The sequence below is a fragment of the Lytechinus pictus genome, chromosome 13, assembly GCF_037042905.1.
Source record: "Lytechinus pictus isolate F3 Inbred chromosome 13, Lp3.0, whole genome shotgun sequence".
Classification (NCBI taxonomy): Eukaryota; Metazoa; Echinodermata; class Echinoidea; order Temnopleuroida; family Toxopneustidae; genus Lytechinus; species Lytechinus pictus.
This window is the reverse complement of record NC_087257.1, coordinates 4454999-4599177: the sequence shown is the minus strand read 5'-3', so window position 1 is coordinate 4599177 and position 144179 is coordinate 4454999. Positions and strand designations below refer to the sequence as shown.

Sequence of the window (144179 nt, the reverse complement as noted above, 5' to 3'; positions counted from 1 at the left end):
TCTCTCTAATTTCAGCGGGACTTGGTGGTCTTTTCTTAGTCCTGCTGTAAGCAAAGATAAAATATTTTATTTAAAAAATAATTTAATTGATTATCTGTATCTTCCATATATTAGAATGCTGAACACTCATGTGTATATCCACCCAGCTGGCATTTTCTTATTTGATACATATTAAATAGTTCAAATATCGACAATGCAAACACTCTCGACTAAACGCACAGATGAGTTATGGTATTACTTTATATAGTAGAAATACATCTTAGTACTAAAAAAAAAAATCAATCAAATAAACATCGTTCACATCTGATCCCGAGCTTTATTGACGTGAAATGACTGTTGTGCGAATGTGTTAACCATTAATACAGTTTCTAAAAAAAGAAAAAGAAAGAAAGAAGAAAACAGAAGTTCTTATAAAAAAAACCACACGATCTAATGTAACAAACACGCGAATGTATACCAGAGGCCCAAATTGAGAATGTTTTCAAGTTCTAACATTCGATATATTTTCACCTTTTAAATGGAATTTTTTTTTTTTGTTTATTTCCATTCCAACATTTACAATTTCTTTCGTACATTTTGATATAGGGCCTACAAATTAAATCAGGAAAACACAATAGCAAATTTCTATGTACAAAATTAGCATATATACAGGGGGCCGTTTCATAAAGCTGTTCGTAAGTTATGAGCGACTTTAAGAACGACTGGTGATCCTTTCTTGTGGTAAATGATATTGGCCGTTAAGGACGTTCCACAGTCAAAATGAAATCCATGTCATTTTCACAAAATTTTGCCGAGAATTACTTTGGTATCTATGCATTATGAAAATGCAAAAATTGTATAGGTTCATGTGCTTATTTTTTTTCTACGGGTCTTCAAAGTCGCCGTATTTGAATGATATGAAATGTTGCGCAATCATGAGAATTATGCCTCTCGTAGACCTCACGAATTCACCAAATGAGTTTAAATCATCTTTACTCAGTGGATACCGCATCAAACTTCATCAAATTTTCAAGATATATAACAAAGTGTATACCAAAGTAAGAGAAAGTCTTTTAATTGGTAAAACTATATCTATTTGGAGTCAGAAGCGCCCTCATTTGGCAAGAATGGTGCAAATAAACTCGGAAAAAACAAATCTTCAAAGACGTGAATCTACTAAAAAAAAAAAAAAAGTATTTTGTAAGCTGCACTTATTTCAAAATCCATGTCATTTTTATCAAATTCGGCTAAATTGTAGAGGAATGCATATGAAAGGTGTAGGGAAGTTAAAAATATGGGGTCCATGTTTTACAGCTCGTTTTTTAACTATGAGTGTCCAAAGTGATGCGAGTTGGCATGAAAATCGCCGAAAATGCACCCCAATCATTCAAAATCCATGTAATTTTCATCATACTCTCCAGACTTGTAGGAGAATATATTCTGAAGGCATTAAAATGCTAAAAATATGGGGTCCATGTGCTCGTTTTTAAAACGATCAGTGTCCAAAGTGTTGCAAGTTGGCTTGAAAATATTGAAATCCACCTAAAGTGCGCCGAAAATAAGTGTGATACCGTCTAAAATGCAAATGGTAGCATATTTCGCTCCCAAACATTCAAAATCCATGTCATTTTCATCATACTCTCCATATTTGTAGAAGAATATATTCTGATGACGTTAAGATATTTAAACTATGGGGTCCATGTGCTTGTTTTCAAATTATCAGTGTCCAAAATATTGCGAATTGGCTTGAAATGAAAACAAGCAAAAGTCTGTCATGTCTGTTGTACCGTCCAAATAGCGAATGGCTCCGTAGTCTTAATCACAAACATTGAAAATCCATGTCATTTTCATCACACTTTGCACATAGATACTTTAGCACCTGAATATTCCAAATATGCAACAATTAACATGGGTCCATGTGCTTGATTTTTTGCTATAGAGCTTCAAATTTAACCCCAAATGTTTTTAAGAATTGCGCATCCAAAAGAATTTGGCAATTTTAGACCTCACGAGATCACAACAATGAGTATAGAGTTCTATTACTTAGTCAAAATCCATGAAAATTTCATCAAATTTTGCAATATAATTGATAATCGTATCCGTAAGATGGAGACTAGTAATCTATTTACATTGCTGTCAATTGTTTGCTAATTGAAGTCTAATAACACTCGCAGTTCTTAGAAATTGCGGGAAAGATACTCAACGTCAAAAAATGTCGAATTTCAAGAACAAACTTGAGAAGTAAAAGAAATGCTGCACTTAATTCAAAACCCATGTCATTTTCACCAAACTTTGCAAAGTTGTAGAGGAAGGTTTACCTAAGAGGTGCAAACATTAAAAAATATGGGTTCATGTGCTTGTTTTAAAACTATCAGCACTCTTATTAGAACAAATTTGATTCTTAAAACACCCCCAAACGAGCCAAAAGCATTGTATCTATGTGAAGAAAAATTCCGAACCACTTTTCCATTTATTCAAACTCGGGGTCATATTCACCATACTTTGCAGCACTACAGAGAAACTATTTTGAAATTGTAGAGGAATGAAAAAAAAATTGTCCATGGAATGATTCCGGTTTATTAGCTTCATAAATCGGATCTGCAGTAAAGAGAAGATAAGAAGAAAAATCAGCTCATACCTACAGCTGATTAATCACCTGTTCATCCATTGTGACGTCAGCGCGCGGAGTGTAAAATATGCGCAGATCATTATGCGCACAAACATAACGTCCTTAAATGTTCATTGGCGATTATTCAGAGCGTAAGAATGGTTCACTAGTAGTTCTTAAAGTCGCTCTTAACTTACGAACAGCTTTATGAAACACCCACCTGGATCAGATACTGATGAATGGGGCCTGAGTTCAGACCTGGCACCGGGCCATTTTTTAGCCCTAATTTGCACCAGGCACGTACCGTTCCTTTTTCGTACAGAGTAAAGGAGAAAATGAAATAAAAGGAACGGAAAGGGTGAAATATGAAATTACTTTCTGAGTATTATCTGAAAAATTCGTGACATAAGTTTTGCCAAACAAATTTCAAAATCGTTTTGGAAATTTTGCCCCATACGTAATGCTCTTACAAGGTTCATGCTGTTGTCAACTCAAACACAATATATAGGCATAAGTAAACCATCAACGCTTAACATGTGCATTAATAATCACATCAGAAATGATCTTCACTATGTGAAATTGGCAACTTGCAATTTCTTATTCAAACTGATGGAATTACCCCATAACCATTTAAAACACATGAAAAAAAGTATGAATTAAAATCGTAATCATAATTAATCATAAAAGAAAATAAATATGTTTTTTTTTCTCAAATAAATTTACTCTAAAATTTCCTATCCTATACAGAGATGGTTTGGAGGTGCAGATCTTGAGGGCATCATGCCCCCCCTTCCTGACTCCCTGACTTGACTTTACATGTTAATATTTGAAGTATAACATATGTAACAAAACCATCATTGTTTTTTAATCATTTTAAAAAAAAGTTTTGAAATTGATATTCAAACCATGTAGTTCTTAATTGAAGATTAAATAGTTAACGTAGAAATTTTTTTTTATGTTTCTCCTCTTCTGCTATTTTTGCAGATGCTGTAAGTTGAAATGGAAGGTGTGCTGAAAGTAAATTGCGATCCCACTTGAACTGCCTTACCTGCTTGCACCCAGTCGTCTAGATGTCCACACGCTCAATTGATTCTATCATGTCTATTGGAAAGTAGGACCTCTGGGTTTCGTAACTCCTTTCATAGCGCTATTGGAACCTGCTCCCTACCAGTCTAACATCGAACAGATTGGAAGAATAAAGGCCAAGGGGAAGTGCCTTTTATACTCCTACTTGCCCCATAGCAGTCCGTGGTTTAGTGCAATCTAGACTGACTATTGCAGTGCTATTCGTGCTTGAATTAGTCAGGGCGATCTGGAGCGACTACAGAGAGTACAGAATGCTGCATCTATTGTGCCATTTGTCTAATACGCCAACTTCGCTGGCTGCAAGTCAAGGAAAACCGGCAGGAAGTTGGTTGGATGTTCGATATTCGATATTCAAACTGTGAAGTTGGTTTGATATTCAGGTTCGATATTCAAACGCGTGTGAAGTTGGACCAATATTCGATATTCGATATTAACAAATTAGGGGTCTTGAAAGCTAACTAGGGTTTTAAACAGGTGCAGCACGTCTCGGGCAACCATAACAACACTGGCCTGCCCTAGTAAGAGGACATTCAGGGGACAAACGTCAGTGAATAAAAGGGCAGAAAATTGTTAATTTTTTTATTTTTCTTTTCGAGGGGCCCCCATATCCCGACGGCCTACCCAGGGCAACCATGTATCCTATCTTGTAGAAATCGACTCGGGCAACAAGTTAAGCACTAGCTTGACCCGGCGCATGCACATTTAGGGGCCTCGAATTAACAAAATTAAAGGGATAAAGGGCTATTTAGAAGATTTTTTCAATTTAAAAAAAGTATTTTTTTCAAGGGGCCCCCAGGGATATCCCGACGGCCTAGCCAGGGTAACCACGTATCCTAACCTGTAGAACTCGACTCGGGCAAGCAGATAAACACTAGCTTAATCCAGCGCATGCACATTTAGGGGGCTCAAATTAACAAAATTAAAGGGAATAAAGGGCTATTTATCGCATTTAAAAAAATTAAAATAAAGTATTTTTTTCAAGGGCCCCCCAGGGATATCCCGACGGCCTAGCCAGGGTAACCACGTATCCTAACCTGTAGAACTCGACTCGGGCAAGCAGATAGACACTAACTTGACCCGGCGCATGCACATTTAGGGGGCTCAAATTAACAAAATTAAAGGGAATAAAGGGCTATTTATCGCATTTTTTAAAATTAAAATAAAGTATTTTTTTCAAGGGGCCCCCAGGGATATCCCGACGGCCTAGCCAGGGTATCCACGTATCCTAACCTGTAGAACTCGACTCGGGCAAGCAGATAAACACTAGCTTGACCCGGCGCATGCACATTTAGGGGGCTCAAATTAACAAAATTAAAGGGAATAAAGGGCTATTTATCGCATTTTTTAAAATTAAAATAAAGTATTTTTTTCAAGGGGCCACCAGGGATATCCCGACGGCCTAGCCAGGGTAACCACGTATCCTTACCTGTAGAACTCGACGCGGGCAAGCAGATAAACACTAGCTTGACCCGGCGCATGCACATTTAGGGGGCTCAAATTAACAAAATTAAAGGGAATAAAGGGCTATTTATCGCATTTTTTAAAATTAAAATAAAGTATTTTTTTCAAGGGGCCCCCAGGGATATCCCGACGGCCTAGCCAGGGTATCCACGTATCCTAACCTGTAGAACTCGACTCGGGCAAGCAGAAAAACACTAGCTTCACCCGGCGCATGCACATTTAGGGGGCGCAAATTAACAAAATTAAAGGGAATAAAGGGCTATTTATCGCATTTTTTAAATTAAAATAAAGTATTTTTTCAAGGGGCCCCCAGGGATATCCCGACGGCCTAGCCAGGGTAACCACGTATCCTAACCTGTAGAACTCGACTCGGACAAGCAGAAAAACACTAGCTTGACCCGGCGCATGCACATTTAGGGGGCTCAAATTAACAAAATTAAAGGGAATAAATGGCTATTTATCGCATTTTTTAAAATTAAAATAAAGTATTTTTTTCAAGGGGCCCCCAGGGATATCCCGACGGCCTAGCCAGGGTATCCACGTATCCTAACCTGTAGAACTCGACTCGGGCAAGCAGATAAACACTAGCTTGACCCGGCGCATGCACATTTAGGGGGCTCAAATTAACAAAATTAAAGGGAATAAAGGGCTATTTATCGCATTTTTAAAAATTAAAATAAAGTATTTTTTTCAAGGGGCCCCCAGGGATATCCCGACGGCCTAGCCAGGGTATCCACGTATCCTAACCTGTCGAACTTGACTCGGGCAAGCAGATAAACACTAGCTTAATCCGGCGCATGCACATTTAGGGGGCTCAAATTAACAAAATTAAAGGGAATAAAGGGCTATTTATCGCATTTTTTAAAATTAAAATAAGGTATTTTTTTTCAAGGGGCCCCCAGGGATATCCCGACGGCCTAGCCAGGGTATCCACGTATCCTAACCTGTAGAACTCGACTCGGGCAAGCAGATAAACACTAACTTGACCCGGCGCATGCACATTTAGGGGGCTCAAATTAACAAAATTAAAGGGAATAAAGGGCTATTTATCGCATTTTTAAAAATTAAAATAAAGTATTTTTTTCAAGGGGCCCCCAGGGATATCCCGACGGCCTAGCCAGGGTAACCACGTATCCTAACCTGTAGAACTCGACTCGGGCAAGCAGATAAACACTAGCTTGACCCGGCGCATGCACATTTAGGGGGCGCAAATTAACAAAATTAAAGGGAATAAAGGGCTATTTATCGCATTTTTAAAAATTAAAATAAAGTATTTTTTCAAGGGGCCCCCAGGGATATCCCGACGGCCTAGCCAGGGTAACCACGTATCCTAACCTGTAGAACTCGACTCGGACAAGCAGAAAAACACTAGCTTGACCCGGCGCATGCACATTTAGGGGGCGCAAATTAACAAAATTAAAGGGAATAAATGGCTATTTATCGAATTTTTTAAAATTAAAATAAAGTATTTTTTTCAAGGGGCCCCCAGGGATATCCCGACGGCCTAGCCAGGGTATCCACGTATCCTAACCTGTAGAACTCGACTCGGGCAAGCAGATAAACACTAGCTTGACCCGGCGCATGCACATTTAAGGGGCGCAAATTAACAAAATTAAAGGGAATAAAGGGCTATTTATCGCATTTTTAAAAATTAAAATAAAGTATTTTTTTCAAGGGGCCCCCAGGGATATCCCGACGGCCTAGCCAGGGTATCCACGTATCCTAACCTGTAGAATTCGACTCGGACAAGCAGAAAAACACTAGCTTGACCCGGCGCATGCACATTTAGGGGGCGCAAATTAACAAAATTAAAGGGAATAAAGGGCTATTTATCGCATTTTTTAAAATTAAAATAAAGTATTTTTTTCAAGGGGCCCCCAGGGATATCCCGACGGCCTAGCCAGGGTAACCACGTATCCTAACCTGTAGAACTTGACTCGGGCAAGCAGATAAACACTAACTTGACCCGGCGCATGCACATTTAGTGGGCTAAAATTAACAAAATTAAAGGGAATAAAGGGCTATTTATCGCATTTTTAAAAATTAAAATAAAGTATTTTTTTTCAAGGGGCCCCCAGGGATATCCCGACGGCCTAGCCAGGGTATCCACGTATCCTAACCTGTAGAACTTGACTCGGGCAAGCAGATAAACACTAGCTTGACCCGGCGCATGCACATTTAGGGGGCTCAAAATAACAAAATTAAAGGGAATAAAGGGCTATTTATCGCATTTTTTAAATTAAAATAAAGTATTTTTTTCAAGGGGCCCCCAGGGATATCCCGACGGCCTAGCCAGGGTAACCACGTATCCTAACCTGTAGAACTCGACTCGGGCAAGCAGATAAACACTAGCTTGACCCGGCGCATGCACATTTAGGGGGCTCAAATTAACAAAATTAAAGTGAATAAAGGGCTATTTATCGCATTTTTAAAAATTAAAATAAAGTATTTTTTTCAAGGGGCCCCCAGGGATATCCCGACGGCCTAGCCAGGGTAACCACGTATCCTAACCTGTAGAACTCGACTCGGGCAAGCAGAAAAACACTAGCTTGACCCGGCGCATGCACATTTAGGGGGCGCAAATTAACAAAATTAAAGGGAATAAAGGGCTATTTATCGCATTTTTAAAAATTAAAATAAAGTATTTTTTTCAAGGGCCCCCCAGGGATATCCCGACGGCCTAGCCAGGGTAACCACGTATCCTTACCTGTAGAATTTTACTCGGGCAAGCAGATAAACACTAGCTTGACCCGGCGCATGCACATTTAGGGGGCTCAAATTAACAAAATTAAAGGGAATAAAGGGCTATTTATCGCATTTTTTAAAATTAAAATAAAGTATTTTTTCAAGGGGCCCCCAGGGATATCCCGACGGCCTAGCCAGGGTATCCACGTATCCTAACCTGTAGAACTCGACTCGGGCAAGCAGAAAAACACTAGCTTGACCCGGCGCATGCACATTTAGGGGGCGCAAATTAACAAAATTAAAGGGAATAAAGGGCTATTTATCGCATTTTTTAAAATTAAAATAAAGTATTTTTTCAAGGGGCCCCCAGGGATATCCCGACGGCCTAGCCAGGGTAACCACGTATCCTAACCTGTAGAACTCGACTCGGACAAGCAGATAAACACTAGCTTGACCCGGCGCATGCACATTTAGGGGGCGCAAATTATCAAAATTAAAGGGAATAAAGGGCTATTTATCGCATTTTTAAAAATTAAAATAAAGTATTTTTTTCAAGGGCCCCCCAGGGATATCCCGACGGCCTAGCCAGGGTAACCACGTATCCTTACCTGTAGAATTTTACTCGGGCAAGCAGATAAACACTAGCTTGACCCGGCGCATGCACATTTAGGGGGCTCAAATTAACAAAATTAAAGGGAATAAAGGGCTATTTATCGCATTTTTTAAAATTAAAATAAAGTATTTTTTCAAGGGGCCCCCAGGGATATCCCGACGGCCTAGCCAGGGTATCCACGTATCCTAACCTGTAGAACTCGACTCGGGCAAGCAGAAAAACACTAGCTTGACCCGGCGCATGCACATTTAGGGGGCGCAAATTAACAAAATTAAAGGGAATAAAGGGCTATTTATCGCATTTTTTAAAATTAAAATAAAGTATTTTTTCAAGGGGCCCCCAGGGATATCCCGACGGCCTAGCCAGGGTAACCACGTATCCTAACCTGTAGAACTCGACTCGGACAAGCAGATAAACACTAGCTTGACCCGGCGCATGCACATTTAGGGGGCGCAAATTATCAAAATTAAAGGGAATAAATGGCTATTTATCGAATTTTTTAAAATTAAAATAAAGTATTTTTTTCAAGGGGCCCCCAGGGATATCCCGACGGCCTAGCCAGGGTATCCACGTATCCTAACCTGTAGAACTCGACTCGGGCAAGCAGAAAAACACTAGCTTGACCCGGCGCATCCACATTTAGGGGGCTCAAATTAACAAAATTAAAGGGAATAAAGGGCTATTTATCGCATTTTTTAAAATTAAAATAAAGTATTTTTTTCAAGGGGCCCCCAGGGATATCCCGACGGCCTAGCCAGGGTAACCACGTATCCTAACCTGTAGAATTCGACTCGGACAAGCAGAAAAACACTAGCTTGACCCGGCGCATGCACATTTAGGGGGCGCAAATTAACAAAATTAAAGGGAATAAAGGGCTATTTATCGCATTTTTAAAAATTAAAATAAAGTATTTTTTTCAAGGGGCCCCCAGGGATATCCCGACGGCCTAGCCAGGGTAACCACGTATCCTAACCTGTAGAACTCGACTCGGACAAGCAGAAAAACACTAGCTTGACCCGGCGCATGCACATTTAGGGGGCGCAAATTAACAAAATTAAAGGGAATAAAGGGCTATTTATCGCATTTAAAAAAATTAAAATAAAGTATTTTTTCAAGGGCCCCCCAGGGATATCCCGACGGCCTAGCCAGGGTAACCACGTATCCTTACCTGTAGAACTCGACTCGGGCAAGCAGATAAACACTAGCTTGACCCGGCGCATGCACATTTAGGGGGCGCAAATTAACAAAAATTAAAGGGAATAAAGGGCTATTTATCACATTTTTTAAAATTAAAATAAAGTATTTTTTTCAAGGGGCCCCCAGGGATATCCCGACGGCCTAGCCAGGGTAACCACGTATCCTAACCTGTAGAACTTGACTCGGGCAAGCAGATTAACACTAACTTGACCCGGCGCATGCACATTTAGTGGGCTCAAATTAACAAAATTAAAGGGAATAAAGGGCTATTTATCGCATTTTAAAAAATTAAAATAAAGTATTTTTTTTCAAGGGGCCCCCAGGGATATCCCGACGGCCTAGCCAGGGTATCCACGTATCCTAACCTGTAGAACTCGACTCGGGCAAGCAGAAAAACACTAGCTTGACCCGGCGCATGCACATTTAGGGGGCGCAAATTAACAAAATTAAAGGGAATAAAGGGCTATTTATCGCATTTTTTAAAATTAAAATAAAGTATTTTTTCAAGGGGCCCCCAGGGATATCCCGACGGCCTAGCCAGGGTAACCACGTATCCTAACCTGTAGAACTCGACTCGGACAAGCAGATAAACACTAGCTTGACCCGGCGCATGCACATTTAGGGGGCGCAAATTATCAAAATTAAAGGGAATAAATGGCTATTTATCGAATTTTTTAAAATTAAAATAAAGTATTTTTTTCAAGGGGCCCCCAGGGATATCCCGACGGCCTAGCCAGGGTATCCACGTATCCTAACCTGTAGAACTCGACTCGGGCAAGCAGAAAAACACTAGCTTGACCCGGCGCATCCACATTTAGGGGGCTCAAATTAACAAAATTAAAGGGAATAAAGGGCTATTTATCGCATTTTTTAAAATTAAAATAAAGTATTTTTTTCAAGGGGCCCCCAGAGATATCCCGACGGCCTAGCCAGGGTAACCACGTATCCTAACCTGTAGAATTCGACTCGGACAAGCAGAAAAACACTAGCTTGACCCGGCGCATGCACATTTAGGGGGCGCAAATTAAAAAAAATTAAAGGGAATAAAGGGCTATTTATCGCATTTTTAAAAATTAAAATAAAGTATTTTTTTCAAGGGGCCCCCAGGGATATCCCGACGGCCTAGCCAGGGTAACCACGTATCCTAACCTGTAGAACTCGACTCGGGCAAGCAGATAAACACTAGCTTGACCCGGCGCATGCACATTTAGGGGGCGCAAATTAACAAAAATTAAAGGGAATAAAGGGCTATTTATCACATTTTTTTAAATTAAAATAAAGTATTTTTTTCAAGGGGCCCCCAGGGATATCCCGACGGCCTAGCCAGGGTAACCACGTATCCTAACCTGTAGAGCTTGACTCGGGCAAGCAGATTAACACTAACTTGACCCGGCGCATGCACATTTAGTGGGCTCAAATTAACAAAATTAAAGGGAATAAAGGGCTATTTATCGCATTTTTAAAAATTAAAATAAAGTATTTTTTTCAAGGGGCCCCCAGGGATATCCCGACGGCCTAGCCAGGGTATCCACGTATCCTAACCTGTAGAACTTGACTCGGGCAAGCAGATAAACACTAACTTGACCCGGCGCATGCACATTTAGGGGGCTCAAATTAACAAAATTAAAGGGAATAAAGGGCTATTTATCGCATTTTTTAAATTAAAATAAAGTATTTTTTCAAGGGGCCCCCAGGGATATCCCGACGGCCTAGCCAGGGTAACCACGTATCCTAACCTGTAGAACTCGACTCGGGCAAGCAGAAAAACACTACCTTGACCCGGCGCATGCACATTTAGGGGGCGCAAATTAACAAAATTAAAGGGAATAAAGGGCTATTTATCGCATTTTTTTAAATTAAAATAAAGTATTTTTTCAAGGGGCCCCCAGGGATATCCCGACGGCCTAGCCAGGGTAACCACGTATCCTAACCTGTAGAACTCGACTCGGACAAGCAGAAAAACACTAGCTTGACCCGGCGCATGCACATTTAGGGGGCGCAAATTAACAAAATTAAAGGGAATAAAGGGCTATTTATCGCATTTTTTTAAATTAAAATAAAGTATTTTTTCAAGGGGCCCCCAGGGATATCCCGACGGCCTAGCCAGGGTAACCACGTATCCTAACCTGTAGAATTTTACTCGGGCAAGCAGATAAACACTAGCTTGACCCGGCGCATGCACATTTAGGGGGCTCAAATTAACAAAATTAAAGGGAATAAAGGGCTATTTATCGCATTTTTAAAAATTAAAATAAAGTATTTTTTTTCAAAGGGGCCCCCAGGGATATCCCGACGGCCTAGCCAGGGTATCCACGTATCCTAACCTGTACAATTCGACTCGGGCAAGCAGATAAACACTAACTTGACCCGGTGCATGCACATTTAGGGGGCTCAAATAAACAAAATTAAAGGGAATAAAGGGCTAGTTAATGCATTTTTTTAATTAAAATAAAGTATTTTTTTTCAAGGGCCCCCCAGGGATATCCCGACGGCCTAGCCAGGGTAACCACGTATCCTTACCTGTACAATTCGACTCGGGCAAGCAGATAAACACTAGCTTGACCCGGCGCATGCACATTTAGGGGGCGCAAATTAACAAAATTAAAGGGAATAAAGGGCTATTTATCACATTTTTTTAAATTAAAATAAAGTATTTTTTTCAAGGGGCCCCCAGGGATATCCCGACGGCCTAGCCAGGGTAACCACGTATCCTTACCTGTAGAACTTTACTCGGGCAAGCAGATAAACACTAACTTGACCCGGCGCATGCACATTTAGGGGGCTCAAATTAACAAAATTAAAGGGAATAAAGGGCTATTTATCGCATTTTTAAAAATTAAAATAAAGTATTTTTTTTCAAGGGCCCCCCAGGGATATCCCGACGGCCTAGCCAGGGTAACCACGTATCCTAACCTGTAGAATTTTACTCGGGCAAGCAGATAAACACTAGCTTGACCCGGCGCATGCACATTTAGGGGGCTCAAATTAACAAAATTAAAGGGAATAAAGGGCTATTTATCGCATTTTTAAAAATTAAAATAAAGTATTTTTTCAAGGGGCCCCCAGGGATATCCCGACGGCCTAGCCAGGGTATCCACGTATCCTAACCTGTAGAACTCGACTCGGGCAAGCAGAAAAACACTAGCTTGACCCGGCGCATGCACATTTAGGGGGCGCAAATTAACAAAATTAAAGGGAATAAAGGGCTATTTATCGCATTTTTTAAAATTAAAATAAAGTATTTTTTCAAGGGGCCCCCAGGGATATCCCGACGGCCTAGCCAGGGTAACCACGTATCCTAACCTGTAGAACTCGACTCGGACAAGCAGATAAACACTAGCTTGACCCGGCGCATGCACATTTAGGGGGCGCAAATTATCAAAATTAAAGGGAATAAATGGCTATTTATCGAATTTTTTATAATTAAAATAAAGTATTTTTTTCAAGGGGCCCCCAGGGATATCCCGACGGCCTAGCCAGGGTATCCACGTATCCTAACCTGTAGAACTCGACTCGGGCAAGCAGAAAAACACTAGCTTGACCCGGCGCATCCACATTTAGGGGGCTCAAATTAACAAAATTAAAGGGAATAAAGGGCTATTTATCGCATTTTTTAAAATTAAAATAAAGTATTTTTTTCAAGGGGCCCCCAGGGATATCCCGACGGCCTAGCCAGGGTAACCACGTATCCTAACCTGTAGAATTCGACTCGGACAAGCAGAAAAACACTAGCTTGACCCGGCGCATGCACATTTAGGGGGCGCAAATTAACAAAATTAAAGGGAATAAAGGGCTATTTATCGCATTTTTAAAAATTAAAATAAAGTATTTTTTTCAAGGGGCCCCCAGGGATATCCCGACGGCCTAGCCAGGGTAACCACGAATCCTAACCTGTAGAACTCGACTCGGGCAAGCAGATAAACACTAGCTTGACCCGGCGCATGCACATTTAGGGGGCTCAAATTAACAAAATTAAAGGGAATAAAGGGCTATTTATCGCATTTAAAAAAATTAAAAAAAAGTATTTTTTCAAGGGCCCCCAAGGGATATCCCGACGGCCTAGCCAGGGTAACCACGTATCCTTACCTGTAGAACTCGACTCGGGCAAGCAGATAAACACTAGCTTGACCCGGCGCATGCACATTTAGGGGGCGCAAATTAACAAAAATTAAAGGGAATAAAGGGCTATTTATCACATTTTTTTTAATTAAAATAAAGTATTTTTTTCAAGGGGCCCCCAGGGATATCCCGACGGCCTAGCCAGGGTAACCACGTATCCTAACCTGTAGAACTTGACTCGGGCAAGCAGATTAACACTAACTTGACCCGGCGCATGCACATTTAGTGGGCTCAAATTAACAAAATTAAAGGGAATAAAGGGCTATTTATCGCATTTTTAAAAATTAAAATAAAGTATTTTTTTTCAAGGGGCCCCCAGGGATATCCCGACGGCCTAGCCAGGGTATCCACGTATCCTAACCTGTAGAACTTGACTCGGGCAAGCAGATAAACACTAATTTGACCCGGCGCATGCACATTTAGGGGGCGCAAATTAACAAAATTAAAGGGAATAAAGGGCTATTTATCGCATTTTTTTAATTAAAATAAAGTATTTTTTCAAGGGGCCCCCAGGGATATCCCGACGGCCTAGCCAGGGTAACCACGTATCCTAACCTGTAGAACTCGACTCGGACAAGCAGAAAAACACTAGCTTGACCCGGCGCATGCACATTTAGGGGGCGCAAATTAACAAAATTAAAGGGAATAAAGGGCTATTTATCGCATTTTTTTAAATTAAAATAAAGTATTTTTTCAAGAGGCCCCCAGGGATATCCCGACGGCCTAGCCAGGGTAACCACGTATCCTAACCTGTAGAATTTTACTCGGGCAAGCAGATAAACACTAGCTTGACCCGGCGCATGCACATTTAGGGGGCTCAAATTAACAAAATTAAAGGGAATAAAGGGCTATTTATCGCATTTTTAAAAATTAAAATAAAGTATTTTTTTTCAAAGGGGCCCCCAGGGATATCCCGACGACCTAGCCAGGGCATCCACGTATCCTAACCTGTACAATTCGACTCGGGCAAGCAGATAAACACTAACTTGACCCGGCGCATGCACATTTAGGGGGCTCAAATAAACAAAATTAAAGGGAATAAAGGGCTAGTTATCGCATTTTTTAAATTAAAATAAAGTATTTTTTTCAAGGGCCCACCAGGGATATCCCGACGGCCTAGCCAGGGTAACCACGTATCCTTACCTGTAGAACTCGACTCGGGCAAGCAGATAAACACTAGCTTGACCCGGCGCATGCACATTTAGGGGGCGCAAATTAACAAAATTAAAGGGAATAAAGGGCTATTTATCACATTTTTTTAAATTAAAATAAAGTATTTTTTTCAAGGGGCCCCCAGGGATATCCCGACGGCCTAGCCAGGGTAACCACGTATCCTTACCTGTAGAACTTTACTCGGGCAAGCAGATAAACACTAACTTGACCCGGCGCATGCACATTTAGGGGGCTCAAATTAACAAAATTAAAGGGAATAAAGGGCTATTTATCGCATTTTTAAAAATTAAAATAAAGTATTTTTTTCAAAGGGGCCCCCAGGGATATCCCGACGGCCTAGCCAGGGTATCCACGTATCCTAACCTGTACAATTCGACTCGGGCAAGCAGATAAACACTAACTTGACCCGGCGCATGCACATTTAGGGGGCTCAAATAAACAAAATTAAAGGGAATAAAGGGCTAGTTAATGCATTTTTTTTAATTAAAATAAAGTATTTTTTTTCAAGGGCCCCCCAGGGATATCCCGACGGCCTAGCCAGGGTAACCACGTATCCTTACCTGTAGAACTCGACTCGGGCAAGCAGATAAACACTAGCTTGACCCGGCGCATGCACATTTAGGGGGCGCAAATTAACAAAATTAAAGGGAATAAAGGGCTATTTATCACATTTTTTTAAATTAAAATAAAGTATTTTTTTCAAGGGGCCCCCAGGGATATCCCGACGGCCTAGCCAGGGTAACCACGTATCCTTACCTGTAGAACTCGACTCGGACAAGCAGAAAAACACTAACTTGACCCGGCGCATGCACATTTAAGGGGCGCAAATTAACAAAATTAAAGGGAATAAAGGGCTATTTATCGCATTTTTTTAAATTAAAATAAAGTATTTTTTCAAGAGGCCCCCAGGGATATCCCGACGGCCTAGCCAGGGTAACCACGTATCCTAACCTGTAGAATTTTACTCGGGCAAGCAGATAAACACTAGCTTGACCCGGCGCATGCACATTTAGGGGGCTCAAATTAACAAAATTAAAGGGAATAAAGGGCTATTTATCGCATTTTTAAAAATTAAAATAAAGTATTTTTTTTCAAAGGGGCCCCCAGGGATATCCCGACGACCTAGCCAGGGCATCCACGTATCCTAACCTGTACAATTCGACTCGGGCAAGCAGATAAACACTAACTTGACCCGGCGCATGCACATTTAGGGGGCTCAAATAAACAAAATTAAAGGGAATAAAGGGCTAGTTATCGCATTTTTTAAATTAAAATAAAGTATTTTTTTCAAGGGCCCACCAGGGATATCCCGACGGCCTAGCCAGGGTAACCACGTATCCTTACCTGTAGAACTCGACTCGGGCAAGCAGATAAACACTAGCTTGACCCGGCGCATGCACATTTAGGGGGCGCAAATTAACAAAATTAAAGGGAATAAAGGGCTATTTATCACATTTTTTTAAATTAAAATAAAGTATTTTTTTCAAGGGGCCCCCAGGGATATCCCGACGGCCTAGCCAGGGTAACCACGTATCCTTACCTGTAGAACTTTACTCGGGCAAGCAGATAAACACTAACTTGACCCGGCGCATGCACATTTAGGGGGCTCAAATTAACAAAATTAAAGCGAATAAAGGGCTATTTATCGCATTTTTAAAAATTAAAATAAAGTATTTTTTTCAAAGGGGCCCCCAGGGATATCCCGACGGCCTAGCCAGGGTATCCACGTATCCTAACCTGTACAATTCGACTCGGGCAAGCAGATAAACACTAACTTGACCCGGCGCATGCACATTTAGGGGGCTCAAATAAACAAAATTAAAGGGAATAAAGGGCTAGTTAATGCATTTTTTTTAATTAAAATAAAGTATTTTTTTTCAAGGGCCCCCCAGGGATATCCCGACGGCCTAGCCAGGGTAACCACGTATCCTTACCTGTAGAACTCGACTCGGGCAAGCAGATAAACACTAGCTTGACCCGGCGCATGCACATTTAGGGGGCGCAAATTAACAAAATTAAAGGGAATAAAGGGCTATTTATCACATTTTTTTAAATTAAAATAAAGTATTTTTTTCAAGGGGCCCCCAGGGATATCCCGACGGCCTAGCCAGGGTAACCACGTATCCTTACCTGTAGAACTCGACTCGGACAAGCAGAAAAACACTAACTTGACCCGGCGCATGCACATTTAAGGGGCGCAAATTAACAAAATTAAAGGGAATAAAGGGCTATTTATCGCATTTTTAAAAATTAAAATAAAGTATTTTTTTCAAGGGGCCCCCAGGGATATCCCGACGGCCTAGCCAGAGTAACCACGTATCCTAACCTGTAGAACTCGACTCGGGCAAGCAGATAAACACTAGCTTAATCCGGCGCATGCACATTTAGGGGGCTCAAATTAACAAAATTAAAGGGAATAAAGGGCTATTTATCGCATTTTTTAAAATTAAAATAAAGTATTTTTTTCAAGGGCCCCCCAGGGATATCCCGACGGCCTAGCCAGGGTAACCACGTATCCTAACCTGTAGAACTTTACTCGGGCAAGCAGATTAACACTAGCTTGACCCGGCGCATGCACATTTAGGGGGGCGCAAATTAACAAAATTAAAGGGAATAAAGGGCTATTTATCGCATTTTTAAAAATTAAAATAAAGTATTTTTTTTCAAGGGGCCCCCAGGGATATCCCGACGGCCTAGCCAGGGTATCCACATATCCTAACCTGTAGAACTCGACTCGGGCAAGCAGATAAACACTAACTTGACCCGGCGCATGCACATTTAGGGGGCGCAAAATAACAAAAATTAAAGGGAATAAAGGGCTATTTATCACATTTTTTTAAATTAAAATAAAGTATTTTTTTCAAGGGGCCCCCAGGGATATCCCGACGGCCTAGCCAGGGTATCCACGTATCCTAACCTGTAGAACTCGACTCGGGCAAGCAGATAAACACTAGCTTGACCCGGCGCATGCACATTTAGGGGGCTCAAATTAACAAATTTAAAGGGAATAAAGGGCTATTTATCGCATTTTTTAAAATTAAAATAAAGTATTTTTTTCAAGGGGCCCCCAGGGATATCCCGACGGCCTAGCCAGGGTAACCACGTATCCTAACCTGTAGAACTCGACTCGGGCAAGCAGATAAACACTAGCTTGACCCGGCGCATGCACATTTAGGGGGCTCAAATTAACAAAATTAAAGGGAATAAAGGGCTATTTATCGCATTTTTTTAAATTAAATAAAGTATTTTTTCAAGGGGCCCCCAGGGATATCCCAACGGCCTAGCCAGGGTAACCACGTATCCTTACCTGTAGAACTCGACTCGGGCAAGCAGATAAACACTAGCTTGACCCGGCGCATGCACATTTAGGGGGCGCAAATTAACAAAATTAAAGGGAATAAAGGGCTATTTATCGCATTTTTTAAAATTAAAATAAAGTATTTTTTTCAAGGGGCCCCCAGGGATATCCCGACGGCCTAGCCAGGGTAACCACGTATCCTTACCTGTAGAACTCGACTCGGGCAAGCAGAAAAACACTAGCTTGACCCGGTGCATGCACATTTAGGGGGCCCAAATTAACAAAATTAAAGGGAATAAAGGGCTATTTATCGCATTTTTTTAAATTAAAATAAAGTATTTTTTTCAAGGGGCCCCCAGGGATATCCCGACGGCCTAGCCAGGGTAACCACGTATCCTAACCTGTAGAACTCGACTCGGACAAGCAGAAAAACACTAACTTGACCCGGCGCATGCACATTTAGGGGGCGCAAATTAACAAAATTAAAGGGAATAAAGGGCTATTTATCGCATTTTTTAAAATTAAATAAAGTATTTTTTCAAGGGGCCCCCAGGGATATCCCGACGGCCTAGCCAGGGTATCCACGTATCCTAACCTGTAGAACTCGACTCGGACAAGCAGAAAAACACTAACTTGACCCGGCGCATGCACATTTAAGGGGCTCAAATTAACAAAATTAAAGGGAATAAAGGGCTATTTATCGCATTTTTAAAAATTAAAATAAAGTATTTTTTTCAAGGGGCCCCCAGGGATATCCCGACGGCCTAGCCAGGGTAACCACGTATCCTTACCTGTAGAACTCGACTCGGGCAAGCAGAAAAACACTAGCTTAATCCGGCGCATGCACATTTAGGGGGCTCAAATTAACAAAATTAAAGGGAATAAAGGGCTATTTATCGCATTTTTTAAGATTAAAATAAAGTATTTTTTCAAGGGCCCCCCAGGGATATCCCGACGGCCTAGCCAGGGTAACCACGTATCCTAACCTGTAGAACTTTACTCGGGCAAGCAGATTAACACTAGCTTGACCCGGCGCATGCACATTTAGGGGGGCGCAAATTAACAAAATTAAAGGGAATAAAGGGCTATTTATCGCATTTTTAAAAATTAAAATAAAGTATTTTTTTTCAAGGGGCCCCCAGGGATATCCCGACGGCCTAGCCAGGGTATCCACGTATTCTAACCTGTAGAACTCGACTCGGGCAAGCAGATAAACACTAACTTGACCCGGCGCATGCACATTTAGGGGGCGCAAATCGGGCAAGCAGATAAACACTAGTTTGACCCGGTGCATGCACATTTAGGGGGCTCAAATTAACAAAATTAAAGGGAATAAAGGGCTATTTATCGCATTTTTTAAAATTAAAATAAAGTATTTTTTCAAGGGCCCCCCAGGGATATCCCGACGGCCTAGCCAGGGTAACCACGTATCCTAACCTGTAGAACTTTACTCGGGCAAGCAGATTAACACTAGCTTGACCCGGCGCATGCACATTTAGGGGGCGCAAATTAACAAAATTAAAGGGAATAAAGGGCTATTTATCGCATTTTTAAAAATTAAAATAAAGTATTTTTTTTCAAGGGGCCCCCAGGGATATCCCGACGGCCTAGCCAGGGTATCCACGTATCCTAACCTGTAGAACTCGACTCGGGCAAGCAGATAAACACTAGCTTGACCCGGCGCATGCACATTTAGGGGGCTCAAATTAACAAAATTAAAGGGAATAAAGGGCTATTTATCGCATTTTTTAAAATTAAAATAAAGTATTTTTTCAAGGGCCCCCCAGGGATATCCCGACGGCCTAGCCAGGGTAACCACGTATCCTAACCTGTAGAACTTTACTCGGGCAAGCAGATTAACACTAGCTTGACCCGGCGCATGCACATTTAGGGGGCGCAAATTAACAAAATTAAAGGGAATAAAGGGCTATTTATCGCATTTTAAAAAATTAAAATAAAGTATTTTTTTTCAAGGGGCCCCCTGGGATATCCCGACGGCCTAGCCAGGGTATCCACGTATCCTAACCTGTAGAACTCGACTCGGGCAAGCAGATAAACACTAGCTTGACCCGGTGCATGCACATTTAGGGGGCTCAAATTAACAAAATTAAAGGGAATAAAGGGCTATTTATCGCATTTTTTAAAATTAAATAAAGTATTTTTTCAAGGGGCCCCCAGGGATATCCCGACGGCCTAGCCAGGGTAACCACGTATCCTTACCTGTAGAACTCGACTCGGGCAAGCAGATAAACACTAGCTTGACCCGGCGCATGCACATTTAGGGGGCTGAAATTAATAAAATTAAAGGGAATAAAGGGCTATTTATCGCATTTTTTAAAATTAAAATAAAGTATTTTTTTCAAGGGGCCCCCAGGGATATCCCGACGGCCTAGCCAGGGTAACAACGTATCCTAACCTGCGCATGCACATTTAGGGGGCAACTCGTTAAAGCATCTCATGAGCAGATCTTATTCATCTATTATACTCAGTCCTTATTCCTCCGCCAATAAATAGTTCCGGAAGCTTAGTGACACCTGTATTTTTCTTTCATTTGCACAAAATGTGTTCAGTGGTTGCCCATTCTTTGTTTATATAAGCAGTCTAATCATTATACATACTCGTTTTTGTAATCAACTTACCAAAAAAAAATGAGAATGGGTTGGGTCGAATGAATATCTTTAGCTTTCTGTTGTAGATCGTCATCTCTTGGAGAAAAGATGGGGGCGTATATCGATAGAAAACGTATTGTCAAAATATAAAATATGAGTATAAAGCTCCTATGATCTTCAAATGATTCTCATGAGACATTTTATTTTGCATGTGTAGCCTTCAATTTATTTAATTAGCAAGGAGTTATACCCCTCCAATGAATTTTAATGAACTAAAATGTCTCTTTTAGACGATATCGCGTGACTAATTTCAAATCTATTGATTGATTGATCGACTAAATTTCCAAAGCGACTATCACATAATTAGAATTAAATTTCAAAATCATTTTAAAAGGCCAAAATTTTCCGGCTTGCTTCGCTCGTTGGCTACTTTTTCAAAATTAATTATTCCACATTTGCTTTGGTGTGCTGCCTCAACATATTTCGTTTATTATCCGCAACTGCGTTGAACTTAATATAATATGTGGTGTATGTACCCGCGATTTGATAAAAAATGGCCATCTGCAATGTTTAAAAATATCACGAGGTTCCGGGGGCTCCGCCACAGACCAGTGCATGGCGCCACCGAATGGGGAGGCCCCATTGAGTCACCCCCCCCCGAAATTTGAAGAAAAAAAATGTATATAATTCTCCAAAAATGTTTTTTGTTCTTTAAATTTTAAAAATTTTCTCATCCATTCACCGTCACAGCATTTAGCTCCCAACAATTTTGGACACTAATATAAATCTTTCAGGCCATTATATAAAATTCAGAATGTAGCTCGCGCTACGCGCCCGCAGTTATTAATGATTATCTGTTCACATGGGGCTTAAAAATCCAATATTATTAGAGTTTTCATTATTCAGCGAGATACATTATCCTCCGTATTCATAATTTTCATAAATGATATATTTTCAGCGAATTAGATAGCCATTCAGTTCATAATTACAAAAAAAAGCTTAGAACGGCCAGGTATCATCCCGGATATCAAAAATATTTCGGCTCGCGCTTCGCGCTCGCACTATTTATTTGGTGAGATATCATCTTCATAACCCAATTAATGGAAACAGCTGATCCTTAACAGGTCCCTTTTTCATTCAGTAGGAACTGCATATGAAATACAATTAGCTCGCAACTCTCGCTCGATTTTTAAAAAAATGTGTGTCATCCCCCAAAGCCCCAAAATGTTTGTTTGCCTCCTCCTAGGTTAAAAACCCTGGTGCCGTCATTGCCCCGGACCCGAACCGCAAAGCACTGCCCCCCCCAAAAAAAAAAGGTTTACAACCGAGAACAAAAAGGATAAAAGGAAAGAAAAAAAAGGAAGATGAAAGATATCATTGATGTCATTTTCTGCATACCATGTCAAAATCAATCTAAAAATTAAAGGTGATTTTTTTCTTAACGCTCGCTTCGCTCGCTCGAGACTTATTAATAAGCAAATATTTGCTGCGTGCGCCATGGTGTGCCCCCTCTTTTTTGTTTTAATCTCGTATTGAGCTTCGCCCTAATGTTCGGGGCATAATCATAAAATATCCTGGTCATACAATAATATGACCCCTCCATTCTCTTTCATTCCCTTTCCCCCTCCTTTTCTTTCCTATCTCTCCCTTTCGCTTCTCTCTCTTTTATTTTTGTCTTCTCTCTTTCCTTGTTGTTTTTTTACTCTACCCATTGGCGGCAACCCAAACAGATGGGGGGAAAGTCAGGACCGTGAAATAGCACGTATTCCTTGTTAATCACCCCCCCCCCCTAAATGTGCATGCGCCGGGTCAAGCTATAGTGCATCTGGTTGCCCGAGTCCAGTTCTACAAGTAAGTATACGTGGTTACCCTGGCTAAGCCGTCGGGATATCCCTGGGGGCCCCTTGAACAAATACTTTATTTTAATTTTAAAAAATGCGATAAATAGCCCTTTATTCCCTTTAATTTTGTTAATTTGAGCCCCCTAAATGTGCATGCACCGGGTCAAGCTAGTGTTTATCTGCTTGCCCGAGTCGAGTTCTACAGGTTAGGATACGTGGTTACCCTGGCTAGGCCGTCGGGATATCCATGGGGGCCCCTTGAAAAATACTTTATTTCAATTTTTAAAAATGCGATAAATAGCCCTTTATTCCCTTTGATTTTGTTAATTTGAGCCCCCTAAATGTGCATGCACCGGGTCAAGCTAGTGTTAAATTTGCTTGCCCGCGTCGAGTTCTACAGGTTAGGATACGTGGTTACCCTGGCTAGGCCGTCGGGATATCCCTGGGGGCCCCTTGAAAAAAAATACTTTATTTTAATTTTTAAAAATGCGATAAATAGCCCTTTATTCCCTTTAATTTTGTTAATTTGAGCCCCCTAAATGTGCATGCGCCGGGTCAAGTTAGTGTTTATCTGCTTGCCCGAGTCGAGTTCTACAGGTTAGGATACGTGGTTACCCTGGCTAGGCCGTCGGGATATCCCTGGGGGCCCCTTGAAAAAAATACTTTATTTTAATTTTTAAAAATGCGATAAATAGCCCTTTATTCCCTTTAATTTTGTTAATTTGAGCCCCCTAAATGTGCATGCGCCGGGTCAAACTAGTGTTTATCTGCTTGCCCGAGTCGAGTTCTACAGGTTAGGATACGTGGTTACCCTGGCTAGGCCGTCGGGATATCCCTGGGGGCCCCTTGAAAAAAATACTTTATTTTAATTTTAAAAAATGCGATAAATAGCCCTTTATTCCCTTTAATTTTGTTAATTTTAGCCCCCGAAATGTGCATGCGCCGGGTCAAGGTAGTGTTTATCTGCTTGCCCGAGTCGAGTTCTACAGGTTAGGATACGTGGTTACCCTGGCTAGGCCGTCGGGATATCCCTGGGGGCCCCTTGAAAAAAATACTTTATTTTAATTTTAAAAAATGCGATAAATAGCCCTTCATTCCCTTTAATTTTGTTAATTTGAGCCCCCTAAATGTGCATGCGCCGGGTCAAACTAGTGTTTATCTGCTTGCCCGAGTCGAGTTCTACAGGTTAGGATACGTGGTTACCCTGGCTAGGCCGTCGGGATATCCCTGGGGGCCCCTTGAAAAAAATACTTTATTTTAATTTTAAAAAATGCGATAAATAGCCCTTTATTCCCTTTAATTTTGTTAATTTGAGCCCCCTAAATGTGCATGCGCCGGGTCAAACTAGTGTTTATCTGCTTGCCCGAGTCGCGTTCTACAGGTTAGGATACGTGGTTACCCTGGCTAGGCCGTCGGGATATCCCTGGGGGCCCCTTGAAAAAAATACTTTATTTTAATTTAAAAAAATGCGATAAATAGCCCTTTATTCCCTTTAATTTTGTTAATTTGAGCCCCCTAAATGTGCATGCGCCGGGTCAAACTAGTGTTTATCTGCTTGCCCGAGTCGAGTTCTACAGGTTAGGATACGTGGTTACCCTGGCTTGGCCGTCGGGATATCCCTGGGGGCCCCTTGAAAAAAATACTTTATTTTAATTTTAAAAAATGCGATAAATAGCCCTTTATTCCCTTTAATTTTGTTAATTTGAGCCCCCTAAATGTGCATGCGCCGGGTCAAGCTAGTGTTTATCTGCTTGCCCGAGTCGCGTTCTACAGGTTAGGATACGTGGTTACCCTGGCTAGGCCGTCGGGATATCCCTGGGGGCCCCTTGAAAAAAATACTTTATTTTAATTTAAAAAAATGCGATAAATAGCCCTTTATTCCCTTTAATTTTGTTAATTTGAGCCCCCTAAATGTGCATGCGCCGGGTCAAACTAGTGTTTATCTGCTTGCCCGAGTCGAGTTCTACAGGTTAGGATACGTGGTTACCCTGGCTTGGCCGTCGGGATATCCCTGGGGGCCCCTTGAAAAAAATACTTTATTTTAATTTTAAAAAATGCGATAAATAGCCCTTTATTCCCTTTAATTTTGTTAATTTGAGCGCCCTAAATGTGCATGCGCCGGGTCAAGCTAGTGTTTATCTGCTTGCCCGAGTCGAGTTCTACAGGTTAGGATACGTGGTTACCCTGGCTAGGCCGTCGGGATATCCCTGGGGGCCCCTTGAAAAAAATACTTTATTTTAATTTTAAAAAATGCGATAAATAGCCCTTTATTCCCTTTAATTTTGTTAATTTGAACCCCCTAAATGTGCATGCGCCGGGTCAAACTAGTGTTTATCTGCTTGCCCGAGTCGAGTTCTACAGGTTAGGATACGTGGTTACCCTGGCTAGGCCGTCGGGATATCCCTGGGGGCCCCTTGAAAAAAATACTTTATTTTAATTTTAAAAAATGCGATAAATAGCCCTTTATTCCCTTTAATTTTGTTAATTTGAGCCCCCTAAATGGGCATGCACCGGGTCAAGCTAGTGTTTATCTGCTTGCCCGAGTCGAGTTCTACAGGTTAGGATACGTGGTTACCCTGGCTAGGCCGTTGGAATATCCCTGGGGGCCCCTTGAAAAAAATACTTTATTTTAATTTTTAAAAATGCGATAAATAGCCCTTTATTCCCTTTAATTTTGTTAATTTGAGCCCCCTAAATGTGCATGCGCCGGGTCAAGCTAGTGTTTATCTGCTTGCCCGCGTCAAGTTCTACAGGTTAGGATACGTGGTTACCCTGGCTTGGCCGTCGGGATATCCCTGGGGGCCCCTTGAAAAAAATACTTTATTTTAATTTTTAAAAATGCGATAAATAGCCCTTTATTCCCTTTAATTTTGTTAATTTGAGCCCCCTAAATGTGCATGCGCCGGGTCAAACTAGTGTTTATCTGCTTGCCCGCGTCAAGTTCTACAGGTTAGGATACGTGGTTACCCTGGCTAGGCCGTCGGGATATCCCTGGGGGCCCCTTGAAAAAAATACTTTATTTTAATTTTAAAAAATGCGATAAATAGCCCTTTATTCCCTTTAATTTTGTTAATTTGAGCCCCCTAAATGTGCATGCGCCGGGTCAAACTAGTGTTTATCTGCTTGCCCGAGTCGAGTTCTACAGGTTAGGATACGTGGTTACCCTGGCTAGGCCGTCGGGATATCCCTGGGAGCCCCTTGAAATAAATACTTTATTTTAATTTTAAAAAATGCGATAAATAGCCCTTTATTCCCTTTAATTTTGTTAATTTGAGCCCCCTAAATGTGCATGCGCCGGGTCAAGCTAGTGTTTATCTGCTTGCCCGAGTCGAGTTCTACAGGTTAGGATACGTGGTTACCCTGGCTAGGCCATCGGGATATCCCTGGGGGCCCCTTGAAAAAAATACTTTATTTTAATTTTAAAAAATGCGATAAATAGCCCTTTATTCCCTTTAATTGTGTTAATTTGAGCGCCCTAAATGTGCATGCGCTGGGTCAAGCTAGTGTTTATCTGCTTGCCCGAGTCGAGTTCTACAGGTTAGGATACGTGGTTACCCTGGCTAGGCCGTCGGGATATCCCTGGGGGCCCCTTGAAAAAAATACTTTATTTTAATTTTAAAAAATGCGATAAATAGCCCTTTATTCCCTTTAATTTTGTTAATTTGAGCCCCCTAAATGTGCATGCGCCGGGTCAAACTAGTGTTTATCTGCTTGCCCGAGTCGAGTTCTACAGGTTAGGATACGTGGTTACCCTGGCTAGGCCATTAGAATATCCCTGGGGGCCCCTTGAAAAAAATACTTTATTTTAATTTTAAGAAATGCGATAAATAGCCCTTTATTCCCTTTAATTTTGTTAATTTGAGCCCCCTAAATGTGCATGCGCCGGGTCAAACTAGTGTTTATCTGCTTGCCCGAGTCGAGTTCTACAGGTTAGGATACGTGGTTACCCTGGCTAGGCCGTCGGGATATCCCTGGGGGCCCCTTGAAAAAAATACTTTATTTTAATTTTAAAAAATGCGATAAATAGCCCTTTATTCCCTTTAATTTTGTTAATTTGAGCGCCCTAAATGTGCATGCGCCGGGTCAAACTAGTGTTTATCTGCTTGCCCGAGTCGAGTTCTACAGGTTAGGATACGTGGTTACCCTGGCTAGGCCATTAGAATATCCCTGGGGGCCCCTTGAAAAAAATACTTTATTTTAATTTTAAGAAATGCGATAAATAGCCCTTTATTCCCTTTAATTTTGTTAATTTGAGTCCCCTAAATGTGCATGCGCCGGGTCAAACTAGTGTTTATCTGCTTGCCCGAGTCGAGTTCTACTTTATTTTAATTTAAAAAAATGCGATAAATAGCCCTTTATTCCCTTTAATTTTGTTAATTTGAGCGCCCTAAATGTGCATGCGCCGGGTCAAGCTAGTGTTTATCTGCTTGCCCGAGTCGAGTTCTACAGGTTAGGATACGTGGTTACCCTGGCTAGGCCGTCGGGATATCCCTGGGGGCCCCTTGAAAAAAATACTTTATTTTAATTTTAAAAAATGCTATAACTAGCCCTTTATTCCCTTTAATTTTGTTAATTTGAGTCCCCTAAATGTGCATGCGCCGGGTCAAACTAGTGTTTATCTGCTTGCCCGAGTCGAGTTCTACAGGTTAGGATACGTGGTTACCCTGGCTAGGCCGTCGGGATATCCCTGGGGGCCCCTTGAAAAAAATACTTTATTTTAATTTTAAAAAATGCGATAAATAGCCCTTTATTCCCTTTAATTTTGTTAATTTGAGCCCCCTAAAAGTGCATGCGCCGGGTCAAACTAGTGTTTATCTGCTTGCCCGAGTCGAGTTCTACAGGTTAGGATACGTGGTTACCCTGGTTAGGCCGTTGGGATATCCCTGGGGGCCCCTTGAAAAAATACTTTATTTTAATTTTAAAAAATGCGATAAATAGCCCTTTATTCCCTTTAATTTTGTTAATTTGAGCCCCCTAAATGTGCATGTGCCGGGTCAAGCTAGTGTTTATCTGCTTGCCCGAGTCGAGTTCTACAGGTTAGGATACGTGGTTACCCTGGCTTGGCCGTCGGGATATCCCTGGGGGCCCCTTGAAAAAAATACTTTATTTTAATTCAAAAAAATGCGATAAATAGCCCTTTATTCCCTTTAATTTTGTTAATTTGAGCGCCCTAAATGTGCATGCGCCGGGTCAAACTAGTGTTTATCTGCTTGCCCGAGTCGAGTTCTACAGGTTAGGATACGTGGTTACCCTGGCTAGGCCGTCGGGATATCCCTGGGGGCCCCTTGAAAAAAATACTTTGTTTTAATTTTAAAAAATGCGATAAATAGCCCTTTATTCCCTTTAATTTTGTTAATTTGAGCCCCCTAAATGTGCATGCGCCGGGTCAAACTAGTGTTTATCTGCTTGCCCGAGTCGAGTTCTACAGGTTAGGATACGTGGTTACCCTGGCTAGGCCATTAGAATATCCCTGGGGGCCCCTTGAAAAAAATACTTTATTTTAATTTTAAGAAATGCGATAAATAGCCCTTTATTCCCTTTAATTTTGTTAATTTGAGCCCCCTAAATGTGCATGCGCCGGGTCAAACTAGTGTTTATCTGCTTGCCCGAGTCGAGTTCTACAGGTTAGGATACGTGGTTACCCTGGCTAGGCCGTCGGGATATCCCTGGGGGCCCCTTGAAAAAAATACTTTATTTTAATTTAAAAAAATGCGATAAATAGCCCTTTATTCCCTTTAATTTTGTTAATTTGAGCCCCCTAAATGGGCATGCGCCGGGTCAAGCTAGTGTTTTCTGCTTGCCCGAGTCGAGTTCTACAGGTTAGGATACGTGGTTACCCTGGCTAGGCCGTTGGAATATCCCTGGGGGCCCCTTGAAAAAATACTTTATTTTAATTTTAAAAAATGCGATAAATAGCCCTTTATTCCCTTTAATTTTGTTAATTTGAGCCCCCTAAATGTGCATGCGCCGGGTCAAGCTAGTGTTTATCTGCTTGCCCGCGTCAAGTTCTACAGGTTAGGATACGTGGTTACCCTGGCTTGGCCGTCGGGATATCCCTGGGGGCCCCTTGAAAAAAATACTTTATTTTAATTTTAAAAAATGCGATAAATAGCCCTTTATTCCCTTTAATTTTGTTAATTTGAGCCCCCTAAATGTGCATGCGCCGGGTCAAACTAGTGTTTATCTGCTTGCCCGAGTCGAGTTCTACAGGTTAGGATACGTGGTTACCCTGGCTAGGCCGTCGGGATATCCCTGGGAGCCCCTTGAAATAAATACTTTATTTTAATTTTAAAAAATGCGATAAATAGCCCTTTATTCCCTTTAATTTTGTTAATTTGAGCCCCCTAAATGTGCATGCGCCGGGTCAAGCTAGTGTTTATCTGCTTGCCCGAGTCGAGTTCTACAGGTTAGGATACGTGGTTACCCTGGCTAGGCCGTTGGAATATCCCTGGGGGCCCCTTGAAAAAAATACTTTATTTTAATTTTAAAAAATGCGATAAATAGCCCTTTATTCCCTTTAATTTTGTTAATTTGAGCGCCCTAAATGTGCATGCGCCGGGTCAAGCTAGTGTTTATCTGCTTGCCCGAGTCGAGTTCTACAGGTTAGGATACGTGGTTACCCTGGCTAGGCCGTCGGGATATCCCTGGGGGCCCCTTGAAAAAAAAAATTTATTTTAATTTTAAAAAATGCTATAACTAGCCCTTTATTCCCTTTAATTTTGTTAATTTGAGCCCCCTAAATGTGCATGCGCCGGGTCAAACTAGTGTTTATCTGCTTGCCCGAGTCGAGTTCTACAGGTTAGGATACGTGGTTACCCTGGCTAGGCCGTCGGGATATCCCTGGGGGCCCCTTGAAAAAAATACTTTATTTTAATTTTAAAAAATGCGATAAATAGCCCTTTATTCCCTTTAATTTTGTTAATTTGAGCCCCCTAAAAGTGCATGCACCGGGTCAAACTAGTGTTTATCTGCTTGCCCGAGTCGAGTTCTACAGGTTAGGATACGTGGTTACCCTGGCTAGGCCGTTGGGATATCCCTGGGGGCCCCTTGAAAAAAATACTTTATTTTAATTTTAAAAAATGCGATAAATAGCCCTTTATTCCCTTTAATTTTGTTAATTTGAGCCCCCTAAATGGGCATGCACCGGGTCAAGCTAGTGTTTATCTGCTTGCCCGAGTCGAGTTCTACAGGTTAGGATACGTGGTTACCCTGGCTAGGCCGTTGGGATATCCCTGGGGGCCCCTTGAAAAAAATACTTTATTTTAATTTTTAAAAATGCGATAAATAGCCCTTTATTCCCTTTAATTTTGTTAATTTGAGCCCCCTAAATGTGCATGCGCCGGGTCAAGCTAGTGTTTATCTGCTTGCCCGCGTCAAGTTCTACAGGTTAGGATACGTGGTTACCCTGGCTTGGCCGTCGGGATATCCCTGGGGGCCCCTTGAAAAAAATACTTTATTTTAATTTTAAAAAATGCGATAAATAGCCCTTTATTCCCTTTAATTTTGTTAATTTGAGCCCCCTAAATGTGCATGCGCCGGGTCAAACTAGTGTTTATCTGCTTGCCCGAGTCGAGTTCTACAGGTTAGGATACGTGGTTACCCTGGCTAGGCCGTCGGGATATCCCTGGGAGCCCCTTGAAATAAATACTTTATTTTAATTTTAAAAAATGCGATAAATAGCCCTTTATTCCCTTTAATTTTGTTAATTTGAGCCCCCTAAATGTGCATGCGCCGGGTCAAGCTAGTGTTTATCTGCTTGCCCGAGTCGAATTCTACAGGTTAGGATACGTGGTTACCCTGGCTAGGCCATCGGGATATCCCTGGGGGCCCCTTGAAAAAAATACTTTATTTTAATTTTAAAAAATGCGATAAATAGCCCTTTATTCCCTTTAATTTTGTTAATTTGAGCGCCCTAAATGTGCATGCGCCGGGTCAAGCTAGTGTTTATCTGCTTGCCCGAGTCGAGTTCTACAGGTTAGGATACGTGGTTACCCTGGCTAGGCCGTCGGGATATCCTTGGGGGCCCCTTGAAAAAAATACTTTATTTTAATTTTAAAAAATGCTATAACTAGCCCTTTATTCCCTTTAATTTTGTTAATTTGAGCCCCCTAAATGTGCATGTGCCGGGTCAAGCTAGTGATTATCTGCTTGCCCGAGTCGAGTTCTACAGGTTAGGATACGTGGTTACCCTGGCTTGGCCGTCGGGATATCCCTGGGGGCCCCTTGAAAAAAATACTTTATTTTAATTCAAAAAAATGCGATAAATAGCCCTTTATTCCCTTTAATTTTGTTAATTTGAGCCCCCTAAATGTGCATGCGCCGGGTCAAACTAGTGTTTATCTGCTTGCCCGAGTCGAGTTCTACAGGTTAGGATACGTGGTTACCCTGGCTAGGCCGTCGGGATATCCCTGGGGGCCCCTTGAAAAAAATACTTTATTTTAATTTTAAAAAATGCGATAAATAGCCCTTTATTCCCTTTAATTTTGTTAATTTGAGCCCCCTAAAAGTGCATGCGCCGGGTCAAACTAGTGTTTATCTGCTTGCCCGAGTCGAGTTCTACAGGTTAGGATACGTGGTTACCCTGGCTAGGCCATTAGAATATCCCTGGGGGCCCCTTGAAAAAAATACTTTATTTTAATTTTAAAAAATGCGATAAATAGCCCTTTATTCCCTTTAATTTTGTTAATTTGAGCCCCCTAAATGTGCATGCGCCGGGTCAAACTAGTGTTTATCTGCTTGCCCGCGTCGAGTTCTACAGGTTAGGATACGTGGTTACCCTGGCTTGGCCGTCGGGATATTCCTGGGGGCCCCTTGAAAAAATACTTTATTTTAATTTAAAAAAATGCGATAAATAGCCCTTCATTCCCTTTAATTTTGTTAATTTGAGCCCCCTAAATGTGCATGCGCCGGGTCAAGCTAGTGTTTATCTGCTTGCCCGAGTCGAGTTCTACAGGTTATGATACGTGGTTACCCTGGATAGGCCGTCGGGATATCCCTGGGGGCCCCTTGAAAAAAATACTTTATTTTAATTTTTAAAAATGCGAAAAATAGCCCTTTATTCCCTTTAATTTTGTTAATTTGAGCCCCCTAAATGTGCATGCGCCGGGTCAAGCTAGTGTTTATCTGCTTGCCCGAGTCAAGTTCTACAGGTTAGGATACGTGGTTACCCTGGCTAGGCCGTCGGGATATCCCTGGGGACCCCTTGAAAAAATACTTTATTTTAATTTAAAAAAATGCGATAAATAGCCCTTCATTCCCTTTAATTTTGTTAATTTGAGCCCCCTAAATGTGCATGCGCCGGGTCAAGCTAGTGTTTATCTGCTTGCCCGAGTCGAGTTCTACAGGTTAGGATACGTGGTTACCCTGGCTTGGCCGTCGGGATATCCCTGGGGGCCCCTTGAAAAAAATACTTTATTTTAATTTTAAAAAATGCGATAAATAGCCCTTTATTCCCTTTAATTTTGTTAATTTGAGCCCCCTAAATGTGCATGCGCCGGGTCAAACTAGTGTTTATCTGCTTGCCCGAGTCGAGTTCTACAGGTTAGGATACGTGGTTACCCTGGCTAGGCCGTCGGGATATCCCTGGGGGCCCCTTGAAAAAAATACTTTATTTTAATTTTAAAAAATTCGATAAATAGCCCTTTATTCCCTTTAATTTTGTTAATTTGAGCCCCCTAAATGGGCATGCGCCGGGTCAAACTAGTGTTTATCTGCTTGCCCGAGTCGAGTTCTACAGGTTAGGATACGCTGTTACCCTGGCTAGGCCGTTGGAATATCCCTGGGGGCCCCTTGAAAAAAATACTTTATTTTAATTTTAAAAAATGCGATAAATAGCCCTTTATTCCCTTTAATTTTGTTAATTTGAGCCCCCTAAATGTGCATGCGCCGGGTCAAGCTAGTGTTTATCTGCTTGCCCAGGTCAAGTTCTACAGGTTAGGATACGTGGTTACCCTGGCTTGGCCGTCGGGATATCCCTGGGGGCCCCTTGAAAAAAATACTTTATTTTAATTTTTAAAAATGCGATAAATAGCCCTTTATTCCCTTTAATTTTGTTAATTTGAGCCCCCTAAATGTGCATGCGCCGGGTCAAACTAGTGTTTATCTGCTTGCCCGAGTCGAGTTCTACAGGTTAGGATACGTGGTTACCCTGGCTAGGCCGTCGGGATATCCCTGGGGGCCCCTTGAAAAAAATACTTTATTTTAATTTTTAAAAATGCGATAAATAGCCCTTTATTCCCTTTAATTTTGTTAATTTGAGCCCCCTAAATGTGCATGCGCCGGGTCAAGCTAGTGTTTATCTGCTTGCCCGAGTCGAGTTCTACAGGTTAGGATACGTGGTTACCCTGGCTAGGCCGTTGGAATATCCCTGGGGGCCCCTTGAAAAAAATACTTTATTTTAATTTTAAAAAATGCGATAAATAGCCCTTTATTCCCTTTAATTTTGTTAATTTGAGCCCCCTAAATGTGCATGCGCCGGGTCAAGCTAGTGTTTATCTGCTTGCCCGAGTCGAGTTCTACAGGTTAGGATACGTGGTTACCCTGGCTAGGCCATCGGGATATCCCTGGGGGCCCCTTGAAAAAAATACTTTATTTTAATTTTAAAAAATGCGATAAATAGCCCTTTATTCCCTTTAATTTTGTTAATTTGAGCGCCCTAAATGTGCATGCGCCGGATCAAGCTAGTGTTTATCTGCTTGCCCGAGTCGAGTTCTACAGGTTAGGATACGTGGTTACCCTGGCTAGGCCGTCGGGATATCCCTGGGGGCCCCTTGAAAAAAATACTTTATTTTAATTTTAAAAAATGCGATAAATAGCCCTTTATTCCCTTTAATTTTGTTAATTTGAGCCCCCTAAATGTACATGCGCCGGGTCAAGCTAGTGTTTATCTGCTTGCCCGAGTCGAGTTCTACAGGTTAGGATACGTGGTTACCCTGGCTAGGCCGTCGGGATATCCCTGGGGGCCCCTTGAAAAAAATACTTTATTTTAATTTTAAAAAATGCGATAAATAGCCCTTTATTCCCTTTAATTTTGTTAATTTGAGCCCCCTAAATGTGCATGCGCCGGATCAAGCTAGTGTTTATCTGCTTGCCCGCGTCGAGTTCTACAGGTTAGGATACGTGGTTACCCTGGATAGGCCGTCGGGATATATTTCTGGGGGCCCCTTGAAAAAAATACTTTATTTTAATTTTTAAAAATGCGATAAATAGCCCTTTATTCCCTTTAATTTTGTTAATTTGAGCCCCCTAAATGTACATGCGCCGGGTCAAGCTAGTGTTTATCTGCTTGCCCGAGTCGAGTTCTACAGGTTAGGATACGTGGTTACCCTGGCTAGGCCGTCGGGATATCCCTGGGGGCCCCCTAAATGTACATGCGCCGGGTCAAGCTAGTGTTTATCTGCTTGCCCGAGTCGAGTTCTACAGGTTAGGATACGTGGTTACCCTGGCTAGGCCGTCGGGATATCCCTGGGGGCCCCTTGAAAAAATACTTTATTTTAATTTAAAAAAATGCGATAAATAGCCCTTTATTCCCTTTAATTTTGTTAATTTGAGCCCCCTAAATGTGCATGCACCGGGTCAAACTAGTGTTTATCTGCTTCCCCGAGTCGAGTTCTACAGGTTAGGATACGTGGTTACCCTGGCTAGGCCGTCGGGATATCCCTGGGGGCCCCTTGAAAAAAATATTTTATTTTAATTTTAAAAAATGCGATAAATAGCCCTTTATTCCCTTTAATTTTGTTAATTTGAGCCCCCTAAATGTGCATGCGCCGGGTCAAACTAGTGTTTATCTGCTTGCCCGAGTCGAGTTCTACAGGTTAGGATACGTGGTTACCCTGGCTAGGCCATTGGAATATCCCTGGGGGCCCCTTGAAAAAAATACTTTATTTTAATTTTAAAAAATGCGATAAATAGCCCTTTATTCCCTTTAATTTTGTTAATTTGAGCCCCCTAAATGTGCATGCGCCGGGTCAAGCTAGTGTTTATCTGCTTGCCCGCGTCGAGTTCTACAGGTTAGGATACGTGGTTACCCTGGCTTGGCCGTCGGAATATCCCTGGGGGCCCCTTAAAAAAATACTTTATTTTAATTTTTTAAAATGCGATAAATAGCCCTTTATTCCCTTTAATTTGGTTAATTTGAGCCCCCTAAATGTGCATGCGCCGGGTGAAGCTAGTGTTTATCTGCTTGCCCGCGTCGAGTTCTAAAGGTTAGGATACGTGGTTACCCTGGATAGGCCGTCGTGATATCCCTGGGGGCCCCTTGAAAAAAATACTTTATTTTAATTTTTAAAAATGCGATAAATAGCCCTTTATTCCCTTTAATTTTGTTAATTTGAGCGCCCTAAATGTGCATGCGCCGGGTCAAGCTAGTGTTTATCTGCTTGCCCGAGTCGAGTTCTACAGGTTAGGATACGTGGTTACCCTGGCTAGGCCGTCGGGATATCCCTGGGGGCCCCTTGAAAAAAATACTTTATTTTAATTTTTTAAAATGCGATAAATAGCCCTTTATTCCCTTTAATTTGGTTAATTTGAGCCCCCTAAATGTGCATGCGCCGGGTCAAGCTAGTGTTTATCTGCTTGCCCGAGTCGAGTTCTACAGGTTAGGATACGTGGTTACCCTGGCTAGGCCGTCGGGATATCCATGGGGGCCCCTTGAAAAAAATACTTTATTTTAATTTTAAAAAATGCGATAAATAGCCCTTTATTCCCTTTAATTTTGTTAATTTGAGCCCCCTAAATGTGCATGCGCCGGATCAAGCTCGTGTTTATCTGCTTGCCCGCGTCGAGTTGTACAGGTTAGGATACGTGGTTACCCTGGATAGGCCGTCGGGATATATTTCTGGGGGCCCCTTGAAAAAAATACTTTATTTTAATTTTTAAAAATGCGATAAATAGCCCTTTATTCCCTTTAATTTTGTTAATTTGAGCGCCCTAAATGTGCATGCGCCGGGTCAAGCTAGTGTTTATCTGCTTGCCCGAGTCGAGTTCTACAGGTTAGGATACGTGGTTACCCTGGCTAGGCCGTCGGGATATCCCTGGGGGCCCCTTGAAAAAAATACTTTATTTTAATTTTAAAAAATGCGATAAATAGCCCTTTATTCCCTTTAATTTTTGTTAATTTGAGCCCCCTAAATGTGCATGCGCCGGGTCAAGCTAGTGTTTATCTGCTTGCCCGAGTCAAGTTCTACAGGTTAGGATACGTGGTTACCCTGGCTTGGCCGTCGGGATATCCCTGGGGGCCCCTTGAAAAAAATACTTTATTTTAATTTTTAAAAATGCGATAAATAGCCCTTTATTCCTTTTAATTTTGTTAATTTGAGCGCCCTAAATGTGCATGCGCCGGGTCAAGCTAGTGTTTATCTGCTTGCCCGAGTAGAGTTCTACAGGTTAGGATACGTGGTTACCCTGGCTAGGCCGTCGGGATATCCCTCGGGGCCCCTTGAAAAAAATACTTTATTTTAATTTTTAAAAATGCGATAAATAGCCCTTTATTCCCTTTAATTTTGTTAATTTGAGCGCCCTAAATGTGCATGCGCCGGGTCAAGCTAGTGTTTATCTGCTTGCCCGAGTCGAGTTCTACAGGTTAGGATACGTGGTTACCCTGGCTAGGCCGTCGGGATATCCCTGGGGGCCCCTTGAAAAAAATACTTTATTTTAATTTTTTAAAATGCGATAAATAGCCCTTTATTCCCTTTAATTTGGTTAATTTGAGCCCCCTAAATGTGCATGCGCCGGGTCAAGCTAGTGTTTATCTGCTTGCCCGAGTCGAGTTCTACAGGTTAGGATACGTGGTTACCCTGGCTAGGCCGTCGGGATATCCATGGGGGCCCCTTGAAAAAAATACTTTATTTTAATTTTAAAAAATGCGATAAATAGCCCTTTATTCCCTTTAATTTTGTTAATTTGAGCCCCCTAAATGTGCATGCGCCGGGTCAAGCTAGTGTTTATCTGCTTGCCCGCGTCGAGTTCTACAGGTTAGGATACGTGGTTACCCTGGATAGGCCGTCGGGATATATTTCTGGGGGCCCCTTGAAAAAAATACTTTATTTTAATTTTTAAAAATGCGATAAATAGCCCTTTATTCCCTTTAATTTTGTTAATTTGAGCGCCCTAAATGTGCATGCGCCGGGTCAAGCTAGTGTTTATCTGCTTGCCCGAGTCGAGTTCTACAGGTTAGGATACGTGGTTACCCTGGCTAGGCCGTCGGGATATCCCTGGGGGCCCCTTGAAAAAAATACTTTATTTTAATTTTAAAAAATGCGATAAATAGCCCTTTATTCCCTTTAATTTTTGTTAATTTGAGCCCCCTAAATGTGCATGCGCCGGGTCAAGCTAGTGTTTATCTGCTTGCCCGAGTCAAGTTCTACAGGTTAGGATACGTGGTTACCCTGGCTTGGCCGTCGGGATATCCCTGGGGGCCCCTTGAAAAAAATACTTTATTTTAATTTTTAAAAATGCGATAAATAGCCCTTTATTCCTTTTAATTTTGTTAATTTGAGCGCCCTAAATGTGCATGCGCCGGGTCAAGCTAGTGTTTATCTGCTTGCCCGAGTAGAGTTCTACAGGTTAGGATACGTGGTTACCCTGGCTAGGCCGTCGGGATATCCCTCGGGGCCCCTTGAAAAAAATACTTTATTTTAATTTTAAAAAATGCGATAAATAGCCCTTTATTCCCTTTAATTTTGTTAATTTGAGCGCCCTAAATGTGCATGCGCCGGGTCAAGCTAGTGTTTATCTGCTTGCCCGAGTCGAGTTCTACAGGTTAGGATACGTGGTTACCCTGGATAGGCCGTCGGGATATCCCTGGGGGCCCCTTGAAAAAAAATACTTTATTTTAATTTTAAAAAATGCGATAAATAGCCCTTTATTCCCTTTAATTTTGTTAATTTGAGCGCCCTAAATGTGCATGCGCCGGGTCAAGCTAGTGTTTATCTGCTTGCCCGCGTCGAGTTCTACAGGTTAGGATACGTGGTTACCCTGGATAGGCCGTCGGGATATCCCTGGGGGCCCCTTAAAAAAATACTTTATTTTAATTTTTAAAAATGCGATAAATAGCCCTTTATTCCCTTTAATTTTGTTAATTTGAGCCCCCTAAATGTGCATGCGCCGGGTCAAGCTAGTGTTTATCTGCTTGCCCGCGTCGAGTTCTACAGGTTAGGATACGTGGTTACCCTGGATAGGCCGTCGGGATATCCCTGGGGGCCCCTTTAAAAAATACTTTATTTTAATTTTTAAAAATGCGATAAATAGCCCTTTATTCCCTTTAATTTTGTTAATTTGAGCCCCCTAAATGTGCATGCGCCGGGTCAAGCTAGTGTTTATCTGCTTGCCCGAGTCGAGTTCTACAGGTTAGGATACGTGGTTACCCTGGCTAGGCCGTCGGGATATCCCTGGGGGCCCCTTAAAAAAATACTTTATTTTAATTTTAAAAAATGCGATAAATAGCCCTTTATTCCCTTTATTTTTGTTAATTTGAGCCCCCTAAATGTGCATGCGCCGGGTCAAGCTAGTGTTTATCTGCTTGCCCGAGTCGAGTTCTACAGGTTAGGATACGTGGTTACCCTGGCTAGGCCGTCGGGATATCCCTGGGGGCCCCTTGAAAAAAATACTTTATTTTAATTTTTAAAAATGCGATAATTAGCCCTTTATTCCTTTTAATTTTGTTAATTTGAGCCCCCTAAATGTGCATGCGCCGGGTCAAGCTAGTGTTTATCTGCTTGCCCGAGTCGAGTTCTACAGGTTAGGATACGTGGTTACCCTGGCTAGGCCGTCGGGATATCCCTGGGGGCCCCTTGAAAAAAATACTTTATTTTAATTTAAAAAAATGCGATAAATAGCCCTTTATTCCCTTTAATTTTTGTTAATTTGAGCCCCCTAAATGTGCATGCGCCGGATCAAGCTAGTGTTTATCTGCTTGCCCGAGTCGAGTTCTACAGGTTAGGATACGTGGTTACCCTGGCTAGGCCGTCGGGATATCCCTGGGGGCCCCTTGAAAAAAATACTTTATTTTAATTTTAAAAAATGCGATAAATAGCCCTTTATTCCCTTTAATTTTGTTAATTTGAGCCCCCTAAATGTGCATGCGCCGGGTCAAGCTAGTGTTTATCTGCTTGCCCGAGTCGAGTTATACAGGTTAGGATACGTGGTTACCCTGGCTAGGCCGTCGGGATATCCCTGGGGGCCCCTTGAAAAAAATACTTTATTTTAATTTTAAAAAATGCGATAAATAGCCCTTTATTCCCTTTAATTTTGTTAATTTGAGCCCCCTAAATGTGCATGCGCCGGGTCAAGCTAGTGTTTATCTGCTTGCCCGAGTCGAGTTATACAGGTTAGGATACGTGGTTACCCTGGCTAGGCCGTCGGGATATCCCTGGGGGCCCCTTGAAAAAAATACTTTATTTTAATTTTAAAAAATGCGATAATTAGCCCTTTATTCCTTTTAATTTTGTTAATTTGAGCCCCCTAAATGTGCATGCGCCGGGTCAAGCTAGTGTTTATCTGCTTGCCCGAGTCGAGTTCTACAGGTTAGGATACGTGGTTACCCTGGCTAGGCCGTCGGGATATCCCTGGGGGCCCCTTGAAAAAAATACTTTATTTTAATTTTAAAAAATGCGATAAATAGCCCTTTATTCCCTTTAATTTTTGTTAATTTGAGCCCCCTAAATGTGCATGCGCCGGGTCAAGCTAGTGTTTATCTGCTTGCCCGAGTCGAGTTCTACAGGTTAGGATACGTGGTTACCCTGGCTAGGCCGTCGGGATATCCCTGGGGGCCCCTTGAAAAAAATACTTTATTTTAATTTTAAAAAATGCGATAAATAGCCCTTTATTCCCTTTAATTTTTGTTAATTTGAGCCCCCTAAATGTGCATGCGCCGGGTCAAGCTAGTGTTTATCTGCTTGCCCGAGTCAAGTTCTACAGGTTAGGATACGTGGTTACCCTGGCTTGGCCGTCGGGATATCCCTGGGGGCCCCTTGAAAAAAATACTTTATTTTAATTTTTAAAAATGCGATAAATAGCCCTTTATTCCTTTTAATTTTGTTAATTTGAGCGCCCTAAATGTGCATGCGCCGGGTCAAGCTAGTGTTTATCTGCTTGCCCGAGTAGAGTTCTACAGGTTAGGATACGTGGTTACCCTGGCTAGGCCGTCGGGATATCCCTCGGGGCCCCTTGAAAAAAATACTTTATTTTAATTTTTAAAAATGCGATAAATAGCCCTTTATTCCCTTTAATTTTGTTAATTTGAGCGCCCTAAATGTGCATGCGCCGGGTCAAGCTAGTGTTTATCTGCTTGCCCGAGTCGAGTTCTACAGGTTAGGATACGTGGTTACCCTAGATAGGCCGTCGGGATATCCCTGGGGGCCCCTTGAAAAAAAATACTTTATTTTAATTTTAAAAAATGCGATAAATAGCCCTTTATTCCCTTTAATTTTGTTAATTTGAGCGCCCTAAATGTGCATGCGCCGGGTCAAGCTAGTGTTTATCTGCTTGCCCGCGTCGAGTTCTACAGGTTAGGATACGTGGTTACCCTGGATAGGCCGTCGGGATATCCCTGGGGGCCCCTTAAAAAAATACTTTATTTTAATTTTTAAAAATGCGATAAATAGCCCTTTATTCCCTTTAATTTTGTTAATTTGAGCGCCCTAAATGTGCATGCGCCGGGTCAAGCTAGTGTTTATCTGCTTGCCCGCGTCGAGTTCTACAGGTTAGGATACGTGGTTACCCTGGATAGGCCGTCGGGATATCCCTGGGGGCCCCTTTAAAAAATACTTTATTTTAATTTTTAAAAATGCGATAAATAGCCCTTTATTCCCTTTAATTTTGTTAATTTGAGCCCCCTAAATGTGCATGCGCCGGGTCAAGCTAGTGTTTATCTGCTTGCCCGAGTCGAGTTCTACAGGTTAGGATACGTGGTTACCCTGGCTAGGCCGTCGGGATATCCCTGGGGGCCCCTTAAAAAAATACTTTATTTTAATTTTAAAAAATGCGATAAATAGCCCTTTATTCCCTTTATTTTTGTTAATTTGAGCCCCCTAAATGTGCATGCGCCGGGTCAAGCTAGTGTTTATCTGCTTGCCCGAGTCGAGTTCTACAGGTTAGGATACGTGGTTACCCTGGCTAGGCCGTCGGGATATCCCTGGGGGCCCCTTGAAAAAAATACTTTATTTTAATTTTTAAAAATGCGATAATTAGCCCTTTATTCCTTTTAATTTTGTTAATTTGAGCCCCCTAAATGTGCATGCGCCGGGTCAAGCTAGTGTTTATCTGCTTGCCCGAGTCGAGTTCTACAGGTTAGGATACGTGGTTACCCTGGCTAGGCCGTCGGGATATCCCTGGGGGCCCCTTGAAAAAAATACTTTATTTTAATTTAAAAAAATGCGATAAATAGCCCTTTATTCCCTTTAATTTTTGTTAATTTGAGCCCCCTAAATGTGCATGCGCCGGGTCAAGCTAGTGTTTATCTGCTTGCCCGAGTCGAGTTCTACAGGTTAGGATACGTGGTTACCCTGGCTAGGCCGTCGGGATATCCCTGGGGGCCCCTTGAAAAAAATACTTTATTTTAATTTTAAAAAATGCGATAAATAGCCCTTTATTCCCTTTAATTTTGTTAATTTGAGCCCCCTAAATGTGCATGCGCCGGGTCAAGCTAGTGTTTATCTGCTTGCCCGAGTCGAGTTATACAGGTTAGGATACGTGGTTACCCTGGCTAGGCCGTCGGGATATCCCTGGGGGCCCCTTGAAAAAAATACTTTATTTTAATTTTAAAAAATGCGATAAATAGCCCTTTATTCCCTTTAATTTTGTTAATTTGAGCCCCCTAAATGTGCATGCGCCGGGTCAAGCTAGTGTTTATCTGCTTGCCCGAGTCGAGTTCTACAGGTTAGGATACGTGGTTACCCTGGCTAGGCCGTCGGGATATCCCTGGGGGCCCCTTGAAAAAAATACTTTATTTTAATTTTAAAAAATGCGATAATTAGCCCTTTATTCCTTTTAATTTTGTTAATTTGAGCCCCCTAAATGTGCATGCGCCGGGTCAAGCTAGTGTTTATCTGCTTGCCCGAGTCGAGTTCTACAGGTTAGGATACGTGGTTACCCTGGCTAGGCCGTCGGGATATCCCTGGGGGCCCCTTGAAAAAAATACTTTATTTTAATTTTAAAAAATGCGATAAATAGCCCTTTATTCCCTTTAATTTTTGTTAATTTGAGCCCCCTAAATGTGCATGCGCCGGGTTAAGTTAGTGTTTATCTGCTTGCCCGAGTCGAGTTCTACAGGTTAGGATACGTGGTTACCCTGGCTAGGCCGTCGGGATATCCCTGGGGGCCCCTTGAAAAAAATACTTTATTTTAATTTTAAAAAATGCGATAATTAGCCCTTTATTCCTTTAATATTTGTTAATTTGAGCCCCCTAAATGTGCATGCGCCGGGTCAAGCTAGTGTTTATCTGCTTGCCCGAGTCGAGTTCTACAGGTTAGGATACGTGGTTACCCTGGCTAGGCCGTCGGGATATCCCTGGGGGCCCCTTGAAAAAATACTTTATTTTAATTTTAAAAAATGCGATAATTAGCCCTTTATTCCTTTTAATTTTGTTAATTTGAGCCCCCTAAATGTGCATGCGCCGGGTCAAGGTAGTGTTTATCTGCTTGCCCGAGTCGAGTTCTACAGGTTAGGATACGTGGTTACCCTGGATAGGCCGTCGGGATATCCCTGGGGGCCCCTTTAAAAATACTTTATTTTAATTTTTTAAAATGCGATAAATAGCCCTTTATTCCCTTTAATTTTGTTAATTTGAGCGCCCTAAATGTGCATGCGCCGGGTCAAGCTAGTGTTTATCTGCTTGCCCGAGTCGAGTTCTACAGGTTAGGATACGTGGTTACCCTGGCTAGGCCGTCGGGATATCCCTGGGGGCCCCTTGAAAAAAATACTTTATTTTAATTTTAAAAAATGCGATAAATAGCCCTTTATTCCCTTTAATTTTTGTTAATTTGAGCCCCCTAAATGTGCATGCGCCGGGTCAAGCTAGTGTTTATCTGCTTGCCCGAGTCGAGTTCTACAGGTTAGGATACGTGGTTACCCTGGCTTGGCCGTCGGGATATACCTGGGGGCCCCTTGAAAAAAATACTTTATTTTAATTTTTAAAAATGCGATAAATAGCCCTTTATTCCTTTTAATTTTGTTAATTTGAGCGCCCTAAATGTGCATGCGCCGGGTCAAGCTAGTGTTTATCTGCTTGCCCGAGTCGAGTTCTACAGGTTAGGATACGTGGTTACCCTGGCTAGGCCGTCGGGATATCCCTCGGGGCCCCTTGAAAAAAATACTTTATTTTAATTTTTAAAAATGCGATAAATAGCCCTTAATTCCCTTTAATTTTGTTAATTTGAGCGCCCTAAATGTGCATGCGCCGGGTCAAGCTAGTGTTTATCTGCTTGCCCGAGTCGAGTTCTACAGGTTAGGATACGTGGTTACCCTGGATAGGCCGTCGGGATATCCCTGGGGGCCCCTTGAAAAAAAATACTTTATTTTAATTTTAAAAAATGCGATAAATAGCCCTTTATTCCCTTTAATTTTGTTAATTTGAGCGCCCTAAATGTGCATGCGCCGGGTCAAGCTAGTGTTTATCTGCTTGCCCGCGTCGAGTTCTACAGGTTAGGATACGTGGTTACCCTGGATAGGCCGTCGGGATATCCCTGGGGGCCCCTTAAAAAAATACTTTATTTTAATTTTTAAAAATGCGATAAATAGCCCTTTATTCCCTTTAATTTTGTTAATTTGAGCGCCCTAAATGTGCATGCGCCGGGTCAAGCTAGTGTTTATCTGCTTGCCCGCGTCGAGTTCTACAGGTTAGGATACGTGGTTACCCTGGATAGGCCGTCGGGATATCCCTGGGGGCCCTTTAAAAAAATACTTTATTTTAATTTTTAAAAATGCGATAAATAGCCCTTTATTCCCTTTAATTTTGTTAATTTGAGCCCCCTAAATGTGCATGCGCCGGGTCAAGCTAGTGTTTATCTGCTTGCCCGAGTCGAGTTCTACAGGTTAGGATACGTGGTTACCCTGGCTAGGCCGTCGGGATATCCCTGGGGGCCCCTTAAAAAAATACTTTATTTTAATTTTTAAAAATGCGATAAATAGCCCTTTATTCCCTTTATTTTTGTTAATTTGAGCCCCCTAAATGTGCATGCGCCGGGTCAAGCTAGTGTTTATCTGCTTGCCCGAGTCGAGTTCTACAGGTTAGGATACGTGGTTACCCTGGCTAGGCCGTCGGGATATCCCTGGGGGCCCCTTGAAAAAAATACTTTATTTTAATTTTTTAAAATGCGATAATTAGCCCTTTATTCCTTTTAATTTTGTTAATTTGAGCCCCCTAAATGTGCATGCGCCGGGTCAAGCTAGTGTTTATCTGCTTGCCCGAGTCGAGTTCTACAGGTTAGGATACGTGGTTACCCTGGCTAGGCCGTCGGGATATCCCTGGGGGCCCCTTGAAAACAATACTTTATTTTAATTTAAAAAAATGCGATAAATAGCCCTTTATTCCCTTTAATTTTTGTTAATTTGAGCCCCCTAAATGTGCATGCGCCGGGTCAAGCTAGTGTTTATCTGCTTGCCCGCGTCGAGTTCTACAGGTTAGGATACGTGGTTACCCTGGATAGGCCGTCGGGATATCCCTGGGGGCCCCTTAAAAAAATACTTTATTTTAATTTTTAAAAATGCGATAAATAGCCCTTTATTCCCTTTAATTTTGTTAATTTGAGCGCCCTAAATGTGCATGCGCCGGGTCAAGCTAGTGTTTATCTGCTTGCCCGCGTCGAGTTCTACAGGTTAGGATACGTGGTTACCCTGGATAGGCCGTCGGGATATCCCTGGGGGCCCTTAAAAAAAATACTTTATTTTAATTTTTAAAAATGCGATAAATAGCCCTTTATTCCCTTTAATTTTGTTAATTTGAGCCCCCTAAATGTGCATGCGCCGGGTCAAGCTAGTGTTTATCTGCTTGCCCGAGTCGAGTTCTACAGGTTAGGATACGTGGTTACCCTGGCTAGGCCGTCGGGATATCCCTGGGGGCCCCTTAAAAAAATACTTTATTTTAATTTTTAAAAATGCGATAAATAGCCCTTTATTCCCTTTATTTTTGTTAATTTGAGCCCCCTAAATGTGCATGCGCCGGGTCAAGCTAGTGTTTATCTGCTTGCCCGAGTCGAGTTCTACAGGTTAGGATACGTGGTTACCCTGGCTAGGCCGTCGGGATATCCCTGGGGGCCCCTTGAAAAAAATACTTTATTTTAATTTTTTAAAATGCGATAATTAGCCCTTTATTCCTTTTAATTTTGTTAATTTGAGCCCCCTAAATGTGCATGCGCCGGGTCAAGCTAGTGTTTATCTGCTTGCCCGAGTCGAGTTCTACAGGTTAGGATACGTGGTTACCCTGGCTAGGCCGTCGGGATATCCCTGGGGGCCCCTTGAAAACAATACTTTATTTTAATTTAAAAAAATGCGATAAATAGCCCTTTATTCCCTTTAATTTTTGTTAATTTGAGCCCCCTAAATGTGCATGCGCCGGGTCAAGCTAGTGTTTATCTGCTTGCCCGAGTCGAGTTCTACAGGTTAGGATACGTGGTTACCCTGGCTAGGCCGTCGGGATATCCCTGGGGGCCCCTTGAAAAAAATACTTTATTTTAATTTTAAAAAATGCGATAAATAGCCCTTTATTCCCTTTAATTTTTGTTATTTTGAGCCCCCTAAATGTGCATGCGCCGGGTCAAGCTAGTGTTTATCTGCTTGCCCGAGTCGAGTTCTACAGGTTAGGATACGTGGTTACCCTGGCTTGGCCGTCGGGATATCCCTGGGGGCCCCTTGAAAAAAATACTTTATTTTAATTTTTAAAAATGCGATAAATAGCCCTTTATTCCTTTTAATTTTGTTAATTTGAGCGCCCTAAATGTGCATGCGCCGGGTCAAGCTAGTGTTTATCTGCTTGCCCGAGTCGAGTTCTACAGGTTAGGATACGTGGTTACCATGGCTAGGCCGTCGGGATATCCCTGGGGGCCCCTTGAAAAAAATACTTTATTTTAATTTTTAAAAATGCGATAATTAGCCCTTTATTCCTTTTAATTTTGTTAATTTGAGCCCCCTAAATGTGCATGCGCCGGGTCAAGCTAGTGTTTATCTGCTTGCCCGAGTCGAGTTCTACAGGTTAGGATACGTGGTTACCCTGGATAGGCCGTCGGGATATCCCTGGGGGCCCCTTAAAAAAATACTTTATTTTAATTTTAAAAAATGCGATAAATAGCCCTTTATTCCCTTTAATTTTGTTAATTTGAGCGCCCTAAATGTGCATGCGCCGGGTCAAGCTAGTGTTTATCTGCTTGCCCGAGTCGAGTTCTACAGGTTAGGATACGTGGTTACCCTGGCTAGGCCGTCGGGATATCCCTGGGGGCCCCTTGAAAAAAATACTTTATTTTAATTTAAAAAAATGCGATAAATAGCCCTTTATTCCCTTTAATTTTGTTAATTTGAGCCCCCTAAATGTGCATGCGCTGGGTCAAGCTAGTGTTTATCTGCTTGCCCGAGTCGAGTTCTACAGGTTAGGATACGTGGTTACCCTGGCTAGGCCGTCGGGATATCCCTGGGGGCCCCTTGAAAAAAATACTTTATTTTAATTTAAAAAAATGCGATAAATAGCCCTTTATTCCCTTTAATTTTGTTAATTTGAGCCCCCTAAATGTGCATGCGCCGGGTCAAGCTAGTGTTTATCTGCTTGCCCGCGTCGAGTTCTACAGGTTAGGATACGTGGTTACCCTGGATAGGCCGTCGGGATATCCCTGGGGGCCCCTTTAAAAAATACTTTATTTTAATTTTTAAAAATGCGATAAATAGCCCTTTATTCCCTTTAATTTTGTTAATTTGAGCCCCCTAAATGTGCATGCGCCGGGTCAAGCTAGTGTTTATCTGCTTGCCCGAGTCGAGTTCTACAGGTTAGGATACGTGGTTACCCTGGCTAGGCCGTCGGGATATCCCTGGGGGCCCCTTAAAAAAATACTTTATTTTAATTTTAAAAAATGCGATAAATAGCCCTTTATTCCCTTTATTTTTGTTAATTTGAGCCCCCTAAATGTGCATGCGCCGGGTCAAGCTAGTGTTTATCTGCTTGCCCGAGTCGAGTTCTACAGGTTAGGATACGTGGTTACCCTGGCTAGGCCGTCGGGATATCCCTGGGGGCCCCTTGAAAAAAATACTTTATTTTAATTTTTAAAAATGCGATAATTAGCCCTTTATTCCTTTTAATTTTGTTAATTTGAGCCCCCTAAATGTGCATGCGCCGGGTCAAGCTAGTGTTTATCTGCTTGCCCGAGTCGAGTTCTACAGGTTAGGATACGTGGTTACCCTGGCTAGGCCGTCGGGATATCCCTGGGGGCCCCTTGAAAAAAATACTTTATTTTAATTTAAAAAAATGCGATAAATAGCCCTTTATTCCCTTTAATTTTTGTTAATTTGAGCCCCCTAAATGTGCATGCGCCGGATCAAGCTAGTGTTTATCTGCTTGCCCGAGTCGAGTTCTACAGGTTAGGATACGTGGTTACCCTGGCTAGGCCGTCGGGATATCCCTGGGGGCCCCTTGAAAAAAATACTTTATTTTAATTTTAAAAAATGCGATAAATAGCCCTTTATTCCCTTTAATTTTGTTAATTTGAGCCCCCTAAATGTGCATGCGCCGGGTCAAGCTAGTGTTTATCTGCTTGCCCGAGTCGAGTTATACAGGTTAGGATACGTGGTTACCCTGGCTAGGCCGTCGGGATATCCCTGGGGGCCCCTTGAAAAAAATACTTTATTTTAATTTTAAAAAATGCGATAAATAGCCCTTTATTCCCTTTAATTTTGTTAATTTGAGCCCCCTAAATGTGCATGCGCCGGGTCAAGCTAGTGTTTATCTGCTTGCCCGAGTCGAGTTATACAGGTTAGGATACGTGGTTACCCTGGCTAGGCCGTCGGGATATCCCTGGGGGCCCCATGAAAAAAATACTTTATTTTAATTTTAAAAAATGCGATAATTAGCCCTTTATTCCTTTTAATTTTGTTAATTTGAGCCCCCTAAATGTGCATGCGCCGGGTCAAGCTAGTGTTTATCTGCTTGCCCGAGTCGAGTTCTACAGGTTAGGATACGTGGTTACCCTGGCTAGGCCGTCGGGATATCCCTGGGGGCCCCTTGAAAAAAATACTTTATTTTAATTTTAAAAAATGCGATAAATAGCCCTTTATTCCCTTTAATTTTTGTTAATTTGAGCCCCCTAAATGTGCATGCGCCGGGTTAAGTTAGTGTTTATCTGCTTGCCCGAGTCGAGTTCTACAGGTTAGGATACGTGGTTACCCTGGCTAGGCCGTCGGGATATCCCTGGGGGCCCCTTGAAAAAAATACTTTATTTTAATTTTAAAAAATGCGATAATTAGCCCTTTATTCCTTTAATATTTGTTAATTTGAGCCCCTTAAATGTGCATGCGCCGGGTCAAGCTAGTGTTTATCTGCTTGCCCGAGTCGAGTTCTACAGGTTAGGATACGTGGTTACCCTGGCTAGGCCGTCGGGATATCCCTGGGGGCCCCTTGAAAAAATACTTTATTTTAATTTTAAAAAATGCGATAATTAGCCCTTTATTCCTTTTAATTTTGTTAATTTGAGCCCCCTAAATGTGCATGCGCCGGGTCAAGGTAGTGTTTATCTGCTTGCCCGAGTCGAGTTCTACAGGTTAGGATACGTGGTTACCCTGGATAGGCCGTCGGGATATCCCTGGGGGCCCCTTTAAAAATACTTTATTTTAATTTTTTAAAATGCGATAAATAGCCCTTTATTCTCTTTAATTTTGTTAATTTGAGCGCCCTAAATGTGCATGCGCCGGGTCAAGCTAGTGTTTATCTGCTTGCCCGAGTCGAGTTCTACAGGTTAGGATACGTGGTTACCCTGGCTAGGCCGTCGGGATATCCCTGGGGGCCCCTTGAAAAAAATACTTTATTTTAATTTTAAAAAATGCGATAAATAGCCCTTTATTCCCTTTAATTTTTGTTAATTTGAGCCCCCTAAATGTGCATGCGCCGGGTCAAGCTAGTGTTTATCTGCTTGCCCGAGTCGAGTTCTACAGGTTAGGATACGTGGTTACCCTGGCTTGGCCGTCGGGATATCCCTGGGGGCCCCTTGAAAAAAATACTTTATTTTAATTTTTAAAAATGCGATAAATAGCCCTTTATTCCTTTTAATTTTGTTAATTTGAGCGCCCTAAATGTGCATGCGCCGGGTCAAGCTAGTGTTTATCTGCTTGCCCGAGTCGAGTTCTACAGGTTAGGATACGTGGTTACCCTGGCTAGGCCGTCGGGATATCCCTCGGGGCCCCTTGAAAAAAATACTTTATTTTAATTTTTAAAAATGCGATAAATAGCCCTTAATTCCCTTTAATTTTGTTAATTTGAGCGCCCTAAATGTGCATGCGCCGGGTCAAGCTAGTGTTTATCTGCTTGCCCGAGTCGAGTTCTACAGGTTAGGATACGTGGTTACCCTGGATAGGCCGTCGGGATATCCCTGGGGGCCCCTTGAAAAAAAATACTTTATTTTAATTTTAAAAAATGCGATAAATAGCCCTTTATTCCCTTTAATTTTGTTAATTTGAGCGCCCTAAATGTGCATGCGCCGGGTCAAGCTAGTGTTTATCTGCTTGCCCGCGTCGAGTTCTACAGGTTAGGATACGTGGTTACCCTGGATAGGCCGTCGGGATATCCCTGGGGGCCCCTTAAAAAAATACTTTATTTTAATTTTTAAAAATGCGATAAATAGCCCTTTATTCCCTTTAATTTTGTTAATTTGAGCGCCCTAAATGTGCATGCGCCGGGTCAAGCTAGTGTTTATCTGCTTGCCCGCGTCGAGTTCTACAGGTTAGGATACGTGGTTACCCTGGATAGGCCGCCGGGATATCCCTGGGGGCCCCTTAAAAAAATACTTTATTTTAATTTTTAAAAATGCGATAAATAGCCCTTTATTCCCTTTAATTTTGTTAATTTGAGCCCCCTAAATGTGCATGCGCCGGGTCAAGCTAGTGTTTATCTGCTTGCCCGAGTCGAGTTCTACAGGTTAGGATACGTGGTTACCCTGGCTAGGCCGTCGGGATATCCCTGGGGGCCCCTTAAAAAAATACTTTATTTTAATTTTAAAAAATGCGATAAATAGCCCTTTATTCCCTTTATTTTTGTTAATTTGAGCCCCCTAAATGTGCATGCGCCGGGTCAAGCTAGTGTTTATCTGCTTGCCCGAGTCGAGTTCTACAGGTTAGGATACGTGGTTACCCTGGCTAGGCCGTCGGGATATCCCTGGGGGCCCCTTGAAAAAAATACTTTATTTTAATTTTTTTAAATGCGATAATTAGCCCTTTATTCCTTTTAATTTTGTTAATTTGAGCCCCCTAAATGTGCATGCGCCGGGTCAAGCTAGTGTTTATCTGCTTGCCCGAGTCGAGTTCTACAGGTTAGGATACGTGGTTACCCTGGCTAGGCCGTCGGGATATCCCTGGGGGCCCCTTGAAAACAATACTTTATTTTAATTTAAAAAAATGCGATAAATAGCCCTTTATTCCCTTTAATTTTTGTTAATTTGAGCCCCCTAAATGTGCATGCGCCGGGTCAAGCTAGTGTTTATCTGCTTGCCCGAGTCGAGTTCTACAGGTTAGGATACGTGGTTACCCTGGCTAGGCCGTCGGGATATCCCTGGGGGCCCCTTGAAAAAAATACTTTATTTTAATTTTAAAAAATGCGATAAATAGCCCTTTATTCCCTTTAATTTTTGTTATTTTGAGCGCCCTAAATGTGCATGCGCCGGGTCAAGCTAGTGTTTATCTGCTTGCCCGAGTCGAGTTCTACAGGTTAGGATACGTGGTTACCCTGGCTTGGCCGTCGGGATATCCCTGGGGGCCCCTTGAAAAAAATACTTTATTTTAATTTTTAAAAATGCGATAAATAGCCCTTTATTCCTTTTAATTTTGTTAATTTGAGCGCCCTAAATGTGCATGCGCCGGGTCAAGCTAGTGTTTATCTGCTTGCCCGAGTCGAGTTCTACAGGTTAGGATACGTGGTTACCCTGGCTAGGCCGTCGGGATATCCCTGGGGGCCCCTTAAAAAAATACTTTATTTTAATTTTCAAAAATGCGATAAATAGCCCTTTATTCCCTTTAATTTTGTTAATTTGAGCCCCCTAAATGTGCATGCGCCGGGTCAAGCTAGTGTTTATCTGCTTGCCCGAGTCGAGTTCTACAGGTTAGGATACGTGGTTACCCTGGCTAGGCCGTCGGGATATCCCTGGGGGCCCCTTAAAAAATACTTTATTTTAATTTTTAAAAATGCGATAAATAGCCCTTTATTCCCTTTATTTTTGTTAATTTGAGCCCCCTAAATGTGCATGCGCCGGGTCAAGCTAGTGTTTATCTGCTTGCCCGAGTCGAGTTATACAGGTTAGGATACGTGGTTACCCTGGCTAGGCCGTCGGGATATCCCTGGGGGCCCCTTGAAAAAAATACTTTATTTTAATTTTTAAAAATGCGATAATTAGCCCTTTATTCCTTTTAATTTTGTTAATTTGAGCCCCCTAAATGTGCATGCGCCGGGTCAAGCTAGTGTTTATCTGCTTGCCCGAGTCGAGTTCTACAGGTTAGGATACGTGGTTACCCTGGCTAGGCCGTCGGGATATCCCTGGGGGCCCCTTGAAAACAATACTTTATTTTAATTTAAAAAAATGCGATAAATAGCCCTTTATTCCCTTTAATTTTTGTTAATTTGAGCGCCCTAAATGTGCATGCGCCGGGTCAAGCTAGTGTTTATCTGCTTGCCCGAGTCGAGTTCTACAGGTTAGGATACGTGGTTACCCTGGCTAGGCCGTCGGGATATCCCTGGGGGCCCCTTGAAAAAAATACTTTATTTTAATTTTTAAAAATGCGATAAATAGCCCTTTATTCCCTTTAATTTTGTTAATTTGAGCCCCCTAAATGTGCATGCGCCGGGTCAAGCTAGTGTTTATCTGCTTGCCCGAGTCGAGTTATACAGGTTAGGATACGTGGTTACCCTGGATAGGCCGTCGGGATATCCCTGGGGGCCCCTTGAAAAAAATACTTTATTTTAATTTAAAAAAATGCGATAAATAGCCCTTTATTCCCTTTAATTTTGTTAATTTGAGCCCCCTAAATGTGCATGCGCCGGGTCAAGCTAGTGTTTATCTGCTTGCCCGAGTCGAGTTATACAGGTTAGGATACGTGGTTACCCTGGCTAGGCCGTCGGGATATCCCTGGGGGCCCCTTGAAAAAAATACTTTATTTTAATTTTTAAAAATGCGATAATTAGCCCTTTATTCCTTTTAATTTTGTTAATTTGAGCCCCCTAAATGTGCATGCGCCGGGTCAAGCTAGTGTTTATCTGCTTGCCCGAGTCGAGTTCTACAGGTTAGGATACGTGGTTACCCTGGCTAGGCCGTCGGGATATCCCTGGGGGCCCCTTGAAAAAAATACTTTATTTTAATTTAAAAAAATGCGATAAATAGCCCTTTATTCCCTTTAATTTTTGTTAATTTGAGCCCCCTAAATGTGCATGCGTCGGGTCAAGCTAGTGTTTATCTGCTTGCCCGAGTCGAGTTCTACAGGTTAGGATACGTGGTTACCCTGGCTAGGCCGTCGGGATATCCCTGGGGGCCCCTTGAAAAAAATACTTTATTTTAATTCTAAAAAATGCGATAATTAGCCCTTTATTCCTTTAATATTTGTTAATTTGAGCCCCCTAAATGTGCATGCGCCGGGTCAAGCTAGTGTTTATCTGCTTGCCCGAGTCGAGTTCTACAGGTTAGGATACGTGGTTACCATGGCTAGGCCGTCGGGATATCCCTGGGGGCCCCTTGAAAAAAATACTTTATTTTAATTTTAAAAAATGCGATAATTAGCCCTTTATTCCTTTTAATTTTGTTAATTTGAGCCCCCTAAATGTGCATGCGCCGGGTCAAGCTAGTGTTTATCTGCTTGCCCGAGTCGAGTTCTACAGGTTAGGATACGTGGTTACCCTGGATAGGCCGTCGGGATATCCCTGGGGGCCCCTTAAAAAAATACTTTATTTTAATTTTAAAAAATGCGATAAATAGCCCTTTATTCCCTTTAATTTTGTTAATTTGAGCGCCCTAAATGTGCATGCGCCGGGTCAAGCTAGTGTTTATCTGCTTGCCCGAGTCGAGTTCTACAGGTTAGGATACGTGGTTACCCTGGCTAGGCCGTCGGGATATCCCTGGGGGCCCCTTGAAAAAAATACTTTATTTTAATTTAAAAAAATGCGATAAATAGCCCTTTATTCCCTTTAATTTTGTTAATTTGAGCCCCCTAAATGTGCATGCGCTGGGTCAAGCTAGTGTTTATCTGCTTGCCCGAGTCGAGTTCTACAGGTTAGGATACGTGGTTACCCTGGCTAGGCCGTCGGGATATCCCTGGGGGCCCCTTGAAAAAAATACTTTATTTTAATTTTTAAAAATGCGATAAATAGCCCTTTATTCCCTTTAATTTTGTTAATTTGAGCCCCCTAAATGTGCATGCGCCGGGTCAAGCTAGTGTTTATCTGCTTGCCCGCGTCGAGTTCTACAGGTTAGGATACGTGGTTACCCTGGCTAGGCCGTCGGGATATCCTTGGGGGCCCCTTGAAAAAAATACTTTATTTTAATTTTAAAAAATGCGATAAATAGCCCTTTATTCCCTTAAATTTTGTTAATTTGAGCGCCCTAAATGTGCATGCGCCGGGTCAAGCTAGTGTTTATCTGCTTGCCCGAGTCGAGTTCTACAGGTTAGGATACGTGGTTACCCTGGCTAGGCCGTCGGGATATCCCTGGGGGCCCCTTGAAAAAAATACTTTTTTTTAATTGAAAAAATGTTCTAAATAGCCCTTTATCCCTTTAATTTTGTTAATTCGAGGCCCCTAAATGTGCATGCGCCGGGTCAAGCTAGTGCTTAACTTGTTGCCCGAGTCGATTTCTACAAGATAGGATACATGGTTGCCCTGGGTAGGCCGTCGGGATGTGGGGGCCCCTCGAAAAGAAAAATAAAAAAATTAACAATTTTCTGCCCTTTTATTCACTGACGTTTGTCCCCTGAATGTCCTCTTATTAGGGCAGGCCAGTGTTGTTATGGTTGCCCGAGACGTGCTGCACCTGTTTAAAACCCTAGTTAGCTTTCAAGACCCCTAATTTGTTAATATCGAATATCGAATATTGGTCCAACTTCACACGCGTTTGAATATCGAACCTGAATATCGAACCAACTTCACAGTCTGAATATCGAATATCGAATATCCAACCAACTTCATGCCGGTTCAAGGAAAGGATATACACGAACATCAGCGTCCTTCTACTGACTTTCAAAGTAGTCAATGACAGAGCTCCAGAGTACATTGAAAGGAATGCCTTGTGCGTAATTTTCATTCTAGGCGCACTTGCCTTTTTATGTCTGTGATCATTACTTTACCACGCACCTACAGATAAGCTACTGGTGATGCGGCTTTCTCCGCTACTGCTCCAAGGCCATGGAATTATCACCCTCCTCTCCTCAAATCGTCAACAACCTTGGATCAATTCAAATATAATTTGAAGACCTACATGTACCATTCGTGATCATCTTTGCTCTGGACTTTGAACAATACTGTCACTGCCTGGTAATTTGTAAATATTTTTTCATCTTCTGTGCTGACTAGGATGGAGTCGCTTTTAGTCTCTCAATAAAAGGCATTGTGTAAATGCGACAGGCATTGAGGTTAAGCATAGGGGTAAACATGGATCTGGCCTTTGATTATGTACTCTTTATAACAAAACTGAAAAAATCATCAAAATAGGACAAGGGATAATAAAGTAATGAATGACATTCTTAGCTCTGCATTATTTTGGTGAAAGAGCTCTAAGCATGTCTTTATGAATATGCGAGTAGCAAGCTGATGATGTCATACACGTTTCACCAACTTATTATTTTGTAATTTATGTTATGAAATTGTGTATTTGATTTTGTTCACCAAGAATGAAACAAATCGGATTGTTAATTGTATTGATGCGACGTACCTCTACGTTAAACCAAGGCTATCAAGCTAATTGGTCTAACGTAAAGTTCAGAATTGACCAGTTCTAAGTTCACCATTAGTCGGCCGCAGGCATTAGACAGGTTCAGATTTGAGATAAAGTTAAGGCTATAGCCATAGCCTAGCTTAACGTTTTGTCTTGTCATTAATGGCATTAATGGTTTTAAAGAATTGGATCTAGATAAGGACTAGGCTAGGCCTACAGGGTACCGGCAATTTTAGGGTGCTGATGCATTCATGGCATGCAACGCGAACGACCACGCGCATGCGTAGTATTTTGACAAAATCATGAATATTCATATTGATGTCCACAACTGCGGTGGGGAAAATAATTTCTCCACCGGCTGGCAAGTCTAGTGACGCAACGGCGCGACGCAGACGTTTTTGCAGGGTGACCACTGCCGCTGAGCGCAGCGCAATTAACACAGGTAAAATGCAATGCTAGCTGAATCACAAACTCTCAAATAAATGTCAATGTGAAATAGCGTCTTGCTTGTTTACAATGAATCTGTATGCTGAAAATAAAATTAATAATGCCAATCATTCGATCATCGAATGATTCGGGCTGCTTGATTCCTTTGATTTTAGTTCACCAGGGTTAGTTCTCAACCTTCACAAGCGGTAAGTGGAATTATTACTGTTAAAAGATCTACCGTATCTCACTGCAATAGTCCCGACCTTTCGCTGGAGAACGCGAACGCTTATTTACGACGTTAGTTGATTTTGGAAGAGACTTTCGGGCCCGTCGTCATGGTCGTAAAACTCTGTCCTGCAATGCAAATTGTGTGACATGAGATCTTTTTTTTTCGTTTCGCATCTGCAACGGAAACATTCAACATGCGTTTCGTGAGAAAATTCTGGTTGCTACTATGGTAACAGCGATATATCCGATCTAGGACGACTTTCCAAAGACACATTTGGTTCCTCCCAGAGCTTGAGAGGCCGCCCGGGGGGCCCACTTCCATTGAAGAGTGGATACCAGGCGCGACCACGCGTAAAAAGGGAAAGAGTGGGCAAGTACGTTACGTATAGGCCTATGTAACGTTACAAGGGTGTCATAAAACGATGTTTGAAATACTGAAAAGGAGGATATGTTTTCAATACTTGTAGGGTTTCACAAGCTAAATACTTGTTAAGAGATGCATTTTCCGGCATTTTCATAATCTGGAAAAGCCTTGCTTCCCTTGTTTCTGGTGCTTTTCGAAACCGCATGGTCGTGCCTGGTATCCACTCATCAATGGAAGTGGTCCCCCGGGAATTCGAATCTAATCCCCATTTCTGAGAAAAGTAAAACAAAATGCCCATTACATTGGGTGATTTCAAGTACGGTGTTTGGTGTTGGTGTTGGTGTTGAGAGCGTGAATTTGTCCCTGAACCGAGCTCCAACACCGAGCTGGGTTCAGAGGAACGATACCGATCACGTTATCGATAGCTCAACACCACCGTCAACACCAAACTACGTCACTACTCGTTCGCGGTAAACTTCGACGGTAAAACGAAATCCACAAACAAATTGATCAAATAAGTCCGTTTTTTTAAATTTTTTAAAAAGTATGAATATAAGAAATTTCAAGAAAAAAAATGTTTCCTATACACAATACGTGTGCAATGTTACTCGTTCAAATCTCGTAAAAAAAAAAAAAACTGTTAAAAAAACTGTTAAAGTATACACCCGAAGAGTCAAAAGTATTTTATAATGACTTTATGTGGTCATCATTGTAAAGGGGAAGTATTACTAATCAGATATATAACTTCACTTTTCAAAAGAGTGATCAGAGTTTGCAGAAATCAGCTCTCAAAAATGATTTATTTTCATGCCATATTTCTGCCTTCCATTGGAGACGATCTTTCCAATCAGCGTTTTTTGCTCTTAGAATTGTTTATTCCTATTAAGATTGGTCTTGTTATATAGATTCAAGTTTGAATTTACTGAACAGTGAAAAAAGTGCACATTTAACGTATTTTGGTAACCGATATTTAGCTTAGAATTTTTTTTTTTCAAGAAATATACTATGTGAATAAACAAAGCATATTTTCACGTAGAAATCACACTTGCGTCACATTAATATTATAATCAATATAAAGCATAGACATTCTTCTTTATTACTGAACAAAAATTATGAAATTTCATTAAGTAGCAAAGTCAGGAACCACCAAAAAACACGGCAATATCCATCGCGAAATGACTGAAATTGCAGTTGAATTGCCGAAGCATTATTAGGCAACAGCGGCGAGCGGACTTTATTTCATATATCTTAAAAATGCCTTTCCGATAGGGTAATGATCTGTGGCCAAATGCGTTGGCCATTGTTTTGTCATGTGCGAGGACCCTGGTTTAAAACTCGGATTTTTTTTCTGGGTATTTTTTTTTATTCCTTCCCCGTCCCTACCCATCTTTTTTTCTCTTTTTATTTTCTTGTGAAATTCTATTCAGACATGTATTTATCAAATCTTGCTTCTTAATTGCTGCTTTTGATTTTCAAGTTCTTGATTAGATTATTTCTACTCTTATTTGGGATGGGAGGGGTAGAGTTAAAAGTCAAGTCCACATCAACTAAAAATTATTTGAATAGAGTAATTTCCCTTGTTGTTTTTACTCAAAACAGTCATATACACAAAACAATGATATGCAAATTAGAGTTGTCACTCACATCACATTCGTTTCTATTTTTTGTGGCATTTTGTTTTTTATTCTTTGCAGATTTGACGATAGGAAACTCTTCATCTGATCACAATAGGTTACATTTACGGAACTGTTAAAATAGTAATTATATAAATTTGAATCAAAGTTTTTATGAAAATTCCTGCAATATCTTGTTATTTTTTTTAAAATTCAATGAATTTTTGATTGCGTGGACTTCTCCTTTACTCTTAATGTAGGGAATGCATAGCAAAATTTATCCAGAAACAAAATTGTCTTAGAATATGCAAATCAGTAATTGGACACATGTTCACTTTTCTTTCATCCAGGCCACTTCCTCACATCCACCAGGCTTTCAGTCTTATAACAAAAATGATGAACCATCACACAACAGCACACAACATTCACAGTGCTTCACAATAAATATTTCACTTCTGTTCATACATGCAATAAATATTGTGGAAAACAAATAAAAGGCGTACCCATATTCAAATACCGTTTAAAAGGACAAATATATTATACCTTTCGAGAAAAATCAGCACGTTAAATGTCTGATAACAAAACATAATTATTGGGCACTGCAAGAAACTTATGTTCAATTGCAAATCAAGCGTGAGTCTTAAATTCAAATTCAAGCGTAATAAGGTCGAGTTGCGATCGCAATTTAACTACATGTTTGTGTTTAATCAAAGGACTTACCCTTGATTTGGGACGTGTGATTGAGTATAAAATTTCTCGCAAAATGCCCTAGTAACATTAAAATTGTTCTTTCGTTTTAAATTGTGTGTTATTATTTTTGACAAGCTGTATTCCTGTCCAAGTCAAATTTCTTAGTTCTCTCCAAAACTGTGCTCAAAATTGTTTCCAAGATTGATAAAGAAAATTTTTCTTTTGTATCATTATCAGTCCACAACTTGCAAACCGTTGGTCCTGCAAAGAGGGAAGAAAAAAATTGCTATATCCAAATCATAGTAAAAGGACATGATGGAATCTCCCAGATTGAGGTAGCAAGCAGAGACCAGAAGTCACCAGAGTCAGCAAGTGTACAGATCTGTGTATAGAAGAGAGAAAAAAAGAAATAGTTTAAATAATCAAATCAAAGTATGAATTTAATTATCGTGATAATTGATGACGTGCGGTGGCATGTAATTCCCGGTCAACAACAAATGATAGTAGGTTTAGACACCTGAAAAGTTCCACTCAGAACACTGGTGCTCTACCTCAAGTGATGTTTGTGTAGGCCCCACTCCACTTCACTACCGCTACACTACCGGACATGTACGCCACACCTACCCGGGTAGGTGTGTAGCGTAGTGTAGGCTGTAGCAGTAGTGAAGTGGAGACTACACGAACATCACTTGAGGTACGGTGCTCTCTGTGTCATTACAAATATTGCATTTATCTTCATTGTTGAAGGCATTACGCATACATATATGCAGCAACACTCTAATCAGAAAGAAACACCAGACTCTAATTTTGGCCAGGAATCAAGGTAATCACTGCTGAAAATTGTCTGGCTTCATGACATCGGCATCATGGTGATATAATTCTGTGTATAATAAAAACTTAAACATTCCTCTAAAACAGCAGAATTTCACCCATGGTCCATACCAGTGCTCCTAAATAATTTAATCGCCTGCCTGAGTCCTGACCAGTTTTAGAAATCTGAAGAAAAAATCTGCTGGAATTGTGCAAAAATATTATTTCTAAAATAAAGACTTTTTAATTTTAATAGTAGTTATGCCAAAATGCATGATTCTAAACTTATATCAGATCTGTATCTGTCATCTGACCTGAATGCATCGTCAGACCAAGTACAGTTTCCAAACATGCTTACCTTGAGGCTTGACTATTGACTGGATCAAACAGCGTAACCTGCAACATGCATCGGCAGCAAGTGAATGGGACCGTGCAGCTTGGAGTTTTTCAATAGTTAGTAGAGCAACACAACGAAGACTGTCGAGTGGACAAAATCGATTTTTCCAGTTGACAATTCAATAAAAAACGGGCAAAGTAACACAGTTCTGGTTCCCTTATAGTCTGAAGTTGTCGAAAACAGAATTCGGATATCACAATACATGAAGAAAACGGTAAATTCGAAGAAAAATAGAGACCAGGAAGGTGAATCAGCTATCAGTGTACTGCTGGCTTGCACAGAGAGCTGAGTGAGTCGATCATGTGACGTCATTATTCTCGACTGTTTTCGATCGCGTGATTGTCTGTCTGGGGGCGGCTGGGGGGCTGAGAAGGGTCTCTAATAATTTCATTTCTTGCATTTCCACGACATCAATAAGACTTTTTAGTGACATATTTGTGTATAAAAAGACAAGACCTTTCCATTCATATATAATTTGTCTATAATCATCACTTTCGTGAATTTTCTTTGTGTGTATACTTTAAATACGTTAAACCACGGACATGTAAGAGAGGACGTAGCAGTCATGGGCATCTTTTGTTGTTATGACGTACGGTACGTGTACTTTTTTATTATTTTTTGCATTATGTTTTGTCTTGCATACGTACCAGGGGATCCATGATATCCCAAAGGAAGTGCCATTTTTGTTCTGCAAAATTAACTTGACAAGCATGAACAAAAATGAAGGTCCTCCAGTACGTGAAGGCCTTATGTAGCGAAATAATTTTACAAGCAAATAAAGTCACATAATGTATACCTGCACGGCTCTGAAAGTGCCGGGAGGGAGCAGGTCATACTTGGGTTTTGGGCATTCTAACAAAAACATGATATTATTATCTAGCTACTTTCCAAGTTGAAGAAAGTACATTGATTTTGTTTTTGTGATCAATGTTGAAAAAAATACTGCTTTTATAAAGGCAATAATATTAAAAATGGACAGATTTGTCAAAATATTATTACAGTATCCACAAATCAACAAGCAACACAATTTGTGACTTGCTTGAAAAATTAAAAGTTCACTCAAAATAGAAAATTTGAAAAAAGTTTTCATGTAGGCCTAGCATTTTTAATAAGATCAAGATTCACAAAAAAGACAAATGTTCCGCATCCAAGGTTTCACAATATCTGTCTATTATTTTTCAATCACCATAAAACACATATTTACATACACATTTTTGTCAGAATCAAGTCATCAAAAGTCATATTTCATAATAAAAAATAATAGAACTCTATATGTAGGCCTACTAGAATATCGTGATCAATATATATTCTACATTGACGTATCAGATTCTAAGTTTTCATTAGTGAAGACCTAACAATCATGTTGCAGATCTAGTCCTGAGGAGGAAAATTTTGACAAGCCCCCCCCCCAAAAAAAAAAGGTTTTCAACCACAAATTAAGGTTAAATTAAGCAAAAAAAGTCTTCAATTTCAAAAGCCAGGGGCAAACCTCGGTTTTAATGGCATTTTTACATTATAAAGTTTAATTTTGCTTCTCAAAGGGGGTGGGGGGGGGGGACGTGCCCCCCTGGATCCGCGCCTGCTCTGTGGTGTTTTTGGAAAGAGTTAATGTTGTTGTTGAGTGTTGTCAATACAAATTTAGACCCCCAACTTTCCTTCTCCTTTTGGGGGGCTCAGAATAATTTATGTTGAACTTTGTTAGATTATATAGATGTGACCCCATGGTCTAAACGACGAATCTGTGATTTAGGCCTTGATAAAATAGATGCTATCATTGCTAGCTAGGCCTAAAGTTAGTAGATCTCCATAGTCTCGATAAACTCGGGCGGGGTCACGCATGTACGTGAACTTTAAATTTTTTTTTTTATGTTTAAGCCCCCGGCCCCACCACACACACTTTCAAAAACATTTAGAGAGTGTAATTAATATTTTCAGCCAATGTTCGTTCAGTTCTTTCCCCAACTAGCTAGTAAGAGAATATAATTAAATTCTAAATGTTTATTTTATAAATCCCATCATTCCATCATTTTACAGAAAATGGAATCGACTCCAAGAAAGAAAGGGGCCTGGAAGACGCATGAGATTATATCATGCCTTGACCTATACGTGGAAAACCATTCTACCTATAGGTCGATGAAGAAGGCGGGTCAAGCCAAGGCGTTTCACGATAACATGGGTTACTTCTTCAACTACCAAAGGGTTGCACAGAAAACTTTATCAAAAATTTGGGTCGTGAATACAGGGAAGAAATAAAAAGAAGCATGCAAACTGGTGTAGAGACAAGGGAACCTACAATGAGAGGTTCATCAGAGCTGTACTATAAATATGAGGAGTACAACCAACTGTATTTCCCCGCTGGTGGACAGGTGATTAATCTTAAATACACTAGAGTTATACAATAAAATTGACCCTTCGCATCTCCCCCCCAAAAAAAGATAAAATAAATAAATCAGTAAATCAATAATAAATAAATAAATGAATAGATAGATAAATAAATATGGGTCCTTGAATATATTAAAACAAGAAAATCGTGAGTTGTAAAGAAGGAAAAAAGAACAAGCAAAGAACATAATAAAATTACATATAATAGTACTAAACCTCAAGATTATTGTCCATTATACGCCTACGATATCAAAGTTAATAAGTTTTTAAACTGTTGTATATTATGAGATTCACAAAGTACCAAGTTCACGAAATAAGGTTAATTTGGCAAGAAGTGACTATAAAAGTACAATTATATGTTCTGTAAATTTGTATACTTTTCAGGTAAAGCCCCAAGCTGTAGTCACCGAAGGCAACGAGACAACCTTCGCCAGTGATAATGGCGATGCTGCTGGACCAAGCGAGTGCAAGAAGAAACGAATGAATGCTCAGGCAAGCAGGGAAGAGGAGATGTTGACTGCAATACAGTCGTTGGTTGACACAAACAAAAATATTGCATTGGAACTAGAAACTATTAGAATGTTGCTCGCTGCCCAATATGGCATTGAGGTGCAACAAGAATAATTCGTAGTCCTGATTTCATGGTTCTCTTTCTATTCAGCCCCCCCCCTTCCGTCTGTTTTCAACAAGGCCCTCTCACCATGGACCTATCCACGGAGGATTATTTTATTGTTACTGGGGGTGCTGAGCATTGTCACAGCACCCCCTAGTAACAATAGGTAATCTTCCGAGGCCAGGTCCATGCCTCTCACTGTAGCCTATTTCTACTGATAACATTTCACTTTAAAATGTGAGTAAATTGAAATCTGTCAATAAAAGGAGATTTAATTGAACTGAATTAAAATTTTCATGTGTTTTTACACAGCTTAATTCGATGGAGAATGTCGCAAGTGAAAGAGTTACGAATGAACATTACAACAATCAAATATTACTCCCCGAGAGAAGAATTTTAATTATTAGTTTGTAAATCGGTTTGTGATGTTTTACTGATCAAGAGCAAGCAATTCATACGAGGTAATTTGTGTATCTGTTGTGCAGATACGACATGGCAACCAAACATTTGGCGGGAAATAAAATACCTCCTTTGGCTGCCATGCGATTTTCTTTCAGTTGCGACAATTTCAATCTTAGCTGAGTCGCTCCTATTGCCCTTTCCACAATTTGTCGTAACTTCGTAACATCAAGATTATATCGTTCTTCTTCAGCACTGAGATTTGGTTTAACCACTCTATGTATCACTGATGGGTGAAGATTTCTGTAGGTAGGATCTCCCAAGACGACATAGTCACCTGGCAAATTGTCCTGCATGAAAGTCATGCTCCACTCTGTTGCTGTTTTGTCGTGGGTTGCTCCAGATAATCCTACATGATTTTTTTTTATTAGTCATCGGGGAGGGCGGGGCAGGAGAAATAAAAAAGAGAAAAAAGAACGTTGTTGAATAATGTACACTGGGGAGGAAGTGGCAGAGTGCCCCATAAATTTATGACTCTAATATTTGTTTTTAAAAAAGGGAAAAAAGAAAATTAAATGCTTCCGGAAAATGGACGTGTTATGACCACCCCACCCCTTATGATTAGTTGTCAGATTAAAAAAATAAATTAAATATATAGAGCCTTTCAGTTGTCAGAAAATCTTCTGACGAAAATTCCAGGAAATGATAGTCACTCGGTATAAAGCCTAATTAAAATATAAAAAGATCTGAAATAGGCATAATATTTTTAATTATAACGATAACAACATAAATTGAGGAAAATAATCCGTTCTTAATTAGGGTATGCGATATTGGAATATTAAATAGTTCTTGAAAGTGATTGCTTGAAATCGTTTTGAAAACAGGTTGTTTGAATTGATTTCTATCCAGTGTTTGGATCAATGACTTTTTCAAGCCTCAACATGTTCATCTATAACTCTTATATTATTTCCGTGTTGAAAATGTGTTATAAAAACATATTTACCGGTTATTATATGACGAACTTGCCCAAATTTATCAGTAATGAGTTGGGTATTGATTGAATCACAAGATTTCCCATGACGGCCACAAAAATAAGCGTCTCCCGCGTGGTATGGACGTTGGATTCGGGAAATGAAGCCATCAATGTAAAGGATCACTTGCTTCAACTTTATGAAGAGAAGAAAAAATACAAGAGTGATTCACACATAAACAACAAAATAAACTTTATCCTTCAAAATTAATATAAATATATATAGAATAATCATCCATGTTCCCAGGGGGCGTCGATCCATGATTCCGATCCATGGCGTAATGAGTTAAATTATTTTGAGGGGTCATGGGTAACTGGAAAATTGTATCTTCAGAAAAGTTACGAGCAAGCAAAGCTGGCAAGCAAAAAAAGAAATCAAAATTTTATCACAAAAAATAAATTTTGTGATAGATTTTGCCGTAATATTCAGAAAAATAATATCCCCCCTTCCCTCTTTCGTTTTCTCTTTCTTTGTCTTATTTTTAATTCTCGTTTAGGGCTTAGAGGAGGATACGTCGCCACGTTTATAGGTCCCCTTTCTATACTTCTAGCATATTCCGTCGACACTCGCTGCTCCTTCTTTTGGTTTAAAATACCTTTTTATCTTTCTTTTTTCTCTCTCTTTTTGATCTATTCTTCCCCCCCATTTAAACTTCTTCTCTATCCATTTTCTTTCTCAGTTGCATTCTTATTTCTTTGTCATTTCTATCTCTTTTCTTTTCATTAATTTCTCTTTCCTTTTCCCCGTGTAGGGAGGCGGTGGATCTAGATTGACCATGTGGGTTGAGCCAAGATCCACGCCTGTCTATTGGCTAACCTACATTAGCATTACCTACCTGCCCATCTGGCATCTCAATACGTGAACTTAATTGCTCGAATTCATGCTCAGCTCTCGGAAGCGAAATATAGTCGGACGCTTTTTCATAGATGAAATTCTTGGTCAATCTGGTATGTCGAAATGCAGTCGAGGTTGCAATGCCCGATGAATGTCCCAGCTGACAATAGTACCCCCCTCCCGCTAGATAATTTAGTAGTGTCTCAATCATTTTTTCTGATTTTAGTTGACCACCAGGGCCCGCCCGCGAAATTATTTTTCCCACCGACTTCTGGACCAACATATGAATATTCATGACTTGCGTCTTCGGATTAAGAGTACGCATGCGCGTGGACTCTGCCTCGACCAGTGATGGTCGTAAGCATTCACGTTCAGTTGCTCAGAATGAATATTAGCATCGTCAAATTACCGGTACTCTTACATAGTTACATATGCCTTATATATATCCAATTCTTAAACACTTTTCAAACTAGCTGCCATTAATGGCAAGACATGTGCTAGGCTAGGGCTCGCTTAGGCTAGCGCATTAACTTTACCTCAAATCTGGACCTGTCTAATGCCTAGTACTAATCAGTGTTGTAGTGCCTTGGCCTGGAACATTCAAGCCTTGGCCTTGGCCTTGAGGATTTTGAGCCTTGAAATTTCAAGGCATTTTCAAGGCATTTTCAAGGCATTTTGTATTATGTACTTTCATTTGTTTTATAAGTAATTATAAATGTTTCAGTTGTTTTTTTTAATATTTAATGACACTAATGGTCAATACTACCAGTCACCAGTAACATCAGCAGCAGCAGTAGTATGTGTACTAGCAGTGTCATCAATTGTAATTGTCACCATTATCAAGAATTTTCAAACAAAGAATACATCAGTTATGAAAAATAGCATTATGTATTGGTAATGTGTTGTAATCATGACTAATGATGATAATGACAGTAAATAATAATGATCAAGATCAAGATAATAGTGCTTTGATGACAAGAATAAATTTGACATCTGACTGCAATTTTGACAACAATATTTATACTTTAAACATAGCTAACTCTAACGCACGATAACGAGGTTGATTTTTATTCCATTAGGATTTTCCTTGTATTATTTTCTTTGGCCAACAAGAATGAAAAGATTTGGTAAACTTGAACACAGTCTTCAATTTTGTCATATCCAAATGGGTTATGTCAATGACATGATGAGCCAGAAACTTTGAGGGGCCAAGTATGGCATATAGAGCAAAATTTCTGTCAAAAAAAAGAAGAAAGCGATTGAAGCGAGCGAGTGAACAAAATTTGTCCCCCTCTTTCTTTAGGAAAAGCTAATTTTGCGATAGATTGTTTAAAAAATAATATCACATTTACTCTATCTTTTCATTTCCCTTCCCCCTTATCTAAGTGTATTCTTGGTGGTGGAACTTCTTCTTCTCTCTATCTCTTTTCTAAATTGTATATTTGTTTTGGGTCAGATTGACAAAACAAAGGGGGAAAATGTTTACTTCTTTTTAATCATATATCGTTCAACAGTGAATTTAATTTCTCTACAGTTTCAAGGAAATAAACAACGTATTTGTTTTTGTGTCAATATGGTTTCAAGAAATAATGATTAATAAAAAAAAAGTAATTGAATAATTAATTATTATTAATATTATCAACAAGTATTAATAATTAATGATTGATTAACTGTTTAAAGAAATAATTAAGATTTACCCTCTCCCAACTAAGGGTATGGGGTGCGCCCTGTTTACTTTATATCCTTTTGAATATAACTTTATTTTGTTAGTATTCTTTATTCTGTTTTTTTAAGGTAAAATAAGTGTAGAAGATACAAGAAATGAGAATTGAAATTTAAAAGTGGTTGTAAGCAGAAAAAAAATGAAAGCTGACAAGAGTCCTAAAAATGACTCATTTTCAGTTTAAGCATTTAAAAATTTTAACTTGCGTTTTGTGCTCTCTAGCCCCCCCCCCCCGAAAAAAAAATCCCTGTAGGAATTTTATTTCCAAATGAAATATGCCCTTTTTAAAAAAGAAATATACCTTCTTTAATAATAAAACATAATACATTTTAGGTTCGAAAATCACAGATTTTGAATCGTGCTTGCATCAATTATTGTTTAGTACAGTACTAATCCTGCTCATGGTTACAAAAATGTATAGAATGTTGCTTAATGGTTGGAATATCACAAATTTTTGGCTGGCTTCCTGCACTCGCATCAATTATTGTACTCGTTCTCTTCCCGTTCACAAACAAAAATGCTTAGAGTGTCCAGTTTTCAGGTTGGAATATCACAAATTTTTGAGCTCGCGCTTTGCGCTCACATTTTTTATAAGGCTTATGAGATTATTTCATGTTTATGTTGTTTTATAAGAATAAAACTAAGAAGTGACTGATCGGGGAAAACATAGGTGAAATAATTTCTGGCCCCGTCCCCTATTGGCGAAAGTCCGATCCGCCCTCGTGACACATACACACACACCGGAAAAAATGGCCGGTGCCCCCCCCCGAAAAAGCAAGGACCCCCCAGTGCCCCCCCATAAAAAAATCCTAGCTACGCCACTGCATTGCATGGAACGTATTATAACGTCAGGCACAAACTAACGTCAGTGATCTTGATCCCCGTCTTCCCCCCAAATTAAGGATTTCTTAGCTGAAAAAAAATTGACAAGCAAAAAAAAAAAGATCTTCACGTTCAAAAGAGGGGACATAAGTCTTTTTTTGTTGCATTTTGACATTACAAATTATTGATTTGGCTTCTCAAAGGGGGAGGGCACGTCCCCTGGATCAGTTGTAAATTGTCAGGGGGCAGTCTGCGCCCCCCCCTTGGTACACTAGTTGTTCCATGCTGATACAGCGTAGATCAGAGTCTAGATCTAGAGACTAGACTAGAACTAAGATATTTTTTAGATCTAGGACTGGTTCTGTATACGGACTAGAAATATTAAACCATGTTAAAGTATACACACAAAGAAAATTCACGAAAGTGATGATTATAGACAAATTATATATGAATGGAAAGGTCTTGTCTTTTTATACACAAATATGTCACTAAAAAGTCTTATCGATGTCGTGGAAATGCAAGAAATGAAATTATTAGAGACCCTTCTAAGCCCCCCAGCCGCCCCCCAGACCGACAGTTCACGCAGTGAAAACAGTCGAGAATAATGACGTCACACAATAATCGAGCTCATCATCCCTCTGTGCATAATACACTGAATCACCTTACTGACCTCTTCAATATCTTCCGAATTTACCGTTTTCTTCATGTAATGTGACATCCGAATTCTGTTTTCGACAACTTCAGATTATAAGGGAACCAGAACTGTGTTATTTTGCCCGTTTTTTATTGAATTGTGAACTGGAAAGATCGATTTTGTCCACTCGACAGTCTTCGTTGTGTTGCTCTACTAACTATTGAAAAACTCCAAGCTGCACGGTCCCATTCACTTGCTCCCGATGCATGTTGCAGGCTACGCTGTTTGATCCAGTCAAAAGTCAAGGTAAGCATGTTTGGAAACTGTACTTGTTCTGACGATGCATTCAGGTCAGATGACAGATACAGATCTGATATAAGTTTAGAATCATGCATTTTGGCATAACTACTATTAAAATTAAAAAGTTTTTATTTTAGAAATAATGTTTTTGTACAATTCCACCCAAGGCAAGGGTTCATTACATGCCGCCACGCACAGAAAAATCAAGCCATAGAAGTCGTGTGTTGTGGACCCAAGAAGTGAGATCCCAGACGCCTCCAGGCTAAGCACGCGCGACCCACTAGTTAGAAATCCACTGCCAAACGCGGTTCGTGGTGCGGGGTTAGTATACTTAATACGTGTGAGTGGCACAATTCCAGCAGATTTTTTCTTCAGATTTCTAAAACTGGTCAGGACTCAGGCAGGCAATTAAATTATTTAGGAGCACTGAGTGGTATGGACCATGGCTGAAAATCTGCTGTTTCAGAGGAATGTTTAAGTTTTTATTATACACAGAATTATATCACCATGATGCCGATGTCATGAAGCCAGACAAATTTTCAGCAGTGATTACCCTGATTCCTGGCCAAAATCACTCACACGTATTGCGAGGTTAGTATTAGTATACTACTAGTACGTATTGCGAGGTTAGTATTAGTATACTAACCACGAACCGCGTTTGGCAGTGGATTTCTAACTAGTGGGTCGCGCGTGCTGGGATCTCACTTCTTGGGTCCACGACTTCTGTTGCTTGAATTTTCTGTGCGCGGCGGCATGTAATGAACCCTTGGGTGGGCCAAAATTAGAGTCTGGTGTTTCTTTCTGATTAGAGTGTTGCTGCATATATGTATGCGTAATGCCTTCAACAATGAAGATAAATGCAATCTTTGTAATGACACAGAGACTCAGAGAGCACCGTACCTCAAGTGATGTTCGTGTAGTCTCCACTTCACTACTGGAGTACTGCTACAGCCTACACTACGCTACACACTTACCCGGGTAGGTGTGGCGTACATGTACGGTAGTGTAGCGGTAGTGAAGTGGAGTGGGGCCTACACAAACATCACTTGAGGTAGAGCACCAGTGTTCTGAGTGGAACTTTTCAGGTGTCTAAACCTACTATCATTTGTTGTTGACCGGGAATTACATGCCACCGCACGTCATCAATCATCACGATAATTAAATTCATACTTTGATTTGATAATTTAAACTATTTCTTTTTTTCTCTCTTCTACACACAGATCTGCACAATTGCTAACTCTGGTGACTTCTGGTCTCTGCTTGCTACCTCAATCTGGGAGATTCCATCATGTCCTTTTACTATGATTTGGATATAGCCATTTTTTTCTTCACTCTTTCCAGGACCTACGGTTTGCAAGTTGTGGAATGATAATGATACAAAAGAAAAAATTTCTTTATCAATCTTGGAAACAATTTTGAGCACAGTTTTGGAGAGAACTAAGAAATTTTACTCAGACAGGAATACAGCTTGTCAAAAATAATAACACACAATTTAAAACGAAAGAACAATTTTAATGTTACTAGGGCATTTTGCGAGAAATGTTATACTCAATCACACGTCCCAAATCAAGGGAAAGTCCTTTGATTAAACATGTAGTTGAATTGCGATTGCAACTCGACCTTATTACGCTTGAATTTGAATTTAAGACTTACGCTTGATTTGCAATTGAACATAAGTTTCTTGCAGTGCCCCATAATTATGTTTTGTTATCAGATATTTAACGTGCTGATTTTTCTCGAAAGGTATAATATATTTGTCCTTTTAAATGGTATTTGAATATGGGTACGCCTTTTATTTGTTTTCCACAATATTTATTGCATGTATGAACAGAAGTGAAATATTTATTGTGAAGCACTGTGAATGTTGTGTGATGGTTCATCATCAGACTGAAAGCCTGGTGGATGTGAGGAAGTGGCCTGGATGAAAGAAAAGTGAACATGTGTCCAATTACTGATTTGCATATTCTAAGACAATTTTGTTTCTGGATAAATTTTGCTATGCATTCCCTACATTAAGAGTAAAGGAGAAGTCCACGCAATCAAAAATTCATTTGAATTTAAAGAAAAATAACAAGATATTGCAGGAAATTTCATAAAAACTTTGATTCAAATTTATATAATTACTATTTTAACAGTTCCGTAAATATAACCTATTGTGATCAGATGAAGAGTTTCCTATCGTCAAATCTGCAAAGAATAAAAAACAAAATGCCACAAAAAATAGAAACGAATGTGATGTGAGTGACAACTCTAATTTGCATATCATTGTTTTGTGTATATGACTGTTTTGAGTAAAAACAACAAGGGAAATCACTCTATTCAAATAATTTTTAGTTGATGTGGACTTGACTTTTAACTCTACCCCTCCCATCCCAAATAAGAGTAGAAATAATCTAATCAAGAACTTGAAAATCAAAAGCAGCAATTAAGAAGCAAGATTTGATAAATACAGGTCTGAATAGAATTTCACAAGAAAATAAAAAGAGAAAAAAAAGATGGGTAGGGACGGGGAAGGAATAAAAAAAAAAATACCCAGAAAAAAAAATCCGAGTTTCGAACCAGGGTCCTCGCACATGACAAAGCAATGGCCAACGCGTTTGGCCACAGACCATCGCCCTAACAGGATGGCATTTTTAAGATATATGAAAGAAAGTCCGCTCGCCGCTGTTTCCTAATAATGCTTCGGCAATTCAACTGCAATTTCAGTCATTTCGCGATGGATATTGCCGTGTTTTTTTTGTGGTTCCTGACTTTGCTACTTAATGAAATTTCATAATTTTTGTTCAGTCATAAAGAAGAATGTCTATGCTTTATATTGACTATAACATTAATGTGACGCAAGTGTGATTTCTACGTGAAAATATGCTTTGTTTATTCACCTATATTTCTTGAAAAAAAAAAAAAAATTCTAAGCTAAATATCGGTCACCAAAATACGTTAAATGTGCACTTTTTTTCACTGTTCAGTAAATTCAAACTTTTATCTATATAACAAGACCAATCTTAAGAGGAATAAACAATTCTAAGAGCAAAAAACGCTGATTGGAAAGATCGTCTCCAATGGGCTGCTGTCAGCTCAGCTGCTCACTGCTCATTGTGTGACGTCACTCAGCTGGAGCTCGCAAGAGGACCGGTGGAAGGCAGAAATATGGCATGAAAATAAATCATTTTTGAGAGCTGATTTCTGCAATCTCTGATCACTATTTTGAAAAGTGAAGTTATATATCTGATTAGTAATACTTCCCCTTTACAATGATGACCACATAAAGTCATTATAAAATACTTTTGATTCTTTGGATGTATACTTTAAATAAAATCAAACGTAAAGTTCGGAATTTGGTTCGAAGTTTTAAACCATGGCATTAGTCGGCTATTACTATTAGTATTAGGCATTAGACAGGACCAGATTTGAGGTAAAGTTAATGCGTTAGCCTAAGCTAGCCCTAGCCTAGCACGGTTACACTTCGTAATTCCGAAGGTTCGTAATTCCGAAGGTTCTTTATTCCGAAGGTTCGTAATTCCGAAACACGAAAATTGCCTTTACCTCGATGTTCGTTAATCCGAAAACGTAAAAGGGTTCGTTAATCCGAACATTTGTGGCGTTATTCCGAAGGTTCGTTATTCCGAAGGTTCGATAATCCGAAAACGAAATAAGGTTCGTTGTTCCGAAGGTTTGTTAGTCCGAAAACGAAATAAGGTTCGTTAATCATTTCGTTTTCGGACTAACAAACCTTCGGAATTACGAATCTCATTTCGTTTTCGGATTAACGAACCTTCAGAATTACGAACCTCACTTCGTTTTCGGACTAAGGAACCTTCGGAATTACGAACCTCATTTCTTTTTCGGACTAACGAACCTTCGGAATTACGAACCTTCGGAAATACGAACCTTCGGAATAACGAACCTTCGGAATATCCGAACCTTCGGAATAACGAAGCTTCGGAATTACGAATGTATGCGGCCTAGGACATGTCTTGCCATCATTAATACTTGTTGATAATATTAATAATAATTAATTATTCAATTACTATTTTTTTATTAATCATTATTTCTTGAAACCATATTGACACAAAAACAAATACGTTGTTTATTTCCTTGAAACTGTAGAGAAATTAAATTCACTGTTGAACGATATATGATTAAAAAGAAGTAAACATTTCCCCCCTTTGTTTTGTCAATCTGACCCAAAACAAATATACAATTTAGAAAAGAGATAGAGAGAAGAAGAAGTTCCACCACCAAGAATACACTTAGATAAGGGGGAAGGGAAAGGAAAAGATGGAGTAAATGTGATATTATTTTTTAAACAATCTATCGCAAAATTAGCTTTTCCTATAGAAAGAGGGGGACAAATTTTGTTCACTCGCTCGCTTCAATCGCTTTCTTCTTTTTTTTTGACAGAAATTTTGCTCTATATGCCATGCTTGGCCCCTCAAAGTTTCTGGCTCATCATGCCATTGGCATAACCCATTTGGATATGACAAAATTGAAGACTGTGTTCAAGTTTACCAAATCTTTTCAGAATATCATGAAGACTTAAAACATTCTTGTTGGCCAAAGAAAATAATACAAGGAAAATCCTAATGGAATAGAAATCAACCTTGTTATCGTGCTTTAGAGTTAGCTATGTTTAAAGTACGAAAATTGTTGTCAAAATTGCAGTCAGATGTCAAATTTATTCTTGTCATCAAAGCACTATTATCTTGATCTTGATCATTATTATTTACTGTCATTATCATCATTAGTCATGATTACAACACATTACCAATACATAATGCTAATTTTCATAACTGATGTATTCTTTGTTTGAAAATTCTTGATAATGGTGACAATTACAATCGATGACACTGCTAGTACACTTACTACTGCTGCTGCTGCTAATGTTACTGGTGACTGGTAGTATTGACCAGTATAGTGTCATTAAATATAAAAAAAAAAACTGAAACATTTATAATTACTTATAAAACAAATGAAAGTACATAATACAAAATGCCTTGAAAATGCCTTGAAAATGCCTTGAAATTTCAAGGCTCAAAATCCTCAAGGCCAAGGCCAAGGCTTGAATGTTCAAGGCCAAGGCACTACAACACTGATTAGTACTAGGCATTAGACAGGTCCAGATTTGAGGTAAAGTTAATGCGCTAGCCTAAGCGAGCCCTAGCCTAGCACATGTCTTGCCATTAATGGCAGCTAGTTTGAAAAGTGTTTAAGAATTGGATATATATAAGGCATATGTAACTATGTAAGAGTATCGGTAATTTGACGATGCTAATATTCATTCTGAGCAACTGAACGTGAATGCTTACGACCAGCACTGGTCGAGTCCACGCGCATGCGTACTCTTAATCCGAAGACGCAAGTCATGAATATTCATATGTTGGTCCAGAACTCGATGGGAAAAATAATTTCGCGGCCCGCCCCCCTCCATTCATTGAATTCTGCTGCCAGTTGAGTTATTTCATGTTCATTTAGCCGACAATTCTTGATAGAAGATTCTTAGCTAGATGCCGGAACTCTATTATAATTCGGGCGCCGACGATGTTGTCCGAAACGATACATAGTCGAAATTATAACCAAAACAGACAAAAAAAATCAAAATAAAATGAGAAAACTGAACGATGATCACGGCATATGTACGTTAGCAACACCAACACCAACACCGAACTTGAAATCACGATTTTCCCGATCCCTGGGGGTTGGTGTTGGGGAATGGGGAAATTGCACGCAGATCGTCAACACCAGCTCTGATGCTCGGTTCAGCAGACGGCATTCAACACCAGCGCTCGACACGAACTACCGGAAATACGTCATATTTTCCGAGGTCAACCCCAACACCAGCCTGATTTCAAGTACGGTGTTGTGGCTGGTGTTGGTGTTGTCACAACACCAACACCAGATTTCAACACCGTACTTGAAATCACCCATTGTGTGCTAGAGGCATGTCGTTTGTGTAGGAGTAAACAAGAGAAAAACCCGTGTTCAGACGTATACATGCTGTGTACATAATCAACGCATGCGAAATGGTTTCGGCTGGAGAGGTGATTTGACCCATGGAATCAATTGCCAGTGATCCACCAATAATCCACATTAAATGCAATATCGATTCGATGGACTGTAATGATCTATATCTAAGCCTTAATTCAGTAACTTTTTCCTCACTCAATATGTACTCGATTTGTTGGAAAAACCATTTTCTTATCCATGTCATAATCTATTGTAGGTCCTGCATTTCGAATATCTCCAGCCATCAGTCGTAATGTACATGCATGTATGGTGCGGGTGTCGTGGGAAAGAATTTTGCACACGAAAATCTGTAGGGCCTGTAACACAAAGCTTAGCATTGATTGTAGAGCAGTTTTCTACGTTTGATTCTATTGACTATAATGTACAATCAATCTTAAAATCAACTGTATGATTAAGCGTTAACTTTTGTGTTAGGGGACCCTAATATTAGCGTCCGTGATGATTGCGAAAGGTGGCTAGTACTTTGTAGAAGTAGTACGGCCGCTGCGCTCGCCGTGCAACACCAAACCACCATGAGTGATGCTTGGGAGCCGACGGTAGCCGCTCTCAGTTTATTCAGGAACCGGCTAGGATAGACTGATAAGCCAGTTCTGCTTAAATTAGAGCTAAGCCGATCTAGATTTTGTCAAGATCAGGGAGATTGACCAATTAGGATTAGATTACAAATATTTTTCGTTCAAACTTTAATTATAAGAGGGATATAAAGCAAATATACCGGGTTTTTCTTTCGAAAATGTAGTGGAAATATCAATTTTTTTATCCTCGGTTGGTCCTGCAATGTTACTATTTTCCATCGGTGCTCGTGCCCCTAGGGAAAAATAGTAATTGCCGAACCAACCTCGGACAAAAATATTTCCACTATACTTTCTAAAACCCGGTATATTTGTACAATATCTAACCCGTATCAGACAAGTGAGCTGGTCATTTACAAAACCGTATTGCCCTAGATTTTCTATCGGGAAGGGATAGGTATATTATTGGTAATTTGCTTGGTCTCTGTGCGCGTATTGACTTTGCATGCAGAGACGACGCAAAAGATGCCTAGGTTGTATTTTCCCTGGTCTCACATACGGGCATTTGAGGATGCGTATAAAGAGACAGGCCCGTATTTTGAAGACGGGTTTAACTTAAACTCAGGTTTAAAGTTGTGGTTTAAGTACAGATAGCCAATTGTTACATAAATAACTAACGGTAGAGATATCATATTTCATCTCATTTGGCTCTCAAATCATTCATAATTGTCAAGGAAGTATAAAGAGATGATTGTCCTCACCATCAATGAATCAGGAAAGAGTACAGTAAACATAAGAAACATACAAATTAATACAAATTTGACACTTTTGGCTTCCCATAATTTTAGCACAGAGTTAGACCGTGGTCTAAGTTAAACCTGACTTCAGAATGCGGGCCATAGGCTTCATAATGATCCGGACATCAACAGCTGGATCCGGGCGCTTGCTTACAGCGCAGGTCATAAAGGTAAAGTGCAGAGCCTAGACCCCGACAAACATGACACAATAGAACTTTATTCTTAAAAGAAATATCTCAATTTTCATGATTTGTGCTCTAGATATCTGATTTAGATGATAATAAAAATATTGACTGGCCTTTCTTTCGAGGAATATCAAATATATTTCCCTTAAAAGAACCACAATGCCCTCGTCTAAAGATTCGGGCCAAGATGATTCTTCTGTGGACAATATATTTGATGTTCCCCTCAAGACCAGTCAATATTATATAAGTATATCACCTTGAAATAATTCAAAGAACAATGGTATATTTGCAATTATCCTGAAGATCTTCCCACATTTTGTACAAGTGTCTTTAAGCATGGACCTTATAGATCCATGTTTTAAGCGAACGACGGACTTTCGATAATTTTCCCGGTTGTGTAGGCACCACGTACTTATTTTAGAAAATTTGCGAAAATTGATTTGCGCAGAACTTGAAAATAATCATATGAAGAAAAGAAGACATTAACAATTGAGAGCACATTAACTTTAGCTAAAAAGGTTAATTTGAAGATCATTTTTGTGCGAGTTTTACCAAAATGGACAGAGCTCACTCTCGCGTAACATTATGTCACTAAATCGTTTTATTTGATGAATGAGAGCAAAGCCAAAGAATAGTATATACAATACAATACAATATAAGTATTTATATATCGCTCTTCACAATGATTGTATCACAGTGCTTTACAAAATGAGCAAAATCGAAATTGTGAAAGAAAAAAAAAATACATACATACATAAATAACAAGTAAATTAACTATTAAAAAGAAATGTCTATAATAACCGCTGAAATGCTCCCAGAGATGACGATTCACGGATGCAGCGGGGGAGCTGGTTCCAGAGGTGTGGCGCGGCAGCAGCGAACGATCGGTCCCCTGAGGAGGTAGCAGTTCTTGGTCTTGCCAACAGAGTTGTATCATTACCCGATCGTAGTCCACGCCTTTCACTCTGGTACAGAGAAATTAGGTCATTAAGATAAGATGGAGCACAATTATGGATGCATTTGTAGGCAATGGTGAGGATTTTGTATGTGACACGCTTATGGACAGGGAGCCAGTGTAATTGATGTAGAAGGGGAGAGGCATGATCACGCTTCTTGGCAAGGAATACCAATTTGGCTGCACGATTCTGTGCTCGTTGAAGTCGCTTGATGTAAGCTGAAGATGTACCACATAGCAGGGAGTTTGCATAGTCAATTCTTGATGTGATCAAAGCTCTCACAGCATGCTCGCAGGCTGCAGGTCTCTAACACACACAGATAATGTGGTGAGAGCTAGCTCAACTGCACGTATGTCCTTTGGGTCTGCGAAGATATACAGCTGCACGTCGTCTGCATAGATATGATAATGAATACCTTCGATGATGCCTGGCATGGGCTGGGTATAAAAACTAAAAAGCTGCGGACCGACCACCGATCCCTGCGGAACACCGAAATTCAAAGGAACTGATTCTGAGAGCTTGTTCGCAAACCTTCAGCCTAAAACAAAGTTCCTTCAGGTGAGAATCGAACCAGGTTTTCACATTCCCAGAGATGCCGAATTGACTAGTGAGACGATTCAGAAGAATGTCAGGATCGACGGAGTCAAATGCAGCAGAGAGGTCTAGGAAGACAACAAATGTAACAAGTTTGTTGTCTATCGCTCGAAGAATGTAATTTTGAACAATTAAGAGAGCAGTCTCTGTGCTATGGTCACGTCGGTAGGCTGACTGATTCTTAACATGCAGATCATTTGTATCTAGATAGTCCGGGATTTGGGACAAAGCAGCCCTCTCAATGATTTTGGAAGGAAATGGAACATTGGAGACAGGTCTGTAGTTTTTCAAGTTATCACGATCGAGGTTAGATTTCTTGATAAGTGGAGAAACCAATGAAAGAATGAGTCCCATATGTTTTATTTACATGGCTTTTTCAAAGAGTAAACGCTTCAAGAACACGCACTGTACTACCAGTCATTCATGAGGGCGCGGGGGGGGGGGGGTTGACTTTATTTTTATACATGTTGCTCTCTAGCCTGCCTGAGATGATTCCAAAGTTCAATCAATTTATTTGCCCTTTGCATGCAGTTTCATTTTTGTTAATAAAGTAATTAATACTGCATTTCTGATCTACGTTGATAACCACAACGTCGCCGCCGTTGTACCTGCGCTGAAGTTATACAGATGTTTGGGAGCTATCCCTGAGAATGTTTTGTGGAAGAAGAAGTAGATATTAGACCTTCGAGTACAGAAATCGAAGATGTAAATGCAACTTTTACACTGAAGAAGGAGGGTTCCACGAAGCAATACTGTATAGCGTCGATGGACATTTTTATATGCGTGGGGAAAACGCTTAGCACGTGATGTATATCTACAACACAGGTCCAGGGAACGGCACTTGTTCACACATTGCTGCGCATGAGTAACAGGAAAATATATCACCCCATGTTGAACGACTCTTTCATGTTGTGGAAATTAGGAACATAAAAGGACATTTGGTAACTTGTTGCACATTATCATGGAAATAGAAGGCATCAACCAGCAAGAATATCAATTGAGAAATTATCTAAAACGAGTGATATGTGCGGCCCCAATGGTGTTAATTTTAACCACATATATCAAACATATAGGAACGCTCTACAACATGGTCCTAATGTGGAAAAGGGAGAACGTTTTGGTAAAACTACATCATTTAGCTGCTCGGCGAGATATTTCTAAAGTAGTCAAATCTATCGATAATCTTAGAGCGAGTATGGCTGAAGAAGATACGGAGTACTCCTCTCCATTACTATTGGCTGTGAGGAATGGTCACCTTGATGAAGTACGAAGCCTAGTCAGTCAAGGGGCAAACGTGAACGAGGGTAACGCTGAAAGCTGGACACCGTTAGCGATTGCAGCAATAAGCGGCAAAGTTGATATGTTGGTATATCTAATGGATCAAGGGGCTGAGGTGAAAAAGTCTGTTAAAGGACGGACTGCTTTACACGTTGCTGCTTTCCATGGTCATCTTGATGCTTTGAAATATTTGATTAGTCAAGGGGCTGATGTGAATAAAGGTAATGACAATGGTTGGACTGCATTGCATATTGCTGCTCAGAATGGTCATCTCGATGTCAGCGCTTATCTGATCAGTCAGGGTTCTGCGATGGATAAAGATGTAGGAAACAGTGGTTTGACTGCATTACACATCGCTGCCCATGGTGGTTATTTTGGAGTGGTCAAATATATGATCAGCCAAGGGGCTGAGGTGAATAAAGGAGAAAGCAAGGGTTGGACTGCATTACACTTTGCTGCTAAAAATAGTCACCATGATGTCGTCAAATATCTGATTAGTCAACAGGCTGAGGTGAATAAAGGAGATAACGATGGTTGGACTGCATTACACATTGCTGCTCAGAATGGTCATCTTGATGTCGTGAAATGTCTGATTAGTCAACAGGCTGAAGTGAATAAAGGAGATAACGATGGTTGGACTGCATTACACATTGCTGCTCAGAATGGTCATCTTGATGTCGTCAAATATTTGATCAAACAAGGGGCTGAGGTGAATAAAGGAGATAACGATGGTTCGACTGCATTACACATTGTGGCTCAGAATGGCCGTCTTAATGTCAGCAAATATCTGATCAGTCGAGGGGCAGAGGTGAATAAAGGAGCTAACGATGATTGGACTGCATTGCACATTGCTGCTCAGAATGGTCATCTTGATGTCGTCAAATATTTGATCAAACAAGGGGCTGAGGTGAATAAAGGAGATAACGATGGTTGGACTGCATTACCCATTGCTGCTAAGAATGGTCACCTTTATGTCGTCAAATATTTGATCAGTGAAGGGGCTGAGACGAATAAGGGAAATAATAATGATGATACTGCATTACACGTTGCTGCTGAGAATGGTCATCTTGATGTCACCACGTGTCTGATCAGTGAAGGGGCTGAGGGGAATAAAAGAGATACCAATGGTTGGACTGCATTACACATTGCTGCTCAGAATGGTCATCCTAATGTCGTCAAATGCTTGATCGAACAAGGGGCTGAGGTGAATAAAGGAAATAACGATGGTTGGCCTGCATTATCCATTGCTGCTCAGAATGGTCATATTGATGTCGTCAAATATTTGATCAAACAAGGGGCGGAGGTGAATAAAGAAGAAAACAAGGGTTGGACTGCATTACACGTTGCTGCCCAGAATGGTCACATTAATGTCGTCAAATATCTGATAAGCAAAGGGGCTGAGGTGAATAAGGGAAATAATAATGATCATACTGCATTACACATTGCTGCTGAGAATGGTCATCTTGATGTTATCACGTGTCTGATCAGTGAAGGGGCTGAGGTGAATAAACGAGATGACACTGGTTTGACTGCATTACACATTGCTGCTGGGAATGGTCATTTCGATGTCGTCCAATATTTGATCAAACAAGGGGCGGAGGTGAATAAAGAAGAAAACAAGGGTTGGACTGCATTACACGTTGCTGCCCAGAATGGTCACATTAATGTCGTCAAATATCTGATAAGCAAAGGGGCTGAGGTGAATAAAAGAGAAAATAATGGTTGGACTGCTATACACGTTGCTGCTCAGAATGGCCATCTTGATGTCGTGGAATATCTGATTAGTCAAGGGGATGAGGTGCATAAAGGAGCTAACAATGGTTGGACTGCATTACACATTGCTGCTCGGAATTGTCATCTTGATGTCGTCAAATATCTGATCAGTGAAGGGGCTGAGATGAATAAAGATGATAACAAGGGTTGGACTGCATTACACATTGCTGCTGGGAATGGTCATATTGATGTCGTCAAATATTTGACCAGTCAAGGGGCTGAGGTGAATAAGGTAAATTACAATAATGTTACTGCATTGCACCTTGCTGCTCGGAATCGTCATCTTGATGTCTGCACGTGTCTGATTAGTCAAGGGGCTGAGGTGAATAAAGGAGATAGCAATGGTTGGACTTCATTACACAGTGCGGCTCGGAATGGTCATCTTGATGTCTGCACGTGTCTGGTTAGTCAAGGGGCTGAGGTGAATAAAGAAGATAGCAATGGTCGGACTGCATTACACAATGCAGGTTACTATGGTCATCTTGATGTCAGCAATTATTTGATCAGTCAAGGAGCTGAGGTGAATGAGGGAGCGAACAATGGTTGGACTGCATTACACATTGCTGCTCTAAAAGATCATCTTGATGTTATCAAATATCTAATCATGCAGGGAGCAGAGGTGAATAAAGAAGATACCGGAGGAAGTACGGCATTACACATTGCTGCTAAGAATGATCATATTGATGTCGTCAATTTTTTGATAAATCAAGGGGCCGATGCAAATAAGGGAAATAAAAATGATTATACTGCATTACACGTTGCTGCTGAGAATGGTCATCTTGATGTCACCACGTGTCTTATCAGTGTTGGGGCTGAGGTGAATAAACGAGATGACAATGGTTTGACTGCATTACACATTGCTGCTGGGAATGGTAATCTCGATGTCGTCAAATATTTGATCAAACAAGGCGCTGAGGTGAATAAGAGAGATAACAATGGTTCGACTGCATTACACATTGTGGCTCAGAATGGTCAACTTGATTTCGTCAAATATTTGATCAAACAAGGGGCTGAGGTGAATGAAGGAGATAACGATGGTTGGCCTGCATTACCTATTGCTGCTAAGAATGGTCACATTGATGTCGTCAAATATTTGATAGGTCAAGGGGCTGAGGCAAATAAGGGAAATAATAATGATCATACTGCATTACACGTTGCTGCTGAGAATGGTCATCTTGATGTCGTCAAATATTTCATAAGTCAAGGGGCTGAGGCAAATATGGGAAATAATAATGGTTGGAGTGCATTACACATTGCTGCTGGGAATGGTCATCTTGATGTCGTCCAATATTTGATCAAACAAGGGGCTGAGGTGAATAAAGAAGAAAACAAGGGTTGGACTGCATTACACATTGCTGCTGAGAATGGTGATCTTGATGTCGTCAAATATTTGATCAGTTTTGGAGCTGAGGTGAATAAAGGAGATAGCAACGGTCGGACTGCATTACACAATGCTGGTTACTATGGTCATCTTGATGTTATCAAATATCTGATCAGGCAGGGAGGAGAGGTGAATAAAGAAGATAACGAAGGAAGTACGGCTTTAGACCTACATGTTTCTACTCAAAATTATCACCTTGATGTCATCAAATACCTAATTAGTCAAGGAGCTGTGCCAAACAGATATCGGGACGTTCGAACGTTATTAAAAGGTGCTGCTGAGGACGAGTATTTAGATGTAACCAAATCGATCACCAAACAAGAAGTAAAGGTAAATAAAGAAAGTAATGTTTCTTGTCGACTGCACTTTCGTTAAAAAGTATACGGCTATTTATATCTCACATTGCCCCACTTTATAAATTATGACATGGGACTCGGCTATGGATTTCACTTTTTTCCGAGAAAAAATAATAGTCGTATTTTTCCATGTGAACTTGATAACTTGTTATTTAGTTGTACGGTTGTTAATAGTATTTAATCATTTTTGTCTCACCTGCCTAGCAGAGTGAGACTATAGGCGCCGCTTTTCCGACGGCGACGGCGTCATCAAATCTTAACCGAAGTTTAAGTTTTTAAAATGACAGCATAACTTAGAAAGTGTATAAACCTAGTTCATGAAACTCAGACATAAGATTAATCAAGTATTACTCAGCATTTTGCCTGAGTTTCAATTCACATGACCAAGGTCAAAGGTCATATAGGGTCAATGAACTTGGACCATGCTGGGGGAATCAACATCAAAATCCTAACGTAAGGTTAATTTTTTTTTAAATTTCGTCATAAATTCGAAAGTATATAGACCTAGTTCATGAAACTTGGCCATAAGGGTAATCAAGTATCACTAAATATCCTGTGCGAGTTTCAGGTCATATGATTAAGGTCAAATGTTATTTAAGGTCAATTAACTTTGTCCAAGTTGGGGATATTTAACTACCATCATAACTTCGAAAGTATATGGATCTGATTCATAAAACTTGGACATAAGAGTAATAAAATATCACTGAACATCCTGTGCAAGATTCAGGTAACATGACCAAGGTCAAAGGTCATTTAAGGTCAATGAAATTTGGCCACGTTGGGGGCATTTTTTGAATTTCCATCATAACTTCGAAAGTTTATGGATCTGATTCATAAAACTTGGACATAAAAGTAATCAAGTATCACTTAACATCTTGTGCGAGTTTCAAATCACATGACCAAGCTCAAAGGTCATTTAACGCCAATTATTTTTGGCCACGTTGGGGATATTTTGGAGGAAATTATTAGATTGCTGTCACATCTTCCAAAGTTTATAGATGTAGTTATAAAATGTGGATATAGGGTTAATCAAGTATCACTGACAAGACTTAGGTCGCATGATCAAGATCAACTGTCATTCATTGTCATTGAACCTAATATTGTATCATTATATGAATTGTGTTTTTGTGAATAATTATGTGATAGTAGTTTTCAAAGTCAGCACTGCTGCTATATTGAATCGCGTGATGCAGGTGAGACTGCCAGAGGCGCTCCACTTGTTATCAACATCAATTTGATTGTCTGGTACACTTCTTAACGTTCATAAAAAAGTGGGTAATATGAGATTTCATGTTGAAACAGATTTCACTGTCGATAGCTCTCCAAATAAATGGTGCTCATGGCGCTTGCTCAAAAAGAAAGATTTTTTTCATATCACCCCCCTCTCTCTCCTAATCTCCCTTCATTTCTTCCCCTCCATTTTTTCCCTGTTTCTGTATCGCTTTTACATGTCGTTTAAAAAGGAGGATATCCATTGTGCTATTCACAACGGTGATACGCCTACCATTGAGAGATTAGTTTCATCAGGAGTGGATCTCAATGCACGAGCTACTGACGGTCAGACATGTCTTCACAAAGCCATCAAACTCTCCTATGTAGCTGACAGAATTGTACAAGAAACTGATACGCTGAAAAGGGTGAGTCAGTCATCTGAATCTACATCACGTTCCCATGACATAACATTTATGATTTTACATAGGTAGGAATATAAAATGCGATGGTTTCTTTTTCTCAATACAAATACTAGTCATGCTAGTTAAGCCTGTGTAAATTGATTATGTTTTCATCTTAATAATAAGCTTTCGACTTTCTTTCTTTCAGATTTCCGATGGGGTTTTCGAAGGGAAACTATCTTCTGAGAGGGCATTGGTATTTTATCTCCTTGAAAATGGAGCGAAGACGGATGTGAAAGATAAGTCAGGAAAACTACCAATTCACTATGCGAAGGACGACGTGGTCAAACAGATGATCCTGACAAGGTGATCCTTTCACAAATAATTATCTAATAAGATCATATTGATTCACATGTGCTCAGTCCCAATGTACATTTTATTTTTCGATCGTAACAATTATCATTAGACGTCTTAACTAACTACCAACAATGAACATATACATTAAAGCACCGGTACTGCAGCAATATTCCAAAGTATGGGGCATACAAACATAAGATGTTGTAACAGCTCAATAGTCTGACAATGACCTTCTTTCAACGGGAGATGAAACAAGTTTTTCAATGTTGTTTAAACCCTATGGTTTTTGATTACCAGGGAAAAAGGTTTTCATAAAACTCACAAGCTTGCTATGTCGAGGGTTTTCTTTCACGAACAAACATTTAATCAGTCCATTCACTTTAACTGAATTTAATGTTAACTTAGCCATTTCATTTAACACAAAAAATCGAATGTATACCACAATCAGTGATCTACAAAAATACGTTTCGGGTGAGTAGTTGTACAGAAAAATCTTTGATAACAAACTAAACAGCTGCAATTCACGTTCTTGAAATGAGAGATAAATATATTTTGTATTATAATGTATATTAATGCATTCATTCTAGTAGGGGAGAGAGATAGGGTTCCCATGCACCCGAATGATATATTTTTTTAACCTACATTTTTGTAATCCGTAAGATGTGTAGTGAATGAATTTTGATGTTCCCAAAACGAAATATTGTCCCATGGGGTTCAAATTCAAGATGGCGTCCAAAATGGCCGCCATATTCATGGGATTTGGATTTTCGTACATAGATTCCGACACAAACATTCATTTGCCACAAAATTAGTGTCATATGAAAGATAAATAAATTTTCTACAAGTTGATACTATTCATGGGTGATAAAATGGTAATTCGGCTGAGATTTTAGTACGAAAAGTGCAATTTTGAGATTTTTTTCCCAAAAATTGAAAAATTGCGAAATACATGATTTACCATAAATCTAAGGAAAATAAAGGAATCGCCTCGAAAATTTCTAGAAAACTTTCCTAAAATACAATTATTAAGTGGACGAAATTCCAAATCGATGTCGTTTTTAGTCACAAACTTATTATGTCTCAAACTTGAAAATTCAATTTTCAGAAATTTAGCTTTTTTTACTGCATATCGGAGACTTGGATATATTAATGAATATTGTCACATTTTCAACCCAGAAAATGGAAATAGGCCTTCATAAAATGCGAAATTATCTAATTTTTTGTTGGTAGAATTTACTACAATCCCTTTATTCTTCGATTTCAAGTCGGTGATATAGTTTTTAAAAGAATTAAGACTTTTGGCCAAAATTTGTGTGTTTTTTGTAAAAAAAAATGCACATGCACTGTTATTGATCAGATTTATTATGAATATCAGTATTAAATGCACAATCTGAACATTCGATATGAAAGAGGATGTATCAACGAGAATATTTGCAGGCTTCATGCCACCATAAGTATCTTCATTTGCTTCAAATAGAAGGAAAATATGCTGAATGTATTGAGCGATTTTGCGCTAAAGTGAGGCCAAAAAGCAACCTTAGTGTGGCAGTCACATCCATGAAAACGATTGCAAAGTGATGAATGGTATGTCATTCAAATAATACAATAGCTTGGATCAGCCTCTCGCATCGATTGTGTAGGTATGACTAACACACCGTAATGTCCAGTATGTAATGTGCATGGTCAAAGAAATGTATCTGATTCAGAAGGATGCAAAGACAAAAAAAGGTGTTTCTGTTACATTATAAAGAAATTTATTAAATATTGTCTATTGGAAACAGTTATAAGATACACTAGCACTGCAGGTAAAAGAGATGAAGTTCTTACACATCAATACACAGCTCAAAGGAATATGTCGAAGCTACCCCCACTTTATCTGTATTTTGAATCTATGGCCTGTATTCCTAAATCAGGTTTATCTCCGAACACAAAATTAGTGTCATATGAAATATGAATAAATTTTCTACAAGTTGGTATTATTCATAGGTGATGAAAAGGTAATTCGGCTGATCTTAATAAGATAAGTGCATTTTTTAATTGTTTTCCCCAAAAATGAAAATTTGCAAAATACTTGATTTACCATATATCTAAGAAAAATAAAGGAATTGCCTTGAAACTTTCTCGAAAACTTTCCTAATATACAATTATTAAGAAATTGATTATTTTACTGCATTTTACAGACTTAAATTACTATATTGTCATTATCTTTACCACCCCTTTTCACCACATTGATAAGTTTTTCTAACCTTCACCTTTTCAATCCTGGAGTCGTATACTGAATGAATTTATTTTGATGTTCTGAAAACTTGAATATTGTCCCTTGGCCGCCACTTTGACGGCCATCTTGGATTCTGACAAAAGAACTCTTACAAATATTTTGAGGGTATTCTGAGTATGAGAAATTAATTGAGTGGGTTATCTTTATTCTCTACAATTTAAATCAAACAATTCTGATACATTAAAGTGCCAAAAATGACAAAAAACTCTTTCTGTTGACCAATGTAAAGAAGGGGAAGGCATTTTTGGAACATTGAGATGTGTATGGCTGTGTTATTAATCTATTTAATATTTTCAAAAGTAGAAAATGTGGTGACGAATCAGTACCACGGAAAAGGCCTCCTGTAAATTGCATTTTACAACTTCTAACAATTAACTTATATCATGTCAAAATGCAAGCTTTATGGTTCTTAGGGAGGACTTTGACAAACAGGCAGTCAATCTTAGAAGTCATTGGCAGGCTCATGTGCTACATGTGGGCGATCTTTTTTAGCTAAAACTTTGTGCCAATGTGATCTTGAAAGATATATTCCTGATCCAGAAGTTGTAAACTTTGGACTGGAAAAGCAATTTTGCTTGCTGCAAAATTCAAGATAATTTTATTCTCTTTGAGAAAAAAAAACATGGAATTTTCTTGGTTGCCATCCGGGCAACCATGATGGCAGTTTTGGTTGCCAACGTCACCCGGGCGACCGCTAATTTCGATTCCTGCTTTGGAGTGGGGATGGTGGATGGAATTTCCCTCACGTGTGATCCGTTCCTTTTCAAGATTCCTCCGTTTGGCTTTGATACTTCGTAAGACCTGGGTTCCTCACAGACTTTGGATGCTTCAGCTGGTATCCAAGTGTGTTATCTTGGATGTATAACTCTCACTGGCTGTCCTACATGCAGAGGTGGTAGATCAGAACTTGCATGTCGATAATGCACTTCCTTCACCTTGCCTTGCCTATTCAAGAGAAAATGAGTGGCAGTAGAATCTCTCGAGAAATAGTGACTTGATAATGTGGTTCTGATGGGTCTACCAAATAACATTTCTGCTGGTGATCTAAAGTAACTTTCGACTGGTGTTGCTCTCAGGTTCATCATTGCTAGTTGACTGTCTTGGCCAGTCTGAGAACATTTTGTCAACAGATTCTTGACTGTACGAACCATCCTCTGAGCTAATCCGTTTGATCTTGGATAGTGTGGAGAAGAAGCAATGTGCTTGATATTCCACTTCTTTTTTCTGCTGCCTTGCTTGATGTTTCTGGCATGTTTCACTCTGCTTTATCAACTGGTCGATGTCCTAGTTGATGTTTGACAAGAACACCGTCTCACGAGCAAGTCAGCTGGTACTTTCGATTCCCATGTGTCCTAGGTGAAGCTGTCCAAGGATATCATTCCTCGGTGACTTCGGTACGATGACTTGACTTCCCGTGAAGAGTATTCCATGTGATAATCCGATGTTATCTCTATATGACCAATACTGCATAAGGGATTTCAATAACTCTTGGATTGTTTCAGGCCAACTCTTAGTAACTATCTGCCATAATGATCTAGGTATTGGATCATTAGCTGTTTCTCTCTGAAGTTCTGTCCTCTTGTGTTTTCTGAAGAGTAATAAGTCGATCGCATATGCGAATCTTTTTCCTAAGAGCAGATGGATTTAACTCTGACACCTAACGGTACATCGCATGCTTCCTTGGGATTACAAAGTCAACTCAATGAATCGGAAAGAATCATGTTGTTTCTAGGTCGGTAATTGACTTGAAACCTGTTTCCTTGGACTTTGATTATAAGCGATCGCTGTAGATGCGGCAGTGCACTTGTAAGAATTTTTTTCCATATAATTTCCAGTGGTCTGTGATTGATTATGACTGTGAATTCCTTCTCGAACTTATATTATAGAAGCGTTTGATACCAAACATTAGGACTAAGATTTCCCTCTATGTTTGAGTAGTTGGACTGTGCAGTGGAAAGACTTTGGATGCAAACGCAGCAGGTTACCATCCTGAAGCAAGGCATGCTCCTAGATCTTTCATTGATGTATCCATCTCGACAGTTCTCTCTCTCTCTGGGTCATAGAACTGTAGGCATGCACCTGATGATACTGCACATTTCAGGCTGTTCAAGGAATGTTCATGATCATCGTCCCAGATGAACGGTACTTCTTTGTGGAGAAGTTATCGAAGTGGTGCTGACTTTTCCCACAAATTAGGAATATATGCTGCTAGGTATTTGAACAATATTAGGCATTTCTGAACATCATCCTCTTCGTCCTTGGGTAATAGTACTTGGGTAATGTGTTGGCTTCTACCTTGCTAGGATCTGAGTAGATATCTGATCTAGTGCACTTGGAGCCAAAGAAGTTGATAGCTTCTTTCTTGATTGTGCACTTGGAGCTGTTGAACACTGAGCCTTCTTGCTTTGCCGTCTCCATGAACAAGTACCGATTCTTGTCGTGTTCCTCCACGTTGATCTTGTCCTACAATTAATGTGCTGCACTTGCGTGGTGCGTCTATGGTAGGTTTAGCGATGTCCTTGACATGAAACATCGTTTTTTCCTTTGAAACTACCAATAGCATCGAACTGCTCTGGAAATGCTTGTTCGAGATCCTCATCACTTGTGATAAGTATTTGTTCAGGTTTAGGGTTAGGTGTTGGTGTGTCATAATTGTACATTGAGTAAATTGTGATAATTCCAAGGTCAGTGCAACCTAACAACCCAAGGATAGCTGAAACCTTGACATCTGGTACATAGAATGTCTATGTTGAACATTTTGGACTGTAACATTTTATGTCAAATTAGTGTACCTTTACATTTGATTGGAATCTCACCATAAGCTTCAAGTTTGACTGGTGTTTGTTTCACTAATGATTCCCACTTTGAACTTTATATTTCCTCGGCGTACGGACTATGATAGTGTTAGTACTTGCACTTGAGTCAACTCTTAGGTAGAGCTTATGTTGACCGGCTCTGTGGGCATATGTAAATGTTAGCAAATGCTACTGTGCCTTCTGAATTTACAACTGTGTGTGGTCCATTGGTATGTATTATTTCAAATTATGCAAAGTTGGATAGACTGCCTTTAGACTGATAATGATCAGGATCTGTGATAATATCGTGTGCTGTGTCCATTTCGCTGATTGGTTAGTTCTTTCGACGTTTTGATTTTGATCGTGATTTCTTTTGTTTTGGTAAACGACCATCACATACCATGTCAGATCTTCGGTCATCTGAACTACGTTATGGTTTTTAACTATGATCACTTTTTGACTGACGACAGAATTACCCCCAATGATGTTTACTGTGGAGAGCAAATTCCATTAATATTGACCCCCAAATGGTTCATAGTTGTCTGAGATTTATAATTCAATTGAGGTTTTTTCCTTCATTATGAAAGCAAACGGAACAGAGTTGTAAACATAAGAGATATACAATAAACAGAATATTGGCTCTTCATAAATTTAGAAAAGAGTTAGAACGTGTTGGAAAATAAACCTGATTTTGGAATACAGGCCATAGATTCAAAATACAGATAAGGTGGGGGTAGCTTTGACATGTTCCTTTCAGTTATGTATTGATATGTCAGAACTTCATCTCTATTACCTGCAGTGCTAGTGTATCTTATAAATGTTTCCAAAAGACTTCAATAAATAAATTTCTTTATGATGTAACAGAAACACCTTTTTGTCCTTTACATCCTTCTGAATCAGATACATTTCTATTACCATGCACATTATATACTGTACATTACGGTGTGTTAGTCATACCAACACAATCGATGTGAAAGGCTGATCAGAGCTATTGTATTATTTGAATGGCATACCATTCATCACTTTGCAATCGTTTTCATAGGTGTGACTGCCACACCGACGTTGCTTTTTGGCCTCACTTTAGCGCAAAATAACTTAATACATTCAGCATATTTTCCTTCTATCTGCAGCAAATGAAGATACTCATGGTGGCATGAAGCCTGCCAATATTCTCGTTGATACATCATCTGTCATATCGAATGTTGAGACTGTGCATTTATTACTGATATTCATAATAAATCTGATCAATAACAGTGCATGTGCAATTTTTTTTAACCAAAAACATAAAAATTTTGGCCAAAAGTCTCAATTCTTTTAAAAACTATATCAACCGACTTGAAATCAAAGAATAAAGGGATTGTAGTAAATTCTACCAACAAAATAAGAGATAATTTCGCATTTTATGAAGGCCTTTTTCCATTTTCTGGGTTGAAAATGTGACAATATACACTAATATATCCAAGTCTCCGATATGCAGTTTAAAAAAAGCTAAATTTCTGAAAATTGAATTTTCAAGTTTGAGACATAATAAGTTTGTGACTAATAATGATATCAATTTGGAATTTCGTCCACTTAATAATTGTATTTTAGGAAAGTTTTCTAGAAATTTTCGAGGCGATTCCTTTATTTTCCTTAGATTTATGGTAAATCATGTATTTCACAAATTTTCAATTTTTTGGAAAAAATTCTCAAAATTGTACTTTTCTTATTAAAATCTCAGCCGAATTACCATTTCATCACCCATGAATAGTATCAACTTGTAGAAAATTTATTTATCTTTCATATGACATTAATTTTGTGGCCAATGAATGTTTGTGTCGGAATCTATGTACGAAAATCCAAATCCCATGAATATGGCGGCCATTTTGGACGCCATCTTGAATTTGAACCCCATGGGACAATATTTCGTTTTGGGAACATCAAAATTCAATCAATAAACATCTTAAGGATTACAAAAATGTAGGTTAAAAAAATATATCATTCGGGTGCATGGGAACCCTACCTCCCTACCAGACTATTCGTTATATGAAACGAGAAGAAGATTTTTCATTTCCATTATATTGAAATCATATAGTATACAAATAATGCACGTAAGCGCGTACATGCAGGGCCAAATAATGAACGATGTGCGAGAAGAGCCAATGGATATACCGCACCGAGGTCCGCAGGACCGAGTGCGGTATATCAATTTGGCGAGTCGAGCACACAGAGTTCATTAATTAGGACCTCTATGCACAATAATGTGTGCATTGTTTGGTTTATACAACCCCCCTTCCTTTCCCATGTTACTGAGTTGTCCCGAATGCTACATTTGATCTAAATTCTAGATATTTCTAGATAATTCCAGATCTCGCACTATCGTGCACTCTGACGTCAGAGTGCAGGATAGTGCATTTTGGATGCAATAGTGAGATTCGCTGAATATCATGTGATCCGATTTGGACCAATCAGATTACAGAAATTTCTTGGGAGTTGTATAATAATTTATATCAATCATTTATTTTCAGAATGAAAATTCCTGAAGAGACCGAATATTATCGAGGTAAGGACACCTCAATGCATAAAAAAAATCCTTTTTTTTCAGAATGACGTAAACGGAAATTATTGAATCATTTCTATACCTTAATAAAAATAAAATCTTTACTGGCATTATGATTATTAACATAATATTGCTAATAAGAATATAATAACTATTACATCATTATCACGATTACTATTATGACAGTTAGCAGCATCACTATTAATAAAGTAGCGATTAAAAAAAAATTCCTTCAGAATGAAGAGGTACAGCAGTTTTTTAGGATAGGGTGATTTTAAATTCATGATGCTTATATTGAGTAAGGCCTACTTTATTGTGTTTTTACTGATATTGGTGATAATGTCCCCGATTTATGTTGATATTTAAACATATCTCCTGTTGATATCAAGTTATGAAACTCCAACTTTTTTACTCACCGTTATCCGATATAGGATGTTACCCAAACATTTTAAACCAGCAAAAGTGCTGTTACGATACTGCAACAAATAACAATAAATATTTAGTTTTTAATTTGATTTCCTTTTCTTTTATAAAAGGAAATTGATTATACATTAACAAATATAAATAAATGATAACGGTCTTACATATTTTGAAGTGTTGATTATAATCCCAAAATTATGATAGTCCAGTATTTAATCCAAGTTGGTTGGCGAAGGCTCCGTAAATTAAAGTTCACAATGATGGCGACGATGAAACCGCGATGTTGAAGCACGATGAATAATAAGAGTCACTGTAACGAGTTGAAATGTCCGTGAAGACGATATTGATGATGATTAACAGTCAATTTCAGCAATCCATGGGTTGAAAAGCGTACATTAAACAGGTTGATGATCTCGATGAGAACTGAGAATTCCTCTCTCAAAATAACTGCAAACAGTTCATTGATGGTGGGCAAATAATTCCACAGAAGATAAATATTCCAGGTGGAAATAAAGTCTGCTCTGACATAAAGTCTGGCGTGAAACTTTAAGTTCTGATCTGATGTGATGTGATGAAACTGCCAGCTTATATACAAATTATTCACTACTCTGGAAGTTTCTAGTATTCACTATTCTGGAAGCTTCTGGTATTGTCTTTAAAAAGAACATTCTCCTTCTTTCAGGAGCAGTCAAATCTAGAAGACTCTTGAACGACCTCAGTGAAATTAACAATGGAGACAATAGCTAATCCTATTGTCAATTTTCCACTGCGGACAGGCTATATTGTTTACATTCTGTATTGTTTGCAAATTCCAGAAATAACAAAGATTATTAAAAGATTACTCATGTCTAACAATCATTCTGGAACATTCTTAATCATTCTATGCTACGAATATCCTTAAAGAGGAAATAACTAAATAAAATGAATGTAACTGTACTTACAATTCTACTTATATATAACAGAGCTAATACCCTTTTTAAAGTATGGCTAGATAATATATGGCAATTTGTAAGCTTGCTTTCTCGAATTGTTGACATAGGAAATGATACATCATATCCACAATTCTGGATTGTGAATTCGTTTGGCCTATTGATTTATCCACATTTACCTTACCAGTTAAATTGTTAAATTTCTTCATTCAAATTACGTTGTTTTAGTAATACCCTCGGACATGATTATAAGGATTTTTTGTAACTTATTTCGGCAAAGCCGTGCCAGAAGAAAGAAAAATCACATTTGTTTTCTTAACCTTTTGGGCTTTAAGGGGGAGTGGACTTTCATGCTAAACTCCGAAAAATTAATTCGTTGATGGTCATCGACCTGTATCACTCGTTGGACACTCAATGGACAATATTTGTAAATTGCCAATTCGTCTACTGCCAACTCGTCCACTCACCACATGGTCTACTTTCATTTAGTCTAATGTCATTCCGTCCATCAACATTTCGTCTAACAACCATTTGGTCTAATCATCACTTCGTCTAATCACCATTTCGTCTATGACCATTTCGTCTCATGACCAGTTGGTCTAATGTCATTTCGTTTTCATTCATTTTGCACAATAATTGATACTTAGTCCAATTAGACCAAATCATGGTATATAGACTAAATGGCTATTGGACCAACTGGTTATTAGACGAAATGTTGAGAGGACGAATCGGCAATTAGACAATGATAGTGGACGAACTGATGGTAGACCGAATGATAGTAGAGGAGTTGGCAATCGGACGAGTTGGAAGTTGCTCTTCACAATATACACAGAAAGCGTGGATGCACAACGTCCCAAGGAATCTAGACTCTCCGCAGAAGTAATTTCTGAAGGGTTTTCTACACCTCAAAATGCTCCGAACCTTACAGATAAGAGGAGGCAGAGTAAGCAGAATGAAACCCGAAACCAATCTACAGAAAGCGAGGAAGATCATACTAATGATGAAGAAGATGAATTGATTCAACTTGAGAAGCATGGCATCACGGTCAGGATTTCGAAATATGAAATTTACAGCGCAAAGGACATCAGTGTGGAAGTGATTGAAGACGTCCCGCCTGAGCTAGAGTTGAAGGAAACAGAAGCCATCATTTCGGTTGGATTGAAGATGTCGCCTTCAGATGCATTCTTTGACAGTCCCGTGAGAGTAACAATTCCCCATTGCGGTGCATTCACAAAGCCAAAGGATGCAGAAGTCTACATCTATTATCGCAAGAATGGTACGCTCGTCTCATTTTCTTTTTGGTCGCCCCCCAAAGTTTTCCCCATTTGCATTCCTGAAAATTGGAGTTTTACCATTGCAGAAAAATATCAATTTGTTTAGTTTTATAACTTTAGTATACAAATAACGAATGTTTATGAGTGCAATTGACAGAATACTTCATGAGGTGAAAGATGAAATGATCCATTCAACGAGGCGTAGCCGAGTTGAATGGATCATTATTTCATCTCTCACCGAATGAAGTGTTCTGTCCAATGCACGAATGAAAAAACGTTCATTATTTGGTTTATATGACACCTAAAAAATGATTTTTTTTTCTATATGAAATTCACGAATTTCGATGCAAAACATGCTCATGCAGTGCGAGTTCGGTCTGTTGATTGTTACGTCATTACAACATGCACACTGCTGGTGCATGAGCTGCAATCTCGGTGCGAGAGTGCAATGGACAAAATCGCATGGATCCAAAATTGCACGGTTGATGACGTCATTGCAAAATGGGCTGAATGAACGATATCTAACAACCAATCAAATCACAAGGATCTATCTAGGTGTCATATAATTCATAATGATGACCAAACCAAACCAATAAGACTTGAAAGATATGAACGAATACGACATCATTTTCATTCCCTCGATAATGGGCTTATTGTGCTTTTAACTGGCCTGAACTCTGTGATGGCCGGCATCGCATGTGAACTGAACTGGTGATTGCATTCGTTTGTATGGCATATATATTTTTTGGTCTCTATGGGACTACTAATTCAACATCGTAAAACTATTTGCACAGAAAGTTACGCCAAAAGCACATGGTGCCAAAACTGATGGAACTCACAGCTCCAGAAAATTTTGTGGTCAGTTTACTTGCCGGTTACTAGTCGAATATTCTATCCGTATATCTGCATTCAGATGGAGGGTATGGAAGATCTCATGGTTAATAAAGCGAATCAAAAATCGCAAGTATGATCAAAAGCTATAGGTCTCCGTCAATATTTAAGCCCACAATTTTATACATATCATATCATTTGAAGTCATATTTCTTTTATCTGGAAAATCGAAATAAACAACTTAGTTTTATTACAACAAAATCATGTGATCACAACTTCTAACACTAAAAACGACGTCATAGATTTCTGGCGGTAAATAGAGCCAAAAAAAGGCAATTTCCGACGTTCGCTAATTTTTTTGTACCGGTATTCTATAATAACAGCAAACAGTCAGAGGGTAAATTTATGTAACTTTCATCTTTGTATTCCGTAGATCAATAACTTTCAACTTCTGTTTCATCTATCACTCTAGTTTCCCCGATTCCTATAATGTGTTGAAACATGGACGTACTAGGTCCATGGTTGAAACAAGGCCATTTAAATATATTTAGTACGTTTGAGCCCTTTTTATCTTTTTTATTCGTTAAAAATTATACGTATATTTTCAGCAGAATCTTGCACGAAATCTTTTTAAAAGGTTTCATTTGGTTTTCATGATTTTGTGTAACAAATCATCGATAATCAATGCAAGTAAGTGAACAAAAAATAAAAAAGAGAAAGGAAAGAAAAAAATAAACAAGCAGCATACATATTATTAGTTAACATTGGAAAAATGCACATTATATATAGAAAAAAACAATTTACAAGTAATTAATGCAGTCTGTTTAGCTCTTATATGTATTCATCATCCCCTATATAGTATAGTAAAGGCGAGAATGTATAGCAGATGGATTTAAATCGGTTATTTTACATATTAACAAATTACCATTAACAAACAAAAGGATTAACAAATTACCATCCTTGAAAGGCATATTATATATATTATAGATATTCTTCAGTTACAATAATGAATAATGATAAAATAACTTACAACTTAAATATCCATTGTTCTGTGCCCTTTTAACGGTTAGTACACATATTTAGTAAAAAAAATAGAACATCCTTTGCTTCATGATTCGGTAGAAAGGGGAATGACACAATTATTTGGTTAAAAAAAAAATATATTACAGATTCTACAGAGTTTACAGCGATTCATTCTTCCAGCACGAGTAGCCCAAGATGTGTTGTGAGAGATCGCGATCTAGATATCTACGTCAACCACTTCTCAGAACATTGGATTGTTGCTAAAATAAGACGGATCTTTATTGGCAAACGTGTTGTCTGTACACCATGTGTTCCCGTTCCAGCACCAAGAAATGAAGAGCACGTTCTGTTGGTCAACGTTAGGGATCAACGCCTTGCTGAATGGAAGGTGGGTAGAATTAAATACTTCTACCATTTGCAATTGCATTATATACTCGTGGGGTATTTTTTCGGCTGTTATACGATGTTTATGTCCTACTTCATAAAAATTCAGATGAATTCATGTATTTCATTTCAGTTTAGCTTAGTCATGTCAATCAAAGAAAGGGAGGGGGAAATCCCATAGGACATTTTATAAACAAAATGGGAAATATGACATAATTATGCGACGATATTTTTTGTTATTTTTTGAGCGAAAATAAGACAGAAAGTTAAGATGCTGGATGCTGAATCGAACCTCGGACTTTCAATGTATAGCCAGGCGCCTTTGACCACTCGGTCACGGCTCCTTTACTTACACACTTTTACTTGCACTGCAATTTTGGTACTATACATATATGAGGGTTTTTTTATTAGGCATCATATAGAATAACATACAGATACTTAAAGAGACCAACTGTTTTTCAATGAAAAATCTAGTGATGAAAAGGCTGTGAAAGTGTCAACTCTTCAGAATTTTTAAATTTTATTATTATTGTGATTGGCAAATCATACATTTTATCTAACTAGGACGATTGTCAGTAACAGGTGCATGTATGATGCGAAGCCCCTCTCTGATTCTAATAACAACATAAATGCACCAAATGGAATTGTCATTAGTTCATCTGTTTTTTTTTTTTAGTGTTTATACTATTTAGTTAACATAGGGAATGTCGCTATTGAAAATAACTATACGTGTTGGTATTATTTACTTCAAAAGCTTCGTTGAATAGACATGATAGATTGTCCTTCTTTCACCTTATGCAAAATACCATCGCAATCATGTTACCGCCATTTTGTCTCTACATTCATATTGTTGAATGGTAGTTTCCTACAATTGCTCTTTAAAAGGTCCCGGATGGATATAAAGTTCCGATACCAGGGGAGCAGTTCTTAGTGAAGTGGCGTTCAGGGGAATTAAAGATATCCTGCAAAGCAAAGAACATCATAAACGAAACCGAGGTAACGTACTTTTGAAAAGAAAATATGCCTCTAAAATATATACATTTTGGTAATTTTTCCTCTTTCCTTTGCTTCCGCCTAAAAAAAAAAACAACAGAAGTAACACAAATTGTTTCTTTTCAACCAAAGAAGGGGCTAACGATGCTATGAAAAATATTAATACACAGACCATGTTTGTTAACCCTTAAAGGTATTGTTTAACTTTGTGAGCAGCCGATTAAAAAAATTCTTAAACCAAGATGAAACATGTGTACAAGTGCATGTATTAGAACTAATAAACCCTGAAAACAACCATTATTGAGAGAGAAAAGCTAAAACTACAAGGCAAACCCCGATTTTGTAAATAGGCGTCTACTAGACGCCTAAATAGTACACATAAGTGTATGGGATGAAATTAAGGTGGTGTTTCCGGTCACTTTATATTTCAATTTTTGAAGCACTAAATAATTATTTTCGAACGCAATTTTTTTCTGGGCTTCATTTTTGTAACATATCACAGACACTGGTGACATGTGTGACCTTCTAGCTCAGATTTTTTAAAAGTCAAACCAATGTTAAACAATCACTTTAAGCTGTCGTAGCTATTTTTGTGATGTATATATTTAGCTGTGCCAAGTGCGCGCGTAGTAGCATGTTCATTCATGCGTACTGAGTACCTCTGTAATCATGGTAATATACCTTGCACACGGGATATGAAATATAATGCATGTTTATGGGGAAAATATTCAGCATGATATCAAAGTCCAAACTGACGGTGAGAATACAGTAAACGTGGTAGATAAAATATAATTGAATATTTATGTACATTGTACACATATCAATTTACCTTGTCACTCATTTGACAGATTGTTTCATTGAATACCTTTGGGGACTGGTCTCGAACATTGCTGGAGCTCCTGCAAACTGGGCTTGTCCCCTAAATTATTGGTGAATGGAGCAGCAATTAGAAGGGAGGGTAATTATGGACCCAATCGGGAGGTGGAAATCATGTATAGTTTTATATATGGGCATATTCAAGCAAATGTTTATTACTATGCTATAATGTTATTTTTAGGATATTAAATTAATTTGTGTATTTGTTTCTATTTACAGCATGTTCATATTCAAGAGAACTGTGGTGAGCCAGCACCATTATCGTCTTTGAACGTGTGTGGCGGTACCCTAGCAAATCCACACTGTTATTATTGTTATATTTAAATTGATTTTAAAACTGACGTTTTGAATGGGGAGCAAATTGTTGTCAAATGCGTCATGTTTGGCACATTATCTGAGAGATATATTATGACCTGTGACAGGGATTTTCCCTCTGATATTATGATTTCTATTATTACATTTCCAGACTATCAAAGAAAGTGATTTTCGCAACCTTACTGAGCACCAGAAAACGTTTGTGGTGGACACAAGAAGTGTTACCAAGAATAAAGTCATTCTAGAATTCACCTTTCAACAGAGTACAACAAAGAAACTCCACATTCAAATGCGGTTGGGAGGTAATGCCATTTATTCGAATCGCGAGTTCATTGTGAAGAAAAATCTGTGGCAACTTTCCCTCTGGTTTTAACAGGATGGGAAGTTGGATAATAACCATGGTATAGGAGTTATTAAAAAAACATCCTAGTAATCCACATTGTTTTTTTCTTCAATGCATATCATTCAGGGGCCGAAGAATCGGGGAAGAAGGAGGGGGGGGGGGGTGGCCCCCCGTTTATAGTCATGTATTTAAATCCTGAGGAATGTTTGAAAAAAATGCCATTCCCTTAATATCCCTAAAATATAAACAAAAATATTTTATATTCAAGCCGTTAAATTCTTATTTTTGAGAAATGCAATTTTATTATCTGTCCTGATGTTTGGATAAAGAAGGGCTAAAGATAGATTCTGGATACTTTGCAACCAAATTTTTGAATAGATGCTAACAAAATGGGCATATAAGCAAAATTTTGGTATTTTATTACGACCAATTACATAACAAAGTACATGCTAATACATATAATGAAGTTGGGGGAAATTCACGGAAGCAGAAAATGCTTAATTGCACCACCAATAATGTAAAAGATTATCCATCATATGCATACAAACAGAATTGCTGATTCATCGTAATGAAATGAAGATTTTTTTCAGTTATCTATTCTATAAGATATGATTATGTTTGTCTGGGACCGAACTTTCACGTCACCATCCGAAAGACGTGACCAGTGCTCGAACCTCGAAACTTGATATCAGTTTGTTACTTCCCCACATGACGTCGCTTGGACAATAGGCGCACCGCACAGCGCCCAGTTACTCATTCATACTTTGTAAAAGTTGTTGATAATGTTTCATGCTATAAATCAGAAACAGTTGCTGTGATATCAGAGGGAGGAGCTAGTTCACCATATACGACACCGATAGAATCCTCATCGGCTGGCATTCCTCCTGCAGAAACCACCGGCTCTGATTCTTCTCCTGAAACAAGGTGATTAGTAATTAAGAAAGATTAATGCCTAACGTGTATTGAAAAATAAACACACTGGATAAGAAAGTTTAACGAAATATTGTGATATCTTGATTTGATTCAAGCATGGACATAAAATAATTGAGACGTTGCGGGGCACACTAAAATTACAAGTGAGGTAACACAGGCAATTTTAACTCGAATTCGAACATTACCAGCTTTCGTCGTTATCAACATTTCATAAGCCGACTAGAAACGCTCTTTTTTAATTAAAGAACGAAACCTTATAGAATATAACCAAACTCAGTATCGAATGAGGAAAGTAAATACCCACATAGTTTACTCTAAATATATCTTCACTCCATTTTATTTTAGCTAATGTGAATGGGTATACCCATTTGCAGGATAAATTTTGTGATTTACATGTAAATCTATTTTGATTGGGTGTTTTGTTCATTTTCTTCATTATATAATCACTTTTCCAAAACATGCAATGGGCTGAAAATTTCAGATTATAAGCTTTGGCTATAACTTTCTGACATATATTATACAAACACTGACTTTGTAAGATGAATGCTCAAAGAACCTTTCTTGGAGGAAAGTAGTAACAAAACGCCGAGAGTGACAGCTAGATATCTAACATTTGAATATTTCAATTTTAATTCAACGGCTAGGTAAGATTGCCAAATTAGGTGATACTCGAATATATTTTTGCATTATCGATCTTTTAGCAGGTGTTAATCAAACCGCTTCCTTTTAAACGATGTTATAAATCATCTTATGCTTTGTATTATTGTATAGAATAGTTGGACCTTGGTATATGTACAAATTTATTTATGTGATCTTCATTCATTTCTTTCACAACATATTTGAATAAAAAGAGTTGCCGAAGCTGTTGTTCATATATATATTTGGACGGTGTTTATATATATAATCATATGGTAATGATCCTCGTAGTGGTTATAATCATCGTTGAACATCACCAGCATATCATCTGCATTAAAATCATTTAAGTTTATTTCAAACACTTTCTATAGAGTGCCAAGGGGGAGAGGTGAGAATGATTTCGATGATATTCTGACGAAAATTGCTGAACGGATCAACAAAAGAACAGATCTTGATCGTCTTGGCCGTAAACTGGGCTTAGGACCGGAGGAAACACAACGTTACATAGACACTAATGATAAGAATGGAGATTACATGGGCACGCTACAGATGCTTCGTGATTGGAGAAAAAGAACGAAGAAATCAAAAGAACATGAACTGTTGAGGCAAGCTCTTGTTGGCATCAAGTACATTCGTTTGGCTGACGAGCTCCTGGGTGTTGACAAGCTAACGTGTACCTTACCAAAATGAAAATAATAACAACAAGAAATTGAGTTCTTTGGCCTAAATGTATCGATTTATTGAAGCCATCAGGAAATAGTACCAAATTTAGCAGCCAAACATTTTGAGTCATTTCCACAAAAAGTGAAACCGTAGATTCAGCCAGGAATTTGCTGGATTCTTTCATATTTTATGGCCTGTGGACCAGCACAAACCAGAGACCAGGGGCCCGTAAGACGAAGCTTAGCAATGATCGTAGAACATTTTTCTACGATTGATTCCATTGACTACAATGTACAATCAATCGTGAAAATCAAGCGTACGATCAATCGCTAACCTTTGTGTTACGGGACCCAGGTGATATTTGAAGATTTGTATGGTGGTGAAGAGATGGTACAAGAGGCTTACGCTTTACGGATCGATTAGTCTTGAAAATGACAGATCGGATGGTGGAATGGAGACAAGTTTATGCCGAGTGAAAATGGAAGAAGTTGAGGCAAAGAAGAAATAAACATAGATGGTTAAAGAATTTATATAACCGATGATACAACATTACGAATATTTTCTGTTTGCATTGGTTTAATGTTAAGAACACATATATTATCATTAAACTGCATGACTGTTATTATTAATGTCAAATATTTAACGCAATCTATGTGAGATTCCTTATTGCATTTTATATGCAGAAAATTCTGTATGTATGCTTATGCTGCAAATATACGAAATGAAGATTTTCCAGTCCATCGCAGCTGAACATTTTATTGTATTCGATATCATGTACGTTTAGTAATATGTCACCATTGATAATGCAAAGTTTATGTTAAGATCAACTTTATTTCGCCCAATTATCGATGATACATCAGTAATATGTTCTGTCCGAAATTGTTTCAGGTTTACAGCACGTAGTAACTCCACTTCTAACGTTGGTCATATTATTATTATTATTATTTGTTTGGCGTCACCTGTGCCTGGGAGGCGAAAAGCGATCTGAATCACTATGACCCGCAGGTCTCTCCTCCCGATATAACTGATTGGGGGGAGTGCAGGTGGACCACTACACCGGGGTTTCCCCCTACTCTTATACGAATAGTGCATTGGGTTCTTAACGTGCAAAGGTGGTGATTCTCCTCTACACGGGGCCTCCATTTAACGTCCTATCCGAGGAACGGAGTGTTTTCCATTGTAACATAGCCTGCATCTATGAAACATGGGAGAGACGTTTACACACAACGCACTGGCTTCAGTCATACGCCCAGGGTGGACTCGAACCCACGATCTTTGGTTCGACGGGCAGACGCGCTACCGACTGAGCCAACAACGCTCTCATATTGATCATAAACATGATTTCTGTCAGAAATTGTTTCAGGTATAGAGCACATAATAACCAAACTTCTTACCTCGGTCATATTCCCGAGTTGCATTTTATACTCTGCGAGGTGTGTTGTGTTTACTTAGGTTATAATAATAATGATACATGTAATAATATTCCGCATCTATATAGCGCTTAACACACGTCGCGACGTCTCTAAGCGTTTTACAGATTACCCCGGTCATCGGATCCTTGCATGTCCGCATACAATGGGTGATTGTATGGTTCAGTGGTGGCCTTTTGGTGCTGGTGTAAGGTCAAGTTTTACACGATTATAGCACCAAAGTTTTCAAGTTCTGCCATGTTGTAGATGTTTAATTGTGAAGTAAGGTGATGAAATATTACATTCGATAAAGATTGTTTCTACAGTGCGTATAAAAAAAGTTTACACTTAGAAAAAATCCTGTAAAATTATACATTTGTAATATCATGAAGATTTTTCCACATTTTAACATTGGTACAGATCCATTTAAGCAAATGACGATATAACTGTCAAAAAATATTTCCGTTTGAGTGAGCACCACTTACTTTTGAAAAGTTCGTGAAAAATGATTTGCGCAGAACTTTGAAATAAAGTAGACCTTAATCATTAAGAACACGTTGAATTTTGCTAGTAAAATTGATCTGAAGATATCTTTTACCTTTTTAACTGGTTTCCTTGCCCAAAACACTTCGAAGTGTGCATTGTGCCCCACCCCACTCCCCCACACACCAAAGCCATCGTGACGATATTTGCTGTGATTGCTGTGATTTACATGAAATGGCTTAGGCTTGATTTTTGATTTTGTTAATCATTGTCAAGCTTGGAAAAGGTGCGAAGAAACAAGTATTAAATAAAAAATGAAATGTAAACCCATTTTAAATGATAAAAACTTAGTAAAAAATGCTGGAGATGTCTGATATAAACTTTTGTTCAGATTTAGATATATCCTCAGATCCAGCTGGCACAAATAGGGTAAAGGTTGTGCTTACTAAGTGTTGAAATTTTAATTTGGGTGGCAAAATTATTACAAAATGCTTGAATGTATCTGTTTTATTATAATTGACTAAGAGTACAAGGGAAATGTATGAGAAATAAATCGCAGGGTATATTTTATTTCACACTTTCTCCTTGACACAGCGTAAAAACTAGCGTTTCTGCGCAAACAGATTTATGCGAGCTTTACAAAAATGGCCAGTGCTCACTCAAGTGTAACATTCTGTCAAAACTTTTACTTTCATTGGATAGATGAAACCAAAACCTAAGATTATATGTGAAAAAATTACCCACATGTTGTATACTTTTTAATTCCCAGGGCTTTTTCAAAGTGAAAACTTTTTTTTTGATACGCACTGTATAGCCAAACATAGTATTGTTGCTGTCTACATACGACACTCAGCGTGAACTCGTGCATTTTATGGTGGGGGTTCTGTGCACAAAATAATATAGGTGATATTTTGGGGGTTATCTACGCTGAGTACGAGGTTCAAATATTGATATTCAAATATTTACTTTTCTTCTTATTTCGCAAGGTTACTTGGTTTTCATTTATTCTTTCAATGTACAGAAGGGAACAGCTTAACAATATATATATATATATTTACTGTCTCCATTGAACATTTACTTATTGATATATCATGTGAATCATATCGTATAAGATGATATCTCACGGTATATTGGGAGCGAGGTTTCGATGGAGGTGCCGTGGCCGAGTGGTCTAAGGCGTCCCACTAGACACATATGTCCGTATTCGATCCCTGGTCAAGGCACCTATGCCCTTCAAAAAGGCATTTAATCGACCTTTTTATTCTACATTCACATAAATGGAAATGCTATGTATTCTTAATAAGTTTGTGTGCATTTTTTGTAATACTGATATCCCTTCATCAGATTTCTACCATTTTATACGGCTCTTTGTACTAATATATTTTTTTGTGTAACTAACAGTTAACCAGATGAAGTGTCATTGTAAATATTAGTCTTTGTAATTAATGCTTCCGATTCGTTCAGACGAGGGTTCCTATACATTTTGAGTGAATTTTTCTTATACGTGGATTAACATTCCAAAGATATTTATCGTTTGGAACAGACTTACTCCGCCCATTCTCTAGCTAATGAAGGGCCTTTTCACACGTGAATCTTGAATCATCATTGTAATGATTATGATGATTGCTATTGTAAGCTTTACTGTGATTAGCGTTCGTAATTCTAATCATGTTCTAGTTTGGTTTCACACGTGCTAAATATTCGTCATAAGCCTTATTTTTCAATGGAATCATCATTCAAATTACGATTTTGTTTTACCGTGTGAAAGGGCGGTTAAGTGGCCACAATTTGCGTTTATACCTGACCACAAATAATTATATGATCTTGACCATATCATTTTTTAAAATCAATTTTAATCAATTTTTGTACCGTGTGAAGGGGCGGGAAGATACTCCTATCCTTTTCAGGAGTATCTTAGGGCCTTTTCACACGTGAATCTTGAATCATCATTGTAATGATGATTGCTATTGTAATCGTGACTGTGATTAGCGTCCGTGATTCTAATCATGTTCTAGTTTGGTTTCACACGTGCTAAATATTCATCATGAGCCTTATTTTTCACTGGAATTATTCAAATTGGGATTTTTTAACGTATGAAAGGGCGGTTGGTCATTTCGGTTGAAGGAATGTCGGGGTAACTCTGTCAAGATTGGCAATACTCCGACTGTTCCCCCGACTGGGCTTCCTCTGACCAAAAAAAATATATCTTTGGAAATTTGATCCATGAAATCATATTTTTTTTTACTCCAATTAGGAGCCCAGGCCTGAACAAGGCTAATGTTTTATAATGGAGGATGTTATACATAATGCGGTTTTTATCATGATTCCGTTAAAATAAGATATTACTTGACACCGATAAGAACGATTGCAACGCTCAGAAATGTATAAAGTTAATATTTGGGATATGTCTAATTGAGTAGTCGAAATTTACGATTAAGAATATCGCAGGTACATATTTTTAGTTAGATCATATCATGCGAGATTATATGCCTGAACTGAGAACGAATAAATGCCATAACAGAGACAGATATGAACCAAATATTGATATCCCAACATTGTAGTTTCCCATAAACATATTAACTCTTTCTTTGTCTTTTCATTGGTTATTTAAATGCGTTAAATGTGAATGCGTGATTAAAACATACTTCTGCCGCCCCTATTTAATTTAGCGAAGAATAAATAGACCGCGAGAAGTCTAAAATAAAAATTATCAAAATAATTACCATTGTAACATTTATTTGTCATGCATGATAGCCATAAACTTCAGTCCGCAACAAATGGCTGTTCTTCCCCGGCCAATCACCGTTAGCCCATTGTCTGCTTCTTTGTTGTTTTTCAACAATCTATCGAAGAGGTAGAAATAGGTAGAAATCGAGTATGTTTTCATGCAACCTTTTCTCGACCATGCGTCATCCATATTTTACATATAAGGTCTTATATAAAAGAGGAAAGTATGGATATTCAAGTTATAAACTTTGTCTTCAAAATAGATAGCAGTATCAGCAAAACTCTCTTTCTATATATATCAAGGAGTCAAGTATTTTTTTTTATAAGCTCGCCCAAGACCACCCTTCATATATATATATATATATATATATATATATATATATATGGCCTTGGGCGAGCTTATGGGCGTGGTATATCCCTGCAGAGTTTATTACAAGACATGACTTGACTACTTGCTTGCCTGTGGTGTACCAACCTCAAACTCAGGGTTTATTTGCATGAATAATTTCTTTAACAATAAATATTCAATTGAGGTAATTTGTATACAAAAAGAAATACATGAATATAAAAGGATTTCAAATGAATATAAATGAGCTTCTATGAATAAACATTACTTTTACTAAAGGCTAAACCATTCAGAGTAAATCAACTGAACCATGGAATGAACATGAAGAAAAGGACATTGCAAATAGTATTGTTAAAGGAATGCAAAGCAGGAGATGAAAGAATGGAAATGAAGATGAATAAAGGGGTGAATATAGAAGTGGTGAGATCAAAGAAAATGTAACATCAAAGGAGTCATTCAATACTTTGTGTTCTAAATACACTCCTACACACACACACACACACACACACACACACATATAAATAAATATATATATATATATATATATATATATTCATGGGCTTGTCCTACAAACTAAATCGTAAGTTCACTGAAAAGTAAAAAAGAAATTCAGTGGACCACCTTACTATTAATATCCTTCCTAAATAACGTAAAAGGTACGGGAACTAACAATAACTGTCTTCACCATTTCGGCAAAGCAAGAGGGACCTTTGAATTATATAGCCACTACAATGTGTACCATGTACTGTTCAAATATTTACATGCTTACCTGCAAACATTGGTGAATATAATTTACGAGTAACGATGTTGAATACAGGTCTAGCCTTGGAACAGAACTTTTCCCTTTATAATTGCACGATGCACATGACTGACATCTTATTTTCGGCCAATTCCAATGATAAATGCGCCCTGTCCCACATTTAGGCCAATCGCCTCATTACCATCATGACCATAGGCCCATCTAGAGCTATCGCCCATTTACATAGCAGATAATACACTTGTTTGAATAGCTGCATGATAAATAATTTATCTATATTGATATATCTGATATAGCTTGTAAAAAAAATCAAGTTCATTTTCCTACAAAATTCCCACCAAATCGATTACCTTTCTGTGCCTGTTTTTATAAAAGCTAAATTTTACTTTGCGATAATGAAAACTAGAATGAAAACTAAATGACCCTTGAACAAGACTATGAAGTTTCAATGTCTAGTAAATGATCTGATCATTCGACTGTATATCTTTGGGTATGTTAGGAGGTATTATACATTTGACATCTTCAACATAATAGGTGCATTATCCACACGTCAACTAGGTTTTGATTCTTTTGATCAACGGGATAAATCAGGTAAATCGTTTTAGTATTCACGTCAATGATATTTACGGTACACTACTGCACTAGTACTGTCCTATTCTTCCCACTTCGTCGTCTTCGTACGTTGATTTTCCTCCTCTTTCACAAAATCATCCGACTACGTTAAAGGTAAATGCTAGTTTTGGTAACGATATCAAAATGAGTTCGTACAGAATCCAATGAAATGACCACCAAAGTGTCTGTTTGTATAAATAAAACGCATGTGCCAAAGGATTCTGGAAGAAATTGTGTAATTGCTGAGAAATCAGCAAATAAGCACAGGATTCGGGTAGAGCGTCGGGCGCGACGCTCAAAGCAATAATTATACAAAGTCCCACGTGCGCTTATCTGTGTTGGGGAAGTTCAGTCTGAACATTTTTCAGCGTAGATTTCAAGATTTCACAAAGTTCAGTTTATGTAACTGTACCAGATCTAGATCCTCGATGATATACTGACAATTAAGCCTGGTTTTACAGACTTTCTCATGAAATCAGTGTTTACTGCAACTACTGGAATTCCTCCATCTTCATCATCTTCTTTCTACTTCCTTTTCTCTTCTGTCTACGGTGTGTTGGCTCAGTTGGTAGAGCGTCCGTCTCACAACTGGGAGGTCGGGGGTTCAAATCCTGGCCGCGTCAGACCAAACGACGTTAAAAGATGGGAGTTGCTACTACCCTGTTCATACTGTTAGGCGTTCAACAACTAAAGGGATATAGCCTCGTCGATCTCAGCTGGCGCTGCACAGCGGCTGCTGGGCCCACGATCAATTGGGCAAAGCAAATTTTCGGAGTATTTCATTTCATGTCTATTTCGAACAATAAAATACGGATGGATGGATTTTTATCAGAGGCCGAGATTTCATAATTGTTTTAGTATTCGTGTTCAAAAACTAAAAAAAAAAAAGCGATTTTAAAACTTGTTTTATATGGTCAGTTCCCTCTATCCACTTTCTGCTCAGTCCATGCACTTTCGAATCGTTATCATCGAAGTAGTAATAGCATCAACAGCAGTGTAGAAACAGAAGCAGGAACAGTAATAACAATATAAGAAGTAGTGTGAGTGGTATAGTTGTTGTAGTAGTAGTAGTAGTAGTAGTAGAGTAGAAGTACATGTTCACAGAGGTTACTGGTTATGTAGCTTTATTCTAATTTTGCTGCCTGTTGTGTTAAATCATCTACATCGTTCCCCGCAAACCGAAATTCTCACAATACTTGTAATCATCAGATCATGTATGTTATATTCTTGAAAGTACATTGTAAAAAATGTGATTGGAAAATTCACTTATTTACATTGAATAATTTGGGTCTTTAATGAAGAGAGGCCGTCGATTTGTGTTTTGCAAAGGACCTTTATATCTAATACCTGCAGATATATGAAAAAGGCGTAATATCCAAACGATGAGAAAAAAAATGTGTATTCTCACTGTGGGGGGGGGGGGGGTACATGGCTTTTTTTTGCTTAGAATATCAAAATTGCAGGTTAGAATACTGGAATCTCAAAAAATTTCAACTCACACATCGCGCTCGCATTATTTTAGTTTGTGATGTTTGTATCATCAAGAGTCAAACAGTCATAAACAGGGTGGTGTTTCATAAAGGTGTTCGTAAAGTTCGCATGACTGGAACCTGTTCTTAGGCGCTAAATCAGTTACATAGGGATATAGCATTTAGCACAAGAAATGGTCACCAGTCTTGCGTAAAGTCATTCGTAACTTACGAACAGCTTTATGAAACGGGCCCCAGGTCCCTTTTCACTCGGATTATTGTTAAGTTCTCGCATCTTGATCATTATTTAAAAAAATGCTCAGAATGTTCAATTTTCAGATCTGAATACATGAAGTTTCCAAAAATTTGAGCTTGCGCACATTGTTTATTTATTTTATGAGGTACCTTACCTTGTTTGTGAGAATAAAGTTATAAGATGTATGTAAAACGTCCGTCTTTAGTTTATAGCTTCTGATTGGGGAAGTATGGATTGAAATATTTCTGCGGCCCCTATTAGCGAGAACTGGATCCATCCCTATAAGAGTTATGGGACTGAACGTAGTAACGGAAATGAAAATGAACTAGAAAGATTAATTTTGATTACTTCAGAAACTTCTAATAAAAATCATAGTTACGTGCCTGCATCGTCAGGATAGTGGATGGTTATCCCTGTTAATAATGTTACCCCTGGGCCCCGTCTTACAAAGAGTTGCGATTGATCCGATCAACCAAAACTATGGAGGCCAGCAGCGTCAACTTCTAAAATGCAAATTTGTTAAAGATATTTTCCAGATATGATGTAAATTCATGCATTTATCGTTCTCTCGAAGATTTGGTGTGATTCTTATGGTTTATTAAGGAGATTGTGCAAATTTCTTGTAGAAAAATTATGGTATGGATGGATTTCCATTCGGATGAGACTGATCAAATCAATCGTAACTCTTTGTATAAAGACGGGACCCTGCATTTAGGGTATAAGGTTGTGTGGTTTAGTGGTTGATACTCCCGTCTTTCCATCTGAGGGGCGTTGGTTCGATTCCCAGCCAAGGCTCGTTTTCTGTCTGCAAGAAATATACCCACATTGTGCTGCACTCAACCCAGGTGAGGTAAATAGGTACTGACAGGAAGTAATTTCTCTAAAAGCTGTTAGTACTGTAATCGGTATAGACTAGGCTAGCCGGAGTAATCATGGTATTAGTAGCGCTTTGAGCACTTAACATCAAGGTGGATACGTGCGCTATATAAACCCTATATTATTACTAAAGTTTAATCAAGAAACGGATCAACGCTAAAAATGACTAGGTAAAGAATGTCTTGCAGTTATCAAGATTTTTAAAATCCTATTAACCATGTTCACAATGCAAATATTGAACATTGATGGACTTTGAAACCTTCGGTGGAAAACGAAATTAAGGAAATATCAAATATAAACTGCTTAGGTTAAACAAACAAACTACGTACGTACAATGTTTTATTAAGGATTGATTGGTTTACATTTTCCCATCTAGATTTCGATTCTAGAGTAATCTGATTGATACGCCCATGCGAATGAGGTAACGAAATCTCGTGCATATCCCAAAAGTATACCAAAAGATAACTTGAAACTTTTTTTAAAGACAGAGTTATCTATCTATAGTGAATGGATACATTAATTGCGAACTTACCTGATTTAGGCGTGCGAATAATATATCTGTAGCCCGTTTCATAAAGGACTTGCAACTGTTGTAACTTTGCCATTGTGGTAACTACCATGGTAACAGGGCTCAGCAGCCAATCAAAATCAAGGTTCCCATGGCAGTTGCCATAACGGCAAAGTTACAAGTCCATTTACGGGACTCTGACCATTTTCTTTGGAATGATATCGACATTTTGTGATCGAAGACCTCGTTTCTGATTATCTCTTCCATGCACATGATATTAGCATTACGAGATCCAAGATCTTGTAGTCTGATCTGAGTATCATCTGATTTTTCAGCTCCCTCAAACCACGTAAACCGTTTATTACATGTTCATAAATTACAGGCAGCATCAGTATGAGTTCAGGATTCTCAACTAAAGTTCCCGATTGCGTGGTCCAGAGATGCTACGAGTACGAAGGCGTCATCATACCCAACATGATGCCCAAGGATGTGATAGAACGCGTCAGGAAGTTTGAGTGTCGACCCGATGATCTCTTCATAGTAACCTATCCAAAGTCAGGTATGTTGTTGTCGACAAGTTCAGAGTGGTGCCAGCTGGCACTGCGCCCTATAACGTGTCCCAGGTCAAGAAACAAGGGAAAAGAAGAGGAAAGGAAAGAAAAGGGAAGAATAAAGGGTGAAATACATTATTTTCGGAATATGCCAATCAATACATGAATGAATGAATCTTTATTTCGTTTCCATTCCGATATTAAACAACATCAACAGTAAGTCATAGCGATACAAGTAAATAGCAAAGAACAAAAGTAAATAATTACAGAATAATATACAAAATACATGCAGTACTTTTTATGGAACATTAGTATTACCCATCAAAGCCTTTGTTTTAATAAGCGTCAACATGGTCAATTTTGGCGCTAAAATGTCAGTGAACCCCACCAGAAAATGCACTCATTCATGTTGAGTGTTGAATGTAGACAACATTACAATGTCCGAGTCCAGAAAAAAACAAACTTCATTTAATGTAATATTTTATCACCTGACTTCAAAAACAAAAATCTAAAAGATGGCAGAGCCTGAACACTTTTGAATATGTTCATTTTCTGGTGGGGTTCACTAACCTCTTAGAAGGGGATGAAATGGATGAGGATAGAGAATGATAAGCTGAGCTTGAATCAAAATTAATTCACAAGAGCCATCCTCCCTTTTTCAAAACGTTAGTGAGGCAGAAATATGTCCCTGTCGGGGGATCGAACCCGGGCCCCAGCAAGTATACCATATATTTTAAGTTTACATGTGGGCATTGATAAAAATCAGAATTCAAATGAAATTTGATTATCAATTTGAGATTTCTAAAATATTAACAAGATCAATATAGAAGGAAAGACGTATAATGAAATCAACATGAACCAATTAATGCGTGTGAAACGTAGAACTAAAATTAAATTATATTGATTTGTTTTTGATGATTTTTTTTAAGAGACCATAAGCTCGCGTATATTTGTATATTGTCCGGTCAGGTACAACTTGGATGGAGCACCTTTGTATGCTAATTAAACATGACGGTGATGCCAGCCAGTTAGGGGGCGTCCATCTTGTGTTGAAGGTTCCATTTCTTGAGATATTACAGGACCGTAATCACAATGCCGTAAGTATATTCAATTCAATTCATTTTTTTTCATTTCCATTCAAAATATAATACAAATTAATATAAAAAAATACAAATCAAGTATAATTTTACAGACGAGCATTCTTACTTCGTAAAACAACAAAAAAGTATAATGTTGAGCATAAATGGAAATGAGGGGGGTCCACTATAAAGCAAAGATTGTAAAGTGTGAATCCCCTTGGAAATGAAGAAAATATAGTCGACTTATTCATATATGCGTATATATACATATATGTAGTGTAGTAGTGTATAAAAACATAAATATGATATCAAATGTCTAGCTTTGAAATTGTGAATTTATTTTCAGGTAAAATTAAAGGATGCGTCATTAATTTCATGTTATGTTAAGTTGGAAGCTGAATCTTATATTCGTGGATATATTTTGCCATTAATAATAATAATAATAATAATAATAATAAGTAATAATAATATCAATATTAATGATAATAATAGTAATAATAATAGTACTAATAATGATTATGATAATAATACCTGGGTTTATAAAGCGCCTTTTGCCTGAGGATACAAAGCGCTGCTATTATCACCCCGGCTTTATCTCGAGCTACCATCACCAGCGCTTAGTGCATGCAAGGAATTAATCATGCCGGGTACCCGTTCTCCTCACCTTGGTCGAGTTCGGCACAGTGTGGATACATTTCTTGCTGAAGGAAAACACGACATGACTTTTAATAATAAAGACAATGAGTATGAAGTCATTATTGTAAGTATTCTGACAAGTTTTCGTTTTTAACAACATATTTTATGACATTTCAGACGTCACCAGCATTTGTTGATTTGGCCGAGAAGATGTCGTCTCCAAGGATGCTCAAATCTCACTGTCATCCACCCTTCTTACCCCTGGATATCCGAACCGATGATCCGAAAGCAAAGGTAATTCTTGTAGCCCTTCAATTGGCCAGGTCGCTCCGGCAAAAACCGACTCCCGATCGATCCATTCTATCACATTATTCCCAATGACAAGCCATCGCTATCGGTTTTACTGACACGACTCGATTTATTTCCAGTTCGTCCAATGACAATTCGTGCGATTGCCTTACTCGTCTACCATCATTTAGTCTACAATCAGTTCGTCTTATATCCACATGGTCTAATTACCAATGCGTCCACTCACTATTTCGTCTAATAACCAGTTGGTCCAATAGCCATTTAGTCCATTTACCATTTGGTCTAATTGGACTTAGTGTTAATTGTGCAAAATGAATGAAAAAGAAATGGATAATAGACCAACTGGTAATGAGACGAAATGGTCATGGACGAAATAGTGATTAGACGAAGTGATGATTGGACCCAATGATTATTGGACCAAATGGTTGTTAGACGAAATGTTGATGGACGTAATGGCATTAGTGGGGGGGGGGGGTGGGGGGTGAGGGGGCAAGGTGACCCATTTTCACATGCACACGATAAGGATTCCGTTGGGATTAAAGTATATTTCAGGTGGAATTTTCTTTGAAGAAAAAAAGGTAAATATTCGTGCCAAATGTATTATATTATTTGTTATTATATTTTCAAACATCCTTTCATAGAAACATGTCAATGTCAAATCTTTGATTTATCTTATATTTTCCATCATGATATGTCACCACTGAACAAAAAGTGTAATCTAAAATGTTGGTGCTAATTGATTGAAAAACAATGGCTTGGTCTGGCCGCTTCCTGGCTTGATCTGCATCAGTGTTGGTTAGGAACACGCACAGCCTCGATGTTGTTGAGATCATCAAGCCCAGGTTAATGCTCTATCCTGTGTCAAGACTAGTAACTGCAAGGTAGGATCTGCATTATGGAATATGGCGAAACGAATGCAGCCTCCATTCAAGGCATGACTGGTCACAGGGAGTATATACCTAGCCTTCATGTCAATTTTGGTTGGGTTGGGCCTCCTCCTGGTTTTCTCCTATCGGAGGGATATATGGTCTTGTGATTAGCTCCCAACTTCCGAAGGTCTTGTTGTTTCTTGACAGCCACAAAGTATATGTAGACCGTAGTGCCACTTTTGACACAGCACAGTAAGTAGCACAAATATGAAATGTTTTTGCCAAGTTTTTATTTTTAATTTGTCTAAAATATGAGGATTTAGGGGAAAAAATTACACATAAATATTTTTCAGCTCCTGATGACAAAGCAATGTAATAAAGGGGCATGACATACTCATTTGTTTGACATCCAATTCGTCATGATAGCACAAATATTTTATAAGATACAGTAAATGTTATGATGTTATGAAGTGTTAACTATTCTTTGAATTTCCTGGTTGTATGTAAACTTCTGGCCTCAACTGTATATATTCACATTTGATCACAATTCCGATTTCTTCCAGAAGACGCGAAATATTGAAAATGAGATCAGTGGATCCTTTTTTTAACTCCGTGATGGTATTTATATGCACCCACACACGCCTATTCGAGTAATTTCATTTCATATTTCAAGAAAATTAACATTGCGACGTTTATTTTCGTCTGCCCCTTGCCGCATCCCAAACTGAACCCTCTCAAAATTTTGGAATTGGAAGGTTAGAAATTATCCCCATGAAATAATTCTAAAAGTTTTCCTATATAATCCAGCCAATATCATTGTCACAGTGGATTTAGAATTGCATTTACTTGTGCGTATCTTAAAATGATACAGATCAAGAGAGAGGTAAAATAGATAATGTAAGAACATGCTTTTTGTGCCATTGGTGGTGAATTGTGGTGAATGACTAAATGAGACTAATTGTTGGGATTAGTGTGAAAATTGAAGATTAACTTTCTAGTGTGAAAGGGTTCTTGTATTAAGTTTATCTTGTGCGTGAGGTAGTTGAAATATATGTTAATCAGTGCTGGAGAAAGAGGTTTAATTTTTTAGTGTGAAAGGGTCTAGTCTATATAGTCTTTAATGCAAGTTAATTGAGCTGCATGCCTTATTTTATTCAGCCCAGGATAGGTTTTTGTGTTTAGGAATTTTCAGGTGCAAATATGCAAATTAATTTTGGACATGTTCCTTGTACTGAACATGTAGAAAGGTACACTTTGGGCAGACACACCCAGCCAGTTAGAGAAGGAGGACATGCCAAGCCTGGGCATGGATCCTCAGGAGATTTTGTTCCTTTAATTTCTTCAATAATTTCTGGTTTAGTCTTCTAATTCTCCAAGTTTGAGAACAGGAGAAGAACCTGTTTTGACAGGGTATTTCATCGATTTTGTATACACGTAGTTATTTCAGCACCACCGGTGAGTTGACTTATGAGCTTTTGTATGTTTTGAAAGTAACAGAAATTATAATGTATGTGAAAGAAACAATACTGACTTGTGATACTTTATTATAGTGAATGGATGATTCTTTATGGCCTACTTATAAAGTATTTGAGTAAACTCTATAATATAATTGTTTGAACTTTATCCTTATTGTTGATTGAACTTTTAGAAAACTAATTTATGTTAGCATTTCAAGACGGATTGTATATTTATAGGGAGTCATTGGACTTTAAATGGAATATGGAAGGATGTCATAGATTCTGAATTATTTAGTAATTATTTAGTAAGATGCTTTAGTGCATGCTTTAATTATGAATAACTATTCATAGAATCTGAACCATATAGTAGAGAGTGTTTTCTGGCCGTTGTTTAATTTTAGATGGCACGTAGTCTGGGACAGAATGCACCCCCTTCCCATCCTTAACTCCGACGTACATGACTTAGACACCGATGGAGTGCTGTTTAGCAAGATCTGCGACAGCGGACTTTGGAACTTTGTCGTTAAAGCATTGATTCTTCGGAGTATGAACTATTCAGCAAAGAATGAACAGAATGGCGATGTATGGAACTGGAACAATGAGCGTGATTGAATTCTAAGAACAGTTGCATATATATGCGCATATTTTCCAGCGATTATCGCAGAGAGAGTGCATTTTATTTAGCGAAGAAATGGTTCTGAATGAGAGAGTGGATAGTAGAGTGAATACCGATGTAGGAGGCTAATAGATATTAAGTAAATGAGTTGGTATAGGTTTAAGATTTTGAGAGGTTACGATCAGGTCAGTACAGGATCTGCTTTGTACATGGTAGCCCTATAGGCAGGTACGGTTGTGAAACGTGGAAATATTATTTGAGAAATATTGTTACTTGGACAGAGATAGGAGGTATTATCCTTTAGAAATAAAGAATCTGAGTTAAAGGCATGGCTGATGTAAATATTGTTTTTATTTAGTTGTTCCCATGTGACAACCATAAAAAACCCAAAATATCTCCAAGGATTTAAGGTTTTGAAGTTTTGCATTAATTTCCTCATAAGAATGAAACAAAGGTGAATCCTGTATACTAACCTAAATTTCAGGTTATTTACGTGGCTCGAAACCCAAAGGATACGGCTGTCTCCTACTTCCATTTCTGCCATTATACGCCGGTTCTTCCAAAATATGAATCTTGGGATGTTTTCTTTGAGGAGTTTCTCGCTAATAGGGGTAAGTTTTTTTACGGGGATGTCGTTCCTGGGTGTTCTCACAGGTGTCTTAACTCGCTGACGTCGAAGTAAATTGCCAACTCGTCCACTCACCACATGATCTACTTTCATTCAGTCTAATGCCATTCCGTCCATCAATATTTCGTCTAACAACCATTCGGTCCAATAACCAGTTGGTCAAATCATCACTTCGTCTAATCACCGTTTCGTCTATGACCATTTCGTCTCATAACCAGTTGGTCTAATATCCATTTCATTTTCATTTCCTTTACGTGGTTCCTTAATCCCATTGACATCACGAACTACTAGCGAGGGGACGTGGTTCCTTAATCCCAATCAATTTGTTTTCTTACTGAATGCTTGACATCACGAACTACTAGTGAGGGAACGTGGTTCTTTCATCTTATTAAATTTGTTTTCTTATTGAATGCTTCACGTCATGAACTACTAGTGAGGGTGATTACGTACTAGTTTTGGTTCTTCTTTAGCCTGTTGGGAGGGCGAAAGGACGACGCCCATATAAACTGCTGTACAATTCGAAATCTGATTGGGGGGGGGGGACGTCCCCCTTCCGACTCTATTAACATCACCCATAAGACTTGCTATACATCTCATAATTTCTTGATATTAAGAATCATGTAAATGATATCAAGAAATATGATTTAATGTTAAGACGGCTTGCAACGCGTAATCTTATTGATCAATACCCTCTATGGTCAATTCACAGTAGTGCAGGTCCTCTTTGCGTGCACGCAACTGTGCTCTTAAGTGCGACTCCAAGTCATACTGCATGAGCACTGAAAGGCAGCTCGAGCTAAAGCCGGGGTAATGATACTAATAACAACGCGTCTCGGAATAGAATATTTCTAGATAGATAGCGCAATATAAATGCCTATTATTATTATCATTATTATACTTAAATCTTTGTGAAACACCCCCAAGTGTAACAGGCCTCCAAGCTTTGAATTTATGAAGAACGTTGTATTCACAAATGGAAAATATTCTTAATCATTATTATAAGATTACGAATATTTCCATTTGTGATAATTACAAACAGGGTAGGGTTATAGGAAAAATCATCTTGGGGGACAAAAAGTGAAAATATATATGTATATTTGTTGTTTAATCGTTACGGGCTGGAGAAAATTATTGAAATCTATGTTCTTCTTTTCTCATTTAAGCTCCTCAGGGATCTTGGTTTGAAAACGTGTTACCATGGTGGAAGAGAAGAAATCATCCTAATGTTCTCTTTCTCAAGTACGAAGATATGAAGAAGGTAGGAATTAGCTGTATCTAATATAAAAAGCGACAAAATTCGAGAAAAGGTAATTTAAAAAATTGAGCTAATTTTATGCAGCTGCCGTAGATTCTAAAAATTTCTACGGCGAGTAGCAATTGTCCGGTTGCCGCATAATTTCAACGTTCACTGACTTTAGCAGTTACAGGTCGCCATATGGCGTATTTTTTTATGTATGGAGACAGAAAATCTGCGGCTGACCATGGCCTTCGAATGATGACGTACGGTCGCCGTAGGTTTTTTTTTAATAATACGGCAGACGCAAGGTGGCCGCCAGGCGCCCTCACAGTGGCAGCAGGGGGACAGTATACAGTGAGTATACAATGAGTGGCTTGGCACACTCATCATGATATTGTACAATAAACATTTCATTTTAAAAAGTTTCCAAAGTGTCGCATCATGATTCCCAAGCAGAGAACACCAAAGCAGAAGGGAGATTAAGGGAAGAAGAACACCATTCGACTCAAGGGCAGCGGCACGACCACCGTAAGCTCGACGTACGGCCGCCGTAGACCGTTCTCTGCCATGACTAGTACAATTTCTACAACGAGCGTAGAAATTAAAAAAAATATTAGAACTCCACCCTATAATTCTATGGCCACCCCTACGGTCTGTGATGCTGCAGTCTTATTTCCCTTAGGCGGCCGTACGGTGAGTCGAAAACCGTGATTTTGCAGTTTTATTTAAACTCCCTATATGTAGCTGGTACTCCATTTTGCGAAAACGACTGTTTTCAACTCGCCGTACGCCCCCCCCCCCGTAGGGGAAATATGACTGACCATTAAAAATAGGCATCCGCCATTAGTCGAGCATGCGGCAGCCGCAGATATTACTCGAATTTAGGTATCAACGGCCGCCGAATAGAAAATATGACTTAGGTGTTATGCTGCAGTCACATTTTCCCTACGGCGGCCTACGGCGAGTCGAAAACAGCCGTTTTATTCAGTTTTTTTCAAACCATCTATATGTAGCTGATAACAAAGAAATGTTACAACGGCTGTTTTCGACTTACCGTACGGCCGCCGTCAGGGAAATGTGACTGCACCATAACTCTGACGAGGTTTTCCAGGTACGCCACTGATATATTGACGTCATCTGGCCGTCATCTTTCTAGAGGCGGAAGGCATTGCCAAACCATTATGATCATACTCGAAGTGTTGATTTCTCAGATCGTACTGAAGTGGGTGACTCAGATGTGAAAAGGATCGTTCCCCATTCAGCTGATATCCGAAATGTGTGATTTTTAAGGAGAGGTTTCGATTTGCAAAAAAAAATGCATATAGGTGTAACCATAGTACTTAAAGTGCTTTGTTGCGCATAAAGTGTGTCTACCATAAACCATTTGAAAGTGAACAGTGGTGTGCTGTACCTGTCCTGTTGGATCTAAAGTCAGTTTTTGATTCAGTAAGATCACAATATTCTGTTGGAAAGATTGAGCTCCGTTTTTGTCTGTCTCTGGCACAGCGTAGCAATGGTTTGGTCGTACCTTACCGGTAATTCAGCATATTCAGTGCCTGAATGAAAATCGGATGAGTAGCCCAATGGATAAGTGGCGTCGTGGCCCAGTTGATTAGTCTCCGGACATTAAAACAGAGGTTCGTGGGTTCAAATCACAGCCATGGCGTAATTTCCTTCAGCAAGGAATTCATCCACAGTGTGCTGCACTCGGCCCAGGTGCGGTAAATGGGTACAGGCAGGAAATAATTCCTCAAAAAGCTGTGTGCACCTGAATCGGTAGCCTAGTATAGCTTAGCCAGGTAATAATAATAGCAGGGCCCGCTGGGAGAACAGTTTTCGGAACTGAAGTGGCCACCCTGGGTAAATATACCGTTATTATTATTATTTATTATTATTATGAACACCCATTGGAATAACTCAAGGGTCCGTTATTGGACCCCTGAGGTATTTGGCAATATCATCACGAATCACAATATCCAGTACGCTTGGGGTCATGGACTCATAGAATTTTCACCACTAAGAAGAAAAGTACGAAAAAGAACAAAATGGAAACGTATGGAGTATGGTTCTAATCTCGGAATATTATGTCAAAATCTATTAGCAAGGAAAATCTATTAATTAAATTTCTTTTTGAAAAAAAAGGAAATTTTACGGTCGCTCGCTTTTTTTTTAAATGACTTTATTAATTGATTAACTAACGTCAGATCAGATCATTGAAACATTATTTCAAACGTATTTTAGGATCTTACAGGAGCCGTACGACAGATAGCCGAATTCATGGGGAAGACTCTCTCTGATGACGTCATAGATACAATCGCAGAAGCTTCGACGTTTAAAGCAATGAAGAACAATCCTTCATCAAATCCTGATACTCTGATAATGAAGGATTTAGAGCAGGCTGGAATAGAGAAACCAAAAGACAAATCATTCATGAGGAAAGGTAAAAACTACAAGGGCGGCACGATTGTACTTTGGTGAGGTGGGGCATGACGACGTAACGGTGACAGCGTTCTTTTAATTGAATGATAGGGGTACTGTATTGCTAAAACGCTCATATCTATATTTGGCAATACTTCACACCAACAAGTCAAGTTAACATATAACTGTAACTAAAAATATTTAAATATAATCTTTAACTATTGATAAATTTGAAAAATATATATTCTTAACAATGTCACTTCAGTGCCCAATGAACTCTGCACCTGCCATGTTCCTATTTTCATTTTCGGTTTAATTTGCTCTCCCCCTCCCTCTGTCATTTGCCTCCCTTTTCCCCTCTTATTATAATTTTATGATTACTATTTTTAATTCATCATTATTACTATTGTTTTCATTGTAATTATTATCTAAATTGCTTTCTATTTCTTGTCGCTGTCACATTGTGTTTGATGTGAACTTGACTTATTAGTCTACTCAGGCTGTTTGACCACCCAAGAATTAAACTATAAGATAGGATTGTACATTTCAATCAAAATGAATTTATTATATATATCAATATTGCCATTATCGAGGCTCACAAGCTGTCAAAATATAAAGATCAATAAACCAGTATCAACAATGTTTTGGAACAATCAGTCTCAATTCAAATTAGTATAATCTAAACAAACTAAGTATTGTGACCTGCAATTCCTATTCAAGGAAAGAGCATACACTGTGTTTATGAAAACAATTTATATAGTATACGTATACCGACTATGGGGAAAGTTCAGTTTCTTAAGTCTTCACTCATCACCGTTGTCAGACGTCAAATGTATCAATGTCCAAATTGATCATGCGACGCTGAAGAAATGGATGAGCAGTGCCGAACGGAAGACGATATGGGGATGAACTCGCGAATGTGATGAACTTGCCAAACCAGAAGAAGAAACCGGATAACCAAGAACTCGGGACTTTCCCGTGGAGAACGTAGCAATCGTAGAACTATGTAAGACGTCAAAGAGGCCGTGAACGTCACAAGACGTAGGACGTACACTGTAAAAAGAACCCCTGATTTTACAAAAGAAAAAAAACAAGATTTTGCAGAAAGCAATAACAGAATCATTCTGTAAATTCATAAAACAGGATTTTTTCTACAATTTAACAGAACAGGTTTGTATAAAAGGGGGAAAATTGTGTTTTATTTAAGGACATTTGTAAGGTTCCATACACCAAATACCAATTTCCTGTAATTTTACATGATATAATGTAAGATTACGCAATCTGGTAAGATGATAGGTGTTCTCGAGGCTCTTCTGCAGGAACTTCTTTTATTTTAAGGATAGATTTTCTAACAGTGTAGATAAACTATGCCAAACGAGGAGAACCATGGCGATACATGGAAACGTGGAGACATGTAAAACGTCAAGAAACGTGGATAAAGCATCGAGAAAACGGCCGTCTCGAAGAGAATACGCAAGGATTAACAGCCTACAGTTCATATCATTTCTGTTATTCAAATGGTTTATAATAAAGTAAATGCTGAGTACATTCAAGCAGGTCACTGAACTTTCTATACTTGCTTTCGAGTACATAATAGCAGTGTCCTAACTCTGAACAAGTGAAACATTTATTCTAATAAAGTTTTATATAAAAATCTCCACTCTCCTTAGTTAATAAGTGTTTAAACAGAAGCTTCAACATTTGTAATAAATATACTAATTGTCTTGATAAATGACAAAATAGCTTTCAAGTTTCAAATATTGGATAGTTAAGTCACTTCCTAAATTATCATTTCATGACGTGTTTAAGACATAAATGTATAATGGATTTCTTAATAAAGTGTATATATATATATATAATATCCAATATCTTACATGAATGTCTTATATCTAAGTCTTCAAATAGGATAATTATCCTTTATCATGTTCAATGGTAATACAAATTAACATCACAGTTTCTAATTATCATCAAAGCTTTTCATAATAATATGGTAAAATAAAACATCAACTTACAGTCTGGACCTTGAATTCCAACCAGTGTACCAACCACTGCTGTCTTACATGCCACTCCAAATATCAAAGGCGTGGCACCAAAGTGCTGGCTTTCCCAGCCAAAGAGCTGCTGAAAGATGCTACTGCACCCTATGCTTGCTTATCTGCAGTCTGCTGAACATTTTCTTGCATTGCCCTATGCAGTGCACACGCACAATAGCTATCAAACACAGTGAGGGGTTGCCTACTCTAGCAGTTAGGTTTGGTCTATTCATAAACAAATTGAGGAGTTACTCAACCAAATAGGCTCTTCCACTGGCTTTTAAAGGGGAGTTTGAATAAGCTTCTGATAGTCTCTTATTCGTTTTATTTTGGTATTATGTAGAATACTTATTTTAAGCTCGTTTTCCTTTTGTCTCTTGTATAAAGGTTAGTTAATTAGTATTGAAACTAAGTTTAGGGACTTGCCTTTGTTAGCTTAATCTTTTTTTTTCTTTCCTTTTATTTTTTCACCAGGTGTGGTAGGAGACTGGAGGAATTATTTCACTAATGATCAAAATAAACGATTTGACGAAGTATATGAGAAGGAAATGGCGGGATCTGGACTTGAATTCGAATTTTAGGATTGCTCTTAGGAAAACATTTCAATCAGTTCCATATTCAACATCGATGATAGAGCATATTGAAATAATATTATTGTGATTTTTTATTGAATAAAAATAGCTGCATGTTGATAGGCATTATGTATTTTCCATAACAGTATTTTAAGATTTTCCCCTTTGAAATTACACACATTATACATGTTATATATATATAATGTATGTATGTATATATATATATTGCGAAAGAAATGAATATAGAAAACAATGGTAGGCATAGCTCGATTATTTCTTTCACAACATATTTGAATAAAAATAGTTCCGAAAGCTTATGTACATGTATAATGTCTCACATGTTATGATAATATCATGTGTATATTATATACCGGTATATATCGGTTTTGTGAATTTGATTTCTAATATAACAGCTGTAGGTCAGCATAAGATTTCTTTCATTTTTTTTTCATTTTGCCGTCCTGCGAACACCATAAATGTTTGCATTCTTTCAAATGAGAAATGTACTCTGTGAACTTTGAATATCGAGATAATAATGCATGAAGACAGTAATATCGGATTACAAAAAGTAGCTTGACAGTGTGTAATTTTAGTCGTGTAGAAAGATTTTGTATATTTATATTTTTTAAAATATTTTTTTTAATGTTAAGATTCATGGCCTTCTGTATATTAATTGCTTTATGAGACATGTTCAACATTCAATAGGTATGTACACAATTTAAAAATGCTCCGCTACCAATGTCAATAGATCAATATGGTTCGGCTTACGGCTTTGCGCTCGCATTATTCATTTAATGAGATAGCCATTAAACATGTTAAAATGTCAACTTAGCAGGTGAATATATTAAGAGATTTTAGCTCACGCTTCACGCTTGCTTTATTTCTTTTACGAAATATGCAACAGGACAATGTTACAAGTTTACTATGACAAAATATGCCTAAAAAGTGCACCCTTCTTGGGTCAAAAGCTCAAATCTAGTGAGATTCGTATCATGTTCATGAATTTCAAGTCATTCCGTATCACTTTTAAATTCCTGCGTTTCAATACCTACAAAAAAGTACACAAAAAGTTGGTTATGTCGTCTAAAAAAGCCATGGGATATTCAATCACTGGATGTTTTTTTGAGGAACTCAGCTGTCCCACTCTTGTTAAACTGTTCTGGAAGACAGCATGCTGTCTAATTATGCATTAACAAAGAATCTGTGAAATTGTGTACGATCGATTTATTTTCATTGTTGAATACTCAATACAAAAAACTCAAATAATGAAAAGATGATGTTGCGCTTACCTTAATGAAAAATACCTGAATTTTAAAAGAAATCCAGGTAGTCAAGTTTGGAATAAGATCCCACCCCCTGTAATCAAACAGGCTGGGAGCCAAGCTGTTTCCGAGAGAGCTGTAAGACGTTTTCTCATTTGATTTCTAAGCTTCACACATTAGATATATAATCATACAATGCAATCGCGTTTTGTTTTTTTTACTTTAAAATTATATTACTTTTTGTACTATAATATATATAGAATTATATTTTTCGTGATTTATGTCATTCTAAATTTTATGTACATGGGTTATGGATGTGTATGAGTGCGCGTGTGTGTAAAGGCGACCGCACACCTTACGATTGGTCTGCGACCCGACTTCAGAATAAAATATAGTAAAATTTGATGCTAATATTGAGACTTGGAATATCTTACTGTGTAATGTTCTAAATCATCGTACGATTACCTATGTTCCAATCTGTGACTATGCTATCATCCTTCTTAGACATGTTAGAATAAAAGCGAATTTAATATCTAGTCGTAATGACGTCATAGCAGTCGTACGATTGGCTACGATTTGAAACTAATTGGCCTTTACTCCAAAATAAAGGCTTGCAATCTTTCAAAATGCTTATATTAGTATTCTTTCAATTGATTTTAACCTCAAATAAAATGATATGTTCCATTCACATTTTAGAAAATGAGCAAAATGCGATTTGTTCCAAAATCGGATCGCAAAAAGTCGTATAACATGTATAAGGTGTGCGGTGGCCTTAAGGAATAGATAGAGAGAGAGTGTGTGGGTGTGCGCGGGAAGTGTGCCAGTGAGGGGTGTGTGTGTGCGTGTGGGTGCGTGAGGTTGTGTGTGTGTGGGGAGGGGGCGTCATATAAAAATAAATATATGTACAAATCTTCGTACTCTGAGGCACTTAATTGTACTCGTAGTTGGCGCCGTAAAAGCCAACCCTACAACATGTACGAGTACAATAATATGTATCCCTGTGGTTCATCCAGGTCCCTCCGTTTTGACAGGGGCTGCTGTAGCACGGCTCTAGAATAGCTGGACGGATCACTGCATGCGAATAAGAATGGAAAAGAAAAAAAAAGAATATTGCAATGTATCATGTAGTTATTAGGTTTACACACTATATCTATTACTAAGTTATTACTATGACTATGCATTATCTCATTGCTCATTACAACTCCATCTATCTGACTTTACCAAGAATAATGATCGAAATTTTGAAGGACTTGAACATGTCTCTACTCGGAGGTTTTATTTCTTTCGTTTTGCTATATGATATGTGGTAAAAAATGATTTTATACACCGATTCATTAAAAGAAGGTTATGACTGTACTTATTCCGCAGTCGGTTCCAGTGTATCCTGACAGACAGTCACAACGGAAAGACTCGCTGAAGGCATCCTGGAATTCTGTGCATCTTCCACCATTAGCACATGGGCCGGCAGCACACCCTTAATTTGAAAATACAAAAAAGTAACAGAGAAATTAATAAACAAATGAGAAACACACAAACCACACAAACAAGAACACACTAGACATGAGAATGGACAGGTGAAAAACAGAGAATAGAAGCCCTGTTATACCTGAGATAAAAATGAAATCCTGATACTGAAGAAAGAGGGAGAATAGGATAGGAACCTTCAACCTTTCTGACAGTAATTGTATACGGTCTTCCTTATGAGGTGGTTGCCTTTTTTGCTTGCAAGATATGGTTTATCCATTGATGGTTCGCCTTTAAGCTGTTGCTATTCAGAGAGTAAGAAGGTACCAGGTAGATGTTTCATAAAGCCGGTCGTAAGTAATTTCAAGTGGGACTTAAAAAAAGACTGGTGACCCTTTTCACGCGCTAAACCATCGCCAATACACATGTTGGTGTATACCACAAGAAAGGATCATGATCACCAGTCGTTCTTAAAATCGATCTTAACTTACGAACAGCTTTATGAACACCCACCGAGCCCAATCAGGATGTTGCTAGGAATACTAGTGAGTGATGCAAATTTTATACTGATTACAGTTTATACCGTGTAATTTTATATTTAGCATTTTGTAGAATGTGTGCATATATTTTACATGTTCTATAAGCTTCTTTGGACGGAGCGGCGTTGCACTCTATTAAACGACACTGTTCATAATTATTCGTATTGGAAAACCCCCCTACCTACAATGGATGACTATATTTTAGCTTATGTTTTGAGAGCGATAACATTACAAAATTATTTAAAGAGTATTTGGATTTTTTTTTTGTAATGGAAACTATTTTGTATTAATTTGAGAATAAATAAGCGCACGATAATGTTTTGAATTAGCATGTGATTAAAGATTAAAAAAAAATACCTGGGAATGCCAACTCGTCATCGATAAAGGCACACGCTTCTTCAATTGACTGCATGTCGAAAACCACCTGGATACCCATTTGGATGATTTGGTGGTCGATGTAAGGGCTGAGGTTGACGATGAGGTCGATGACATCATTGCCGAACTGGGTACACTGGTCGTCAATGATGAGCGTATTCATCATATTATGTAAGATGGTGTCGGCGAGAGAGGAGATTCTTGAGTTTCTGAAGGGTGCCTGAGGAACCTGCTGAGCTCGAGGATCTGCTGCTGCTTCTGTTATTGCATCTTAGAGGGATTTACGATCTTCAAACCCGCTGAACTCAGCTATAAGTTGCGACACGTCCTCCATGAGGGTCTGGAAGAATGGCGGCTCATCGGGTGTTTGCTCGTCGGCCCGGCGGAGATTGTCGTAAATCTCGTCCCAGAAGTGACAGATCTGTGACCCCTGGCCGATGCCTTCGGCCAGGAAGATCTCGCCAACGCTTTCGAGTACAGCCTGGATGGTCAAACCGGAGTTGAGGAATCCGTCAACGGCGTTGCATACGGATTCCTGGTCGTAGCTGTGGAGATCGAAAACTCGATCGCTGATCTCATGCAGTACTGCCTCAAAATTGAAGTCCCTCACGATGCCCAACCTCATGAGGGACATGCCAGGGGCCATTCTTCGTCTACGTCTGTAGGGGCCTACAAGAGGGGTATACACCGCATGCAGATTTCGACGCTATCGACCCGACCGTTGGTGTTGAGGGCATCAAAGATAAGATCGCATACCCTCTGAAAGATACCTGGTCCCCCGAGGGGCACCACTAGGCTCGGGGCGATGTCTCGGCAGAGGATTCCGTAGACTTCTCGGATGTCCTTTGCGTGATATCCTTGACAGTCAGACCGGGAAGGAGTACGCCAGGTTGGACAAAGGGAGGGCCAAAATCGTAATCTTGGATTTAATCTTGGATTTGGTTCTGCCATTCCTCCATCCAGTCAACCTGATAGTTTCCTGTTGTAGGGTAAGAAAAATGGACGAACAAAACTGAACTATAATGTGAGGAAGATATAACGATATGGAAATGGTAATCGATAATAACTGATAACAATGATGATGATAATAATAATAATGGTAACAATGATGATGATGATAATTTTGATGATAATAATAATAATAATAATAAAGAGACAGGGGGTAGAGATAATTATAAAAAGCGAGAGAGAGATAGAGAAAGAGAGGAGTGAGTGAGAGATAGAGAGAGAGAGAAGGAGGGAGAGAGAGAGCGGACGGGAAAGAAAGATAGAAAAAAGGCGGAGAGTGAGAGGGGCGTAGGGGGTAGGAGGGGATCCCTGGTCGTCCTCGGGAAAATCGGAGACCATACTTCCCAAGGTTTGTCAGGATTTGATATTTTGTCTGAATAACAGAAAGAGGAAGAAGAAAAAGAAGAATATGAAGAAGTAGAAAAAGAAGAAGAAGAAGAAAACGAGAGATATGATCAGCGATTGGTGATCACTGAGGAAATACATAAAACTCTGATTATGATAGTAAAAAAGAATGAATACCACCATGGAATCTAAAAAATGGTGCATACTAAAGAAATGCTCGAAATGTCCGTAATCTTTTTTAAAGCCTACATTATTTTTTGGCCTTTTTTTCATTGTATTTTTTTTGTTTTCTTCTGTGTTTTCATTTGTTTGCTCTTACAAAGTGCAAGAGGAAAAAAAAATGGAGTATGTCCATATCTAGCGCCATTTTAGACTATTATTACGAGTTAACGTAATAGCATAATGCCGCAAATAATCAAAGGTTTCAGGCTTGGATAGCTATACTTATTCATTTATTTATCAAAATATCTTTATACACACAGAAAAAAAATCCTGTTTAAAATTTTCATATAACGTTCTTTACTATATGAACCTTACATAAGTGTCAGTTTAAAAGTGTTTAAAATCTTAAACAACAAAGTTCGATTTTTGATATTCATTTCTCAATAAAGTAAGCATGGTTGTTTAAACGTTTAAACGTTTAAAAAACTACTGTTAAAAAAAAAACACACAAAAAAAACACGATCTAATGTAACAAACACGCGAAGGTATACCAAAGGCCCAAATTGAGAATGTTTTCAAGTTCTAACTTTCGATATCTTTTCACCGTTTAGATGGAATTTTTAAATTTGTTTATTTCCATTCAAACATTTACAATTTGTTTCGTACATTTTAATATAGGGCCTACAAATTAAATCAGGAAAACAAAATAGCTAATTTCTATGTACAAAATTAGCACATAAACAGGTTGGGAATGAGGGAAGCTGCTAAAAAAGTAGAGTTTGTAGGGTGCAGCCTTCTAATAAAATATTATTGTAGATAGCACAGAAAAAAAGACAACTTGAGCATAAAACCAGTTTAATTTTCCTGAAATTAACATGATGAAATATTCTAAATTCACTGAAAGTGACTGACTTTTAATCCTAACCCACCAGGGCCGTTTCAAAAAGCTGATCATAAGTTAAGAGCGACTGGTGATCCTTTCTTGTGGTAAATGATATTGACCGGTAAATGTTCATTGGTGATTATTTAGAACGTAAGAAAGGTCCACCAGTCGTTCTCAAAGTCGCTCTTAACTTACGAACAGCTTCATGAAACACCCACCAGGATCAGATACTGATGAATGGGGCCTGATTTCAGACCCTGCCCCACCCTCGGAAAGGGCACCGGGTCATTTTTAGCCCTGATTTGCACCAGGCACCGTTCCTTTTTCGTAGATACAGAGTAAAGGAGAAAATGAAATAAAAGGAACGGAAAGGGTGAAATATGACATTATTTTTTTGTATTATGTGAAAAATTCGTGACATAAATAAGTTTTGCCAAACAAATTTCAAAATCTTTTTTGAAATTTTGCCCCATACCTAACGCTCTTACAAGGTTCATGCTGTTGTCAATTCAAACATAATAGATAGGCATAAGTGAAACATCAACACTTAACATGTGCATTTATAATCACATCAGAAATGATCTTCACTATGTGAAATTGGCAACTTGTAATTTCTTATTCAAACTGATGGAATTACCCATAACCATTTAAAACATATGAAAAAAATGTATGAATTAAAATCGTAATTAATTATAAAGGAAAAGAAATATATATTTTTTTCAAATAAATTACTCTAAAATGTCCTTCTCTATACAGAGATGGTTTGGAGGTGCACATTTTGAGGGCATCATGCCCCCCTGACTTGATTTTACATGTTAATATTTGAAGTATGAAATATGTAACAAACCCAATATTGTTTTTGAATCATTTTTTGAAAAGATTGGACATTAATATTCAAACCATGTAGTTTTTAATGAAGATAAAATAGTTAATGTAGAAAAAAGATTTTGTGTTTCTCCTCTTCTGTTATATTTGCAGATGCTGTAATTTGAAATGGAAGGCAGGGGCCGCGGAACGGTTTTCAAAGTGGGGGGGGGGGGGCTGAGCCAAAAGTTGGGGGGCGGCTGACCATGCCAAAAATCACAATCATATGGTAATTTTTACGTTTTTGTACACGGTTTTGGACAAAAGTGGAGGGGAGGGCTGAAGCGACAAATATAAAATTATCCCGAGTGCAGGTTTATTTCAACGAGGCTGAAGGCCGAGGTAAAATAGAACTGCAATTTGGAATTCATATAGTCCAGTAATATTGTATTATAGAACGTCCACTATTTATAGTAAATTTTACAAAGCCCACTTAGATATTTGTACGCGAGCAAATGGGAGGCTAATGATTCGTACTGTTGCACAGTACCATCCAAAATGTGCACTACTAGGTATTTGCACTACTAAAACAACAATTGATACTAAAAAAAATTATAATTTTCCCAGATCGGCTGATAGAAGAGTTTAATAAAAAAAAAACATTAGAGCGAGAGGGGGGGGGGGGAACTTATCCTACAAACTAAAGCGTAAGTTCACTGGAAAGTAATAATTTTCACTGGACCACCTTACCTAAATAACGTAAAAGGTACGGGAACTAACAATCACTGATTTCACCATTCTGGCAAAGCAAGAGGGACCTTTGAATTATATAGCCACTACAATGTGTACCATGTACCGTTCAAATATTTACATGCTTACCTGCAAACATTGGTGAATATAATTTACAAGTAACGATGTTGAATACAGGTCTAGCCTTGTAACAGAAGTTTTCTCTTTATAATTGATCGATGCACATGACAAACATTCTATTTTCGGCCAATTCCAATGATAAATGTGCCCTGCCCCCACATTTAGGCCAATCTTCCATTACTGTAGGCATTTTCGCCCATTTACACAGCACATCACACTCTAGACAGCTGGCAGCCGTCTGTTTCGAGGAGTTTTTTAACATTTTTTTATTTTTTAAATTTCTCCTCATACACAGACGGCTCGCTAGCGTGCAGCCACCATTAGGGGACTTACAATGCAAAATCCCCCCGTCGGGGCTCTTCAATTTTTGTCTTTAATGAATCAAACTTTTGAAAATTAACGCGACCGAAATGCAAATTAATATTCCCTCTTGGCATTAATTGCAAAAAAACGGGGAAAATCAAGTTAAAAGGAACAAAAACAGTGACTTACCTCGGCTGTTGCGCAACTTCACTGCCCTGTTTTATCCGAACTTAATACACATAAACATATGGCCATTGAGTCCCCTGTACAGATCGCGCTAGAACTTCGGTCTCTGTATTTGGTGAGTGAAGCCAACGGAGTTCAGCTGAACAACCAACATAACGGAGACCGAAGCTTTTGGTCTAATCACACTCATGAACATACAACAATAACACACTTGTTTGAATAGCTGTATGAGAAATAATTTAAAGAAATAATTTATCTATATTAATATATCTGATATAGTTTGTAAAAAAAAATCAAGATCATTTTATTGACTCATCTCCTACAAAACAAACTCCCGCCAAATCGATAACCCTTCTGTGCCTGTTTTTATAAAACCTCAATCTTACTTTGCGATAGAGAATGACAACTAAATGACCTTGAACAAGACTATGAAGTTTAAATGTCTAGTAAATGATCTGATTATTCGACTGTATGTCTTTAGGTACGTTAGGAGGTATTGTGCATTTGACATCTTCAACATAATACATGTAGGTGCATTATCCACAGGTCAACTAATCTTCATTCTTTTGATCAACGGAAGAATTCAGGTAAATTATTTTAGTTTTCACGTCAATAATATTTACGATACACTATTGCACTGTCCTATTCTTCCCTCTTCGTACGTTGATTTTCCTCTTCTTTCACATCATCCTATTACGTTACCATGGTTACCGATGAAAACATCTTCTCCATCTTCATCATCTTATGCTTCATTTTTCTTCTTTCTCCTTGTTATCATCAGAGGCCGAGATCTAATTGTTTCAGTAATCGTGTTCAAAAACTAAAAAAGGCGATTTTGTAAATAATTATTTTATATGGTCAGTTCCCCCTTCATACTTTCTGCTTATGCAGCCAACTTTCAAATCTTTCAAAATGGATAGAAATATATTTCTGGCCCCTATTGGCGAAAACTGGGTCCATCCCTATAAGAGTTATGGGACTGAACGTAGTAACGGAACTGATAATAAATTTGAAATATTAATTTTGATTACTTCAGAAACTTCTAATAAAAATCATAGTTACGTGCCTGCATCGTCAGGATAGTGGGATGGTCATCCCTGTTAATAATGTCACCCCTGGGCCCCGTCTTACAAAGAGTTGCGATTGATCCGATCAACCAAAACTATGGAGGCCAGCAGCGTCAACTTCTAAAATGCAAATTTGTTAAAGATATTTTCCAGATATGATGTAAATTCATGCATTTATCGTTCTCTCGAAGATTCGGTGTGATTCTTAAGGTTTACTAAGGAGCTTGTGCAAATTTCTTGTAGAAAAATTCTGGTATGGAAGGATTTCCATTCGGTTGAGATTGATCAAATTAATCGTAACTCTATGTGAGACGGGCCCAGGATTGGGGTATAAGGTTGTGTGGTCTAGTGGTTAATACTCCTGTCTTTCCATCTGAGGGACATTGGTTCGATTCCCAGCCAAGGCTCGTTTTCTTTCTGCAAGTAATATATCCACACTGTACTACAGACAACCCAGGTGAGGTAAATAGGTACCGACAGGAAGTAATTTGTCAAAAAGCTGTCAGTACCGTCATCGGTATAGACTAGCTTAGCCGGAATAATCAGGGTAATAGGAGCGCTATGAGCACCTAAAAAAGGTGGATACATGCGCTATATAAACCCTATCATTATTACTAAAGTTTAATCAAGAAACAGATCGACGCTAAAAATGACTGGGAAAAGAATGACTTGCAGTTTAAATCCTATTCACCGTATTCACAATGCAAATATTGAACAGTGATGGACTTTGAAACCTTCGGTGGAAAAATACATGAAGGAAATATCAAATATAAACTTCCTAGGTTAACAACGAACTACGTAATCATACAATGTTTTATTAAGGATTGATTGGTTTACATTTTCCCATCTAGATTTAGATGCTAGAGTAATCTGATTGATACGCCCATGCAAATGAGGTAACGAAATCTCGTGCATATCCCAGAAGTATACCAAATGATAACTTGAAACTTTTTAGAAAGTAAGAGTTATTTATCTTTAGTGAATTGATGTATCAATTGCGAACTTAACTGCCTAATGAGCTCGAAAAATTAGGCGTGCGAAGGTAAAGAAAATAATATATAAAAATTCAGTTTTATGTGCTAATGAATGATAACAATGGAAACGATAAAGTAAACCTCTAATAAAAATATAAAATATACTTGGTTAGACAAGGACAATACTATGGAGATACCAGCGTATTGAAGTCGGCCTACATATCAAACATCTAGGAACCAATCTTGTCCAGGTATGCTGGTTTTCTTAGTTTGGATTTTGATTAAATAAAGGGAAAACGTAAACAGGAACATATGCCGTGGGAATTAAAACGAGAAAAGGATATGTAGACGTATACTAGGCCTATTATATCAACGTTCTTTACCCCCCCCCTCAAAAAACATTAACGTTTATTAAAACATAAGGTATACATGGTATAGTCAAAATTGAAACAAGAAAGACCTAAATATTCTCGTACATCCAATGCTCATTTATTAAGATGTTGAGAATGAGCGAACTTTGTAAAATACTGCATCTTCTAAATCGCCAAACACTCGTTGTACCCCGTTATCAACGCTTAAGAGTCCACCCAGATGTCACGATAATCTTATTGTGACAACATCCCATTTAGAGAAATGATCCGATGACAAGATTTAGTTCTCAACATGTGTACTCTCTTTCGAGGATGTTCAGGTGCCAAGATGTGGACATGACGAGGTCAACGATCTAGTCATCTTAAGATGTAGACATGAAATGCTCTAAGATCTCGTCATATCATCTCTTCTATCATGATAGGGACATGACTAGATCTGAGATCCTGTCATCTGATGACTTCTCCGGAAGAATATATACATTACGGGATCGAATATGTAGTCATCCTCTTTGTCATGGTGACATGATTGTATCCGATATCCCATCTGGGGCCCGTTTCATAAAGGACTTGCAACTGTAGTAACTTCGCCATTATGGTAACTACCATGGTAACAGGGCTCCGCAGCCAATCAGAATCAAGGTTTCCATGGTAGTTGCCATAACGGCAAAGTTACAAGTCCATTATGAAACGGGACCCTGATCATTTCTTTGGAATGATATCGACCTTTCGTGATCGAAGACCTCGTTTCTGATCATCTCTTCCACATGATATTAGAATTACGAGATCCAAGATCTTGTAATCTGATCTGGGTGCCATCTGATCATCTAAGTCATGTTAGTGGCATTTCTAAGCTCCCACAAACCACGTTAACCATTATTTAATGTACATAAATCACAGGCAGCATCAGTATGAGTTCAGGATTCTCATCTAAAGTTCCCGATTGCGTGGTCCAGACATGCTACGAGTATGAAGGCGTCATCATGCCCAACATAATGCGCAAGGATGTAATAGAACGCGTCAGGAACTTTGAGTGTCGACCTGATGATCTCTTCATAGTAACCTATCCCAAGTCAGGTATGTTGTCAACAAGTTCAGGGTGGTGCCTGCGTGCGCTGCAACCTATAACGTTTCCCCGATCAAGAAAAAAGGGAAAAGAAGGGGAAAGGGAAGGATAAAGTGTGAAATTTATTATTTTCGGAATATGCCAATATATATATATATGTCAATATATAATTCTTTTGGTTTTAAAGAACGTCAACATGGTCAATTTTGGCGCCCAAATGTTAGTGAATCCCACCAGAAAATGCACCCATTCATGCGGAGTGTTGAATGTAGATAACATTACAATGCCCGGCGAGCCAAGAGAAACAAACCTTATTGAATGTGATATTTTATCACCTGACTTCACGATTAATAATCTAAAAGATGGCAGTTCCTGAGCACTTTTGAATATGCTCATTTTCTGGTGGGGTTCACTAACCTTTTAGCACCACTGAAAGGAATGAGGATAGAGAATGATAAGCTGAGCTTTATTCAAAATTAATTTACAAGAGCTATCCTCCCTTTTTCAAAACGGTGAGGCAGAAATATGTCTCTGCTGGGGATCGAACCCGGGCCCCCAGCTAATATACTATATATATTTTAGGTTAACATGTGGGTATTGTTCACGTATAAAAATCAGAATTCAAAATAAATTTGATTATTAATTTGAGATTTCTAGAAAGTATTAACGAGATCGACATAGAAGGAAAATGTATAATGAAATCAACACGATCAAAGGCGAGTGAAACGTGGAATCAAAATTAAATGAAATTGACTTGTTTTTTGATGATTTTATTTTTTAATGAGACCAAAAACTCGCGTACATCTCCGATCATCAGGTACAACTTGGACGGAGCATCTGTGTATGCTAATTAAACATGACGGTGATGCCAGCCAGTTAGGGGGCGTCCATCTTATATTGAAGGTTCCATTTCTTGAGATGTTACAGGACCGTAATAACATTTCCGTAAGTACATGGAGTGTATCAAAACATAAATATGATAATATCAAATGTCTAACTTTCAAATTGCGAATTTATTTTCAGATAAAATTAAAGGGTGCGTCATTAATTTCATGTTATGTAAATCTGATATTCGTGGATATATTTTGCCATTACAATAATCTGTTTTGTCAGAATTGGCATTATTGAATATGCAACCTTTTTTCGTCTTGGCCTATGAACAAAATATTTTTCTTAACGTTTGAATACTAATAATAACAATAACAATAATAATAATAATAATAATAATAATGATAATGATAATAATATTAATGATAATAATAATAATAGCTGGGTTTATAAAACGTTTTTTTGTCTGAGGATACAAAGCGGTGCTATTATTACCCCGGCTTTAGATCGAGCTACCATCATCGGCGCTCAGTGCCTGTAAGGAATGTAAGGAATTAATCCTGCCTGGTACCAATTCACCTCACCTTGGTCGAGTTCGGCACAGTGGATAAATTTCTTGCTGAAGGAAAACACGCCATGGATTTTAATAATAAAGACAATGAGTATGAAGTCATTATTATAAGTATTCTGACGAGTTTTCGTTTTTAACAACGCATTTTATGACATTTCAGACGTCACCAGCATATGTTGATTTGGCCGAGAAGATGCAGTCTCCAAGGATGCTCAAATCTCACTGTCATCCACCTTTCTTACCCCTGGATATCCGAACCGATGATCCGAAAGCAAAGGTAATTCTTGTAGCCCCTCAATCGGCCATGGTCGCTCCGGCAAAACCGACTCCCGATCGATCCATTCTATCACATTATCCCCAAAGACAAGCCATCGCCATCGGTTCTACTGACACGACTCGGTTTATTTCCAGTCCGTCTAATGACAATTCGTCCGATTACCAACTCGTCTACTATCATTTAGTCTACAATCAATTCGTCCGATATACACCAATGCGTTCACTCACTATTTCATCTAATAAGCAGTTGGTCTAATAGCCATTTAGTCCATTTACCATTTGGGCTAATTAGACTAAGTTAATTGTGCAAAATGAATGAAAATGAAATGGATATTAGACCAACTGGTTATGAGACGAAATGGTCAAAGACGAAATGGTGATTAGACGAAGTGATGATTGGACCAAATGTTTGTTAGACGAAATGTTAATTGACGGAATGGCATTAGACTATTAATGAAAGTAGACCATGTGGTGAGTTAACCCAGGGAAATTATAGATTTGACATTTACATATTTCTATAAAACGATCATGTGTATATGGGTCACCGAATTGGCAATTACCATGACTCTATCATGGGCATGGTTAATCCTTGTGTGTTCATACGGCATTTAAACTATCCTCCAAACTCAGTGGCGGCACCAGGGTATTTTGATGTGTGTGTGTGTGTGTGGGGGGGGGGGGTTGAGGGGGTACGGCCACCCATTTCCACATGATTGGGATGCCGTTGGGATTAAATTATATTTCAGGTGGAATTTTCTTTGAAGAAAAAATGGAATATTCATGCCAAATGTATTCTATTATTTTTTTATTATATTTTCAAACATCGTTTCAGAGAAATATGTAAATGTCAAAGTTATGATTTATATTACATTTTCTATCATGATATGTCACCACTGAACAAAAAAGTGTAATATGAAATGTTTGTGTGAAAAAGTAACTAGTACAAATATGAAATGTTTTTGCCAAGTTTTAATATTTTAATTTGTCTAAGATACATGTAGGAATATTTTTTTTGGGGAAAATGACACCTAAATATTTTTCAGCTCCTGATGACAAAGCAATGTGATGAAGGGGTGTGACATACTCATTTGTTTGATATTAAATTCGTCATGATAGCACAGATATTTCATAAGATACAGTAAATGTTATTATGTTTTGCAAATGTCAACTTTTCTTTGAATTTCCTGGGTGTATGCAAACTTCTGGCCTGAACTGTTTCACATTTGACACAATACCGATTACTTCCGAAAGACGCAAAATATTGAAAATCAGATCAGTTGATCCTTTTTTAAAAATCTGTGATGGCATTTATATGCACCAACACATGCCTTTCAAATTATATTCAAGAAAATTAATATTGCGAAGTTTATTTTCGTCTGCCTCTTGCCGCATCCCAAACTGAGCCCCCCCCCCCGAGCCCTCTCAAAATTTTGCCATTGAAAGGTTAGCAATTATCCCTATGAAATAATTCTAAAAGTTTTCCTATAAAATCCAGCCATCATCATAAAAAAACCAAAATATCTCCAAAGGTTTTAGGTTTTGAAGTGTTTCATTAATTTCCTCATAAGAATGAAAAAAAAAGTGAATCCTGTATACTTACCTAAATTTCAGGTTATTTACGTGGCCCGAAACCCAAAGGATACGGCTGTCTCCTACTACCATTTCTGCCATTATTCGTCGGTTCTTCCAAAATATGAATCTTGGGATGTTTTTTTTGAGGAGTTCTTAGCTCATAGGGGTAAGTTTTTTTTAATTTTAACGGGGATGTCGCTCCTGGGCGTTCTAACAGGCGTCTTAACCCGCTGACGTCGACGTAAATTGCCCATTCGCCCACTTCCAACTCGTCCTCTCACCACATGGTCTACTTTCATTTAGTCTAATGCCATTCCGTCCATCTACATTTCGTCTACCATCACTTATTCTAATCACCATTTCGTCAATGTCCATTGCGTCTCATAACCAAATGGAAACATCCATTTCATTTTCATTCATTTTGCACAATTAGCACTTAGTCTAATTAGACCAAACGGTAAATGGACTAAATGGCTATTGGACCAACTGGTTATTAGACGAAATGGTGAGTGGACGCATAGGTAATTAGACCATGTGGATAGTGGACGAACTAATGGTAGACCGAATGATAGTAGACGAGTTGGCATTTGGACGAATTGGCATTAGACGAGTTTGAAGTAAACCTGAAGCCGTAACTACCATGACTACGGAAGCTTAAAAGTGCCACCGAGATGACGAGATAATTCCTCGTCTTCTCGACTTTTTTGGCCCGAGAAGGCGAGAAGGCGTGATCCGGTATATCGTCTTCTCAGCCTTTTTTTGTCCAATAAGGCGAGACGGTGAAATTCCAAATCTCGTCTTCTCGACTTCTCGGATACGAGAAGGCGATAAAGCGAGATTCCAAACCTCGTCTTCCCGACTTCTCGGGTATGAGCAGATGAGAAGGCAAGATTTCAAATCTCGTCTTCTCCACTTATCGGGTATGTGAAGATGAGAAAACGAGATTCCAAATCTCGTCTTCTCGACTTCTCGGGTATGTGAAGGTGAGAAAGCGATTTTCCAAACCTCGTCTTCCCGTCTTCTTGGGTATGTGAAGGTGAGAAAGCGAGATTCCGAATCTTGTCTTCTCGACTTCTTAGGTATGAGAAGGTGAGAAAGCAAAATTTTAAATCTCGTCTTCTCGACTTCTCGGGTATGTGAAGATGAGAAAGCGAGATTCCGAATCTCGTCTTCTCGACTTCTAGGGTATGAGAAGGTGAGAAAGCGAGATCTAAATCTCGTCTTCTCGACTTCTCGGGTATGAGAAGATGAGTAAGCGAGATTCCAAATCTCGTCTTCTCGACTTCTCTGCTAAGATGTCCCATAAAATATGGGAGAATCAGGGCCGGAGAATCACTCACTGGGAGGAATGTCAGAAGATTTTTGAGGGAAATGATATTGGAGGAAGATATATAGGGGGACAGAGAGGGGTCTGAGGGGGGATGTGCCCTCCTGGAGAAGCTGAAGAAAAATCGAATGTTCAAACTCAATTCGTGCGATTTGGTGTATACTTTTTGCCAGGATATCATTTAAATTCTGTGACTTTTTCCAGCATAACATAATGATCAGCCTTGGATTTCTAGGAGGAAAAGACTGTAAAGACAAAAAGCGGAGCGTAAATTGGCGCGGGGTCAACCCCGGAAGCTCAGGGGTTTTAGCAGGCCAGGGGCGGTGGAGCGTCATTCAAAGTGTGGGGGGGGGGGGGGGGAGCACCAACAATAAAGGGCACTTTCCGGGAAAAGGGGGCACCTACAAAGGGAAACCAAAGCGAAAATATACAATTTTTTCGGCATTGGTATATACCCCTACATTGAAGTACATTATCAGGGATTACATTACCGCCTAAACATGGCTAGAGGCTTGTCAGACATAGCAGCAAGTAGTGTATGCAAACTGGATTCCTCCATTATTCAATGGAATGCCTCGTTACTAGGTCCCCAGGAAAGAAACATTCATGAATTTGAATAACTTTGTAAACAGGTCTATTGATCCCGACTAAGTCCCGACTAAGCACGCTTTGGCAATGAATATGAAAACGGTGTAAGTAACTTATAAATTTCAAGTGGAGGTTTAGCGGGAGAATGAGACCTGCCTATATGGGACTTAGTTTGATGAGTCCGTGGTTGGGTAACTATGTTTGCGTTGTACAAACGTAGCAAATATCACAGCAAGAAAATATCACGGATTGTTTTAAACACGTTTCTGAATACAAATCCCATTCTTTATGTGTTGATAAGGAATGAAAGCTATTTAAATATATACCGTATGACCCAGCACAATTCTCAAACTTTAACCTGACCTGACTTTCAATTTGTGACATTCTAAAAACAAAAAACAAAACAGAACGCTATCTGAGGAATCTCCACAAACCCTTCATAAACGAACTTTATGATAAAGTATGTATATCAAATTAAATAAAAAAAAAAAACTTAAGCAGTAATTTCACCTGGTAATTGTCGGTAGAGGGGGGCGGGTTGTCCTCGGGGGTGGTTTTCCATGGAGGGGCGGGGATTTTCCTGGGGGGGGGGGGGGGCTAATCTTCCAGGGGGTCATTGTCCTGTGGGTATTTTTCCGAGGGGGGGGGAGGTAATTGTCATCGGGGGTGGTTGTCCATTGGGGGTAATTTTCCGTGGGGTAATTGTCCTCAGGGGTGGGTGTCCATTGTGGGGGGGGGGGGGGTAATTTTCCGGGGCCAATATCTTCCAGGGGGTAATTGTTCTTGTGAGGGGGGGGGGGTAATTTGTCGGGGGTGATTGTCCAGGGGGTAATTGTCCTCGAATCCTTTTTTATGTATAGGAATATGAACAAAAATATACTGTAACTTTGTAAATGTATTTTGTGTGCACTCTTTTGTGCAAAAAGTCGAGAAGACGAGATTTGGAATCTCGCCTTCTCACCTTCTCATACCCGAGAATTCGAGAAGACGAGATTTGAAATCTCGCTTTCTCATCTTCTCATACCCTAGAAGTCGAGAAGACGAGATTCGGAATCTCGCTTTCTCATCTTCAAATACCCGAGAAGTCGAGAAGACGAGATTTAGAATCTCGCTTTCTCACCTTCTCATACCCTAGAAGTCGAGAAGACGAGATTCGGAATCTCGCTTTCTCACCTTCACATACCCGAGAAGACGGGAAGACGAGATTTGGAATCTTGCTTTCTCATCTGCTCATACCCGAGAAGTCGAGAAAACGAGGTTTGGAATCTCGCTTTCTCACCTTCACATACCCGAGAAGTCGAGAAGACGAGATTTGGAATCTCGCTTTCTCATCTTCACATACCCGAGAAGTGGAGAAGACGAGATTTGGAATCTCGCCTTCTCATCTACTCATACCCGAGAAGTCGGGAAGACGAGGTTTGGAATCTCGCTTTATCGCCTTCTCGTATCCGAGAAGTCGAGAAGACGAGATTTGGAATTTCACCGTCTCGCCTTATTGGACAAAAAAAGGCTGAGAAGACGAGATACCGGATCACGCCTTCTCGCCTTCTCGGACCAAAAAAGTCGGGAAGACGAGGAATTATCTCGTCATCTCGGTGGCACTTTTAAGCTTCCGTACGTAACTCTATATCGTGCCATTCAAAGCCGCCCGCAACATTCCTGCGGCAAAATAATAATAAAAATAATAATAATAATAGATGCTTATGTAGCGAATAATATTCGACAGAATCTCTATGCGCTTTTATTTTAATACAAAAAAGGTAATTAAGTCTAATACAGGTATACTTAGAATAAGTTACATAAATACTAAATGAAAGATTAACAAAACATTGTAACATACCTATCCTAAACAAAATAATCTAACATGAGAACAAGTACGTTTTTAAAGATTTGAGAAAGGTGGAAGTACATGTGATGGCCCTCAGATTATTAGGCAGTTTAATCCACAGTACATGTGCTGCTGACTGAAAGGCACGATCACCAAACTAACATGTTTTAGAAGTTGGTACAGTTAATAAATTCTGGCTAGAAGAGTGGAGATTTCTTTGTGGGACACATTCAGTAATCAGATTATACAGGTACAACGGGGACTTACTAACTAATGTTTTATGACATATTGCTATTATCTTGAAAACAATTCTCTTCTGTACAGGCAACCAATGCAAGTGCGACAACAAGGGCGTAATGGGATCTTTACCTTTAGCACGCATGATAAGTCTGGCTGCGCTGATTTGCACTATTTGTAGCTTTCTTATATCCTATTCAGGCAGGCCATATAAAAATGAATTGCAAAAGTCAATTCTGGAAGAACCAAAAGCGTGAATCAACATTTCAGTGGTCTTTTTACACAAGTAATTCAGAATTTTTGCAATTCTTCTCAATGAACGCACTGCAGATCGAATCATAATATGTTCTTTTGATTGAGGGTGTTGTTCCATGTGAACGCCAATGTTGCGTGCTTTGGTTGTCTCCCGGGGGGGGGGGGGCACTCGACCAAAAAAGTAGTGGGTATGTTCCGCGGGCGAGACAAAAAACGGGGGCCTTGGAGCGGGCTTATTGTAAAAATGAGGGTCCTCGGAACTATGTTTGCGTTGTACAAACGTAGCAAATATCACAGCAAGACAATATCACGGATTGTTTTAAACACGTTTCTGAATACAAATCCCATTCTTTATGTGTTGATAAGGAATGAAAGCTATTTAAATATCTACCGTATGACCCAGCACAATTCTCAAACTTTAACCTGACCTGACTTTCAATTTGTGACATTCTAAAAACAAAAAACAAAACAGAACGCTATCTGAGGAACCTCCACAAACCCTTCATAAACGAACTTTATGATAAAGTATGTATATCAAATTAAATAATAAAAAAAAACTTTAGCAGTAATTTCACCTGGTAATTGTCGGTAGAGGGGGGCGGGTTGTCCTCGGGGTGGTTTTCCATGGAGGGGCGGGGATTTTCCTGGGGGGGGGGGCTAATCTTCCAGGGGGTCATTGTCCTGTGGGTATTTTTCCGAGGGGGGGGGGGGGAACTGCCCTGGGGGTGGTTGTTCATGGGGTAGGAGGAATTTCCCAGGGGGTAATTGTCCTTGAGTGTAGTTTTCCTGGGGGGAGTTGTTGCGATCCATGGGGGGAGTTGTTGTCCATGGGGGGGAGGTAATTGTCATCGGGGGTGGTTGTCCATTGGGGGTAATTTTCCGTGGGGTAATTGTCCTCAGGGGTGGGTGTCCATTGTGGGGGGAGGGGGTAATTTTCCGGGGCCAATATCTTCCAGGGGGTAATTGTTCTTGTGGGGGGGGGGGGTAATTTGTCGGGGGTGATTGTCCAGGGGGTAATTGTCCTCGAATCCTTTTTATGTATAGGAATATGGAACAAAAATATACTGTAACTTTGTAAATGTATTTTGTGTGCACTCTTTTGTGCAAAAAGTCGAGAAGACGAGATTTGGAATCTCGCCTTCTCACCTTCTCATACCCGAGAATTCGAGAAGACGAGATTTGAAATCTCGCTTTCTCATCTTCTCATACCCTAGAAGTCGAGAAGACGAGATTCGGAATCTCGCTTTCTCATCTTCAAATACCCGAGAAGTCGAGAAGACGAGATTTAGAATCTCGCTTTCTCACCTTCTCATACCCTAGAAGTCGAGAAGACGAGATTCGGAATCTCGCTTTCTCACCTTCACATACCCGAGAAGACGGGAAGACGAGATTTGGAATCTTGCTTTCTCATCTGCTCATACCCGAGAAGTCGAGAAAACGAGGTTTGGAATCTCGCTTTCTCACCTTCACATACCCGAGAAGTCGAGAAGACGAGATTTGGAATCTCGCTTTCTCATCTTCACATACCCGAGAAGTGGAGAAGACGAGATTTGGAATCTCGCCTTCTCATCTACTCATACCCGAGAAGTCGGGAAGACGAGGTTTGGAATCTCGCTTTATCGCCTTCTCGTATCCGAGAAGTCGAGAAGACGAGATTTGGAATTTCACCGTCTCGCCTTATTGGACAAAAAAAGGCTGAGAAGACGAGATACCGGATCACGCCTTCTCGCCTTCTCGGACCAAAAAAGTCGGGAAGACGAGGAATTATCTCGTCATCTCGGTGGCACTTTTAAGCTTCCGTACGTAACTCTATATCGTGCCATTCAAAGCCGCCCGCAACATTCCTGCGGCAAAATAATAATAAAAATAATAATAATAATAGATGCTTATGTAGCGAATAATATTCGACAGAATCTCTATGCGCTTTTATTTTAATACAAAAAAGGTAATTAAGTCTAATACAGGTATACTTAGAATAAGTTACATAAATACTAAATGAAAGATTAACAAAACATTGTAACATACCTATCCTAAACAAAATAATCTAACATGAGAACAAGTACGTTTTTAAAGATTTGAGAAAGGTGGAAGT

General features: G+C 39.1%; 4 protein-coding genes and 2 pseudogenes across 5 annotated transcripts in view; 3 read left to right on the top strand and 3 right to left on the bottom strand.

The window, feature by feature from the left end:
• LOC135156337 (uncharacterized) overlaps positions 1–3882 on the bottom strand; it is a 14085-nt gene extending 10203 nt beyond the window's left edge. The window contains exons 1-2 of the mRNA XM_064108449.1: positions 3636–3882; positions 1–44 (exon numbers count right to left, since the gene is read on the bottom strand). The exon at positions 1–44 is cut by the window's left edge and continues 48 nt beyond it. The gene's annotated coding sequence lies outside the window, so the exon portion shown is untranslated. The remainder of the gene's footprint in view (positions 45–3635) is intronic.
• Positions 3883–62732: 58850 nt separating this feature from the next.
• LOC135156431 (uncharacterized) lies at positions 62733–73582 on the bottom strand (annotated as a pseudogene).
• Positions 73583–77656: 4074 nt separating this feature from the next.
• LOC129274832 (serine/threonine-protein phosphatase 6 regulatory ankyrin repeat subunit B-like) lies at positions 77657–101576 on the top strand. The gene is made up of 10 exons (XM_064108613.1): positions 77657–81853; positions 83343–83516; positions 83701–83858; positions 91430–91464; positions 93643–94086; positions 96085–96326; positions 97208–97318; positions 98658–98808; positions 99653–99773; positions 100790–101576. The coding sequence occupies exons 1-10, from the start codon at positions 78053–78055 to the stop codon at positions 101106–101108; spliced, it is 5556 nt and encodes a 1851-aa protein (XP_063964683.1). The 5' UTR covers positions 77657–78052; the 3' UTR covers positions 101109–101576.
• Positions 101577–107237: 5661 nt separating this feature from the next.
• On the top strand, positions 107238–124458 carry LOC129274386 (sulfotransferase 1C2-like). Of its 2 annotated transcripts, none has more exons than XM_064108606.1 (8): positions 107238–107394; positions 110907–111083; positions 112045–112172; positions 112968–113084; positions 116526–116652; positions 117833–117927; positions 120148–120346; positions 122832–124458. In XM_064108606.1, exons 1-8 carry the CDS (start codon positions 107241–107243, stop codon positions 122936–122938), a joined length of 1104 nt encoding a protein of 367 aa, XP_063964676.1. In that variant the 5' UTR covers positions 107238–107240; the 3' UTR covers positions 122939–124458. The 2 variants fall into 2 exon arrangements, with proteins under 2 accessions (XP_063964676.1, XP_063964677.1); XM_064108607.1 differs by having other exon boundaries at positions 107274–107529.
• Positions 124459–125119: 661 nt separating this feature from the next.
• LOC129274836 (uncharacterized) lies at positions 125120–129464 on the bottom strand (annotated as a pseudogene).
• Positions 129465–131611: 2147 nt separating this feature from the next.
• On the top strand, positions 131612–138733 carry LOC129274837 (sulfotransferase 1C4-like). Its single transcript, XM_064108899.1, has 6 exons — positions 131612–131717; positions 134440–134616; positions 135423–135550; positions 136165–136281; positions 137892–138018; positions 138624–138733. Exons 2-6 carry the CDS (start codon positions 134451–134453, stop codon positions 138731–138733), a joined length of 648 nt encoding a protein of 215 aa, XP_063964969.1. The 5' UTR covers positions 131612–131717; positions 134440–134450.
• Positions 138734–144179: the final 5446 nt, after the last annotated feature.

Excerpts from the sequence above, each read along its gene's own strand:
- LOC129274832 (XM_064108613.1), top strand. The coding sequence starts at position 78,053 with ATGGAAATAGAAGGCATCAACCAGCAAGAATATCAATTGAGAAATTAT. Across the intron at positions 96,327-97,207 it reads AACGCCTTGCTGAATGGAAG|GTCCCGGATGGATATAAAGT; the intron begins GTGGGTAGAATT and ends GCTCTTTAAAAG. Across the intron at positions 97,319-98,657 it reads ACATCATAAACGAAACCGAG|ACTATCAAAGAAAGTGATTT; the intron begins GTAACGTACTTT and ends TTACATTTCCAG.
- LOC129274386 (XM_064108606.1), top strand. The coding sequence starts at position 107,241 with ATGAAGTTTCAATGTCTAGTAAATGATCTGATCATTCGACTGTATATC. Across the intron at positions 113,085-116,525 it reads CCGATGATCCGAAAGCAAAG|GTTATTTACGTGGCTCGAAA; the intron begins GTAATTCTTGTA and ends CCTAAATTTCAG. Across the intron at positions 120,347-122,831 it reads CAAATCATTCATGAGGAAAG|GTGTGGTAGGAGACTGGAGG; the intron begins GTAAAAACTACA and ends TTTTTTCACCAG.
- LOC129274837 (XM_064108899.1), top strand. The coding sequence starts at position 134,451 with ATGAGTTCAGGATTCTCATCTAAAGTTCCCGATTGCGTGGTCCAGACA. Across the intron at positions 134,617-135,422 it reads AGTAACCTATCCCAAGTCAG|GTACAACTTGGACGGAGCAT; the intron begins GTATGTTGTCAA and ends TCCGATCATCAG. Across the intron at positions 138,019-138,623 it reads GGAGTTCTTAGCTCATAGGG|GCGAGACGGTGAAATTCCAA; the intron begins GTAAGTTTTTTT and ends TTGTCCAATAAG.